The sequence below is a fragment of the Emys orbicularis genome, chromosome 5, assembly GCF_028017835.1.
Source record: "Emys orbicularis isolate rEmyOrb1 chromosome 5, rEmyOrb1.hap1, whole genome shotgun sequence".
NCBI classification, from domain to species: domain Eukaryota; kingdom Metazoa; phylum Chordata; order Testudines; family Emydidae; genus Emys; species Emys orbicularis.
In genome coordinates this window covers 110114808-110232759 of record NC_088687.1, presented here as the reverse complement: position 1 = coordinate 110232759, position 117952 = coordinate 110114808, and the positions used below count along the sequence as shown (strand labels likewise).

Genomic DNA, 117952 nt, shown 5'->3' with positions numbered 1-117952 from the left:
AAAAAACACGCTGTAATGTGCAGAACATTCTCTCCGGATTACAGGGATATTAAACTACACTCACCTGATGATACCACAAAGTTTCTGGAAGAGGCAAAAAATCAGAAGAACGAAAATGTTTTCATATATTCATTTCCTGTAATGTTAGAGAGCGTAGATGCTGTATTTTGTGACTTTTAACTAAAGGCTAACATGTAACTGTTTTAAATTGCTGGTGCACTTGCCGTTTGAAAGTATAAATCGGTTAAGGATTGGGTGCCTACTGAAGGGCTTTCTGGAAACTCTTTACTAAACCACAAAACAGCCTTTTAAAATAGCAGTAAAGGTTGGATTTAGAGCAATAAAAGCAAGGAAATTTGGAATTCAGCATTATGCCTACTGCAGGGCTTATGCTAAGATCACACATTCTTAAAGAAAGCTGTTAACACCTACTGTAGAGAAAATGTGTGTTAACTGTCACCATTTACAGCATGGCCTGTGTCAACGTAGTTGGAATCAGCATAGTGCCTGGCATGAATTTGTACTGTCAGTATTATGCATGTGCATATTAGGAATCCAAATCTCTAATAAAAATCCACAGGTAAAGTAATCATACATCACATGCTGGGAAGTCCCATGTCCTCGCTCTCTGTGGGTATTAATGTTTTAGTAAATGCCCGTGCAGACTAGTCCACATCATGGACTGACAAATTGCAACATTTCAGAATGAGCCATTTCTGAGTACTGCAAAGCCTTCAAAAATCAGTACACTTTTGTTGGCTTTACGTAATTAAAAAATGACCAAATCATGGGAGATATAGTGGGTGAGGGTTGGAATGTACGAAGGTTGACAGTTGTGAGGGGTGGAAAAACTACAGCCCTGGCTCTATGCTAATTTTTAGTTTGTATAGCTGAGTTATAAATGAGACTTACAATGGAAATGCTGACAAGACCCTTCACTGTAGCATAGATAGATTTACTTCTGAACAAGTTTGCTATTTTCTTAATGTTATGTAATTTAGTAGGCAGAACTCAGTTATAATGTAAATATGTACATTTTGAGGGTGAAAATAAGTTCTTCACATTTTTTAATTGACATGCTTATAAATTGTGTATAGTCTGCTTTTTCATACTATATTAAATTTTATTCAGACTGAGCTTTTGATTCTTTCTGCTACTGTGAGCCAATGACAAGATGCTAAGCATGGTTGTGATTTGTATCTATTAGATAGGATTTTCAAAAGGACTCACTGTAGGCCTAACTCTGCTCCCCTGGATCTCAATAGAGTTAGGACCAGCCATCCCTATTCCTTTTTCTGTTTTCTTGATGTTAATGTTTGTTGAACTTTGTTGTCTTTGAACAACTCTTCTCATATGAACAAGATCTCTAGTCTGCCTCGCACATTTCTAATGTGCTCTCACATGTCTTTATAGGCTTATGTGCATTTCCTACTCTCAGCTTTTTGACTCATTAGAATAATATCTAGACGTTCTTGTGAAATTCTGTAAGATTTTTCATTGACTAACTTTAAAATAGAAGACATTTCCTGCTTTTCCTTATTCAGTTAACAGAGTGGCTCTTTGTTTTATTGTTTTAAATAAAAGCTTAAACAAGCCCTCTATCAAAACACCAGGGATAGGTTAGGAAAAGCAGTTGCTACAAAGGAACTGGAGGAATTATATTTTGGCATATCAGTGCTCTAGGCTTCTTTGTTGTAACTATTCTCCTGTCCTACATTCAGTTCTTGTTTATCCTTCTTCACTCTTTATATACATTGTGTCACGTGCCTTTATTTTTAGGCAGAACTCATGGATTTCAGTGGAGACATTTACTTAAAAATTGATAGCACGTGTCCCAGCATATTCATTCCCAGACTCTAATAATTGCTATTTACACTTAATTTATAATTGTTCTAGTGTACAGCATTTTCATAAGTTATATCGTAAATGTCTTTATGTGATTGAGTTGTTTACATTACATATTTGAAAACTATGCAATGTTTATCTATAATGTAAAAAGGACATACTGTATATTTTGTAACATAGCTTTTAAAAATTGTATGTGTAACTATGTATACTTCATACTGTGGAGGCATGTTAGTGGCTCCATTGTTTAAGTTACATTGTGATTTGCTGCTAATGCAGGAGGTGAGTCCTTAAAATAAAGATTACAATGTAGCTAAATATATTCCTATTATGTCTATAATGCACAAGGATGTTGAATTCTATTTTTCTAACCGGTTGTGAATTTTCTGTGAAGAGTAACGGTTGAGGCACAAAGTTTCTAAAAAATATTTTTTTAAATTTGAAGAAATTATACAACCTTTCGGGATTCTGTACCATTGGCTTTGTAACCTGGCATGAATGTTCATCTTGCTCTAGTAGAGTGCAGTGCATTGAATAAAAAAATAAAGAGATGTTTAAAATATATACATTTACTTATATGCAGTGGTTGTCAATGGAAAAATAGTTCTGAGTCGAAGAGCTCTAGTTTGAAACAGCAAACTGTAAAGGATATGGGGCTGTGCATCAGCATAGGTACAACAAAGGAAATCTTAGGAGGAATGTGCACCAACACAGATTTTCATAGAAGTAAACATGCTGCGTAGGAGGCGTGCTGGAAGGGACCATGAGAGGTCATCTAGTTCAGACCTCAGTGCTGAGGCAGGACCAAGTTAAGTCTAGAACATCCCTGACAGGTGTTTGTGCAACCTTTTCTTAAAAACCTCCATTTCTGGGGATTCTACAACCTCCCTTGGAAGCCTATTCCAGAGCTTAACTACCCTCTATAGTTTCTACTTTCTATAGTTAGAAAGTTTTCCCTAATAGCTAACCTAAATCTCACTTGCTACAGATTGAGCCTAGCACTTCTTGTTCTACTTTCAGTGGACCTGGACAACAATTGATCACCATCCCCTTTATAACAGGCCTCAACGTATTAGCATACTGTTATCCAGTACCCCCCTTAGTCTTCTGTTCTCAAGACTAAATAGGCTCAGTTCTTTTTAACTTTCCCCCACAGGTCAGGTTTTCTAAACCGTTTATTGTTTTTGTTGCTCTCCTCTGGACTCTCTCCAATTTGTTCACTTCTTTCTTAAAGTGTGGTGCCCAGAATTGGACACGTACTCCAACTGAGGCCTCTCCGGTGCCAACTAGAGCAGGACAATTACCTCCTCTGTCTTACATAAGACACTCCTGTTAATACATCCCAGAACTATATTAGTCTTTTTTTTTTTGGCAACTGCAACACATTGTTGACTCATATTCAATTTATGATCCTACTATGGTAGGCCCCTGATCCTTTTTCAGTGGTACTATTACCTAGCCAGTTATTCTCTGTTTTGTAGTTGTGCGTTTGATTTTTTCCTTCCTAAGTAAAGTACTTTTCTGCCTTTTGTGGGCATGGACATTTTCTGGCAAGTTTCTATGGGATGGAGTGAGCGGGGGACAGGGGTGGGGTAGAGGTGGGGCCTCGGGGAAGAGGAGGGGTGGAGTGAGGCAAGGGTGTTCGGTTTTGTGCAATTTTAGAAAGTTGGCAACCCTAAGCCTTTCTGTTTGTTCAAGGTATCCCTGACCATTGGATGAGGTGTTAGCTGGAGTGACCTTTGGTGGTAACTCCTTGTCCTGTCCTCCTTGAGGCTATAGGCATAGCTCTGGGGTGGGAAAGGGGACCTGGGCCCTCCCTCTGCAGCAGGTCCATGCCCTGGGCCCTGAAAGTGAAACAGCAAGCACTGTCCTAAGTTTGGCCAGCCTGCTTGCTTGCTTTCCCCTGGGCCACTTCCTACCACCACTGCATCTCAGTCTGGGGCATGGGCGCAGTGGCATTAGTCTTTACTTCCAAAGCCACAAAGTCTAGGGCTGATGCTTATTGCCTACTCGAATCCTAGCCCATGGGGTCCCTCCTGGGGAGCATCTGGGGAGGTGGGGGGAAATTCACAGTCAGGTCCCTTTAGGAGAACTTCCCTCTCCTGTTGCTGCAGAGCAGTGCTCCTCCAGGAAATGGCCCCCCACCTGGGGCTCCTGATGCTCCCTTTATCCTGGTATTCTCCCAGGACCATGCTCAACTATGCCTGAGAGGGCAGGGCCTCCCTGGGCCAGTATTGCTCCAGCCCTTCCTTTGTCTCTGCCATAGTGTGGAGTTTGTAAACCCCATCCCTGTGCTGTCCACCTCATGTGGACAATTTTCAAATCCGTTCTGGAAGTTCACTGAAGCCTCACTTTGGCAAAGCATTTAAGCAAACACTTAACTTCAGGGAGATCTAAAGACTCTTAGAATGAAGCTTCATCAAGGGACTCCTCATTGCTGCTCGTACCTCTGCATATTGCTGTACTCCTCTTTCATCTGTCTCCTCATCTGGACCACATTGTTCATCATTCACCGCTGAGCTTTTGGCTCCTTTGCTGTCACTTTCAAGTGGACCCTTCTTCTCGCCAGGATTATTTGGGAGCTTTACCTTCTCTTTCTCCAGTTTCCACTGTGTCCTGATAATGTATTCATACAAAAGCGGCTCCAGGCACCAGCGCTCCAAGTGCGTGCCTGGGGCGGCAAGCTGCGGGGGGGGAGGGGGGCAGGGCGTGCTGGTCGCCGTGAGGGCGGCAGTCAGGCTGCCTTCGGTGGCATGCCTGCGGGAGGTCCACCGGTCCCGCGGCTTCGGCGGCAATTCGGCAGCGGGTACGCCGAAGGCACGGGACCGGCGGACCTCCCGCAGGCATGCCGCCGAAAGCTGCCTGACTGCTGTGCTTGGGGCGGCAAAATACATAGAGCCGCCCCTGTATTCATATCTAGAACAGGGCATTAAACTCAGTACATTTTAAATCCAGAGGAAGTTAAACACACTACTATCACTACTGCGGGTTAAACACTCCACTACTTATTTCTCTCCTTGATTTCCATATTGGAACCATGGAAGGAAATGGTAAATGACTGTTTCTAGTCTAGTCTAGATAGGTTCTTATACTGCACTCATCACAGTAGAGTATCAGAGCACTTTCCAGAAGTGCATTAAGCAATGTGACTATGTGTCACATTCTCATTCATTCTCTTTCTCATCCTTTCCCGGGGGGGAATAGTGCGTGCAGAGCACTGTTTTGTTCTGGAAGACTTTTTTATTTTGTTTTTAAATATACAGGCTTTCTATGTGTTTATTAGAGCTGGTCAAAAAATTTTTTGACTGAACAGTTTTCTGGAAAATGCAGTTGTGTTGAAATCAAAACATTCTTGGGCAGGATTAGAATTTGACAACATTTTTTATGGGAAAGTGTTGAAATGATACACTTCAGCTGTCTCAGTTTGATTAGTTTATATTTTTATTATTAAACATGAATTTAAATGTATAATTTACTATTTTATATTGTTTTGACATTATTGAAACTGTGTGTTTTGCTATTTCTGAATTGACATTTTTTCAGAATTTTTGAAATGTTGACTTGTGCCAATTCAGAACCAAAACAGGTTTTGATAAGTTGACATTTCCTGAGAAATGGAAATTTCTGTTTTTCAGTCAGCTCTAATGTTATGTTAGAGAAGGCAAGGCCAAAGAAGTGACCCAAGGTCAAGGGCACTGGTATCTGTAGGAGGTGCAGCTAGAATAGGATTTTAAAAACTCCAAAACACTCACATTACAAATATGTGTAAAGCACCATGCAAGAAATGAATATTTGTAAAAATAAATGTGCACAATACAGAGGAAATGTACCTAAAACAATCACAATTTTCAAAAGATTCTCTTGGGGAAAACATTGAATTTATTGATGGGGACAGACCTCACAGTACTTCAGGAAAAAGCTCTTGAGGAACTAAGGGTATGTCTACACTGCAGTGTAAGCCCAGGGTTCAAACACAGGCTCTAGCCTAACCCCCATTCCGTCTACACACAAATTGTGTTAACCAAGGGCTCAGGTGCAGGGTACGAGCCTGAGTCAAGCCAGGACCCAGGGTTCAAGCCCTATTGTTTTACAGTGATGACACAGCCCTACTGGATTTGTGCTCTGTGAGTCCTCCAAAAGTATCCTACAATCCCATGGGCTGACTTTCTTTCTCCTTGGGATAGTCAAATTTGGTGGACAATCAAGTTTTCCCACATTGCACCATAAACTAAAGGCTAAAGCAGCCACATTTGAGGGGTCACTAGGAAGTCTGGGATAAGGGTGGTTGGACTCAGGCCCACACAATGCAGTGTTGGACTCAGGCCCGCACTCTCTGCCTCCCCCCCTCTGCCCCACACACACAGTGGCAACTCTTGCAGCTCCTGTCCTGTGGGACTGGCTGGGCTCCAGGCATTGTAACCCGGCCCCTGATGCATGGGGTCACAGGGCCACTCTCTCAAATTTGGCCTGGCCACCCCCCCTCAGAGAGGCTGGGCCAAACCTGTGCACCAGGATCCAGATCTCAATCCCCAGAGTGAGAAACTGAACCCAGCCAGCCCTGTGGAATAGGAGCTGTTTCAACTGGGTGGGGTGGGGGGCGGTTGTGGGTCAAAGCAGCACAGTCCCATGAAACCTGGGGACAATAGGGAAGTCTGAGGCAGAGCTATTTCACATAATGAGCTGACTAATCAGTCCAGACATCATAGTTCAGACCTCAAACCCAAGCACCAACTGCTGTGGATAGCTCTCATATTTTCCTGAAAAATTCACCTGAATCTGAATGGAACAAACAAAGGCAGAAAACACCAAACTAGACCAGATCTCATCTTCATGCTTATACTACTGCACCTCTCATCAGCCTCCAACACAGTAGACCACAAAGATCCTGCTAATCCGCCTATTTGATTGGAACAGATGGCACAGTATCACAATTCCTTTTCAGCAAAACCCAGAGAATGTTAATGGGTAAATGCTCTTCTTCCTTGAGGGTCTTGAGGGATCCCACAGAGAGCCATACTATTTCCCCTTAATTGGACTTCATGAGAACTATTTAAAAATGGTGAGATGCCACAGACTTTGTGGCCATTAATGTGCACTGTTGACAGCCAACTATATCACATTCTCTACAGATGCCACCAGTGTCACTACTAAGACTTCACAATGCTTTCAATAGATCACTCCTCAATGAGGAGCAGTTGGTTCAAACTCAGGCCAGGCAAAGCAAAAGTGATGATGATTGGAAGAAGAAAATGTACTGTCCACTCCTTCTATTGACAGAGTACACCCTCCTGATTTTCATCACTGAGCCTAAATAATCCTGTAGAGTCATTGACCAAAAAACAGCAGCTTTCTTCCACCTCAAGCTTCTTAGGAAACTTCCCCCTGACTCCCACGGAAGCACTTGGCTACAGTGACCCATACATTACTACAAAAAAATGAATGGTTAATGAATAATACTGAGAACAAATCCACGTGATTCAGTAGGTGTGTAAGCAAATGGGTGCTAGATATGAATACACTTCTACCCTGATATAACGCTGTCCTCGGGAGCCAAAAAAATCTTACCGCGTTATAGGTGAAACCATGTTATATCGAACTTGCCCCCCCCCCCGGAGCGCTGCTTTACCGTGTTATATCTGAATTCGTGTTATATCGGGTCGTGTTATATTGGGGTAGAGGTGTATTGTGGATTAACAGCATAAGGAGATCAGAAGAAAATCTCAGTCCACATTTCCGTATAGGTGCTGTAAGTAAGCAGCAATGTTGTGCTCCATATCATCCTCAATGTGTCATTGACAGGGATTTGTTTCTATTCAGCGGGAATTTCTAGCCATACCAATGCCAGTTGCTATAAATATTTTTGTCCATGTGACTGGCTGGCATTTTACTGTACATATCAACTCATAGGGAATATTCTGTGAATTGTAGCCCTCCCTTCATCACTTGAGTCTGAAGGGGAACACATGCTCCATAACCAGGGAAGCTAAGGTGTGTACTTCTCACATAGATAGTAATTATGCTGATTTTCACTAGAGCAGTGACTAAGTAGATTTACAATGCAGATCAGACCCCAGTATTACAACATAGGAGAACATCAGAAGGGAGGACAATATTGAAACCATTCCATTTTACTCATGCTCTTGTGAAACTTTCATATTTACCCTTTACACTTCTTGCATGCACCAATCACTATACACTAGTTAATATATTAGTGCCCTGCACTGTAGTATAAACAAGCAACTTAATTACAGCAGTAGATAATATTTTGCAAGCAGATGACAGTAGCATGTAATTACTGCTAGTTTACACTATGCAAGAAGCATAAATTACAATTTGGACAATTTATGGGCCAGATTCTGCCCTTGGTTATGCAACGTGCAACTCTTATTGGCTTTAGCAGGAGCTGTGCACACGTAACTGAGGATAGAATTCAGTCCTCTCCTATTTGACTATGGCCCAGAGCATCAGTTCTCAAGCTGTTGTCCACAGAGAGCTAGTTGGTCATAAGGGGCTAGATCCACAAAGATGCTCAGTCTCTCCTGTTAAAGCTACTTTGCTTTGTATAAATAATCAAATGACCAGACACAGCACAATAGCCCAGTAGTTAAAACACTCAGCTAGTACATGAGAGAGACTGTGACAGGGTGCTATTAGCAGCTATAAACTGAGCCCTTTGGAGCACCCTGGTCACTTAGCATAGCCAGGGTACTGGGTGTAGTTAGAGTATGAGGGACTTAGGTAGCTTGGATCTGGAAAGGCAGAAGGGATCACTTGCACCTGTAGGGAGTCTGGGGAGCTAATGAAGTAATTAGCTCACTTGCTGGATAGCTCTGTGAAGAAAGCAAGCAGTGTAAAAGGCAGAGCCTGGGAGCAGGCTGTAGGGTGACCAGACAGCAAATGTGAAAAATCGGGACGAGGGTGGGGGTAATAGGAGCCTATTTAAGAAAAAGACCCCAAAATCGGGACTGTCCCTATAAAATCGGGACATCTGGTCACCCTAGCAGGCGAGGGAGGTTCTACATAACTGCTGCTATGTTGCGCTGTGCCTGGCGCATAAACAATAATCAAGATGCTGTTGGACTATATGTGCTGCTTAATTCACAAAGAGGGCTTACTAGCCAGTGTTTCCAGGAGCTGAAGGGGAAACCTGTTCACAGAGACCCAGGTTCAAGTCTCTGCCCCAATGAACATTTAGTTACTTATACAAAGTGGAACAGCTTTAGCAGAACAGATTAAGAGACCCGCCCCAGAATAGCCAATAGCCTGCTGGTTAGGGCACTCACCTCAGATGCATGTTCAAGTCCGTGTTTCAAATCAGGCTTGAAGCTGGGTCTCCCACATCCGAGGTGCGTGGCCTAACCACTGGACGGCTGGCTATAACGGAGTAGGTCTCTCTTGCTGATTTTCAGTTGCTAGGGCATGGGTTACTTAAGCAGCTGACCTGGCTTATGTGTTTAACACCAGGAGATGGTTCATGGCTGAGGATCTCATAGAATCATAGAAGATTAGGGTTGGAAGAGACCTCAGGAGGTCATCTAGTCCAACCCCCTGCTCAAAGCAGGACCAACCCCAACTATCTTGAGCAGAGGGAAGCACCTTCCTCTGCCTGTCAATTTAGTTACCTAGAGGCCCTGATCAATGGAAGTTAGACACCTAAATACCATTGAGTTTGGGCTCTAAGCCATTCCCCTTTCCTTTGCATTTCATTCCTGGCTAGCTTAGGCGGCTTCCCTCTTGGCCTGCTGGTTTCTAAGGATTCCTTCCTCAGGTGCCTAATTTTCTCCATGCATTGTGCAGGGAGCCTGGGCACTTAACTCAGAGCTGAGAATTCTACTCATTGGTGGGGTGTTGTAACATCTAACTGCCTTTGTGGATCTAGTCCCTGGTGCTGGCTCCTTCTTGTTGCCAGTTGCTACTTTGCATGAAAAGATGCTAAAAATGCATTATGTATTTTCCCAGTATTACTTTTCCATGGAAGAAATTGCTGTAGTTGCCACAGGAATCTTGTATGATCCCAGATGGAAGAGTAGGTGATTTATATAGTCATAAGTAATTCCTTCCCTCACCCTTTGCCCCAGCGGTGGTTGTTCCTCAGCACAATTTATAGAATGTGAACCGAAAGACAGTATAAAAGCATTACTAACCACCATGCTCACAGAGGGAGCAGTCCAAAAAAAAAAAAATCAGGTCTGGCTTGTTCAGTAAAGCTACTGAGGTTTGTAGAGAAGGCAAGGCCAGATTCAAGCAATTTGGGACCTTGGTCTTGCCCCCCCACACACTTGGAATTGTGGTGGCATGGGGATCCCCTTCCAGAGAGGCAGCATGGGGCATCTTCTTCCTCTTAGGAGCAGCAGCAAGGCCACCCTTGACTCAGGAGCAACGTTCCCGGCCAATGGGAGCTGCGGAGGGCCATGCCGGTGAACAGTCAAAGTAAACAAAATGTCTCGCGGCCCACCAGCGGATTACCCTGATGGGCCACGTGCCAAAGGTTGCCGACCCCTGACCTAGAACCTTCCCCAGCTCCCTTCTGCCTGGCTTCCTGCTACAGTTTAAAAAATATATGCATATCTTCACAGTCACCTTGCATACATACAACAGTCACTTTTAAGATGAAAAAAATATATATTAGTAACATTTTTTTCCTCAGTATGGTATGGATGAAACCCCCACCATATGATGATGACCATTTATTAGACCAAGCAGAACTGGAAGAGAAGTGACACCCTCTTCAGAAACATTTAACAGCTGCACAAAAGGCCATGTATTTTAAAAAGGTCATTTACAGACAGCTGTCATTGCTATGAAAAGAAATCACAAGGAAAAGTTAGTTAAATGTTTGAGTTTAAGCTTGGGCCAGGGACTGTCTTTTTGTTCCGTTTGCACAGCACCTAGCACACTGGGGGTCACAGTAGGGTAATAAATAATAATAAAGACAAAATTTGGGCTAATTTGGCTTCCTTGAGTTTAGAGGCTCTAGAAAGTTTGGGATGGAGAGGGACAAGTTGGGGGAGATTTACAAAGGCACAAATGGTCTCTGGAACTCAACTCTTATTTCAGATAAGTGGGACTTAAGTGCCTAACTGTCATTTGTGCCTTTGAAAATCCCCTCCCATTAACTTTAACTGTGTTTTGAGAATTTCTTAGCCCATGTGGAATTAGCAAATCCTAGCTCCCTTTACCTTTTTAGTAAATCATCTCCCTTTCGTTTGAGTCCCCTCCCTTTCTTCCCTCCCACCCATCACCCTTCACTTCAGTAAAACCTTTTAGGGGCACCTTGTGCCCTGTCACGTGCCATTATACTGCTTTCTGATGCTAACTGCACTTCTGAGTTTCTGGGTAATGCTCATCTGTGTGGTGCATCTAGCTATGGTACCTGAAAGAAAATGTCATTCTCTTTTCTGTGTAGTGCTCCTTTAAATGTAGAAAGGTCTTCCAGCCCTCTTCAGGGGCAACTGTGAGGGAGATGCCATTTTGTGTCACTTCAGATATAGAATGTTAGAGGGTGAGTCATTGTGCTCTCTATCTTGATGAAGTGCATGGCTGTTTTTATTTGTTTTCCAGGAAGGCAGAGATCTGTAAATCACGCATACTGCAGGTGCTAACTCTATTTTCAGCTTCACTGTTGGCAGTGCTGTACCAAACATCCTAGAGATGTGACAACATAGTCTGAGGCCTGCCCTCTGAAATGGTAATGAGGGGCAAAAATGAACTGAAGCATCCACCCAAACTATCACAATTAATTGCTATTTAAACAGTCATTTTTTCAATAGTTATCACTCAGCAAGATCTCCCTGTGCTGAGAATAGCACATAATCAAGTACCTCAGATTCCCTGATGTGGTGATTGACAGAGAATGCTGGGATTTTAACAGCGGCCACTTGTACCTTTGGGCATCGCCATCCTTTGTTATAAGTCATTTTATCCAAGCATCTGTTATTAACAGTTTTAGCCAAGATAGAGTTTCCACAATGGACCTACTGTGAAAGTCCACAGCCGCACAAAGTGTATTGCTTATAAAGGTTTCTTTGACATTGGCGCAGCATTAGGTTATTGTATGTAACAAAATCGTGGTGTGTTCCCTCACAGGATTTAGATGATCTTTACTGGAAAAAAAGGCATGCAACATAGGTGAAGTCCCAGCAGATCTTTCCTCAAAAAGCTATTGACACATGTGAAACTGTAAAAGCCCAAGTCTCCCCTCAGTTCTGCCACTGCTGCTCCCATTAAAATCAGTGGGAGGTGGAGTACGTGCATATCAGAAGACAGAATTATTCATGAGTGGATAAACTGCCCGCAATTCAAATTCCTCTACTAGGAAGAGTAAAAATCATTGCAATTAAATGGTTGTAAAAGATCCAGTGTGGCCTTTGTTCCATTGCCAATGAAAGGTGAATTGCATAATAATCACGTTTTTAGTGCCATCAACAAATAAAAGTGGTGAGTACTACTGTAAATGTGACCATGAACTGAAATAATCTTTCTGTTCAGTAGACAGAAGGAACCCTCATAAAATCAGAGCTTTTAATGCCACTTGCTGAGCTGCGATGTACTAACGGCAAAATTTCCCTCTGAGGGAATGTCAGCACAGCAGAATGTACCCTTGTCTCGGCTCCTGTGCAGGCAGATCAGTGCTTGCCAAGCATGTGTCTGAGCATCCATACTGCAGAGCCACAGATGACCATACCTATGTAGCTGCGTCCACACTAGCGCTGCAGTTACATGGGTTTGATCCATGGGGGTGTATCCCAGGGCTCTTAGCACTTCACTAGCTTGAGCAGCTCTCGCATTTGGTTAGCGGTGTATTGAGGAGGATTTGTCTGTCCCTCCTGGGCCTCTTTGTGGAAGTGTTCTTAGTCCACCAGCACATCTAGCTGGGGCACTTGTGGCTCTGTACACTCCTCGCTTCTCTCCATTCCAGCCAGTGCCAGACCATGAACCCAGAACTGCTTGTGGCTGAACTGTTATTGGAGCAGGGTACATTACAGCAGCAGTTTTGCCCCTCAGAAGGTGGCAGCAGGTCTCAGAGGGGAGTTCATTCATGGCAGACTAGAGACACCTGTTGCACATTACAATCACTGCAAACTCCCCATATGTAGACCAGCACTTCTGGTGCAGGGCCACTGACACAGTATGGTGGGATCAAATCATCATGTCGACCTGGGATGACCAGCAGTGGCTCCAGAACTTCCACAAGAGGAAGCAGACCTTCATGGAACTGTGTGAGAAGCTTGCCAAACCATCCAGCACCAGGACACACAATTGAGGGAGGTCATTATACTGGACCAGAAGCAGGTTGCTATTGCCATCTGGATTCTGGCTCCCAGACTGCTATAGTCCATAGTTAACCAGTTTGGAATTGGGTTGGTAAGTCAGCTCTTGGGGTTGTGGTGATGGAGATTTGTGAGGCAATTAATACTGTGGTGAACATTGCTAATGTGTCTGGAAAAATATCTGGCTTTGAGAGAATGGGCTTCCCACTCTGTGCTGGAGCCATCAATGGCACTCACATGTCCATAGTTCACCTGTGACAAGGAGCATATGAATATGTCAAATTCAAAGGATGCTACTCGGTCATTCTGCAGGCCTTGGTCATCCACAGAGGCAGGTTCATGACCACAAACATAGGACGTACTGGAAAGGGGCCTGAAAACAGGGTGCTGAGAAGATCTGGCCTTTACTTGTTTGGACAAGAAGGGACCTAATTCCCTCCAAAATATACCCTGACCCCAGGGAACATGACAAAAGAAAGGCTGGTTACACACCGAGCAATTGCAGGATGGTGCTGGTTGTCCATTTTGCAGGCTGAAGGCAGGATGGCACTGCCTACAGAACTATTTGGATGCCAATGCAGCTAGTGCCCTGTGTATTATTGTGCTCTGCTCAACATATGCATGAATAAGGGCAAACATTTTTGCCTGGCGTGGGCTCAGGACACTGTCATTTTGCAGGCCTGTACAGGCAACCAGAAAGTGCACCTGTCATCTCTGGGTCTGGGTCCAGGCCAGCAAGTAAACCTAGGGACACACGGTGCACCCGTACTTTTAATTTTGGAGTGACATTGGTGAGGAAATGTGATGCTGTGGTGGGGGAATGCAATGCTATGTATTTCTGTAATACGCATATCAATGTATTTGTTATTTTGCTGATTTGCTATTGTTTATTTGCTATTGGTTTTATGTGATTGTAAGAGAGTTTGATCCTTTATTAAAAGCTTTGGCTACAACTTTCTGCTTTTCCAAGCACTCAGACACCAATGTATTGTTCAGCCAAACCAATTTATAAACAAAAGTATTAAAATAACTCCAAGTATTCTGATGCCCATTGCAGGCATCCCAGCTGCCTGTCCACAAATAATGATGTAAAAGGATAAGAAAGTGAAACAGAGCGCGGAACTGTGCCACTAGCTAAAGTGCAAGCTGTGCAGTCTCCCTGGCAGTGGAGATGGATGTCAAAAGAGTGTCTGTTCTCCTTCCCCCTGGCTGAACGGTTTGGACGGGGTGGAGTGAATAGGGTACATCTGCCCATTCCAGTTCATGGAGTTGCTCAGAGCCCACCCAAAGCCACAGGGCTCTCCAGTGGCTGCACTGGATGTAGTAGCATGGAGGAGAGCCCATGGGCACTGCTTATGGTGTTGGAGCTGCGGGCTGCGAAGTGGTGGCTATCAGGGTGAGCAGCTGTTCAAACAGCTCCCTGTGCTGCACTGAGTCCTGATCCCTTACTCATGCTCAAGCAGAACACAAGCAGCCGTGCTCTCCTCCTGCTTCCTGTTTTGCTCCTCCTTTCCTCTGGCACTCCAGGGGTTTGTCTGACCTGCACCCAATGTCATCTCTGATCCTTTTCCTTTTTCCACTTGCTTGGGTGAACGCGCCTCAAGAGTCCTGGGCGGCTGCCTCAGTCCAGCTGAGCTGGAAGTTCCTGCAAAGGAAATTAAAGTGTGTGTTATGTTTTGTCCATTGGGCAGGGTGGGGAGCCTGGGTGGAAGAAAAGAATCTCCCCATCCTACAGTTTCTACGTTTATCAGTTTGGTATGCTTTTATTTAGTTCATTTTTACTGACCTGTTCAGAAGCCCCGTCTAGCCACGTACCCATCCTAAAGACGGACTATGGTCAGAATTTCTGATTTATTTCCATTAAAAAAATTGGGGGTGGGGGTGATTTAGGGCAATCAGACCGGGGGCCTGTCACCAGTAGTAGTTTTATCATTATTTCAGGTCAGGGAAGCCTTAGAAGATATTAATCGATTGGAAGTCCTGAAGTGGAGGAGGGAGCAGCTTTTCCAGGCCAGGAGTTGAATTCCATCCATCTGTGCAAAGGAGATTTTTCATTGTTTGCTGACTGAACAGCATAGCGAGGCATGGAGAGGGCTAGTAAGTTATAGGGGTGGCTATGAGAAGTTTGCCCTGCCCAGGGATCTCACTGACCATCTTGAGTTTCTTCTGTATTAATAATTCTCAAGAATTACCTGCCAGAAGGGGAGAATTTTTGGGCAAACATTAACAGTATGCCGAACTAGAAGGCAGAGGCTTGCTAACAGCCAGGGCCGGCTCCAGGGTTTTGACCGCCCCAAGCAGCCAAAAAAAAAAGAAAAAAGCCGCAATTGCGATCGCGATCTGCGGCGGCAATTCGGCGGGAGGTCCTTTGCTCCCAGCGGGAGTGAGGGACCGTCCGCCGAATTGCTGCCGAATACCTGGACGTGCTGCCCCTCTCCGCAGCGGCCGCCCCAAGCACCTGCTTGCCAGGCTGGTGCCTGGAGCCGGCCCTGCTAACAGCAGACCAGGTTCCTCCTCCTTCCTGGACATCAGGACCAGGAGAACAAGTATTGATTTCCCAAGGGATTTCACTTAGTATATCCACTTGTTCTTTTAATTTAGACTGTCTGGGACACTGCTGTAATGCTAGCATCCATATAACTCTATATGAGTCTATCGGGGTGACAGAGTTTCACAGAGAGCAGGATATGCACTCATGCTTGCTAAGAATGTAATCCTGATTATCCTGATTTTTTTTAATAAGTGTAATTTTTTTAATAGTAAGTGCTAATTGCACGTTTAAATCCCTCCTCTCTCCCACTTGGAATCCACCTTGGATGACATGTGGTATGGGAAGTGAGTAGGTAGAAGGACCAGAACAAACAGGCCTGGGAATTGTGGGGCAGCACTGGAGGATTAACTGAACATGAGCTCAGCAATACATGCTTTAGCTACATCTTCACTGCAAAATGGACAGTTTGGAACATTCCTTAATATGAAACACAGGCTTTACCCCAGACCCCCAGCTGTACAAGAATGCCCAGGTTTAAAACATATACAAGCATGAGTTTAAGGGTTTTATTGTGGATGATAGTGTGGTTGGGACTAACCCATGCATAATAACATGGGTTAAGCCTGCAATTTAGACACATGGTTATTGGGAGAGAAGATTTCAGCTCTGATATCACACTCATGTGCTGCTATTTAAGAACAAATTTATTGGCTAATCAGGGCCCTCTACTCTGATGAGCGTCCCCTGTCCACACTACAAAAAGAAAGGAGAAAAAAGGCATGCAACTGTGTTTTGGCTGATTGGTTTTCTTTTATCCTGCCCAAAAGCTCTTCAATTCTGGTTTTAAATAAAGCCATTTTGAAGAGGGGAAGCTGAATGTTTCTGTTGCAACCTGCTGCATTCATGTCCCTGCCCTGGCTTGTTGCATCATTCTAGGGAGGAGCAGAAAGGTGTGAAATGTGAAATGACACATACAGCAAGCAGCGTGGTCTAGTGGTTAGAGCACAGGTGTGGGAGTCAGGAACTCTGATCTGATACTGGTTTCTGTCACTAACTTGCTGCAAGCTTGGCCAACTCACTCAAGGTTGATTTTTCTGAGAGGTGGACCATGCTAGCTCTGGCTGAGTTCAGTAGTAACTCAACAAATCAGGTCCTTCACCTCTCTGAGTCCCAGTTTCCCATCTACAAAAGTGAGATAGCACTTACCTATAGAGTGCTTTGAGATTTGCTATAATACTGTGCACCATCCTCTGATGACAAGTGCTATAGATAGGCAAAATCTCACCCTTATATCACTCTCCACCTTCTCCATCTTCAGTATTTTTGGGTCAGTTTAGTATCAATCTACCCCTGTCACTCAGGCCCTGCCTCACCAATGAGCTCCATGTAGAACTCATTTGTAGCTTTCACTCTTGTGAATTAACACAGACAATCCAAATCTCTGCTGAGAAAGGGCCTGATCCAAAGTCCACTGAGTCAATGGCAGCCCAAAGCCTTTATTCACAGCACAAGATCACATATTCTGTCTCTGTGGATGTATTAGCCATTTGTAGCCTTCCAGTTAGCGAATGAATGCAGTTCTGATTAACTATAGCACATTCTTGGCCATCTGCCAGCTCATTCATTGAAATTTCTGCCATGGACTGAGGGTGTATATATGTATATATACATGTGTATAAGTTTTATATATATAAAACTTCCCAAGTTTTCATCGAGAGCTGCTAGAAATCAAACAGGTATGTCATAGCAAGAATGTATTTTCACAATTCTGAACAGTGGGCCTTATATAGGGGAGAACTTTGCCCTCATACTAGCATGGTAGAGCTGTTTCCTTACATGAAAATGAGGTTTCTGGCCATGTAGAGAGAATGCTATATCAACTGAGATTTGCTATGAAGATCAGAAAGGAGAATTTCAGCTATGAATCACCCTGTGTGTATTTCATCCCTGCATTTCAAGAAGAGAATGTGCCCCTTTGCTTTAGATGGACCAGTCTTAAATTGAATAGCACTGTGATGGGGGAATACAAATGCCACCCTGGACAGGGCTAATGAGCTGCTGAGGGCTTAATCAGCTCTGACCCACTACTCCTGCAATAGGTAGCGGGCTGGAGGGAGGAGTTAATAGGGGACAGCCCAGCTCAGTTGGGATCTGGCTGGGAGGGAAAGCAGAAGAGAAGAAGTTTGGCTGGCAGCAATTAGGGCTGGGCTGGGGAGTGAGTCCCCCCCCAAGGTTTTTGCTCTCACTCAAAGTTGCAGGCTGTGGAGTGTGGGGGAAGGGGCATGGCCCCAACACTTTTAAGCAGCGGGCCTGCATGACATCAGTACTAGGACTGCCAGTTTTGGTTGGGAGTATTCCTGAAGGTTTAGTCACATGACATAATGCTTAATTAAAGAGTATTCTTTAATTCCTGGAGACTCCAGGACAGTCCTGGAGGGTTGGCAACCCTAATCAGTACAGCTGCTGCCAGAGCAGTCTGAAGGGTTGCGTTAGCTTAGGGTGACCAGATGTCCTGATTTTATAGGGACTGTCCCAATTTTTGGGTCTTTTTCTTATATAGGCTCCTATTACCCCCCACCCCCCTGTCCTGATTTTTCACACTTGCTGTCTGGTCACCCTACTTTGGCTGTGTGGTCATAACACTACTGAAATTTGACCCAGCCACCCCTCCATACAGACTTTGCCCCCTTCCCCCAAAGAACTATCTGAATTGACACCACTGCTGTCTGTGGCCAGGAACTAACTAGAGACTGCTGCTGCCAGAATCTCCCTGAGGGAAGGTAGGCCTGATGCAGGACTCTCGGTGTGATTTGCTATCTGTGACTTTTCCATTGCTGCTGCGTAAGATTGCTGCAGGTGGTGCCCTGCCTGAAAGGGGAGACAGCCCAATAAACCCCTTTTATCTTTTGTGACCGAATGGGGCTACAGCAGTGGGTTGCTGCAAATCCAGGAGTGACACTGCCACAATCACTAAAATAAAAACAGCCTGTATCATGACCTGGCCCTAACACTATTGATACAAAATCATATATTAATGTATAGAACAGATTTTTTCCCCGTTGGCATTTAAAAAAGTTTTAATCTCACCAGGTCCTTCAATGATCCTGATAAAAAGTGGAATTACTGGTGGCCCTGACCTATTTGTTTCATATCCTGTTGATCCTGAGCTACTTATACAACATGATGGACCAAATTCCACTCACTTTCACCAAGGCCAGCCCAGACTATTGCCGGCGGCAGGATCGAGATTTCATGCTGGTTTTTCCTTGACCTTCTGTGGAGCTGAATCATCAGTTTATCCTAGAAATAATCTTATCCAACTAATGAACAGTTAATGAAGAGCAAATAACTTGTGAGAATCATGCAGCGGCATGTGCTGAAGGATACACTGAAATGACTGTATTTTGCTCTGCAGGGGGAGAGCGTTTCCTTTCCAGAACAATCACAACACAGAAAGGGAAAAACAAAGCAGGTAAGAGTCACGCATTTGTTCATTTCAAGTTGATTTATTTGGGTCCTGTAGAAATGTCTGATGGGTGGCTCTGTAGGCTGCCCGGCCTTTCACCCTAACCTTCAAAGGATTTTGATGGTCTGGATTGAAATCTTAGCAGTATCTGTCCCATTTATTATTATTACAGACAAAACCACAGCATATAAGGAAGGCCGGGCAGTGGGATTCCTTCAGTGTATATATTGCATTTTAGCCCAAGCCCATTGTCAATCAATGGAAAGAATCCCAGTGATTACAATGGGCTTTGGAGCTGGCTTTCACTGAAATGTCCTGACAGTTGTTCTAGGAGAATCCGCAAGAGATTGCTGAGTGTCACCTCTTTTGCAACCAGCTGCAGCCCTCCATGCTGCAGGAATTAGCAAAAGGGTGTTGATGGGCCTTTATGGGGCACATTTTCAGAAGTGTGCCTGTATCTGAGTTTTGTACAATGTGTTTTTGGGATGCAAACAAGAAATCTTAGGCAAAACTCGGCCAGCTTGCAAGATTAGTGGTGCTTTAACTGCAAAATACTCAGAATTGTGTACTTTCTCCTCTCAGCTCCAGCACCCCACCCCTTCTCTTTATTATCTTGAAATGAATTCCTCTTAGCGTATGCACAACATGCCTTGGGTGGTAAGTGACTAGGATTCATCAACAAATTTGGTTTGCTGGTTGGATCATTAACTTCCCCAGCTTGGGCCAGGTACTGACGGGGAGTGCAACATGAATGCTGATCCCTGCCCCCCTTGAAATCAATTTAAGAGACACGCTTAAAATTAAGACTCTCTTCTTGCCTTTCCCTCCCCTCTCCAGACTGCCCCCAGCATTGCCAACTTAGCTATGAGTTCACATATGATATTCTAAACAAAAGATTCATTTTTCTTACTCTTTCTAGAAGGTGCAGATTCTTACCCTGACCCCAGCTTCCTGTTGAAGGGCTTGCTCCAAAGTCCATTGAAGTGAATGGAAAGATTCACATTAACTTCTATGGGAGTTGGAACAGGCCCAAAATTCACAGGAATCTCACTTGTCCCAGTGCTTTGTCTAAGCTATCTGTATGTGTTGATTTTAAATTTCCTGAGATTGGATCACAGCAAAGAGAGAGAATGTTATCAGATAAACCTAGCACAAAAGAGCAAGGCCCTGTGGTTGGAAACGTAATGGTTAAATAGAGAGATAAGCCTTTTCTTTTTACATATGACTATAGGTTCTGGTAGCCAGTCTGAATGTGTTTGACTGGAGCTGCAAGGAGCATTGTTTTTGTCCGTTTCTAAGATAAGAATATTTTTCTTTTGAAGCAGATGTATTTGAGAAATTTGAGACCCCCCAACCTTATATATTGGAGGAGACCTTTGCTGCAGGAGACCTTTGCTCTGGCAAATGGTAAGATAAGAATCCTAGAAGAGAAGTGTATGTTCGGCTTTTCCCTTCTTGGTTTTATTGCAGATTTTTTCCCCAGGGTATGTTTCATAAAACACTATCTACAAATGAATATGACTAAATCCATCAAGTTTTATAGTCTGCCACTGAAAACCTTGTGAGCAAACCAAATGGTCACTAGACCAAGATGCGTCACCTGTCCTTGTAAACCACACATGCTAGGAACTTATACCTAGAGAGCACCTTCCATCTGAGGTTCTCCATGTATTTAACATTTTGTGCCCTTAATATGAAACTGTCATATTCTTTTTCCTGTACATCTCAACCTGCCAGGACACAAGTGTAGGATACAGTGTATAAAAAAGTCCCAACAGAAGGGCACAGAAAAAATTATGAATCCAGGAAATTTACAAAGACATGAGATTCAATTCTTTAGTGGAAATGACTTTGTCTCATCTCTGTTCCATGATTCTGTATTTCTGATGGAATAATTTATGATAATAAAAGAATGAGAGAACATCAGGGTTGTTTTTTTAGATTCAAGACAGGTCCATTTACTTGGTACGTCTGTGGCCACATGAGTGTAATAACTGAGCACCTAGGGCTAAGGGGGGAGGGGGGGGCGGCGTCCCTCGAAATGAAGGGCGTTGTTCATGGAGATGGGGTGGAGAGGCATTACTCACCAGTCCATTGTGTGTCGGAGGCAGAGAGGTCAAAGCTGAAGGTCAAAGGCTAAATTCCATTTGCCACAGCATGTGTGTTCTGGTTGAATCAATACTCACCTGCTTGCACCATGCACCCTTGTACAACAGGGAATTGTGAGAGGGAGGGAACTTAATGAGGAAACCCACAGAAAAACTGTCCAGAAATATTATGCTGACACTGGCACAGACTGATTCATGACCCCTGGTCTACATCATAAATTTACACTGGTATAAATACATCGCTCAGTGATGTAGAAAATCCACACCCATGGGCAACGCAGTTATACCAACATAACCCCCAGTATAGACAGGGCTATGTTAATGGGAGGGCTTCTCCCATTGACATAACTACTGCCTCTTGGGGAGGTGGATTCCCTATGCTGACAGGAGAAGCTCTTCCATCGGTATAGGTAGCGTCTTCACTAAGCGCTACCGTGGCACAGCTGCCAGTGCAGCACTGTAAGTGTAGACAAGCCCTTAGTTACTTAAGTGCTGCGTGTGCTCATAAAAGGCAGCAAGTCCGAATACTAATGTTCCAGTCTCCGCAGCAACAAGATTCCCCTTCTAGTAATCCACCCCCCGTATGGGCCGTGCTACCCTTGTCTCCTGCTATTCTATAGGTTATGATGAAAGAAGCCCTCAAATCAACTACTGAGGTGATCTTCCTTAGCAGCTTCTGCTGTCCCAGAGAGAGCTATCAAACGAGTCTGAGAGGCACGATCGACCTGCTGCGAGCCCGGTGGTTAGGAAGGCCAGACGTGCAGAATGAAGTCCTACCCAATGAGGAGGTTCAATGACAGCCATTGTCTTCCCCTACAGCAGATTCAGTGTCTGGTTGTGATCTGAATTAGAACAACCACTTACCAGGGTATGTTACACACAGAGCTACTTTTGGACCTGGTAAAATAAGATACTAAAGACAAGTAGATCTTGGATGTCAAATTTTACACTGCATACAAATATCACTATGAAACTGTTATATGCCCATTTTAATTGGACGTGTCACAGGGTGCAGTCCCAGCGTGTAACCTCCACAGCCTAAGTTTCCCCTCCTGGAGCTCTGACTAATTCTTCCAGTCGTCAGCTCAGTTCAGTTGCTGAGATGACACAGCCCCTCCAGCTAAGTCACAAGAGTCCACTCCTTCTGTGGTATCAAAATCCAATAAAACAGACGACCAACCAGTCTTTTGCCCTAGGCTTAAGCTGTGCACAGCCCGTCCTGCCCCAAAGGTTTGTCTTCCGCTCACCTTTACCCCCTCTTCAGCCTGTCCTCTGGGCTCAAAATTCTTCCCCTTTTGGGATAGGGGCTCCACAACTCTCCTTCTTGGGGCTTCAGAGTAGCAGCCGTGTTAGTCTGTATCCGCAAAAAGAACAGGAGTACTTGTGGCACCTTAGAGACTAACAAATTTATTAGAGCATAAGCTTTCGTGGGCTACAACCCACTTCTTTGGATGCATATAGAGTGAAACATATCTTGAGGAGATATATATACACACATACAGAGAGCATGAACAGGTGGGAGTTGTCTTACCAACTCTGAGAGGCCAATTAAGTAAGAGAAAAAAAAAACTTTTGAAGTGATAATCAAGATAGCTCAGTACAGACAGTTTGATATCTTGATTATCACTTCAAAAGTTTTTTTTTTTTCTCTTACTTAATTGGCCTCTCAGAGTTGGTAAGACAACTCCCACCTGATCATGCTCTCTGTATGTGTGTATATATATCTCCTCAAGATATGTTTCACTCTATATGCATCCGAAGAAGTGGGTTGTAGCCCACGAAAGCTTGTGGTCTAATAAATTTGTTAGTCTCTAAGGTGCCACAAGTACTCCTGTTCTTCTTGGGGCTGTACAGTGGGAACCTATCCTTGTGCTCTTTGATGGGCCCAGCCTGGGAACCTTAACCAATGGATCTGCCTTGCCCCAACAGCCAGGGCCCAGTTCTAGGGGTGGGTGGGCGGGCAGGCAGGGTGGTCAGCCTGGGCACCAGACTGCTGTGCTGCTCAAGATTTATTTTTTTTAATCCACTCCAATTGGTCAGATTGATTTTTTGATTTTTTTTTTTTTTATTATTGCTCAGCAGCTAGGGGTGGGTGGCTGGAAACTTTTTCCATCCTGGCCAGCAAAACAGTTAGGGCTGCTCTGCCTATGGCTACATGCTGCTCTGCTTCTTTCCCCCAGGGCTTCTTCCTACACTTGCTGCCCTCCTGCTCTTCTCTGGCATACTAACTCCTGGGCTCCTCTCTCTTCCCTCCTGGTGTCACTTTCAAGTCTCTTGCTAGCTCTCTATCCTAGGCTCAAACATCTCCCTTGGGGTAGGGCATCAGACAGCAACCTCCTGCTACTTGGCTCTCCCATCTCCCTGGGCCACATGCTGCCTTTTTATCTCCCAGCATGTCTGGCTCAAGTCACCCGACTCTTTGTCACATGGTTTACTCATTTCCTCCATCTGGGAAAGTGGACTAAATCTGGTGCAGGCACAGCTGAGCCCCAACCCCTTAATACAGTAAGGTGATGTTTTAGCCATCTAATGTAACCCTAAGGATCTGCATGTCTGGAAACAGCAATGGAAATGGAACCGACCTCCTCAGTGAAATCAAATAATAAATTAATTCCTTTAAAAAAGTATTGGGTGCCTTCAGTCTTCTGTAGGACAAAATGGCGGGGGAATGTAACTAGACAGTTGTGTCCTCTGGAAACTAAAATGAAAGTAACTTTATTTCTGCTACTGCCATCAACTCCCTGATTTGACCTCGTCTGTCAAAGTAAACACTGAGGTCCTGCTTCCCCAGTGTGCTGCATTGCAGTCCTCAGGCAGCACAAAGCCAGCTTGGCAGGCTGCTGGAAGATCCCTAGCTGGTGTTGAGCTGCTGTAGAGGCTCTTACATCCGCCACCCCTCCAGCTGCCAGTCCTGGGGCAATAGCCAGGGCATTCCTATACTCCAGCAACCCCCAGGGATATTAGGGACCATGTGGGCCAGTGACAGTCAGTGTAGATTGGACCTGTTTTTGGCGATTGAAGCGCAACACTTCTGGACCAGAACTGAGGGCTGGAGCCTGAATGTTCACGTCTTGTTTTTATGTTTGATCACTTACTCAAATGACCTGATCTAAAACTTTCTCAAACATTTTTTTTTTCCATTGGAAAGTTCAGAGCCCCCAATTGAAACACCATTGTTTTGGAGACATTACAAATAAAACAGAGATGCGTGCAGAGAAATGACTATAACAAAGGTTTTTACATGCTGGAGTATCATAGTATGCTATGCGCTTTATTACCCGACAATGTTTTGTCTTGTGCAGCATGTGGTATATTGGATTCAAGCAGTAAAATGGGGTCTATAACCACAAGGACAATAATAATAAAAAATACTGTATTATGTTATGTGTAAACCTAGTTAGCAGGAGATACTGAACTCAATTTAGTAACGAAACCCAATATCTTTTTGTTTTGCAAATAATCATAGTTACAGTCCCAGGGAGGAACATTTCAAAAGCACTTAAATGATTTAGGAACACAAGTCCCATTTTCAAAAGGATCTTTAAAGACTGTTAAAGCTATTTAGATGCTGAAAGCTGCAGTTTGTGAATCCCGCTGGGCTTACGCATGAGTTAGGCACTGAATTGCTTGGTGGTTTCAGCTCTCAGGCACTTTCGTGCATGCTCACTGATAAACATTTAGGCCTCTAGAGGACTTTACTAGTGAAAATTTGGGTGCCAAGGGAATTTAGGCACTTACAAGGTTAGTTGGCAGTTGAGCAGTGTTTTGTGAATGCTAGTGGTTTCTAAATGTTGGACATAGGTGCTTAAAGGGGCAGTTAGTTGCCTAATGGTATAACAACACTGCAATATAAGCCCAGAGATAGTGAGACTTGAGTCAGCTAACCCGTGTTAGGGAAGCCTTGACTTGAACATCTACAGTGTATTTTAACCCTAGGCTAAGACTTTTCTAACCTGTACTCGAATCTAGGGCTCTGATGTCCACACAGCTGTGCATCACCCCAAGTCAAAGTAACCATAGCCTCATCCCTAGGGCCCCTTGCCCCTGAAATGTGGCCGCTCTAGCCCTATGATTGTGGTGCACTGTGGGAAAACTTTACTGCCTGCCCTGCATGTTACCAGGAAGTAGCTTGCTTTGCAAAAGGGTTGATGGATTCGCTCTCCATTGCAAAGCCAGGAGGCTGTCTGACAGTGGGTTTGCAGATCAATGATCAGAAGAGAATGGGTTAATACTGACCTGAGCTGCTGCCATTTGCAAAGGGTGGGGGTGGCTTCCATTTTCGATAGAGTAGATTGCAGATTGTTGGCCTAGAGAGGACTAAGGAAGTTGTCACATGGAATTTTGTCATATTTCCAGTGGACTCCCAAGACCTAAGTCAACTGGAGCTGTGTCTACACTGCTAAGCAATAGGGCTTGGACCCTGGGTCCCAGCTTAACTTGAGCTTGGACCCTCCAGCCCTGCAGGGTCCTGGGACCCTGGGTTAGCCCAATTGCAGTGTAGACACAAGGGGAGTTAGGCTTGAGCCTAGGCTCAAGCACGGGCTTACACTACAGTGTAGATATACTCTACGTCCTCGTGAACTAGCTCCTAGGGCCATATTCAGCTATAAGTTGTTAAAACACAATTGAGTAGTACCCTGCTGTGAAAAGCATCTTAGAAATCTCCAGATAATCAAGTTGAAAATACAGACCGAAAATTTGCCCTTTGACTGCAATATACCGATATCTTCAAATGACAATAGACCTTTCTCCTGGCCTTGGTTGAATATGAAATAAAAATTTAAACACATCATTCCTTTGGTCAGCTTCAGCAGGGCAGATTAATGATTCAACAGGAAGGCTATTAATACAACTATGCAGACACTTCAACATTTGTTCCATTGGACAAAATTTGCCTGGGGTGCATTTCAGTGTATTCCCCCACTTCTAGCATGACATTAATCTATTCCTATTAGAGCTCATCACACTGAAGATCAGGTTTGGCATTTATAACTCCACAGTACCAGAATCAATCTATAAGGATGCATCGACATTAGGGGGAAAAGCGTGTTTTTACCAGGTTTTAGATTACATGTGGTAACTGCCATGGTAAAATTCTCCTGAAGACAAAGCAATTTGTGCTTTTCACATGTAGGCATATTGAGGTTAAAAACTGCAGTGGCTTGTCTCCACGAGACTAGTTATCTCAGTGTAAAACGCACCCTTTTTGCAGTGAAACTACAGCTCCCCACATTATAGACCAAGCCTCCCATTCAGACCTTAAAAGGTTGGAACTGGAAGATGGATAATGGGCCACTATCACTCTACAGCATCATCCTCCCTGGGGACGTGGCTTCACTAGGTATGTTTTTAATCAGTGTTAAACTAAACCATGTTACAATCCTAGTGGAGACAAAGCAGCTGTAATTTTAACTTGTGTTAGCTGGTGAAGGAAAACCCTATGCTCCCCACTAGGGTTTACCTTCACCAGCTAATGCAGGTTGAAATTATAACTGCCTTGTCCTCACTAGGATTGCAATGTGGGTGAGTTAAAGTGGGTTAAAAATACATCTTTTTTCCCTAGTGAAGACACAACCCAGGCTCTGTGGATTAGCAATCTGGATTGTGGAAAGGCCAGCCAGAGCTGTGTAGGAGGGCATGTGCAGGAGCCAAACCCACAGGTCACTAACCTCCTATGCACTGGGTCAACTGTGGACACAAATTGTGCCCCAAAATCTGTGTTTCTCCATCTCTACCTGTGCCACTGATTCCCATTGCGACAGATCTCAAACCCAGTCCTAATGTTGCTTCTTACCTTGAGCTGAGTTCAAACCCCACAGTTGCTTGAAACAACTTCACCCAGTTCCCTGAGCTCATGTGCTGTAAACTGAATTGCAAGCCTCTTCCAGTTTTCCTCTCTATGGGTACGTCTTCATGATAGCAATAGCTTGTGTGATTGGCGCCCACAGTAGCCTGGCCCGGGGTGTGAGGAGCCACACTGCAAAGCCATAACGGAGTTAGTATGTCCCCACTGGCAGTACAGAAGGACTTCTGGGGGCATATCCTATGGTTCGTTGTGCTGCCATAAGCTGAATCGCTCTATGATTCTTTCCCACTGAATTGTAGAACTTGTCTGTCCTTTGGGGCACATGTGGGGAGATGGGAAAATTGTGGGAAGGCATCAGATGACTAGCGGTACTCGAGTGGTTCAGCCTGCATCCCCACTGCAAAATGGACGAGTTACCAGGCAGAGTAAAAGTGACACCTGAGCTCTAGCATCTACTACAGCCAGGCCAGCCAGCCTAGGTTTGAAACGCTACCAGACTTGGGTGAGAGGGTTTTGTGTGTGGATGGGATGGGGGTTAACACAACGGTTCCATTAACTCTGCAGTGAAGCCATACCCTATCCATACGATGCAGTTACTAAATATAATTGGTTTGGATGTCCCAGGGCTGCAATTCTTAACTCTAGCACAACTTTTAGATGTATAAAATCCAGCATTGTCAGCCAAAGCATTGAAGGAATTCTGCTATGATTTGTCAGTAAATGCAGTCAAAGGGCAGTTTGTGCATATCTCTTCAGCTTTGTTATTTGGACCTGATTTTTCAATATAGTCTCACATTTTGCACATTCAAATAATTGTGGGATTAACTAATGTGGGTATCTATGGGGGCAGCTAGGTGCCTAAATACCTGTTTTTAACCTACAAGTCATTTATGCCCACACTTGGCGGCAAAAATTGCAGCTGCAATAGGGAGACTGGTTTTTAACAAAACCGACCCTTTAACATTAGTCTAATATAGGACAAGAGAGTTGAACGCATCGTAGTTGAATAATTATGATTAATTTGGAAGACTGAAAAGGTTTAGTCTCGCTAGTAAGTCAAGCTCGATATCGCCCCTGCTAACTAGGTTTAAGCATAGGATGGATAATAGAGTGTTTATTTTATTGGCCTCATAATTATGCACCCTTATTTTTATTACTGCATTCCGTTAAACAGTATGCTGTGCAAAGCATTTTCCATCTCTAGTATCTATGAGTGTACGTCAAACATTGTCATAACTTGATCTTCCGACACACACAGACATTTATTACAGTAATTTCTATGCACTTGCTTCTTGCTGCTTTGTTTGAGTTTAAATTTGCTCCAGCCACTAGGGCAATAAAGTTTTGAGTCTTTATAGTGCAAACAATATTTGATAAAGTAAGAAAGGTCACATAAAAGTTATGGGCACAATAAAAGGACGGATTATACAGCCTTCCTGTTTGCTGGGTCCCTTTCCTCTCAAGCTGCCATTCAGGGGTGGCAGTGGGCCCCCCGTTCACCTCAGAGGAAATGGCGAGGAGCACTGGCAGCTTGGATGTTCCTTAGTGATGAATGGGAAGGTGGATGAGCGATAAAGGACACAGCTAGACATGAAAAAATCAGAGAAGGGAATGGGAAGAGGAAAGTTGGGGACAAGAGCAGGGATAGAAAACAGCCTGGAGAGTTCAGGTATTTTGACTAAACAACGAAGATTAAATGATAAAAGAGCCAAATTTACAAAGGTGCAGACACCTAGTAGGCTTTACAAAGTGCTTTTACAGCGTAAGAACCTAAGTCCCACTGAAAGGCTGGGAGAGTTAGGCACCTAACGCACCAAGGTGCTTTTGAAAATCCTACTAGATTTACCAGGGGGACTTAGGGTGAGTGTAGAGCACCTGATTAGGCACCTTGCCATTAAGTGGAATTCACAGCCCCGAGATAGACGCCTTGGTTCCCCATCCAGGGTGAGTTAGGTGTCTAACAAAGGAATTCACAGACGCAAGTACACTAAATGGAGAGCCACTTAAACTAGCAAATAGGACATGCTGAGGAGAAGGGTGCAATCTAAGGCCCACCCAACTCTCAAAGGGAGTTAGGCCACCAACTCTGGGTTGCAGGTAGATTCCTTCCTCCATTGGGGATTCGCAGCCGTTATCCCTTTCCTGGAATTAGGTGCCTAAATCAGGCCACTCTTTTCTCAAGTGAAAGCAAAGAGGAGGTGATGCCCCCTTTTACCCAAGAACCCGGTGGTTAGCGTATTCACCCCAGGATGTGGGAGACCTGGGCAGGGGTGCCAGAACAGGGGGAGCCAAGAGGCGATGGCACATCCACTTTTCACTACAGGCCCAGCCCTCTGCCCCTCCTGTGTCCCCCCCCCCCACACACACATGAGGTCCTGCCCCCTGGCCAGTCCAGAAGCCGGAGCCTGGCCTGGGTAAAACCAGTCCAGGGAGCCCGGGCAGTTGTGGGAAGCTGCAGACCTTCCACCTGTGGACCCTCCACCTGCCCGGGGTGGGGGGTCCCAAAAGCAGCCCCCGAACCATGTCCCCACCCCATGTCCACTGCCCAGGGCAGATAGACGGTCCGCAGCTTCCCACAGCTGCCCGGGTGGCTCTTACCTATGGCCTGGCGGTGGGTCTTTGGCTCCCGAGACCCTGCTTCCAGGCCAGGCTGGAAGCTAGAGCCAGGTCGGGGGTAAGAGCTGCGCGGGCAGCTGTGGGGAGCCCCAGACCCTCCACCTGCCCTGAGTGGGCTGCCCAGGGCATGGGGACACAGGCCGGGGCTGCTCTTGGGACCCCCCATCCCAGGCAGGTGGAAAGGCCCGGGCTCCCTGGACCGGCTCTGGCTTGACCAGGGGGACAGGACCTTGGGGAGAAGAGGAGGGGTGGGGGCAGGGCCTCATCCTCTCCCCACTTTTAGGAAGAATCCGTCACCCCGGGCCTGGGTTCCAGTCCCTGCTCCATTCAATACTAGAGGCTAAAGCAGCTGCTGAACATGTCTACCAGATCGGGCCCTGCAGGCAAGCCAGAGCGGGGAATACTTAGTCTGTGAATAGGCTGGGGCTTAGGTGTGAATTAGGTACAGAGTTGCTCAGTGATCTCAGGATTGAGGGTGTGGACATGTGCACCAGCAGAAATGTTGGTACCCAGGGAACTTTACTGGTAGAAACATAGGCTGGGTAATTTAGGCACCTACAGCATTAGGCAGCAGCTGCGCGGGAGTACTGAGGATCTAAATTTTGGATTCAGACACCAAAAGTGGCATTTAGGTGCCTATGTTCCCCCTTGTGAATCTGGTCCAAGTTGCCACTAGCTGCATCTTTAGGCCTCTAAATATCTTTGTAACTCTGGTCCACAATGACTATGAATGTAAGATGGGATTTTCATAAGTGCTGAAAAATCCCCTTGTGAATCAATAGGATTTAGGTGCTACTGAAAACCATATGCCTAGCAATATCTACAATGAAATACTTGAACTGCAGTATTTATATCCTTGTCACCAATATTTATTTTGATATCCTACACATCATGCTACTTCCTGCATGAAAGCCAAGTGTGGTGTAAGTGTCTAACAGTAGCAGGCTTATGGGAGTGCAATCACTACTTGACATGAGTTCTGTGCAAGGCATATACTGTAAACTCACAGAGGCTGAAAGTACGGCAGATATGCTCTTTTATTCTGCATCAGATTCAGACACGTTGCTCCCGATGCACATTTTCACTAAAAACCCTTTACACTGCAGCATACAAAGGGCCTTAAAGTTTATTTGTGCCTAGAGTGGTATAAAGGGGCCTTAGAGTGACTAAGACTCAGGCTCCTGGTCTTCACTCCCAAGGTTTTGCATAGTCCCAATCCTGTTTACATATCTGTCTTACTATACTCTTGCTCATGTACTACGTTCAGTCTACTATTCCAGGACTCCATAGCCCTTAGTCACCTACTGTCACTCAGGATTTTGGGCTATTTTCCATGCTGTTCTCTGTCTGGGCCATCTCCTTCTGCCCAGTGCACAAAGCAATCTTGCTCTCATCCAGGATCCCCTTTAAAAACACTTACCGGTACTAATCTCACTCCAGGTCTCTTTCAACAGCTCAGTCATCTAATCTAGCTCACATTCTATCATATCTTTATGAAAACACCCAGCCAAACAAAAAACTCACCTTGGAAATCACAACGTATGTGCAACCTGTGACACTACGCCCCACATTCTTCATAGAAATATTGTTATAATATGATTATAGCATATCTAAGATGTATTTTATGCAAGATGGATCACGTGAGATATCATTGGAAAGGTTATGATGTACTGACTATGATTATCCTATTTGTATGCATGTATCATTTTTGTATCTGAAGTTGGGAATATTGTCTATGTACCTATTACATAGGTTTACACCTGGGGAACGCACACTAGACAGAATGCAATCAAGTCTAGATTGCTGGCTGAAAAAAGCCATTAGGAAGAACAACAGGTCTTTGAAGATGCTAACCTTCCACCTTCCTCAGAAGCTTCCTGAGGACTTATGGCTCCTTTGACACTGCAGGGTCATGTGATCATGTCACCTGGTACTGGACTCCATCTTGGAATGCCAGTATTTTTCCACTTGGGGGGAGGGGATTCACACTAAGAGACAAAGGATTCCTGCCATATGTAAAGGCAGGGAAGTGCCTATTTAAGGCAGGGAAGTGAGGTAATCATAGAACTGGAAGAGACCTCGAGAGGTCATCTAGTCCGTCCCCTGCACTCAAGGCAGGACTAAGTATTATCTAGACCATCCCTGACAGGTGTTTGTGCAACCTGCTCTTAAAAATCCCCAATGATGGGGATTCCACAACCTCCCTAGGCAATTTATTCCAGTGCTTAACCACTCTGACAGTTAGGAAGTTTTTCCTAATGTCCAACCTAAACCGCTCTTGCTACAATTTAAGCCCATTGCTTCTTGTCCTATCCTCTGAGATTAAGGAGAACAATTTTCCTCCCTCCTCCTTGTAACAACCTTTTATGTACTTGAAAACTGTTATCATGTCCCCTCTCAATCTTCTCTTCTCCAGACTAAGCAAACCCAGTTTTTTCAATCTTCCCTCATAGGTCATGTTTTCTAGATCTTTAATCATTTTTGTTGCTCTTCTCTCTATTCTCTCCAAGTTGTCCACATCTTTTCTGAAATGTGACACCCATATCTGACACAATACTCCAGTTGAGGCCTAATCAGCACAGAATAGAGCGGAAGAATTACTTCTCCTGTCATGCTTACAACATTCCTGCTAATACATTCCAGAATGACTGGCACCTGGATCCCCACCCGAGCCCCTCTCCCCCAGCAGCTGGATCCCCCAGTGAGGCCCAAACCCCCAGACCCCTCTGCTGAGCTCTATCCCCCCACACCCAGACACCACCCCCCCCCGACTGAGTCCCAACCACCTTCACCTGGACCCCCCTGCAAAGTCCCATTACCGTTGCACCCAGAATCTCCCAACAAGTCCCTGTGCATCCAGATCCACCCCCACCCAGATCCCCCACTGAGCCACCAGCACCCAGATTGCCCCACACAGAACCCTCTCAATCCACACCTGAATCCCCCCAGACTAAGTCCCTCCACACTTGGATCCTGCCTTGCTGAGCCTGCCTGCCCACACCTGGCACAGAGGGGCAGGGCCCTGGGGTGTTTCTGGGGCAGGCCCTGTCCTTGCACTATGTCAGAGTTGGGTGCAGCCTCACCACTGAGTCCATGTCCCAGGTGGGAGCTGCACAGTGATCTCCTATCTTGGTGCAGCCAGTGGCCTGTGCTCCCCAGTGCCATGCTGGAGCCTCCACATTTATTTAACAAATACAATTTGCAAAATTTTGCAGAATTTTAAATTATTGTGTGCAGAATTTTCAATGTTTTGGCGCGGAATGCCCTCAGGAGTAAAAAAACCACAATTGCATTGTGTGGGGTTAAGCGATTACTTTAATCGTATGGACCAATTAATATTTGGTTTGACACCAATGACTAGCTGGATACAAAACTTGCCACTCGTATGTACAAATACCTGATTTGCATGTAATCATAGTATTTGCACATGCACATTTGGCACAGAACACAGGCATTTTAAAAACAGGTACTATGTGTCAAATATTGTTCTGCAACAGCAACTCCATAATTAAAGTTTGCATCTTAGTTTCCATACTAAGCCCAATTTTGGTTTCCTTTCTAACATAAATTAAAATTTTCATACCAACTTAAATAAAGTGCAAATATCATAATGCAGTCTGCATTTAGGGTAATAATGACAACTTGTTTTCATTTATCTGGTTAGATATATAATATTAGAATTCTGCCAAAAGTCCAAAGGTGTGTGAGTGCGTGCGTACTGTTTGTGATCAAATGTAGCATTGCAAAATTTTACAATTGAACACAGGCTCAATAGCGATGAGCAATTATTTGCAATGGATAAAAACAATACAAGTCACAAACACTAGGTGCCTGATTATAATTTACATTTTACATTTAATTAATGCTGACCTTACAGCCCCTTTACGTTGCTAGAGCAGGGTAAAGGGTTCTTGTGATTCAGGCCGTAGGTAAATAGAACTAGATGGATCACATGGCTTTTCAACCACAAATGTACTATTTTATAAACAAACAAGCAATTCTACCATTCAAGTTTTTATTACTGAAAATAACTAGACTTTGGTAAAAATAGTTCGTGCTAATAATGGATATTGTGATTATGTTGCTGAACTGAACATTGGGGATGGCCCAAAAAAAGTGACACACATTGGGTTTTTGACTAAATGAAAATTTTCGCTGACAGTATCTGCTTTTCTAGAAAATTTTCAGATTTTTTTGGTCAAAGTCTGAAAATGTTTTGGCTTTTTGTTTTTTCAATGAAAAGTCAGGATTTTCCATAGGGGGAAAATCCCATTTGCTGCTGAACTTTTCTGAAAATGCTACAAATAGTGGAGCACTGCTTGATCACAGTTTGATGATGAGATTACCTGCACAGATTATATCCTCTAAAGCCAATTTGTGGCTACAAGATTTGTGTAGATCTATCCTAACTGTAACGCAAGATAAAAAGACAAATAAGCCAGTTACCATACAGTCAGCAATAGAAAAATAATTTTATTTACTCTTGTAAATAAAGCAGTGCAAAGAGATTAGATTTAACCGACAATAATGCATAGATGGATACAATTACCTATGACCTATATGATTTTATGTGTACACACACCTGCTGAACACATACAGTCATTCCTTCCCTACGTCCACTCACTTTGTGCAGCTTTAAAATAAGACAGATGAGATCTATGCTCTGTATGATTACTTCCCGCATATCCTGTTATCCTGACTGTCCTAACTAGCACTTTTATTATTTATCATCATTTGTATTATCGTAGCCTACAGAACCGCTAGATATGGAATCAAAGACCCCATTGCACTAGTGCTATATAAACATATTAATTAATGGAAATGACACCTGATCAGTAATTTAGTTCAAGGACAATTTAAGATATATTGTAAAACTGGAGAGAATTCCCTTCCTATGTTACCCATATAAGAATTTGAGAAGAAACTTCACTGATTTACTGTGACACTTCACTTTTTTTTGTATTTTTTGGTAAAGGGAGCTGCTCCCTATAATCAGTTGCTCTTGTGCAGCTACCCAATAAATTCAAAGCAAACAAAGACTGGCTGCCAAGCCTCCAGGAACAGGGCTACAGGAAATTTAGCCTTCCATCTAAATGTGGGCAAAGACTGTTTAGTCAAATAGTAGATACCGTGGGTGAAATCTTAGCCGTATTGAAGTCAATGGGAGTTTTGCCACTGACTTCTGTGGGGACAGGATTTCACCCATTTTTCTATTCCCATCAAAAACAAGACCATACAATGCATTCAGACGTATAATCTCATGAGATAATCAACATGTATTCTTGGTTTGGTTTTTTTAAAATTTCCTTCTGCTTTATATAATAGATAGATTAAATCACTGGGATTGCCCAGGTGTAACTAAGAGCAGGATTTAGCCCATGGAGTACATAGTTAATACCATTCTATACATTTGTGAACTCTTAGTATTGTAACTACTCAAGACCATGCCATTCTAATGTTTGCTTTGGAATTCCAATCTTTCAGAGAATTACACCTCAGCTGATCAGATGGGGATGCTGAGCTAAATTGTTTGTAAGAGTAGATTCCTCTTGTTCTGTTGATCTAGTGTCACTGGTGTTTTCAGTGGAAGAATGTACATCTGGAGATTGTTCTGGCCTTGGTGCCTGAGAATCATTGGCTGTAGAAAAAACACAAATACAGAATAAATATTGAAATGTAGTACTGTATATAAAGTATACATGTACATATCTGGCTCCCATACAAACATATAAATAAAACTACACGAAAGAAAAATCAAGCATTCAAAAATTAGGAAATGTCAAAATAAGTAGCCCAATGTAACTTTAACTGTGCCCCTTTGTGTGTATGCATTATGATGGCCCCTAAATTATATCAATTGCATCTGGTAATAAAGGACAGGGCTTTCAAAATCAAGTTTAGAATGTATCTGTGAACAATTTAGATATGTTGTAAGTCTTATTTCTTAATAATTCAGTATATTTTATATTAATAAAGGAATATTTGTGATTATAAGGGATTATTTTCCAAAACTTAATTTGTATCTAAAGTGTTGATGGAGATTTTTCAAATCCTACCTAGGATAGTATTGTACTTTCACTTAGGGCAGGGGTTCTCAAACTGGGGGTCGGGACCCCTCAGAGGGTCACAAGGTTATTACATGGGGGGTTGCGAGCTATCAGCCTCCACCCCAAAACCGACTTTGCCTCCAGCATTTATAATGGTGTTAAATATATTAAAAGTATTTTTAATTTATAAGAGGGTCGCACTCAGATGCTTGCTATATTAAAGGGATCACCAGTACAAAATTTGAGAAAACACTGACTTAGGGCTTGTCTACATTGTGCTGCAGTGTGGCTGACGACAGGGGGTGTGAACCACAGAACACACCCATGTATTGAGCACTAACTGCCTTGTGTGGACACTGCTGGTGCAAAGTAAAAGTTAGCTTTAGAGAGAGGACTACATTAATGTGAACTAGTATCTTTTAGTTTGCACTAGCAGTGTCCACGCAGGGTAGTTTTGTGTGCAACATTTTGGTGTACTCTGCAATTCACAACCCCGTCGTCCACACTGTGGCACAGTCTAGTAGACATAGCCTTAATAACTGATTTTACTTTATTTTGTTACAGTAATAAGTCTGTCACCATACACCCATTCTATGAAGATTAGACGATAACATTTTTAAGTTTGCAAGAAAATATAATATAATGGAAACCCTCTTTCCATAATTTGTCCATATTTCTTCCACAGTTTGCTGATCAAAAACTGTCTTGTCCTTAGATACGTGCCTACCTTTGCTCTCTTTTTTTATTTGTGGCTGATCATGCTTTTCAGCTTTGTTGACCGATACTATCTATTGCACATCATGAGCACTTTTTCCCCTAGACAATTTTTTTTGTCTGTAATATTCCTTTAAACCGAAACATTTTTTCTAGGAAACTGAGGGCTGATATGTGGCCCCAACATTGATTCTCTACTTCCTCTCTATCAGAAAAGAAAGCAATGGGCAGGATTTTCCAGTCTGTTAGATCCATTTTGACCCATTCTTGCTCTTCTATGACTGACTGTGTACTTGTGTAAAGTATGAGCTTCCACCCACTGGTGTAAGTCGGAGTTGCTCCCCAGTAACTATTACACTGGGACTGAGTGGCATGGGATGAGGGAAGCCCAACTGGCTCCACGGCCCATGCATTAGGTGGAGCTCAGTCAGGGTGCAGAATACAGCCCACTGAATCTAGTGGCAACAATCACCTGAAGTCATAAACTCATTAGTCTGACTATTCACAAGATCGGTATAAGGACCATAAAAAGAAATGATCTATTCCTTCGAGTTACTATCTCTTAAAGTTAATGCTATACCAGGAATCTTCATAACCACTGCCTTAACAACAGGTTTAAATTAGTCATCAGTGCCAGGTTTCATTCAGACTTCAGTAACTAATGTGATGGTCAAATCATCAGAAAGGCTTAACACAAATGGTAACCAATAACAACAACAAAAAGCGGTAATAAGCATAACCTCTCCTGTGATACTAATTACTTCTCTGAACCTTTATTTCAAGGAAAGGTTAAAAATCTTCTTACTGCTGCTTAACCCAACTCTAGTTATATAAAAATATTTTACTAGAATAGGACACATGAAACTGACATTACTGAACTGTCTGTTCATTATTTTTTGTTTGTTTTATTCCCATTATTCTAGTTAACTGTACTTCAAGAAGAGGAAGGAGTACAGAGATGAGGAAAAGAAATGTGCATGGGGCTGGAAGGAGTGATTTGTAATGTAGGATTCAGAGAGCTAAGTATGTATTACTTGGAGAAGTGATGACTATGAAGGGCCATGATAACAAATATCTGTTGGGTGTGAACATCAAGAAGGGAGAGGAATTATAAAATTAGGATGGTACACTGGGTATGATTAAGAGTATGAAAATTCAGAATGCATTAGGAGGATAAAATTCCTAAAACAAAAGTTTAGGCTGGATATCAGGGAAAACAGTTTAATAGTGAGGTATATTGTGGAATACTCTCCCAAGGGAAGTGATAGAAGACAAATCCCTTGGAGCATGTGAAACCTTGTTGGGAAAAAAGCACTCAAAAAAGTATAGTAGGGGGTAATCCTGCACTGGCAGAGAGATGGGCTCTCTAATTACTAGATCTTTTCCCTTTTCTGTGACTATCATTCCAAACAGAAGGAAGCTGCAGTTTTCAAGCTACAATAATTATGTTAAAAACAGCCAAGGCCTTAGTAACAAAAGCCCTTAATTCACGTATACATCTATTACTAGCTTTTTGGAGGATGAAAAGGTAAAAACAGTATCTTACTTAGGATGCTGAAATAAAGCAGAGTGCTACAATGCTATACAACATAATAAAAATGATTTTCAGCTCCTCTAATCAAATTGTGTTTGGTTAAAATTGGTGAAAGAATGGTGAAATTGTTCCTGGGGGGGAAATGGCAAATATCAATACACCGTTCCAAATTACTGATCTGGTGCAAAATTATTATTCTGCGCTTGAGGCCTGAGTCTGCACACCCTTACTCATGCTGATTCTTTGAAGGCAATAGGACTACTTGTGTGAGTCAGATCTACTCCTGCAATTAAGAGACTGAATTTGTAGGACATTACTTGTTTTAAATTATATATGAACTGCATGCTGGCACCAAATCTTGAAGTCTGTTCTATCTTTAAAGTTCCCTATTTTCTGTCTAGAATTATTTTTTTCTAGATTATTTCAGCCTGACCGAGGCAAATACTTACCAGACAGAGACTGAAAATATTGTACTGCAAATGCAACCAATATTGACACAAGAAAGGTTCCCATGAAGTAGATCTGCAATAAGTTTAGAAATGTGTGTTAGATCAATACAAAGGCAGGGCCCGGGTTCTAACTGTACTGATGAATGTGACAATGGAATAATACATACCAGAGTAGAATGCAAAATGTTATTCCAGAAAACTCTTAAGTAAAAATAAAGCAAAGCTAATGAGCATGGATTAATTAATTCTTGATTGCTATGACTCCAGCACCTATAAACAAAAATAAAAAGTGGTGTTGAATATTTTGTTTTGTACTTCTATAGCAATGGGACTACAAGAAGTAAGAATGGTAGCACTGGGCCCTAAGTGACTTACCCAAAGTCGCACAGCCACTCAGTAGCAAAGCTGGGAATAGAGCTCTCATTCCCTGACTCACAGGTCTATGCATTAACCACTAGGTCATCGTTCCTCATTTATCTGTAAAGTGATTCTACAATGTTACAGATTACTGAGTGAACTTTCAGTACATACTGTACTTCACTTAGAGGGTAGAATGGGAATTGCTTTATGTGATATCAAGAAAACGAGCTCTCTGTAAGTAAATGGAACAGATATAACGGTTATGTATCCGTAACTGGAGTGCTTAGAGATGGAATCTGCATGGTCCTACTCACGGGACGCACTGGCGGGTGCAGCTGAGGCGGTGGAACCTTTTTGTAGCAGTGCCCCTAAGAATGCTCATGAACCCCTCCCTACCTCTCTCTTCTGTGTTCCTGCAAGTTCTGAAGGTGAGGCTATAAAAGGGAGTGTGGCACTCCCTGCTGCCTCAGTTCCTTCCAACCTTGCCTTCTCGAGTCAAAATTCCATTAGGATTCCCAGGAATGTGTGTGGGGAGTGCAGAGTCCATCCCCTCAAAACCTCCTGTTACAAGTAAGTAACCTCCATTTCTTCTTCAAGTGTTTGCTGCACAGTCCCACTCACAGGATAGTCTGGCAAGCAGCACCCCATCATGGAAGGTGGGACTCAGAGTCCCAATTGAATAGGGATTATAGTACTGCTCCATCAAACAGTGCCCAATCCAGATGCTAGGTCTAGGGAGATGTTTTGTAAAAAGCATGTGTGGAGCTCCAAGTAGCAGCCCTATAGGGCACTGCAACTGGGCCATATCTAAGGCAAGTGATGGAGGTAGCAATTGCTCTGATAGTATGACCTAACCCCAAGAAGGGGTGGAATGAATGCTAGTTTATAGATTTCCTCTATGCCTTGTCTAACCCCACTAGATAAAGTCTGAAGAGAGTGTGTGTCTTTTATGTTGTCTGCATATGAAATAAAGAGACTGAAGGATTTCTGAAATTCCTCGATTCTATTAATTCAGTAACCCAGAGCTCTTTTAGCATCTAACATATGCAGCTTTGACTCCTCTATGAGAGTGTGAATCCTAGGGGAAAAAATTCTGATTAACATGAAAGTCAGGTACCACCTTGGGAAGGAATCTAGGATTAGGGCAGAGGCCACTGTATCCTTGTGGAAGATACCTGATGAGCCATGTGGTGGTAATTCACTCATTCACCTAGCTGAGGCTGTGACTACTATGAAAGCAATTTTTATAGATAGATGGTACAGACAGCAGTCTTCCATAGGCTCAAAGGGAAGTGTCATTAGCTGTTTAAGGAGTAAATTGAGATCCCATGATGGTACTGGATCCTTTATTTGTGGATATATATTGGTAAGTGTGACCCACGGACCTCTGGGTGCCCACTGGCAGAGGGCACAGCGGGGCATAGGGCTACATGGATCCCCTGGATCTGGTCTCTACATAATAGTTCATCAAAGGGTCTCATATAAGGTCTCTACTGAAAGCCTATGTCACACGGATCATCATATCCATTGCGAAATGTATGGATGCATAATATGTAATGAGTTATGTGAATATATACACTGAAGATAATGCTCTTAAGGTTTGTGAGTTGGGGTTGGTCACCAAGAGGGGATAAAACAAGTTTCTTTCAGGCGGGAGATGCTCTAGATGTCTGGCTGTACGTAAATTGAGTATTGGATACTTCACGATGGATGCCTATTTACAGACTGAGTAAAATGCTAATCAAGAGACTGCAAAGTCTCCAGAGGAGTTTCTCTGCAGGGAAAACAACCAGCGGCGAGATACTGTTTGCAGTAAAGAAAATGGATTGTTTGAACTATTTTGGGGTTGCACAGGTACACCTTAACCTAGGGGACAAGCTGCCAGTGTGTTTGTTTTATGAATGGAGCATCACAGCCAGTCTGGCTGTTTAACCCTGGGGGTGAGTCTTTGAGTGAGCTAACATTTATGAGGCAGGAGGTTGTCTTGTTAGTTAAGTTTAGGCTCTAGAAAGCATGTTACAACTTTATTTTATATGTAAATATTTATTTCCATTAAGTCTACTTGCTTCTTCTTGAAGCTCTATTATTTGTTAAATAAACTTTTACCTGATTTCACTATAACCATATCTAAGTGCTGTAAATTGAGGTGAGCAGTGATCCTGAGATGTAACTGATAAGCTGAGGTGTACTGTTCCTTTGGGAATAGTAGATCTGTGAATTCTGTGAGTGTCCATGGACAGGACAATCCAGGGGTATGACCCTTGCCAGGCACAGACAAGGCTTCCTCGCACTAAAGGCAGGTGGTGGTGAGGTACCTCACAACCCTGGGTACCCCCAGGAAGCATCACAGCAAGTTCCTTGATAAATTTTCTAACTGTATTATGTGCAAAGACAGGTTTGCAACCCTGCAAGGTGAGGATCTCATCTATAGATTTCTACAACAACTATTCATGAAGTTCCGTTACATCTCTGTTCAGCTGATCTACCAGGCTGTTGTCCTTGCCTGCTACATGTAGAGCTATGGGATAAATGTGCTGGATATGCCAATCCCATAATGCAACTGCTTCTTTGCACAATTGGGAAGCGTGAGACCCTCCCTTTTTGTTGATATAATCCACTGTCATTGTGTTGTCTGTGACAATTGCATTACCTGTTCTGGCTGTGAGGCAGACATAATTTGAGAGCCCAATGGATTGCTCTCATTTCCAGGTTATTTTCCTGAGACCTCCAATGACCTTCAACTGTCTATTTGCTGAAATGCACTTCCCACCCCTGTTGGAGGCATCCGAGGTGACTGTTTCAGATGGAGCTGGAGAGTTGAAAGCTACCCCTCTCAGAACATTGTAACGTTGAGTCGTCCATGTCAAGGATAGCAGTATCTTACTTGGAATGGTCAACTATATGCACGTGCCATCTGTGCTTGGTCCGTAACTTAACATCAGCCAAAGCTGCAGACTTTTCATCCTGAGCCGAGCATAAGTTGTGACATAAGTGTCTAAACCCATGAAGCCTAGAAAGAACATGTCTCTAAGTGGGATCTTGATGAAGCCCCTCTGTAGTGAATTGATGCTTCAGGTATCTTTCTTCTAATAGAAAGGCTTTGCCCTCCAGGGAACGGAGACCTGCTCCTATAAAAGGAATCCTTTGTGTAGGTTTCAGAAGAGATTTTTTTTCTTGTTTACCATGAGTCCTAAGCTTTTGAAGAGGGAGCATGTGTAAAGTTTGCAACCATGGAAAGGTACTTTGTAAACACCCATGCGACAGTAGATGGGTAAGATTTAGTACTGGAAGTGGTCTTATCTAACTAGGAAATGAAGATATTTTTGATGCCTGGATCAGATATAGATATGGAAGTACACATCTTTCAGATTGCCACATGCATCTAACGAAGTGGGTATTCACCCACGAAAGCTTATGCTCCAATACGTCTGTTAGTCTATAAGGTGCCACAGGACTCTTTGTCGCTTTTTACAGATCCAGACTAACACGGCTACCCCTCTGATATCTTTCAGATTGAGATCTGTAAACCAATCTAAGGTGGTCAGGAAGGCTATGATAGATGCTTGTGTCAACATGGGGAAATGGATTTTTTGATAAAGAAGATAGGTCTTCCATAGATCTAACATTGCACAAAGTCCTCAGTCTGTCTTTGGTATCAGAAAATATCTGGAGTTGGAACCTTCTCCTTTGAATTCCCTTGGCACCTCCTCTGTGGCTCTTGATTCCAACAAGGAATGGATCTCTGATTTTAACACACTCTTGTGAGAGGGTCCCTGAATAGGGATAGAAGTGGCAGGCCAGCAGGGTAGAGGAAAGGAATCAAATCAAATGGCATAACCACTCAATAATATCTCCAGAATTCATTTGGGATGTGATGGAATTGTGAGCACTGACATAATAGAAAAGTTGGGAAAGATGGCAGGGTTGGAAGGAGGTTACAGGTTGGTCTGAAGCTTCTGATCATCATGTCAAACTTGAGGTCTGATGTTTGAATTTGATGTTGCAACTCATGGTCGTTTTCCCTTCATTTGGGGCTTAAAAGGCTTTCTCTTCTGTGGCTGTGTAGAAGAAGGCTGCTGATGCTGAAAATGACATCTTTCTGATAATAATAAGATGAAGAAGAAGGGGGATAGAATTTTCCATGGTACCCGAAGACAGGTCTCAAACTCCTCCTCCTCCGGGCTAGGTAGACACCTAAAGGTCTTGCAGTAGACCTCATGTCCTTCATCTTCTCCAGTATCTCCTTGACCTTACTACTAAATAACCACAAGACCTCTGAAGAGAAGATCTTCTACCTTCGATTTGGTTTCAGGTTGGAGAAAGAAGATCTGAGCCAAGCATGTCTGCGTAGCGTGATAGCTGAAGCAACCACTCTCACTGTTGAATCTACAGCATGAAAAGAGGCTCTAAGCATATTTAGCCACTGCCTGCCCCTGTGTTTCCAAGGTGTTGGTCAGATTACTTAGCTCTTTGGGGAGTGCTTTGGCAAACATGAACATCTTTTCCCATAACTGATATTGATAATTCAATATCACTGCCTGGTAACTTGCTATTCTAATTCTGAGCTATGCAGATGAAAATACCTGTCTACCTGCTGCATCCATCTTCTTTTACTCCCTGTCAGAAGATGTGGAATGTGATTGTCTTCTTCTGGATCTTTGTTCCACCCCCCCACTACTAGAGACTTAGGGGTAGGGTGTGCATGAAAGAATGAAAACTTGTAGAGCAATAGATATAATTTGTCAGCTTTTTTCAATATAGCCTGACAAAGTGAAGGAGTAGACCAACTGTCTTCACAGGCTGCAATAGCTTATCTAATATTGGACAGATAATCTTATTTTAAAACAGGATTGAGGTTTCTTCCAGTGTGACTGATGGAATTGCAGTGCCATTGCCATTCTGTCCACAAGTTCGTGGAACTGTAAAGCATCATCAGAAGGAGAGGAAACTGAATCAACTCCAATATTTTCATCCAGGAAAGATTCATCTTCAAGTTCTGTCTCCAACTCTTGATAGTCCACCTGAGCTGTAGGCTCCTCCTCTTCTTCTGAAAGAGTATCAGAAATTATGGTAGGAGAATGAACCTTGAAAGCAGAAGAAGTCAACTGATCTGGGAATCTCGGAGATGAGGAGTAATACATTTTCTGACCCCTCGTCAGAGAGGGGTTCTGACAAGAATTCAGAATGTTCCTATACTGTCTATGTGAAGGCCAGTAGGGCCACCTAGCCCGCAGTGGTATCTGCCAATCATGCCACTAATTAATTAAGGCTCCATGCCATAGCTAGGAGGACATGTTGTTTTCTAGACACCAAACCTAGAAGTGTGTTCCTTCTCATGAGCATGGAAACTGGGAGGTATGTTGGTATACTTAACATGAGGCGATCCTTCCTCAGATTCTGGATACAACCTCAGATCCAGTCGGATCAGACACAGATTACTGGAGAAACTACAGGACCTGGCATGTGTAAAACTGAGAAGGGGAAACAAATGTATTTGTAGAGCCACAGGGTGTGTTAGAGGGAGAAAGGGAAGTGTCTTATTATCTGAGAATTCATCCAGTCTCCTCCTTTTCTCTCTCTGAGAGATCTAAGGAGGATAACTAGTGGGAGCTTTCCTATTATCCCCCTTAGGGGAAGAAATCATTTTTGTCCTTTGTAGATCTGCCAACAGATCTGATTTAGCATTTTATGGTGCTCTTGCGATATCACTGTAGAGACTGGTGCAGTTAGGATGGGTGATATAGAAACAACTGTTGGCTCTGGAATGATCTTCAGGTCCGATGTGAACTTCAGGAGTGGTGGATGACTCTTAAGCAGGGATTTATCCTGAGCTAGAATCTATCTTAGTCTTTGATTTAGGATCCAATGTTCTCTGATTTGGATCTGATGGATACAAGAAGTGTCCTGAACGTGGTTTGGCCCTACTAATGGGAGCCTTCTTGTCTCACACAGTTTTTCTCTGAACCAAAGTAGAAGGATCAGAAGGCTTTTCCCGTGGTTTGGCTCTAATTTCTGAGACTGGAACTGATGAAGTCTGAGTGTGTTGAGATCGGATTCAATCATCTGCGAACTTACTGCACTGAGGTCTTGGATCCTGATCCTGGGACAGATATTGGAAACTTTTGAATAGTGCTCTTCATCTTCTTAGTCCCTGATGGGTCAGGAGCTGACACTGGCCTTTTCAACTTCGATATGGACTCTTTAGATGAGTTGTATCTGGGAGGCTTTGCAGCCAGAGCTTCTTGCAGCAATAAGGCTTGCAGCCTGTTCTAGCGCTCCTTTTAAGTTCTTGGGTAAATGTTCTGCAGATGGAGCACCTTGAAGGAGAGTGCCTTCTCCGAGGCATGCCACGCATCTGGTATGGGCATCTGACATCAGGAAGACTGCTGGACAAGACATGCATCTTTTGAAGCTAGGTCTCTTAGCTTTCAGATCCACCATGGAACTTATAGTCAGAACCGAAGGCTTAACTAACTATCCTAAGATTAAAAATCTAACCACTAACACTGACACTACACTAAGCTAAGGCACTGAGTTCTTTTAGAATCCAGGTTTAATGGAACTGGAGAGTTTCACATCTGTCTGCTGCTGCAGCTGGAAAGAACTGAGGGAGCACCGCGCCCCCCTTTTTTATAGCCCTGCCCTCAGAATGTTCAGGAACACAGAGGGGAGGAGCAGGAGAGGTGTGTGTGCGCTCTAACAGGCACTGCTACGAGAAGGTTCCACTGCCTGAGCTGCACACACTAGCACATCGCGTGAGTGGGAATATGCAAAGGACACTTGAAGAAAAACCAGAATTTCCAAAGTGAAAGCAGACAAATGTCAGCACGTTGTAGCAAAGTGGGCAGAAATAAATGGAAGCCATTCCTAATTCAGTACTCTATATTATTTCTCATATTTGCATTTAAAAGCCTATCTTAGGCATTTTACAAATGGAACAGGAACAAATTGCTAGAACCTAGTTTGGCAGTAAAATTTAAGGCTCCATTGTGGGATCAGAGTACTCAACTAGTCCCAGTGATGTTTGCAACAAGTAATAATGTGAGTAAAGATAAGAATTCTAGCTCTTGGTACTGAAAGATGAATATATAAACTCACCTTTGATAAAGCTCCTGAAGGATGGAAATATTACTAGACTGCAGAGTCCTGTTGATCTCTAAGTGATCTAAAATGTAGGAAGGAATGGAATTACCCTCTTCCACGAGAAGGGCCAAATTAAAGAGTCCCTAAAATACATAAAATATACAATTTTATATAGAAGAAAATACATGAATCTAAGGCCTGATCCTGCACCACTGAGCTCAATGAAAGTTTTATCACTGACTTCAGTGGGAGATGGATTGGGCTACTGATCAGCATGTCAATAATTACAATTGCTTTACCTTTTTCACTTTAATACCATATGGTTCTGTGATCTTCACTGAATAAATGTGAGCATCTTATTTCCCCAAGATATGCTCATGTGAATGATACATTTACAAGAGCATCAGAAACAAGAAAACATTCCTCAGGCTAATTCTAGTTCATCTTAGTGTAATGTTGAGTGCCATTTTCTCAAACCAGCTCACTAAGCTTTTCATCCCTAGATCCTGTCTAAATACAGCAACAATTGAAGAGCGCATCACCCCGACATGTCTCATACAAAGACTGAAAGCAGAAATGGACCATGTTCTGTTCCCAATTAGTCCCCTCCCACGTAACCCTACTGACTTCAATGGACGTTGCAATTGTGCATCTGAGAGGAGAATTTAGCTCAAAATGGCTTGGGCTCTGATCCTGCAACTTCATCTGCTTGGGCAGACCTCTGACTTCAGTGGGGCACTCCAGAGGTACAAGGGTCTGTCTGTGTGGATACAGTTGCAGGATGGAGCTTTGAAGTGTCTTTCACATTTAAAACTGAAGACACTTGTTTCTCTTTGCTTTCCATTTTAGCTGCTGTTGCAGACACTGGCAGCTTTTTGTTTAAAGATCCTCAGGGTGGGTCCCAACTCTGGTAACTGCTCAAATCACATGTAATAATTTTTCTGGTGTCCGTGAGAGTTCCATATGCCTAGGGAGAGGAGACTACTAAAGAATATCTGCTATGAGGATCTGAGAACAAAATGCTGCCCAGTGTTAAATTACTCATGTCTTTGGTACAATGTCTTGGAATATCTTGGCATTATGAGAGCATATATGCTGAAGTTTTTTGTTGTTCATGGGAACATACTGGGCTAAGTTCATCCCAGGAGTAACGCTTGGCTTTAAGGGAAGTGCACTATTATTATTAACTTGTATTACAGTAGCACCGAAAAAGTAACAACAAACTAGGCTCTTCACCTTTAGCCCTGAAAACATCCCCCAGGCTAATTCTAGTTCATCTTAGTGTGAAAGAGCAAATTCGTGACTCAGATCATACTTTAAAATAAATGATACATTTATACCAGTAGGTGTGTTCACTGCATGTGTGTATCTTGGCTATTTATAGCTTGTTCTTAGAACTGATATTTCAAGAAGGTATTTTTATAACCGTGAAGATACCTGTGAATCTCCCTCGAATGCAGCTTGTGCATACATCTGCACTGACTGCTCAAAGTCTTTAGAGTGGTTCTGGTAACCATAGTAATAGAAGTCTCCCATCTTCAAGTAAGCTGTGGAAGGTAACAGTAGCAGGGCATTACAAAATATTTGTATAGAGATAAATGAACTATTAATATATTTGAAGAATTTACTGAATTTTCCACTGTATTATGGATAATCATAGTTTCTCTCTGCTTAAGATTGTGACCCTCTTTCTATGCCAAGCCCACCGGGCCTCCAACCTCTGAAAAAACACATTCTGAATGAAATTTCTCATGGTGGTTCTTCTGCCAGGGAATGCTCTTAGGAGGACATTTCAGGTTAATCAGGCAAGGCATTTTGAAGACATGATTTTAATTAAAAATGGGTTTTCCTACTCTTGAAAAAATTTCTAAGAAGACTGTGCAGCGTAATCTCTACCACAAAACTAACAATAACCTCCAAAAACCCCAGATCTAGAAACTTCAAATTGTTTTATTCATTTGGCTTCATTAAAAGTACTGGTGTCTAATAGTCTTTTGGGGGAAACACTGGGCTTAGTGGAGTTGTTAGCCCTGATCATGTGAACTGGCTTCAAACACTTCTGTTCTGTTTAGATGCTTATTCTGTACCCATCACTGTGGTAAATGAAATCCTCTCCAAAGTACAGAGCTGTGTTGTGCCTATGGAGAGAATTTCTCTAGGTTAGTTGTTCAAATCCTCCCCAAACACAGAGGAACTGAATGGCTACAATTTTCTTGGCACAGAGCCAAGTGATGCATGCGATGGCTTTTAAGGACTCCTATCTCTGATATAGAATGGTGATGAAATGTTCCAGCAGAGGAAATTTGGTCCAAGTGTGTGTGAACATCCTGTAATGTGATCATTACAGTAGGCCATGCTGCAGACTTTATAGACCCACCAGGAGCCCATGAGGCAGATTTTATAAGCTCTAGCATTCAGCTCCTGCAGAGTTTATAAATTTTCTGTGGGCTCAATCCCACTGCAGTCTATGGGAGTTTTGCCACTGACTTCAATCAGTGCAAGATTGAGCCCTATATTACTTACAAACAAAAACTTGTTTTTTTAACCTTCATTCCAAAAGAGACCAGATGTGAAATCCTGACTTCATTTAAGTCAAGGGATGTTTTGCAATTAATTTCACCCCAGAAGTCTGATGAACTTTAGATGCTTCTCTGGCATAAGACTGTGCTCACGAAGTCTGTAAGTTCTGTGAGCCAAATCACAGGATGTTACACACTCCATTAGAAAAACCTGTGGTGTTTGTAAGTTCCAATGGGTGAATCACTCTGGACTGAGTTGGGTACAGGCACCAACAGTGTGGTACTGGATTCAAATATTATGTTGTTTTTCTGTTTCATTGAATAGCTTGCATTATTTTTATACTACACTTATAATAACAACAACAAAACATTGTCTCAGAATGAAATATAGCAATTGTATCAGTGTTTTTAAATACAGGGTACAATTTTCTAAAGCATCTAATTGACTTAGGAGACTAAGCTTAATTGAAAGTCACAGATTGATTTTAAGGGCAGAAGCAACCAATAGCTCATCTATTCTGACCTCCTGCATAACACAGGCCATAGAATTTATCCTAGTTACCCTGTATTGAGCCCAATAATTTGTTTTTTACTACAGCATAACTTCCAGAAAGGCATCCAGTCTTGATTTAAAGACCTCAAGAGATGAAGAATCCACCACCCTCCTAAGTAGTTTGTTCCAATGGTCAGCCACCCTCACTATTACAAATGTGTTCCTTATTTCTAATTTGAATTTGTCTGACTTTTAACTTCCAGCAATTGGTTCTTGTTATGCCTTTTTGTGCTAGATTAAAAAGTCCTTTAGTACCCATATATTCTCCCTGTGAAAGTACTTACCCACCATAATTAAGTCACCTCTTGATCTTCTTTTTGATAAGCTAAACAGACTAAGCTCTTTAAGTGTCTCACTATAAAGAACTTTCATTAAGGGCATTTTTTCCAGCACGCGAATCAGTGACTTAGTCACTTCTGAAAATAAGACTTAGGCTCTTAAGTCACTCAGTTGCTTTTGAAAATGTTATTCACTATCTTAAAAAAAGTAGGAAATTCTCTGACAAACTGCATTAAGATACAGATAAGCCTGCAAAGAGAGAGATATTTCTACTACTGAAATTCCTGTTGGAACACTGCAGTTATAAAAGAAAAAGGTGTGAATGGCAGGAGTTTCTAATTTAAAGTTTCCTTTCTGAAAAGGCTGCTCTGCATATTTCTGGGGGACCAATCCTGGGTCCGGTGGTCCAAGAACCAAGGAAGGGCAAAGGTAGCTTACAGCCATTTTGCTGTCCCCACTCAAGTTGTGTCATGTGCAAAAAGCTAGACCCCCCACATAATCCATCCCCTTTCTTTCCTTAATTTGCTCATTAGCATAAAAGTTTCACACTGTATACACAGTTGTTACATTCTCATTGTAACTAATGATTAAAACTGAAATCCTATTAAGATCTGAATTAATAAAAAGTAGGCTATACATACCAAATGAGGGCGCATTGATTTGAGATATGGAGAAATTATAGTATCGCCAAACACAATTAGTAGCTAAGTATCGTCTTGCTAGTTCCTGGAAAGAAAAAGAGTGGATCCATTTATATCACAGGAAAGTTATTAGTATTACAGTATCACTAATGATTTAAAAGGACCATGTATTATGAATAAATTTACTTACTGGTCTCTCTTCACAGATATGTGCTAAGTTTGTCTGTGACACTTCAATCCCAGCCTCTGCTGCTAAAACATAATACAGCAGAGCTTCATGCCTAAAACAGAGGACAGAAATAAAAAAAAACTGAAATCATCAGGATTTAGCTATAGTTAGAACCACCAAATAAATTCTGAAACATTCATTTGTCAAGCAGAATTTGTAAGCAAGGTTTAGAACAGGGGTAGGCAACCTATGGCACGCATGCCGAAGGCGACACATGAGCTGATTTTCAGTGGCACTCACACTGCCCGGGTCCTGGCCACCAGTCCGGGGGGCTCTGCATTTTAATTTAATTTTAAATGAAGCTTATTAAACATTTTAAAAACCTTATTTACTTTACATACAACAATAGTTTAGTTATATATTATAGACTTATAGAAAGAGACCTTCTAACAATGTTAAAATGTATTACTGGCATGCAAAACCTTAAATTAGAGTGAATAAATGAAGACTCGGCACACCACTTCTGAAAGGTTGCCAACCCCTGGTTTAGAAAGAAATGATTGGATATTCCATGCAATAGCTACATCTACTGGCCACATTTGGTATAACAGAACAGAATTTGGTCTAGGGTGGTTTCAGCATCTTCTCTTCTGCTTTGAGGTAGAATCAGCTCCATGTAAGGTTCTACTCTTTTAAAATGCACCTGCAAGAATGTTTGGTGTGTAAGGCTGGATTATGACACTAAGTGAGATGGAGTGGCCTGTTTCAAGACATAATAACCCTTTTATAAATAACATTTAATGAGCTTCATCCCCACAACCTGAAACAAACAAACAAAAACACACCGCGCACACATACACCACTATCATCACAACATGGACCTAACATTACATTTGCCAAATTTCACTTCTGCTTGTGTGCTCCATCCCTTTTTCCTACACTAGCTTGTCTATCTAGCTTGTAAACTCTTTGGAACAGGGGTGTTTGTGTATGCATGTACACATGAACAGCATCTAGCGCAATGGCACCTCAGTCCTGGCTGTGGCTTCCAAGCACTATTGCAATACAACTAATAAAAGTCAATGTCACATTTTCAGTAACTGGCAGTCTACTGGTGACTGATCCTGAGGGCAGCTCCTGTTTCCTCTTCTCCTTCACTCACGAAGGCCAAGTCCTACCCAAAAAATCATGAGACTGGCTTTAAAAATGGGGGGTGAATTTCGTTTGCTTTCTGGTTTTAAAGCCTCTAGGAGTCACATTTTCAAGCTGTTCTCTGCAACCATGAAGGCTAGAAACAGGTTTGTGGTCTTTTAAATGAAAACTAAGTTTCTCATATAATTGCATGACTTCAGAGGCTTAAGCAAGGAGACCTAAAATAATAAAATAATTAATAACAATACCCTGATATTATCTAGTGTTCTTCATCAGCAAGTCTCAAAAGTGCTTTACAAAGTAGGTCAGTATCATTATCCCCATTTTACAGATGGGGAAACTGAGGCACAGAGGAAAAAGTGAGCGTTGGCAGCGCTGTATACCAGCTGCCCCATGCAAATAAACAGGCTTTGCTCCTGTTTTCCTGCTGCTTCTATAGGATTTTAAAGCATCCTTTTCAGTGAAGCGTGTAAAGCCTTGTAGAAACAGCTGGGACAAGGAGAGTCAGCACCAAATGACTAGTCAGCTCTCCGTGCTCGACCCGCAAGTATTTTGAGGATTACCAGTGGCCACCGATCAGTTAGAGACCTCTAGTATATGCAAAACATTTTGGTCAGCAAAACAGTATGTTAAGATTGGGACCCAATGTGTCTAGTAGCAAGCTGTAACAAACTCCCCGAGCTCTGCAGCAGTGTCAGCACTAAATTCTGCAACAAACTGAAGTTTCCACCTCTGTGTGAGATGAATGGAGACAAATTCAAAACCAGAGGTTTTTAATGTGAGCTAAAGATCAGAACGAGCAACATATCAAACAATGCAAGACTTCCATAACTAACACCAGTCTTTGCAAATGACTGTCCAAACATTCTGTGCTGTCTCAAATCTAAATGTATAGTGGTGGGAAATCAAGAGCCAGGTGGCTCTCCTGCAGAAACCAGCTTACAAATCCTAGCTGTTGAGGGACTGACATCATAGCATCCCATTCTCAGCTATCTGCCCAGAACTCCCATTGATTTCAGTGGGAATGGCCTAGGGGTAATTGAGGACAGAATTGGGTCAACAGGGCCTATTTCACACAGGCATCTTTTCTAGCACCCGGTAAAATAATGGGACTAAAATAGGGCATTGTTTAAAATAAACAATTAGGGCTGATTAAAGGTTTGCACATTAGAAAGTGCCACATAAAACTAAACTGGAGAGTGCTTCCAATTTGCAGAACACAGAGGTCAAGTTGTCTGATTTGCATGAACACGCATAAGAAATATAAACCCTCATATTTTAGGATATAAACCTTCTTCTAGGACAGGCCTGCACAACATGCGGCCCGGGGGCCGCATGCGGCCCTCGTGGGCTCACTGTGCGGCCCGCAGGGGTTGAGTAGGTGGGCTCACTGTGCGGCCCGCGGGGGGTGAGTAGGCAAGCGGCGGGTGAGGGAGAGGGGCTGAGTAGGTGAGTGGGCGGGCAGTGGCGGGGAGTGAGTAGGCGAGACGGGCGGGTGGGGGGCTGAGGAGGCGAGCGGGCGGGCAGTGGCGGGGGGGCAGGTGAGCCGGAGGGGTGGGAGGCTGAGGAGGCGAGCGAGCGGGCAGTGGCGGGGGGTGAGTAGGCGAGCCGGGAGGGGTGGGGGGCTGAGGAGGCGAGCGCGCGGGCAGTGGCGGGGGCTGAGGAGGCGAGCCGGGGGAGGGGGGCTGAGGAGGCGAGCAGCGAATCGGTGGCTGACCTGTTCTACTGATCTGGTCTAGCTCCCATCCCCTCTCCCAGGGCCGGCTCCAGGCACCAGCAAAACAAGCAGGTTCTTGGGGCGGCACATTTCTAGGGGTGGCATTCTGGCATCAGCCATCACAGGCGCCGACTCCGGGGCATGGGGAAAAAGTGCCCCGCCGCCCCAGCTTGCCTCCACCTGCTCCCCTGAGCACGCCGCTGCCGCTCCGCTTCTCCCCCCTCCCTCCCAGGTGTTTCGCGCAGCAAGGCTGGGAGGGAGGAGAAGCCGAGCGGCGGGGCGCTCGGGGGAGGTGGCGGAGGTGAGCTGGAGCGGGGAGCGGTTCCTCTACCCCCCCGTTACTTCCTGCGCCCCCCCACCCTAGCTCACCTCCGCTCCGCCTGCTCCCCTGAATGCGCCGCTGCTCTGCTTCTCCGCCCTCCCTCGCCTGAGAAGCGGAGTGGCAGCATGCCCGGGGGAGCAGGCGGAGCGGAGGTGAGCTATGGCGGGAGGCCCGCAGGAAGCAATGGGGGGGGGGAAATGCGGCACACCGGGGGAGGAGGCGGGGGTGGGGATTTGGGGAAGGGGTTTGGAAGGGCTGGAGTTGGGGCAGGGGCGGGGCGGCCAACATTTTTTTTGCTTGGGGCGGCAAAAATCCTAGAGCTGGCCCTGCCCTCTCCAAGGGTTGCAGCTGTCTGGAGGTGCCTGCCTTCCACGCCTTCCTCATTCGCACCTCATTCATTCAACAGGGCCATTGATTACAAAGTGGGGGGGAAGATCTTATTCTACTTCTAGCAAAAAGACATTTTTCTTTTACCTTAATTATACTACCTTAGGGGCCCGCTATAACAAATTACCGAGGTTCAATACTGCTGTTTCAGTGGGGCGGCGCTGGGGAAGGAGGATTTGTTTCCGCGGGGCAGGTGGCGCTGGGGTGTGTGTGTTTCGGCAGCGCTGGGGGGATTGTTTCCGTGGGGCGGGTGGCGCTGGGGGGGGGGTTGGCGGCGCTCGGGGGGTTTCGGCCCTCAGCTGTTTTCTTTGGAGTAATATGGCCCTCGCCGCTTTACGAGTTGTGCAGGCCTGTTCTAGGACTAACCACTGCTAGGGGCAGGATACTAGATGGACCACTGGCCTCATCAAGTATGACACTCTTTATGCTCTGGTGCCTGCATGCAGAAACTAGATGCTTATGCCTGCAAATGAGCATGCATGCAAAAGTGGAGCACAAACTCAGAGGCTGCATTGAGACTCCATTGGCTGGCTTGTTGGACATTGTAACCTATTTAATTTTGGGGGAAACATAACCAAAGCTCGTTATAATGAAGAACACAGCTAAGGTAATAGCATGTGTTTCTATGTTTTGGAAGAAGCTTTGCTGTCAGTGTCCCAATGCCTGGGACAGAATAAGGTGTAAAACAATGTGCCTAGGATTAGAGATACCAAGGTCTAGAGTGCTGGGCATGACAAGGAGCATCTCAGCTCAGCAGTATGTGTTTGTCTTCCCTGCAGTCCACTGTCAGTTCTGGGTGCCTCCAGGCTTAGGTCTCTAGAGGAAATTTTAGACAAACTAAAAAAAAATAACTAAAACAAATAGCGCTAACTGAAAAAACACACGATGAAGAGAGAATGAAATATGATATGACAGTTTTGGCTGTTTGGTTTTTCGTCAGATTACTTCTCACAAAGCCCTAGAAAGGCCCCAGGGCAAAAGCAACTATTTTGCTGCCATTGTGCAGATGCAGCATAAATGTTGTTTCTCAATTATGTACTTTTGTAAACTCCAGAATGACCTCCCAAAATACCAGCTTATCAGAGCTACATGAATATTTTGGAAAGAATGTGCCAGACAAATCCACATGAACTGATTAAAAAAGTGTCTAATATGAAATCACAAAATTATACAACGGAAAGAAAGCAAAATATTGTTTTGGGAGAAGAAGAGAATGTTATAGTTAAATGCCACAGGAAGTGCCATAAAATCCACCTGGAAACCATTAGGGAAACATGTGGGCTATTGACAAAAGTTAAATATCATGGGATAAAAACATGTAATATGGGAAGAAATTTACCGCAGAGAGAATTGAAGGAAACCTGCACAAGCAGGTGGCAACCAGCAGGTGCATTAAAATGATTGATATCAATGAACTATCTGCTACTATAAATGAACAAGATGTGGGGTAAAATTCTCAAAAGCACCTAAGTCACTTGGGACCCTAAGTCTCATAGATATTCCAGGAGACTTAGGTTCCTGAGTGGCTAAGTCACTTTTGATATTTTCAAAAGCAGCTAAGTATGTCTTGACTTTTTGATTCTAGGCTCTTTGTGACAGGCATTGTGTTTTCCTGTCTTTACACTGCCTTGCACAATGGGATCCCAATTCTGATTGCTTTACCCCCTTTAATATAATACTAAGTTTTAATAGTGTTTTGTGGGAACAGTTTTGACATCAATCTGTCTGTCTGCACGAGTATGTACACAGCATATATTAGACATCTAAATCTCCATTTATAGATCCATTTCACCTGATTCCAGTAGTGCTGTTGAATGCCTAGCCCAGTGTCTGACGGAGACTGGGTCATGGATGAGAACTAAGTGGCTGAAGCCCAATCCAGAAAAGATTGAGGTGATTCTGGTAGTTTGGGGGGAAGCAAACAGATGATATGGCAAGGCTAATATCTGCCCCTTTGAAAGAGGGCGATCACCCACCATTTGTGACTGTGTTTGCGCACTTTGGGGGTTGTGTTGGATTCCCATCTGCTGTTGGATGATCACATAGCAGCTAAAAAATGAAGGAGGCCAGGTTTGAAAAAAAGCTACCCATAATTGTGCTTTGTCTACAGTTCAGTGAAAGACAACCTTTCTGTATGGTCCTGGTTTTGGTGTGTTTCATTTCAGTTGTATTTATTCTCATGTCTGGGAGACTTCCTGGATGAAATCCCAGCTCCATTAAAGTAAACAGAAGTTTTGCTATTGACTTCAAGGGGTCACAATTTCACCCTGGGTGTATGTTGGGGAGATGTTACATCGTTTTACCACAAAAGTTTATAAAAATAAATCACATACATAACAATTAATTAGTTTTCAGAGACAGTGCAGATCAAACTTACCAGGACAATTCCAAATAGGCATCGAGAGCTTTTCTGATTACACGTCCCAAGTAGCCATTTTTTTCTGCAATATGTTTTGCCCAGCTGTAAAAGAAGAAACATGACAATAAATGAACACATTTCACACATCATAGTCCAGTGCTATTCATACTGGGGCCAATAGGACTTTTGTCATTGACGTAAGCAGGTGCATGATCAGCCTCTTTGTCATTAAAGGCATACATTTCTATCCTGTATTTCGCCCCTGATGCAGTAGTAATGTTGAAATGTCCTAAGGTAATATTTTATTTCTGTAACATTTTTAATGGAAATTTTGGTACAGCATCAAAACAAAACTCCAGGTCAAATTCAACATATCAAAAAGTGGCAATAGATACATTGGTTATGAATTGGTCTCTATGCGGGTTTAAGTGGCAAAGTAGCCTAACTTCTACTAATTCATAGATTTTTAAGGCCAAAAGGGGCCATTAGATTACAGTGGTTCTCAACCTTTCCAGACTACTGTACCCCTTTGACAAGTCTGATTTGTCTTGTGTACCCTCACTTAAAGACTACTTGCTTACAAAATCAGACAAAAATACAAATGTTGCAGCATACTATTACTGAAAAATAGCTTACTTTCTCATTTGTACCATATCATTATAAAATAAATTGATTGGAATGAAATATTGCATTTCAGTGTACAGTATACAGAGCAGTATAAACAAGTCATTGTCTGTATGAAATTTTAGTTTGTACTAACTTCGCTAATGCTTTTTATGTAGCCTTTTGTAAAACTAGGCAAATATCTAGATGAGTTGATGTACCTCCTGGAAGACCTCTGCATACCCCCAGAGATATACATACCCCTGGTTGAGAACCACTGCATTAGAACATCTAGTCTGACCTCCTGTATAGCCCAGGCCATAGAATTTCACCCAGTAATTCCTGCATCAAGACCACAGTTTCTGGTTGAACTAGTGCAGCGGTTCTCAAACTGTGAGTCACCGAGGCTGGCGTTAGATTTTCTGGGGCCCAGGGCCAAAGCCCAAGCCCGAGCCCCACTGCCTGGGGCCGAAGCCTAAGCCTGAGGACTTCAACCCTTGGTGGTGGGGCTCAGGGTTACAGGCCCCTAGCCTGGGGCTGAAGCCCTTGGGCTATGGCTTTGGTCCCCCCCACCCAGGGCAGGCTCAGGCTTCGATCTCCCCTCTTAGGGTCATGTCGTAATTTTTGTTGTCAGAAAGGGGTTGCGGTGCAATGAAGTTTGAGAACCCCTGAACTAGTGCATATCTTTGCATGGAATTCCCATTAGTATCCATGGAAGTTCCCTGCATAGACTTAGGACAGCATATGGTCCTATAGTTTTGCTGATAAAATTACTTTTTCTTTTTGGAGAAAAATGATGCAATTGCTCCAGGTGCTAAGAAACTACAAGGCCTCTGTGGTATTGGAAAATGCAGGTCCCACCTCTTCTTACAAAGCTGTGAATTAGATATCCTTTGACAAACCAGTAGATGTGAATTTCATGTGAATAGTTTCATCAACCAAAAGACTTTCTGGGATAATGGGCAGCAACAACTTGAGTTTCAGATATGCTAAGCACCTGCAATTCTAGGAGGTAGCTGCAGGTGCTCAGCACCTCTGAAAATGAAGGCTTAACTATTTCCTAAACATTAAGATATTCACAGATTCAAATGGAGCAAGTATTATTGCAATGGAATAGTTTCTCAAGAAGAAAGATGCAAATTTTTTAGATTGAGGAATCGAGAACCTGCCAAAATTGAAATGATTTTTTTCATGATCTGAATCATCATTGGTTTAAAAAACAAGATTTTCCTTATAAAAAAGAGTTTCATTCCTTACATTACAGCTTTTTCTGGATCTCTAGCAAAGTTTTCCATATTTCCTGTGATGTAATACAGAGAACATCGTATGGTCCCTTCTACGTGTCCACCTTGGGCAGCTTTATAGAAGTACTCAGCAGCTAGTGTCTGCAAAGAAACAAGATAAAAATGGCAACCTCCTTGGGAATTACTATTTCCCTATATTTGCTTCATTTAAAAAATAAATAGATAGATAAATAATGGCAGCCTGGCTAATGAAACCAGTCAATTTAATCACTTTCTGTGCAGATGGGTGAAATCAGTTTCTTTCTTCTACCACCTTACCAGGTTAGGTTGGAAGTTCTTTAAAGCTGAAATTGTGATAGCATGTTTATCAGGTAGATGAATATATAAAATGTACAACTGGCCTCTGGTGCCATACAGTGTGGCTTTGTTGACACTGACAAAAATGGACCAGTAAGTCACCGTCAGTGATAGCAGCAGTGGAAGTTGGAGTGTAGAGAGAGGGTACAGGCATTTTAACCTCCAGGCTATCTAACTCTACATTCACGGTTAGTGGTAAAAACACTGCAGTCCTGTCTACACTACAGCTTCCAGTGTTGTTACAACTGGTGGTGAATTAGGGGAGCTGTTTTTGCCAGTGTCACAGCCTGCTGGAACAAAGCTTGCTCTCTAGCATCTGAGAAATCATTTGTATGAATGGCAAGAACAGAGCGTCCAATCCTGGAGACCTTAGTGTGTGAGTAGTCCCAGTGACTTTCATGAACTACACCCATGAGTATGGGCTCTAGGATCAGGCCCATAATTTCCCAAGCATATGAAGCTAGTTTGTATAAGGCAATACAGGCTCAGCAGGACAGGACAGAACTGCAGAAGGAGGGGGAACTGAGAGAGTATCCAGTTCTCATAATCAATACGTTTTATACAGTAATTGTAATAAAGCAACAGCAACCACAACTAAACAATTTATTTAATCCAGGAACTTCTAACTAGCAACCTCTGCTGTAAAATGGAGATTCGGTATTTTTGTCAGGGGTCCCTGACTCTGAAACTAGCTCCCTCATTCGATCCAACAGAGCCTGGTTTTATTAACTTTCAGAACACACAGCAGCATGTCTCTTTTCTCAGGCTTTTGGTGAATGAAGTAATACAGGACCATAGAGTGCTTTTGTAGGGGCTGTTATTAACTTGGAATTGTATTATTATGGGCAGGCCATTATTATGTACTATGTATTTTTGTCCCCTGGGTAGGAGAAATATGCTTGCCACCATTTGCTGGGTAGCTCTGGCTGCTGTTTGCAGCATATATGCTCACTGACTGAAGCACTAGACATGCTCTCGAATGCCTAGACCACATTTGCCGGCCTCCATTAGCCTGAAGCATGAGGTTTGATAACTTTTATTTTAGCATTCTGAACTATAAGCAATGTGATTGGTCATAAAATTATCCGTCAAAATAATGCTATCCTCCGTCGGGAAAAGAACATTATTTTTTCTTGATATATATAAAATTAAGTCCTTAGGTCCTGGCTTAGAAAGACAAAAATAAACTATGTAGGTCTATGAGGGCCGCATTAAAATGGCAAATCAAACTTTGAAAGGGAAATTTAATTAAAATCTGTCTTGAAATGTTTTTTTTCACACCAATAGCAGCTTCGATAGGAGTGCTCAAAAGTGTAACTGCTCAAAAGTTCTAGCGCAGATTCTGCAGCCCTTCATCACACTGGATAGTGCTCTGCTCCATGTAAAGTACCGTGGAAGGCAATGGGGCTACTACTGAAGTAAAGAGCTATTCTACGGGAGTAATGAAGGCAGAATCCGGCACTCAAGTAGGTATAAAACAACTTTTTAAATGTACTCCAAACTTGATTTTGTATGACATTTTTAATGGGACTTGTGTTTTACTCTTAAAGGGACAGTGGTACTCTTGAGGTAGAACTACACAGGTCAGAGGAATGCAAACACATCTGCAGCAGGCATGAAGCAGACTGTGATCCCATTATGCTAAGTAGTGCCTCGCTCCAGAAGCAATGCCCCTGACTTCAATGGGACTTCATACAAGAAAAGACTCGACTCACTGTGATCAAGGGTAGTAGAATATGCTTCCCTTAAGTAAACACAGAATCTTAAAGAATAAAGCCAATATTTGTAAACCAGACCCTGTAATAAGAAATCACACACTGACTATTTACTTACTCGATTTCTGCCAGGCACTCCTGGGTAAATCCCATCTAAATGCAGAGCACCCAGGTTATAGGATGCATCTGGATTGCCCATTTCTTCAGCTTTCAACCAGTATTTTGCTGCTTTTATGTAGTCTCTTTTAAAATTATGGTAATACCATCCCAAACCATTCATTGCCTGATGTAATCCCTGCGGATAAAGGGAAAAAAAAGTCCTCAGACCACTCAGGTTCAGCTGTGCTTTGTGACATCTTCTGATGCCAACTTGTTCTCTAGTGTCAGGAGTTCTAGAAAGTTAATCTTTGTAGCTCTTTGGAGTATGTTATCTAGACAGAGTTCTACCAAGCTGTAACCAAGAGGTTTGTGACTGCTGGAACCCTTAGGGTCCCCTTATTTTTCTCTGATTTTCTTCTCTAAGGCCCTGTGTTGAATGAACCTCCAATGATGGGGATTCAACAACCTCCTGTGGAAATCTGTTTAACTTTGGAAGCTTAACTACTTTCCAGAAAGTTTTTCCTAACCTAAATCTCCTTTGCTGCAGATTAAGCCCATTACTTCTTGTCCTACCTTCAGTGGACATGGAGAAGAATTGATCACCATCCTCTTCATAACAGCCCTCAACACAGTTGAAGACTTATCAGGTCCCTATCATTCTTCTTTTCTCAAGACTAAACCATACCCAGTTTTTTTCACCTTTCCTCATAGGTCAGGTTTTCTAAACCTTTATTGTTTTTATTGATCTCCTATGGACCTTCTCCAGTGTGACCCCATCTTTCCTAAAGTGTGGTGCCCACAATTGGACACAGTACTCCAGCTGAGTACAATGACTTCCCGTGTCTTACATATGACACCAGAATGATATTAGCCTTTTTTGCAGCTGCACCACATTGTTGACTCATATTAAATTTGTGATCCACTATAATCCTGAGATCCTTTCCAGCAGTGCTACTATCTAGCTAGTTATTTCCCATTTTATAGTTGTCCATTTGATTTTTCCTTCCTAAGTGAAGGATTTTGCATTTCCTAACTTTGCATTTGTCTTTATTGAATTTCATCTTATTGATTTCAGACCAACTTTCTAATTTGTCCAGGTCATTTTGAATTCTAATCCTCCGAAGTGCGTGCAACCCCTCCCAGCTTGGTGTCATCTGCAAATTTTATAAGCATACTCTCCACTTCATTATCCAAAGCATTAATGAAAATATTGAATAGTACCAGACCCAGGACAGACCACTATGGAGCCCCGCTAAATATGTCCCTCCATTAGATAGCAAACCATTGACAACTGCTCTTTGAGTATGGTCTTTCAAACAGTTGTGCACCCATTTTACAATGATTTCATCTAGACACTTCCCTAGTTTGTGAATGCCATGTGGGACTGTGCCAAAAACCTTACTAAAATCAAGATATATCACATCTAATGCTTCCTCACTAAGTCAGTAACCCTGTCAAAGAAGGAAATTAGGTTGATTTGGCATGATTTGTTCTTGACAAATCCATTCTGGCTATTCCTTAAAATCCTATTATCCTTCAGGCCCTTACAAATTAGTTGTTTAATAATTTGTTCCACTATCTTTTCAGATATCAAGGTTAGGCTGACTGGTCTATAATACCCTGGGTCCTTTTTGTTCCCCTTTTTAAAGATAGGTAGTATGTTTTCCCTTTTCCAGTCTTCTGGGACCTCACCCAGCATGATAATCAAGATAATTGATAATGATTCTGGGATTGCTTCAGCTAGTTCCTTAAGTACGCTAGGATGAATTTAATCAGGCCCTGCTGACTTGAATACATCTATGTATTCTTTAAACTGTTCTTTTTATATTTTGGCTTGCATTCCTTACATTTGCTCTGAAAATAAATGGGAGACAATTAACATGAAAACTTCAACATGCTGTTTTTCCAGAGTAGAGAGAGTCAGTCAGTGCCACACAGGTCAATTTTAGGAAACACCATGTATGCCTCCCACAGCAGCTCAGGTTATGGCAGTGCTATACACTAACATTAAACCTCATCTTTGTCTCAGTAATTATGCATCAAGAGAAGCTCATTATCCTGTGACAATGTTCTATTTTGTCAACATTAACTCTGTCTCCTTGCATAGCCTGGTCAACTGCAAGCATACGAGCAGTTCAAATTACTGTGCTAATAAGCATGCTCTTCACCACTTCCTTTTGATGCATGTTTAATAAGGGCTATGCCAAAAACAGTAGAATATATAGGATGAGAACTATCTAAAGGACTCCAGGACAAGACAAGACATTTGCTTGTTATTCTAAACTTACATCTGAAACAATCTCTATGACAATCGGGGTCCAGATACCCCAAAGGGAAAACGGGGTTTGAACCCCACAGAATAAACAATTGAATCAACTGGCTATATACTATGTTGTTTTGTATTGATTAGGGCTGCCAATTAATCGCAGTTAACTCACGCGATTAACTCAAAAAAATTAATTGCGATTAATTGCACTGTTAAACTATAGAATACGCACTGAAATTTATTAAATATTGTTGATGTTTTTCTACATTTTCAAATACCGTATATACTTGATCATAAGCTGTTTTGTTTATAAGCCGACCCCCCCAAGATGGATAAGTAAAAATGGAACATTTTTATAACCCGTTCATAAGCCGACCCTATAATTCAGGGGTCAGCAAACTTTGGCTCCCGGGCCATCAGGATAAGCCGCTGGTGGGCCGAGATGGTTTGTTTATCTCGAGCATCCGCAGGCACGGAGGTAAACCTAAGTAAACAAAGTGTCCCAGTGCGCCAGCTGCTTACCCTGACGGGCCGGGACAGCAACTGGTGGAGAAATGTTTTTTGGGGGGAGAAGCTGGGAGTCAGGGGAGTAACCCCTGTGACCACCCCCCACATGACCCCGCCCCTAGCCTGGGACCCCCACATTCTCCCCATCCCATCCCTTCCTACCATTATTGGGGAGGGCCAGGGGAGGATGTCTCTTACCTGGCTGGAGCTGCTCTGGCAGGCTGGGCAGCGCGGCCACAGCCTGCTCCGGCAGGCCAGACCGGGTGGTGTGGCCGCAGCATGGTCCAGCGGGCTGGGCCGGGCGGCATGGCCGCAGCGTGCTCCGGCGGGCCAGGCGGTGCAGCCACAGCCTGCTCTGGGGGGTGGGAGGGCGAGTGGCATGGCTGCAGCCTGCCAGCCCTGGAGTTGCAGCTGCTTCGGAGGCTGGGGGGAGAGCAGCGTGGCCAGAAGCAGAGAGACTCTGGCCCCGCCTCTTCCCTTCTGGCTCTGCTGGCTGTGCTGCCTCTCCTTGCTCCCTCTGTTGGGGGGAGGGGCTGTGTCCCACCTCTCCCTCTCTATACCCGTTCATAAGCCGACCCCCTTCTCTGGTGCTTCCCTTTTTTACTAAAAAAATTTGGCTTATGAACGAGTATATACGGTATAGCGATTTCAGTTACAACACAGAATACAAAATGTACAGTGCTCACTTTATATTATTTTTGCTTACAAATATTTGCACTTAAAAATGATAAACAAAAGTAGTATTTTTCCATTCACCTCATACAAGTACTGTAATGCAATCTCTTTATCGTGCAAGTGCAACTTCAAATGTAGTTTTTTTTGTTACATAACTGCACTCAAAAACAAAACAAGTAAAACTTTAGAGCCTACAAGTCGACCCAGTCCTGCTTCTCGTCCAGCCAATCGCAAAGAGAAACAAGTTAGTTTACATTTACAGGAGATAATGCTGAGGTTGCGTCTTTATGGTTATTTTCTGTGTAACTTGTATGTGTTTGCTTTTTCTCACTATTTCATTTTTGACTCTGTGATTTTTCTATTGTTTATTTTTACCCTAATTTTTACTGTTGTGCAGTCTGGGTGGAGTGTGCAGCTCCCAGTGAAGTGATAACTGTGGGCAGGTTTCATTCTTTCAGGGATGATGAACCAGAAGGGAAATATCTGAGTATCTGGTAGCTAAGAACTCGGGGGATGGATTTAGGGAGATGTGGGACCAGAAAGGCTGTTGGAGTCACCCTGCACAGAGTATCTAGGAAGCCAGGGTGAGACCTTTATGCTTGTGGGCTGGCTCCTGGTGTTAGAGCTCTGAACCATAGCAGCATAACATTACAGGACCCACCGTCAGAAGGCAGGTGGTGACAGAACCCCTTCCTGGTCTGGGTGAGCCCCAAAATGTCACAATCACATTGTCAAATTTCTAGCTGCAAGAAGAGTTTTACATTGTTGGTGCTTTCAAAGGGACTCTGGAGAAGGATTCTTTTTCTTTTCAAATTTCAAGTCAGACCTGGAATCCTTACTCATTAAAATCCAAAAGCAGAGCAACTATTCATTAATTATCTAATTTCTTTAGTGACAATGTGCACTGGGATATATGTTTAAATAATAACATCCTTATTGTTGTTGAATTTGGTTATCTGCCATGTGCCAGTTGTCTGAAATTTGCTGCCAGAGCTGGCCCTCCAGAAAACCCAAGTTAGCAGGTATTGCACCATGCTGTGAAAGGCAATCTGTTTAGTCAGGCTTCTCTTGAATAGGCATTTGAACAGTGTTTTATAGGGCTGGTAGAAATGGTGTTTTGAGCTTCTTTTTTATCTGGCAGTGGCTGATAATTAATTTGGAGATTGTCCATTTGATGTCAATAGTTAGCAGTGGACTATGAGTGGTTTGAATAGTTATGGTTTTCAAGATCTAAATTTACCAGAAGCCTGGGCAATATAAATAAGGACATAAATATATATGAAGGTGTGGAAATCACTAGGGGCCAGATCATGGCTGCACAGGGCCATAAGAGGGAGGGAGATCCCTTTTCCCCCATTATGCCCCCATGTGAGTTCCCTGGTCCAGTCACAGAGGAGTATGTAACCTCTGCACACCCACTACTTCCCCCTGAGATGAGATGCATAAGGGCAGGGAGAGGGTGGAGTCTGTTCTCAGCTGCTCAGCACTCCAGCTAGTATAGTTGAGCTGGTGCAGGAGGTAATGATCTGCAGATGGTAAGAGACGGTAACAGCTGAGTACCCACCAGGTGTAATGGGTGTGAGGGAATGAATCCTGACTTTGAGTTACCATTCAGTCCCGGTGCAGCTACCCACCACCAATTACACAGAGCACATTGCAAAAGCACAGTCTGGCTCTCAACCCTTCTTTATTCTTCTCCTTTATACTGTATTATTACAAAGTTTGTTGAGCTGATTTTTCAAAGGTGATGATCACCTCTATCTCCCATCAGCCTCAGTGAGATTAGTGGGCACACAACATCTCCAAACATCAGGCCAGGTGGGGATTTCTGTATGACAATTTAACACAAAACTCGGTCTAGAAGAACAAGCACAGGAATTGGAGGTAAGAACACCTGAGTTCTAATCCTGCATCTGCTACTAACTCATTGTGTGACCTTGTATAAGTCACTTGGAGCAAAATTCAGCTTTTGTGTATGCAGACACAATTCCATTTACTTCCGTGGAGTTGCACCTGCTTACTTCAGAGCTCAATTAGATTTTGTGGGATTCAGTTTCTCCATTCAGGATAATAATGCTTTCCTAATTTATGATCAGGATGTTGGAAGGACTGATTAATATTCATACAGCATTAGGGTGATGTAAAGTGCTACATAATAATTATTAATTATAATAATGTCAGTAATAACACTTCTTACTTATATAGCACAACAATAAATATTTACTATTACGAATCTTTTACCTTGGATGCTGCTTTTTTCATCAGTTCTAAAGCAAGTCTTGTGTTCTTTTTCACACCATGACCCTAAATAACAAACATAATAAAATAAGTATATATAAGCAACCACTATTTTGAAATACATAATACATGCTAATGAACATTCACAGCTAATAATTTTTAAAGCAAATTTAAAATTTTTGGATATTATAATTTGTATTTTTTAATCTTAACATGTTAAAATGGGGGCCGGGGGTTGGGTGGGAAAGCTGTGGACTCTGAGATTCGCTGTCACGGGTCTTTTTTGCTGTGTAGACATGCCCTAAGAGTATTACGATGATCACATAGTATGTCACTGCAGAAAATGCACAAAGTTCTCTAAATTCTGAAGTACCTACTCCCAAAAGGAAACTACTCTACAAGTCTGAAATGAACTGACAATTGGAAGCATGTCTTACCTTGAATAAAACGATGGCGTAATCATATATTAATATTGGATCTTCAGTTTCCAGTGCACCCTTTGAGTACCACTCTATTGCTGCTTCCGGATTTTTTGCCACCCCTTGCTGGCCCCAGAAGAGCATCTGTGCCAATCGTTGCTAAAAACAAAACACCACAACTATCATCATATTAAATCTTAAATTTAAACTGTAATTGGAGTTACAGGGATGGATTATTGTTACAGATTTACACTGGTGATAAATGTGTCAAGAAGGCAGTTAAGTGTGTTAAGCATTCTGAAAACAAGTTGCCTTATGTAATTTTCAGATTGGGCTTCCAATCAGTAATGTTTACAGATAATGGACTGAGTTCAGATCTGGCATATGTAGATGCAACTACCATGAGAGTCTCTGGATTGAATTCAGTGGTGAATAAATAGTGATATAAGTGCACTGGAAAATGTGTGCAGATGGCACAGTAGAGCAACTTGCATGGAGCTGGCATTCTGTAGTTGTACAAAACAAGTGTCAAATTCAATTCCCTTGTTGTGTAAGACAGTTATAGCAAGTAAAGCAATGAACATGTAAGATGAAATCCCCTAATGTGTCCTTCTCTTAGCCTTATGGCATCTTTTTAGTTGTTTCCACACTCAGGTTGAAGCACTGGAAAAGTTTACAGATCAGAGAAGAAAAAAGTTTGAGGGAGCAACATGACAGCACTACCAGCAATTTTATAGTTTGATCCAACCTGTATGTACAAGCAAAATGATGAAACGATGTGCTATGATATATAGACTATACCTGTGCAGCTGCATTTCCTCTTGTTGCTTCATATTTTAACCACATAAAGACATCACCATTTTCTTTAGTTTGGGCTTTTAATAATTCATCATCCCTTAGCCTTATAGTTTCTACAAATGCCTGAAAAGAGGGTGAAAAGAGAAAACATTAAACAGCACTAATAAACCTGCCCACCTAAATGAAAACATTAGATGTTTCCTGATACCTTGAAAAATTCCTTCTCTATTCTGGGTTTTCAAAGTTCTGATATTTTCTTCACTGGTCAATTTATTAATCCTGAAACCATTAGCTCATTGTCATTTCCTTTCATTCACTCAGGCCCTCCTATTCTCTTACAAGCTTGTCTGACAGAATGGAACAAACAGAGACCCCATCTACTCTAGATTTATTTTTCTAAAGCTCCCCATCATTGGTACTATTCAGTGCAGCTCCACTAGTGGTAGCAAAAGTAGCACTAGTACGGATAAAATGCCAGCGGCAGCTGGCACCTTAACCACCATGTTGTCTACACCAACAGTTCTCAACCAGGATGGGACCCCCTGGGGGGGCTGCGAGCAGATTTCAGGGGGTCCGCCAAAATAAACCAGAGAGCAGGGCCAGCATTAGACTCACTGGGGCCCAGGGCAGAAAGTTGAAGCCCAAGCTCTGCTTCCTGGGACTGAAACCGAAGCCTGAGCAACTTAACTTTGCAGAGCTTCTGGTGGTGTGGGGCCCGGAGCAATTGCCCTGCTTGCTACCCCCTAATGCCGGCCCCGGCTTTTAATCTACTGCATATGCAGAAGAACAGTTATTGTGGCACAGGTGGGCCGTGGAATTTTTATAGTATGTTGGGGGGAGGGAGCGGGCTCAGAAAGAAAAAGGTTGAGAACCCCTGGTTTAGATCTGCAGTGAGCAGACTGAGATGACATGGTGGTGAAAGCACTGGCAGCTGGTCTCCGTTAAAACTCCCACCTTTGGTAGTACTGGGGATGGTAAAGATGGGATAGTTTGGAAGTAAAAGATAGTGTAGACAGCCGCAGACACACCAGGCATCAGCTATTATTCACTGCCACGCCAATATGGGACCGTGGGGTGTGGATAAGAGGAGGAGAATTATCAAAGCAGAAGAGAAAGGAAAAGGAATGCTGAGGGAGAAAGCAAGAACATGACTGGAGAAATTGCTTGGCACATTTTTTTAAGAGAAAGCATATCTATGAAAACAGGTCTTATTTAAGATCTGGAACTTGCAACTTCCACACTCCATCATGTAATGGAACAGCTGGGAGAAACCGACACCAAGCAGAGCTTTCTATAGCCTGGAAATGGTGAAAATCCAGAGATCCCGTGAAGTCCAACAAAGTGAGATATTGCTATTGCCAATATTAATGTAGGAGGCACTCAGATACGACCGCGATAGGTGACAGCACAAAACCGTAAAGCATGGTCTACACTAAAAGGTTTACTGGTGTAGCTATATGGACAAAACTCTCCTAGTATAGACCCAGTTTATACTGGCAAATAAGTGCTTTTACTGATATAGCTTATACCAGTTTCCTGAGCAAAATAAGCTATACCGCCAAAAGCATTCCTTTGCCAATATAACTGCACCTACCCTATATTTTTTGCCAGTATAGTTATGTTGCAATAAATAAATAAATAAATAAAATCACACCTTAACTGACATTGGTATGCTTGCATAAGTTTCTAATGTGGACTTGGCCTATGATAAGTAATTAAAAATCAATGTGCAGTCTGTATGTTTTGATTTTGCAATGTTCAAAATCTCTCTGTTATCCTTCCTTTTGTTATCAATCTCAATCCTAAACAGACAATGTTATCCAAGTGTTTTTTCAGGCTGGTGTTTCATGAGGTGTTGTGATTATTAGGTAAGGTAATGTTTGTAAAGTACTTTGAAGATACAAAGCTCTGTATATATAAGTATTAATGCATTATAAACTGCTATCATGGCAAATAAATTCAAATACACCTATAACTCTTTTACCTGATCTCCTTTTGTAGAATGTTGATCAAGAGATGTCTTTAGTGCAATATCGTTGTAATAAGCATATGATAACTCCAAGTCTAGTGGATAATTGTTAATGCCTTGGTAATGTTTATACCCAAGATTCATCACAGCAAGTCTCTCACTACTCTGAGCACCAACCAAACTGTATAGCAGCCCCTGGGAAAAATCAACAAACATAAACAATTAATTGAACAGCTAACAAGTTTACCTACTATTAACTATTTTGGTGCTGTCTCACAGACTTTACAGAATGAGCAACGTGCATCTGTAGTGTTAGCTGATACACCAACTATATCAGGTGAAACACCTGAACAACAAAGCAGTTGGAATTTCTTTTATAAAGAAAGGTATTACAGAAACCCTATGACACTTCTATTGAACACACCCCATGAGTATTACTGCCTATCATCTTGCTACCACTAGATAACCTTGCTGTTTAGTGCAGATGCTACTCCTGGGACAACCAAAAGGCATCAGCTCATAATTGGGGCACTAAGGGTGGGATTTTTGCAGGCTCTCAAAACTCCGCTCTCATTGAAGTCAATGGGAGTTTTACCACTGACTTCAGTAGAAGGAGATTTAGGCCATAATGGGGCACTTCTGAAGAATCTCACCGTAAGGGTCTGCCTGCACTAACGACCTGTGGCTGACAAAGGTTATCCGCAATAGGTTCCCCACGCTGCACTTCAGCTGGTACTGAAAACAGCCACTGCTAGTGCAAATCGGACACAACCATTCTCAGCACTCCACTAGTCTCAAGGGTGCTTTCTATAATGGTGCTGAAACCAGCTTTGTCCCATCTGCATTAGCTATTTAAACTAGTTTCAACAATATTTGAAGGGGATCCAGGAAGGAACTTATTGTTAGCACTGGGCATATTTGTAATTTAGACAAGACCTAAGTCTCAGTTTCTCTTCCCTGAACAGGATGTGGTAAACTTTGCCTCAGATTAATCGAGCACCTTTTAACTCCCCCTCCTAATATCCTGACTAGTTCTACAGTGACATTAGGCAGCCCCATCATTCTTTGAGAATTTTATATTATTGTACCATTTCATAGCTAAATGGCTATCAGCAAGTTCATTATAAAACAGCCTCAAGTTTCACACATATCTCTTTCTCCTTCTCAGATCCTCCTCCTCTTTTATTTGACACTGTGAAATTACAAGGATAGTTCTGACCTTATGATTAATTTGAAAATTTTTGGAGTTCAGATGCTTTTCTGAAACTTTTGTGGAGTTTCCCGTCTCAGCCCAGTCTCAGTATCATGTCTTGCATAACAGACCACAGGATTTCTTCCCTTCTAGTCCTATACAACCTCGTTCCTCCAGGAGACCCCCCACTATGCCCTACCTAGTGCCAAGATTTCTTGAAGGGGAATCCCTATGACTTGCTTTCCCCATCAGCTCAAGGATATTTTCTTCACCACAGGTTTCGGGGGCCGGCTAACAGATCCACTTCCTCCAGTCTATATTTCTGGAGGCAGCAAGCTGGCCTGCACTCCTATCTGGAGTTAAATGTGGATGATAAGTGGACCCCCATCCTATCTCTTCAATGGCCTGCCAGGACTGTCCCTCTATCCCAGTTCACTTTGCCACCCTCTTTTAGGAGTGACTAATCAATGCATTTCCCCATTTTGTAGCAGTGGGACAGAGAAACTCCTCCATTAGGCTCCACTGCTTTTAGCCCCATAGTGTATCAGGGAATTCAGAAATATCTGTGGCCAGCTGCCCAGTAAAGGGGTAAGGTAGAGGGAGCCTATTGGCCATGCCATGAAAAGGAGACCAAATTTGAGATGGGGAAAGCTACCAAAATTTCTTTCCTGTATTTTTTCTTCAAATGGCCAAGTTTCACTCTGGCAACCTACTGTATAAATTGCTTTTGAAGGTAACTAATTTCATCTGAGATGATCAGACACATTGAATACATTACCTGCAAAGGGTCTACGGGCACAGCTAGTCCCGTTTCAAAAATAACTGCAAGGAAAAAGGAAGCTTTGTGGTATCCACAGCAGCTGGAATCCATCAGAAAAGGGATCGAGGAGCTCAAGTAGTGTAGACCATCAGCCCTGGAAAGATTTTTTGCAACCTTCTCAAATATCCTCCGGCCAACTTCTAAAACTGTATTGTTTTGGTCTTCTGACACTAAAAATATACCACAGTGTAGATGCACAATTGTTATATGTGAAAACAGTTTAAATCAAAATGTTGATGGTGCAACTGTGTGATTTATTCTTATTGGGACAAATTTTGCTATCCTTACTCATGCTCAAAAATACTTTTCTCCTCAGGAGTACCACTGAAATCAAAGAAATTCCTAGAAGAGTAAGGTACTACCCAACATGAATAAGGATAAATCACAGCCTGGCCCAGTAGGAATAAGTCAGACAATTTCACAGTTTAAATAAATAGGACTTGTTGAAGAGTAAGGTATTAGTCAACATGAATAATGGAGGCTGAAGCTGGCCCATAGTAATTACCACTCCATAACCGAGCATTTAAACAAATTGCCCACATTTTGGCCTAGGACACTAAAACCCTGCATGTTTCTGTATTTCCATCTTTTACATTGTATCCATTCCTCATTTGCAATGTGATATAGGCAAATTACAAGTTAACCTTGACACTCCATCCTTAAGTTAAGTGATGTGAAAAAAACTTCTGCAACATGAGGTAAGGTCAAAGTGTGCCAGCTTCTAAGGGACACTGTATAGTAATTTCAGAAAGACAAAATAAAGGCATTATTACCATCAGATGGACTGAAATCCATCTCTCGCAGCAGACTGAACAAGCTGTGGTATTTCTCCCTTAGCTCTTTGCCCCAGATAAAGGTATCACACTTGGTCTTGGCCCCATATTTGTAGTTCAGCTCTGAATAATAGTTTTCACGGATACCTGAACAAAGTGAGAAATCAAGGAAATGATCTGACTTGGGAAATGAGCTGGTCTTTGGAGGAAGCTTATATTGAAAAGATGTCCCTACGGTGGATCAGAAAGTGGTATGTAGGATGGGAAGAGGAAAGAGACAGGAAACAGTGGAAAAACTGTTATAAGTGATAATGTCAGTACAGCTCACTTTTAAAATATATATATATGATTTATTATAACTTCTTCCATATCTTGCAGGACATACAATAATGTGCATACTAGAGGTCCAATATGTGTACTTGAGTGCTATAATAATTAATGTTATTAAAGATATAGCTAGACTTGTGTTACTCCACCATTATGAAACAGAATAGATGCTTTGATATGAATTTTGCCTCTCAGCTGCTTCACATTGATGTAATACTCAGGACAAATTTGTATAACCAGCCACAAGAAACTTACAATAGATATAGAACAGAAGAGAGGGATTTGAGAGGCATATCATATTAGCCTGGAATCATTTTATTGTTCTTTTTATTTGTCTTTCTTCTTATGGGAAAAAATCAATAACTATATTGGAAGGAAGCCTTTCCAGTACTGAGCAACACAGTTTTACCTTCCAGCAAGCATGCTGAAGAAGACAAATTAATTTTCTTCTTACTAAGCATATGGTGAAATTTATATTTCTTTTTTTATTAAAATCCTCTTCTAGTCACACTCTGTCTCTGATAAAAGCAAAGCAGGAGAAATCAAGAACAAGGCAGACTAATATTCAGATTCTGAAGTTCAGTACTTACAATCTTTTTGCACCGCTTGGCCTTGCTTTACAAGGTGTCCATACCCAGATACTATTTCTTGGATGTCTGCACATCTCTCATAGTAGAGTTCAATCTGTTCCATAATTTCTTTGTCATAAAGACGATTAGAAATCTAGACAAAGGCAAATGACCATTACACAGCAATGCTGGTAACTACCATAGCTGTGGCTATTTGCATTTTTCTAAAAAGAGATATCATAGAGTCTGAGTTTAAGGTCAGAAAGGACCACCAGATCCATCTGATCTGACATCCTGTATATCACAGGCCACCACCAGAACCAGCCCACTAACCCCAGAAACTAAAATTAGACCAAAGTAGTACAGCCCACAGTTTTTACAGACTTGATGACAAAATAAACCCTGGTTACTAACTTTTCCGTAACTGTTATTCTTCAAGATGTATTGCACATGTCCATTCCAATGTAGGTGTGTGCTTGCTCCAAGCACAGCCGCTGGAAAGTTTTCCCTCAGCGGTATCCATTGGGTCGGCTCTGGTGCCTCTTGGAGTCGCACCTCATAGCACTCGTATAAAGGGTCCCCTGCTGACCCGCAGCCCCCTCAGTTCCTTCTTGCTGGCCGACTGACAGAGAGGTAGGAGGGAGGGTCTTGGAATGGACATGTGCAACGCATCTCAAAGAACAACAGTTACAGAAAGGTTAGTAACCATTTTTTCTTTGAGTGCTTGCACATGTCCATTCCAATGTAGGTGACTCCCAAGTAGTTGTGCAGGCGGAGGGTTCGGAGTTTATTGACATGCTGATTGCAACACCACTTGGCTAAATCCAGCATCATCTCTGGCCTGTTGGTTGACGGAGTAGTGAGACGCAAAAGTGTGAACTGATGACGATGTTGCCACTCTACAAATGTACTTGTAGGATAGGAACTTGTGCTACGAATGCTGCCGAAGAGGCTTGGGCCCTTGTGGAATGTGCTGTCAGGGCAGGTGGGGCAGGGACCTTTGCCAGGTCATAGCATGTGTAGATGCAGGAAGTGATCCATGGTGAAATTATCTGGGCTGCGACAGGAAGACCTTTCCTCCTCTCTGCAACAGCTATGAACAGTTGAGTAGTTTTCTGAAATGGCTTAGTCCTTTCTATGTGGAAGGCCAGTGCGCGTCTGACATCTAGCGAGTGGAGCCTCTGCTCTTCCCTGTTGGAAGGCAGTTTTGGATAAAAGACTGGCAGAAAGATATCCCATGGATACTATGGAACTGTGAAACCTCTTTTGGAAGGAAAGCTGGATGAGGACGCAATTGGACCTTGTCCTTGAAGAATACAGTGTATGGTGGTTCTCAAGTGAGGGCCCGGATCTCTGAGACTGTTCTGGCAGAAGTAATGGCCACTAGGAAGGTCACCTTCCAGGACAGGTAGAGCAGAAAGCACGTTGCCAGTGGCTCAAATGGGGGTCCTGTCAATTTGAGGTCCCAGGGAGGGATTGGTTGACATACCTGGGGGTACAATCTAACAAGGCCCTTAGGAAACCGATTACAGATGCTGTTTGAAAACATGGAATGGCCATTGGTGAAATGCTGAGATTGTGGCCAGATGGACCCTAATAGATGAAACGGTTAGATCTTGTTGCTTCAGGTGTAGTAAGTAGTCCAGAATGAATGGTATTGCTGATTGCGTAGGCAAGACCCGATTGAGAACCTCTTCCACTTTGCCAGGTAAGTAGCTCTGGTGGACAGCTTCCCCTGCTCCCTAGTAGACCTCGTGGACCTGCCCTGAGCATGCTAGCTCTGTGGGGTTCAGCCATGGAGCTTCCAGACTGTCAGATGAAGGGACTTGAGGTTCGGGTGATGCAGGCGGCTGTGGTCCTGGGAGATCAGGTCTGGATACAGAGGTAGAAGGACTGGTGTCTCCATCAAGAGTTCTAGGACTGTGGTGAACCAATGCTGGCAGGGCCAGGCAGGGGCTATCAGGATGACTTGTGCTCTGTCCCTTCTGATCCTCAGCAAGACCTTGTGAATGGGAGGAAACGCGTAGAAGAGATGCCCCATCCAAGGAAGCAGGAAGGCATCTGCGAGAGATCTGAGGCTGTGACCCAGGAGGTAGCAGAATTAGAGACACTTCCTGTTGTGCCTTGTTGCAAACAGATCTATCTGGGGAGTTCCCCGTCTCTGGAAAATGGTGTTCACGACATCTAAATGAATGGACTATTCGTGATGGTTTGAAGAAGGATCTGCTGAGGTGATCTGTTAGCTCGTTCAGCAATCCCAGCAGATAGGAGGCCTTGTGGTGGATCAAGTGGGATATGCAAAACTCCCACAGGTGAAGTGCTTCCTGGCACAGGTGAGAGAAGCACTCTCCTCCCTGCCTGTTGATATAAAACATTGCCGTTGTGTGGTCTGTGAGAACTGACACCTTCTTGCCTGCCACATGGGGCTGGAATGCCTGGCAAACATGCAAACTGCCCTGAGCTCCCTGATATTGATGTGCAGCAAGAGCTCTTCCGGAGACCAGAGGTCCTGAGCTCTGAGGGAACTCAAGCGAACACCCCAGCCCATCGCTGAAGCATCTGTAATGAGAGACACTGATGGTTGGGGTCTTGAGAATGGGACTCCCACATGCACCGCCAATGGGTCTAGCCACCAATTGAGAGAGGCGATCACCGACGAGGGAACTGTGATAACTGTGGCCAATGGTGTTGGTTTGGCAAGTATACGGATGCCAGTCACACCTGGAGAGGTCTGAGTTGAAGTCTCGCATGCTGCACTACATAGGTGCATGAGGCCATGTGGCCCAGGAGCTTCAAGCAGTTCCTTGCTGTCGTGATGGGTGATCTCTGAGGCTCTCTATAAGCATCACTATTGCTGGGAACCACGCTGCTGGGAGGAAGGGTCCGGCTTGGACAGAGTCGAGGATTGCCCCAATAAACTCTGTCCTTTGAACTGGGGAGAGGGTAGACTTCTGCGTGTTTATCAGCAGACCTGAATCCTGGAATACTGACTGGATTAACTTTATATTGGACTCCACCTGGCTCTTGGTGTTAACTCTGACCAGCCAGTTGTCGAGGTAAGGGTAGGCCTGAAGCCCTTGCCTCCTTAGGAAGGCTGCGACTGCCATGCACTTTGTGAACATCTGAAGGGCCGCTGACAGGCCAAATGGGACAGCCGCAAATTGGTAGTGCATGTGGTTCTCGATGAACCTGAGGAACCTTCTGTGTTCCTGAAAAATCGAGATACAGAAGTAAGTGTCCTTCAAATTGAGGGTGGCATACCAGTTTCCTGGATCCAGGAAGGGAATGATGGAAGCCAAGGAGACCATGTGGAACTTTTGCTTCTTCGTGTATCCGTTGAGCTTTTGCAGGTCCAGAATTGGTCTGAAACCGTCGTTGGCTTTTGGGATTAGGACGTATCGGGAGTACAACCCTCGGCCCCTTAACTCTGGTGGAACCTCTTCCATGGTTCCCACACTTAGGAGCGACTGCACCTCTTGGGCTAGAAGATGCTCTTGAGACAGGTCCCTGAAGAGGCACGGGGTGGTGGAGGAGAAGAAGTGAATTGAACGGTATATCCTACTACTATCATGCTTAGCACCTAGTGGCTTGTTGTAATACGGGCCCACGCCTGATAGAAGTGGAATACACAGTCTACAAATACTGGGGAGGTTGGATCCAAGTTCTGTCCTGGTATGTTGTCTCCGAGTGTACCATCAAAAGGCCTGCTTGGACCCACTAGAGTGTCTGGGAGGGAACAGGCATGGATGCGGACGAGGACTGGGGAGGATGTCGTCTCCTAAAGCCCCTGCTCCTCTTCCTGTGAGAGTCCTGTAGGGCAGGTGGTGGGAAGAATTGAGAGGCTGGTTGAGGCTTATTTATGTTTCCTCATGGGTGCTAGTGTATAAAGACCTAGGGATTTCAGGGTGTCCTTGGAGTCTTTTAGGCTGTGCATCTTGGAGTCCATCTTCTTGGAAAAGAGTGATATGCCCTCAAAAGGAAGGTCTTGCAGAGTCTGTTGGACCTCATGTGGTAGGCCTGAGGATTGAAGGCATGAGCTGCTGCACATCGCCACCACTGAGGCCATAGATTGGGCTGCAGAGTCAGCTGTATCCAAGGTTGCTTGAAGGGATGCCTCTGCCACTGATTTGTCTTCATCCACTAGAGCTGCAAACTCTCGTCGGGATTCCTGGGGTAACAACTCTTTAAATTTCAGCACAGAGTCCCAGGAATTAAAATCATATCTGTTCAGGAGTGGTTGCTGGTTCGCGATCCTGTCCTGAAGGCCACCTGTCAAATAGACTGTCTGCCGAAAAACTCTAATTTTTTGGCATCTTTGGCCTTGGGTGATGGTCCTTTTAGCCCCTGTTGCTCCCACTCATTGGCTGCTGACACAACCAAATAGCTTGGATGTGGATGTGTATATGAATTCATAACCCTTAGCTGGGAAAAAGTACTTCTTTTCAGTGTTCTTTGCCATTGGCTGAATGGACGCTGGCGTCTGCCACACTGCTTTGATGGGGTTCATAATGGCCTCATTAAGAGGCAGTATCACTCTTGATGGGCCCGTTAACATTAGAATATCCGCCAAAGCATGGGAGGACTCCCTGACCTCCTCTACCTGGATCCCCGGGTTTTGGGCCTCTCTCTTAAGGAGCTCCTAATGAGCCCTACAGTCATCCTGAGAGGGTGCTATATCTGCTCCCACCACTGCCTCATCAGAAGAGGAGGAAGAAGCCTGAAAAGGTAGGGGGCACTATTCTTCACCTTCGGCACTGGATAGGTCTCCAAGTGCTGCTCTTGGTATTCGGCGTTGGCCTTGGTACTGGAGCCTGGATCCTGCTCTGAGTGGCGTGGTGGTAGTGCTCTGGACTCAGATGCCACACAGTATGACCTTCTGGACTGGGGCCCCTGCATTGGTGGGAAACCCCAGGGGTTCCAGAATGGCCATTGTGCTGGCATCTGCCACTGCTCCCGTGGCCACGCCATGGGTGGGATGCCCTGGCCTGGGTCCATAGGAGGATAGTGCCAACTGGAGTGATGGTGCCAGCTTCAGCGAGAGATTCTGCCTCCAAGTCCGACTCCAAAGACTCCTTTCCTGGAGACCAGGGAGGTACGGTACTGATCGGTGCCAGTGACCAGTGCTAAGAGGGAGGAAATTGGTGTTGGGCCATCATGGTTTCCCTTTGAAAGGCACCTGAGACCTAGGTGCCACAGAGGTCCTTCCATTCGGTGCCGCTGCTGTCAGCTTCTGCATAGCCGGAGACGCTGGTACCAGCAGTGAGGGTAAGTCTCTTGCTGCGGCTAATACCTCTGGTATTGACTGTACTGCTAAGGCTCTGGAACTCTGGTGGCTTTCCTGCATTGGTGAGTCCATAACGGTACCCGCTCTGGGGCTGGAGTCAATGGCGCCACAAAGCTGATGCGGGTCACACTCTACTCTCCCTGCCCTGCTGACTTCGGGGTTGGGGATCGACCTCTCTCAGTCTTCTTCTGATAGAGGAATGGCAAACGGTGCCGAGGTTCTCTTGCAGGAGCACTTTTCTTCTGCACTGGAGATGGTGGATGGTGATGAGGCTCTTGAGATGTGGAAGGAGCATCTCTTCTTGGTACCGGTGATGAAGAACAGCACCGGGGAGCTCCTTACTGAGGCTGAAGTGCTCGGTGCCAAGTCCAAGTGACCCAGCTCCAAGGGATGTTTTAGCGCTGCCTCCATTTCAGTCTGGTGTCTCTACCCTTTTTGGTGCGGGGCCTGAAGTCTTTACAGATCTTACAACGTTGCCGCATGTGAGCTTCCCCCAGGCACTTAAGGCAGGTGGAATGGGGATCACTCACAGGCATAGGCTTGTGGCATAGGGCTTAAAGCTCAGAGACCAAGTTCCGATAACCTAACTATCTAATAACAGAAACAGATTGCAAGGACAAGGTAGTTCCAGCAACCGTCATAGGTGGTAAGAAGGAACTGAGGGGGCTGCGGGTTGGCAGGACCCTTTATATGGGGTACTATGAACGCACGACCCTAGGGGGCACCAGAGCCAACCCGACGGATACCACTGAGGAAAAATTTTCTGCCAGCTGTTCTCGGAGTGAGTATACCCCTACATTGGAATGGACATGTGCAAAAATAAAGGATTATTTTCAACAAAACTGTATCATGTTTGGATGCATTTGTTTTGAGTCAGATGACATGATGCAGACCATGCCAAGCAGTCAGTGTAGACCAGGACACAACGGGATGAGTTCTTGACCCCATTGAAACCAATGGGACATTTTCCATTAAGTTTAAGGGAGCGAGAATTTCATCCATTGTGTTCAATATCATGTCAGGTATAACTAAATAGCACTCAGCATTTTTTAATATCGAGACACTTATTTAGGCCCTTATATATGGGATAAGGAGCCTACCTTTAGTACCCCTTCATGAAAATCTATTAGCAGGTGTACACATTTTGTAGGCATCTAAAGTAACTAGATCTTAACAGAACCCATGATCACATACTAATGTAACCCTCAAATTCAATAATGGTCGATGACAAGATTATCATTTGCTGTGGCTTTAGTAAATACACAGGATCTGATCTTGTGATCAGTCTGCACTCAGAACTCTCAGTGACATCAGTGGAAATTCCAAGGTGAAATGATGGCAGAACTGGGCCCCAGTAGTTAGACACATCCATACTGTGTGTCACTCTGTATGCATTTACCTGTTTTGATTCCAGAATATTAAGACGGTGGTATTTCACAGGTCCAAAGAACCCTTCAATGCCAGGTGCGTACCCACTGCCTCCAAGAACAAAGTATCCAGCCATGTCATCATAATAGAAATCTTCCCTAAAACTAGAAAACAAGACACATAAATGCTCTGAGTATTTGGCGGTATCATGAAGCAAACAAGAACCCTGTGTCTCATACTTTGGTAGAGACTACCTTAAATTCATCCCAAACATCTATTTCTGTTCCCTATCCTTTTACTCTTACTCTCTCTTTGGAAGTGAAGGCAGTTAAACTGAATTAAAGCCACTTTAGTTCTGAATGAGCTTGTCTATACAGGGGTTTAATTTGGTTTAACTAATCCACTTTTAAATCACACTTGTAGTTAATTCAGATTAATTTTCATGAGTGTCCCTGTGTAGAAAAACCCATAAAAAAGATTTAACAAACATTTTGTTTCACAAACATTTTAGAACCGCTGATTTTTTAGTCTGTTGACATGATTTGCACATTTGAGGCGTCTTTCTTCCTGGTTTTTTGTGTCTATAAAACCCAGACAAAGATCTTAATTTTTTTTTATATTTACTATGAGTCCATTGTCACAGTGAATATCTACAAATGCATTTTACACAGTTCACATTTTGTAAATAAGAATGGAGAGGAAAAAGAGTAAACACCAAAGCTTACAATATAATGTATTCCTTTATTAAAGGAATCCTAAAACTCTTTGCACAAGAGTCAGTTGTATGCTAGAGGTAAAACAAATAATGAGATTTTAAGAAGAAAAATGGTCCAATAGCTTGGAGTCAGGGATGGAGAAAGAGCACTAACTCAGTGGGACAGTACAAATACAGGAGCCACCCCCAACCGTGGACACTAGAGGCATGATCCTCATGCCACTGAAGTTGATGGAAATTTTGTCATCAACTTAAGAGGAGTAAATCTGGACCCTCCGGGTGAAATCCTGGCTTCTTGAAGTCAGTGTCAGTTTTGCCATTGATTTCAGTGGGGCCAAGATTTCACCTTAAGAGCCTGATTCAAAGCCCACTGAAGTAAATTTTACTCTACTAGTTTCAGTGGTATTTGATCAGACCCTATGAACTAGACTGCAATACCTTTACTTATGCTGAGTAGTAACTTACTTCTCAAATAGTCCCGATGACTTCAGAATGATTACTCATGATGTATGCAACATGTGTACAGGTAATGTAATCTAGCCCTATGACTGTTGTAGTGACACAAGTGGGTAAAGAATAGTGTCAGAGAGGCAGGATAGAAAGATTTGGAAAATCAGTTTTGGAATTTCAGTTACATCCCTCTTCCCTGCCCTCCCCTCCCCACCCATGCCCCACAACCAAACACTGACCACATTATTATGCAAAGGGAAATGTTTCACTTACTTAAAAGATTGATGCCGGTGCCTTTTCAGATTCTTCCCAACAATGGTTATTTCTATCTAAAAGAATGGAAAATATTAAATATTAAATGTCAGTTGTGATAGACTAAAAATTGCAAGCTAACTGCCATAATATTACTTGATACACATTAGCTCTTAGTTTTGAAAAATTGTCGTTTGCATCCTGCTGTATCTTTCGGTATGTTAAGAGGGGCACTGTCAAATAGCTTAATGGGATTTTTGAAAATACCTAGTTGCTTTGGAAATTCCCAACAGAGAAAAGCATGAGATTTTACTTCAAGTCTATGTGAACTAACTCTGCCCTAAGACTGCAGAATAATGTCTTGATTTAGCCATCCAAGTGACCAATAGGCAACCCCCTTCAACAGGAAATGACTTATTCGCCTTATGTTAATATTGACAATAACATTCACTTCTGCACCTGCACTGGGCTTCAAGCCAGATCCACACCTGCTTCCAGAAGTGGAGGCCTGAATTACACAGTGCAGTTTAAACAAGTTAAAAAAGCTACCTAAAATTATTCAGAAACAAATGTTTTTTTAATTTCCTATTTAAAAAAAGTAGGTTGGAGACAGAACACATGTTAAAATGAGGTAGTCATTTAAAAATAAATGTAAATTGCTATCTGATTTTTTTGCAAGAAAATCAGGCTACTTTGTGGAACCCTGACCTTTTCCTCCATTTATATATTTATATTATAGATGCCTGGAGTTAAGGTTGCACAAATGTTTTAATTTTAAAGTGTCATTTTCCGCTTTGTCCGTTTTTTACCTTTGCATCTAAACTGGGCATTGTGGCTCTTTTAATCCATGAATTAGTTGTTGTTTTTTAAACTTTGAGTGAAATCAATTCAGCCATTTTCAAGAATGAATAGAATGAGAGGAAAAAAAGATTTGCACACTTAAACAAAAGATGCAAACATTTTTAAAGAGCTCTAGTGCATTAGTGGTTCCTGGTAGAGACTAGAAATAGGGCAGGGAGAATGACCCAGATGTTCCTTTTAGTGGTCTGGTGAAAACTGGTTGTGATTTGTTAAAGTTATAGGGGTTTAAAATATGTGTTTGTCTATGGGCAGTGGATTTTGTAATGTGATCTCTTAACAGCATTCTACTGGTTCTCTGTATGAAAGCAAAGCTTAGGAAATTGCATAGGAGGTGGAATATTTTTTCTTTAGGAGTGAAAGAAGCTGGGAGACGTGTTTCTGGGAAGGGTAGTTTTTAGATTACTGAGAGATGCAGGAGCTAGAGGAGGAGGAGGAAGTATACTTAATAGATGGGAAAACTGAGCCACAGAAAATCAGTCCTTCATTGCACTGGAAAACATTCTCTTTTCTAGCAGCAGCAGAGCTATGCTAGAGCTAGCAATTACTAATGTGTGTGGAAAAAGAACAGGAGTCCTTGTGGCACCTTAGAGACTAACAAATTTATTAGAGCATAAGCTTTCGTGGGCTACAGCCCACTTCTTCGGATGCATATAGAGTGAAACATATATTGAGGATATATATATATACACACACACACATACAGAGAGCATGAACAGGTGGGAGTTGTCTTACCAACTCTGAGAGGCCAATTAAGTAAGAGAAAAAAACTTTTGAAGTGATAATCAAGATAGCTCAGTACAGACAGTTTGATAAGAAGTGTGAGAATACTTTCAAGGGGAGATAGATTCAATGTTTGTAATGGCTCAGCCATTCCCAGTCCTTATTCAATCCTGAGTTGATCGTATCTAGTTTGCATATCAATTCCAGCTCAGCAGTCTCTCCAACAAGATGCAGGAGCTAGAGGACTGCTGAGCTGGAATTGATATGCAAACTAGATACGATCAACTCAGGATTGAATAAGGACTGGGAATGGCTGAGCCATTACAAACATTGAATCTATCTCCCCTTGTAAGTATTCTCACACTTCTTATCAAACTGTCTGTACTGAGCTATCTTGATTATCACTTCAAAAGTTTTCTTCTCTTACTTAATTGGCCTCTCAGAGTTGGTAAGACAACTCCCACCTGTTCATGCTCTCTGTATGTGTGTATATATATCTCCTCAATATATGTTTCACTCTATATGCATCTGAAGAAGTGGGCTGTAGCCCACGAAAGCTTATGCTCTAATAAATTTGTTAGTCTCTAAGGTGCCACAAGTACTCCTGTTCTTTTTGCGGATACAGACTAACACGGCTGCTACTCTGAAACCTGTAATGTGTGTGGATTTGTGATAGACATTGGCCTCGAAATCAAAAGACCTAGTTTCAAATCTCAGGGCTCTCATTCTTTTACTGTGTGAACATGTGCAAATCATATAACCTCTCTTTGCCCAGTCTGTAAAAGGGGATAGTGGTGGCATAACCAAATATAAATAGCCCTCTGCAAACTCCAAACACTGTTACCCTTATCTTCAACTACAAGATGGCAGCTGCGACACCACACATACCTGTCCTCCATTAAAAGAGAGATCTAGTCGAAACCACTGTTTCAAAGGAAGGCTGAAGCTAGTTTTCACTGCGAGGTCTTCTCCTTTGACAAGGCGCATCTGTATATGAACATAACCTGACAAACACAGCAACAAATGAAAACAAAGAAAGAAGTAAAACCCACAAAAATATGAAAGCTAGGAACTGGCTTCCTAAATGTTGTTCACAATAACCCTGTCCTGTGAAGCAATACAATGATAATTTGACTGTACTACTTAGAATCACAGAAGTTAGATTCACAGAGTCAGAGATTTTAAGATCAGAATGGAGTATTATGATCATCTAGTCTGATGCCACCCGAGAAAGTCTGATGCCCTGTATAACACAGGCCATAGAATTTCACCAAGTAAGTCTTGCATCAAGCCTGCTCTAGTTGAGCTATAGCATATTTTTAAACAAAAAATCCAGTCTTGACTTCAAAAGAAGTCAAAAGAATCCACCAGATCCTTAAGTAAATCGTCCTAATGGTTAATTACCCTCACTGGTAAAAAATTTGCATTTTATTTCCAGTCTGAACTTGTCTAGCTTCAGCTTTGAGCCACTGGATCTTGTGATGCCTTTTTTTCCAGTAAAAGAGTCCTCAACTTTCAGAAATCTTCTTCCATTGTAGGTACTTGTAGACAATGATCAAGTCACCCCACAACCTTCTTTTGGATAAGATAAATAGACTGAGCTTCTTACATCTCTCACTGTAAGGCAGAACTTGAATCATTCTAGTACCTCTTTTCTGAGCCCTTTCCAATTTTTCAACATTCTTTTTGAAGTGTGGACACCAGAACGGGACACATATTTTAGTTCCAGTCTCATTAATTCCATATACAGAAGTAATACCATTTTCTTCCTCCTACTCCATATTCTCTTGTTTACCCATGCAAAGACTATGTTTGCTCTCTTAGTCACAGCATGATGCCAGAAGCTGTGGGAAAGACCTATAATATTTAGTTCATCCTCCTGAGAGTGTGGGATTGTTCTTGAAAACAAAATCAGAAAAGAAAACTGACACTTTCTGAGAGAGCCCAGGCTGGATGCAAAGATTCCTATGGAAATACCGTGGCCAAATTTAATTCTTCTTAATCTTACTCTAATAATATACTGGATATTTTTTGTTTCCAAACACACAGGGCCAAAATGGAGCATTCTGCGAGGCATGAGTTCAGTAAAATAGGTACGACAAAAATGTTTGTAAATGTTGTTTGTTACAGAGCAGGGATGATAACATTATTTCTCCTCTGAAGGCCTTATACTATTATTACCTTCTTCATTTAGAAATACAGCAGGGGTACTATACATTTCTCCTGGGTCAATAAAGTAGAATATTCCACACAGATTCTTTTCGCAGTGATGGAGTAAATAAAGCCAAACTGAAATAGTGAACCTGCATGAGTAAAAAGAAACAAACAACCCACTCTGAGGATACAGACCATATCAATTTTTAAAGTCTACATATTTTTAAAGGCACGTTTTCCACTTTAGTTTAGCAAAGCTCATTTACTCTTGTGATCTTCAAAACAGAACACAGAGTAGTTACAACTGCTTGAGACAAAACAAGCCATTTAGGAGTCTTGCTGCTGAGATCTCCTCTTGGATATGTAGGTTTGCATTGATGTAGCACTGAGAAGTCAGATACAGTGCTTGATTTTCCAAGTTATACAGTGATTAGAGAGGAGGAGCAACTCTTTAGGGCAAGATTGTGGCCAGCCCTTCTGCTGGTGCACAAGGGAAGGACACAATAGCCTGTCTTCTACTCTTGCACCCCTGTGTACAGACCAATTATGGTGTGGCTAAGGAGCATAGTCCCTTAGACCTCCCTTGGGTACCAGCTGTCTGAAAGGAGGGGTGGGCTGAGACAGATGTCAAGGGAAAGCAAATCTTCACAACCTGGGGCCCAAAGGAAAGATGTATTCACCTGCCAAGCTAAGATTTGATAGTAGGGTGGATCTCTACAAATGGGGAGGGGTGAGCACACATTCCTATCAAACAATGCTGTGCATTGTGCGGTAGCTGCAAGCAGTGGAAATGCTCTGGGGGAAGTCCAGCTCAGAATTATTACAGGAATCCAACCTCTGGGTGACATGGACATGTGCAGCTATTGCAAGGTTGTCACAGGATTAGTAACAGTGCAGCCTGTACAAACCACATAACAGTGAAACTGTCTGTACAGGGCCAAATATGGTTCTCAGTCATGTTGGTATAAATTGAAGTAACTCCACTGATTTCAGTGAAGTTACACAGTGGATATGCTAGGGTACTAAAAGCTGAATTTGGCTGATAGGCTGCAATTTTGAAAAGCAACTCTGCATTGGCCTAACTCTGCTCTCACTGGAGTCAATGGGAGTTTGATGATTTAATTCAATGCTGTGTGCTTTTGAAAACCCCACCTATATTAAAACTACATTTAATAGTATCTTCTGATAAATTATCTTCTTTTAATGATCTTTAAAAAGTGCTATCCCTCAGTTCCATATTTTTATGGGTTTAGAAAAATGCACATTTTAAATGTGTTTATTTTAAATACTTTAAGCTTGATCAACTCACTCCAATTTCCATTAGAAATTATATTTAATGTACAATATCTTATGTCTTACTCAGACCTAAAATTGTGTGTGTTAACCTAATGACTAGTAACTATATGTTCTCTTCCTGGAAAAATGCATGGGAGGGGAGTAGTTACATAGTAAGATCGGTGCACTCTGATAGTTGGGAATGTCACATCATTCTGAGGAGTATATGTGAGAGGCAGAGTAGCTTATAAATTATGTGTACACTAATCCACAGGGAGAGACTGTGCTCTTTGTACATATCCTTCATGCCTATACACCACTCTGTGCATCCTTCATCCCTAGCAACACAGCTAACTCAACTGCTGCATTCCTATTGATTCTCTGATTGCAAATGTGTGCATGTGGCCCTTCTGATGGCTGTCACAAGGCACACAGTGTAGGACAATGCTGACTGAGTCAGCACCCCCTGTCACTGTAAATCTCACTGTAAAATATAAACCTCTGGCAGGGAAAAATGCTGTGGCCAGTAGATGCTCCAGGATTCCTACTTCCCCTTGGTGCACAGTGCCTAGAGGCAGCTGCCCTATGCGATGGCTGAATTTCTCCAGCCCTCTCTCACTATCTTATGCTCATCTGCTTCTCTGAAGGGGAACATATGTCCTTACAGAGATTTCTGCACTCAAAGAAATCCCCGATTAAGACTGAAAGCTTCAGATTGTTGAATCTGGTCAGTTTGCTCCCTTCTGCTCTAAGGTGTGGAGAGGAGCAAAAATTCACATGTAAATGGGACTGTGGAGAAAAAGCTGTGAGATAGCATGCTTCCTCTTCCACTCACTGTGTAGCTATCAGCAGCTGGTTTGCCACCACAATTTACAAGTGGTGTTCCATGTAAAAGAGGGGACATGGCCTGGTGGCAGGGAAAGGGAAATTGTGAGGCGCAGGGGAGTTAATAGTGCATATTCTCATCCACAGATTCTCAGAGGGGGAAGTTGAATGCAGCTGCAGTGGATGAGCCACTTATAGCATGGCACATGAGCCAGCCGTGCTACCAGTTCTAAAGGGGCTAGAAAGTGCATCAAAATAGAGCTTCTACACACGGATGATTTAAGAGGCCTGTGTCTAGGGCCACTAATTCCCACAGATCCTCAGGATCAGCAAGTTTGGCAGCCATACCTCCTGTCCTTTGTACATAAGGGTGATATACAAATCTAGTGATCATTTTCCATTTCCATAACCATGTTGCACTGAGGGGAGGACAGGGAGCAACAGGAGCCCAGGGGAAGGGTAGGGATCCTCCTCTTTCCCCCTCAGATCCCTATGTGGTACCAAAGAGCAATGGAAGCCGGGAAAGCTGCAGGAGGGGAGTTCTTCATGAAGTACGACTTCTCTGCATATCCTGGGAAGGAGTTTAGAAGCTGGGAGCCTTACTTCAGTGCTGCTGGAATGTTTAGAGGGAGTGGAGGATGAAAGAGGAGTAAGCCCAAGTTTATTTGGTGTTGCAAAGCTCAGTCCTGTCCTCTCTCCTCTGCTGAAAAAAAACCTTATAAACACCAGCAGGGTAGCTGCCCTATCACTTGCTTGAATTAGTGGAGAGTGTGCCTTTAACTTGTGATTTTCTGTACAAGGGTGGCTCTGAGGACAGATTTTAGCCATTAGGAATTAAATATACTCATCTTCCATGATTTGCATTTGCTTACTTTGGGTAATCGATCTGATGCTGCCTGATTGTCTCAAGCTCTCTGTTGTGAAATCTCTTGAACTTCTTCACAATTCCTGTCTTCTCTCCGCTTGATGCATATGGAAAACTGAGGATCTCAACAGCATCTGCCAAATGTAATCATTCTTAGTCTGCCAAGAAATGCCAATTCACATTGACACCCCACGTTCATACACTGTTAAATGTTTAAATGAAATATCTTGTAATATAGATCAAATGTCATGATCTAGTCAGCCCACAAATACACAACAAATCCCTAATGTTAGATCAACTGTCCTTTACGCAATACACTGCAGCCCAGGGAGAGGTTACTTATAGGAGGGAAAGAAGCATGGGGTCCATTCCTCATGGCTATTTTGAGGCTAGGATCAGTGGTAATGAGGTCACAAAATGTGACAAAAATTCCAGTTGTTAGACACAGATCTGCCCAATAGGATCCTGAGGAACTTCTGATGCATCCGAAGAAGTGGGCTGTAGCCCACGAAAGCTTATGCTCAAATAAATTTGTTAGTCTCTAAGGTGCCACAAGTACTCCTGTTCTTTTTGCAGATACAGACTAACACAGCTGCTACTCTGAATTCTGACAGATTGTAGGTTTCCCTAGACATACTGAGACCGGTGGGTTAACTAGATTTCTACAGAGATATCCTGCATCCCGCAAGCTGTGCTTGTGGAACAATCATGGCTAAACCCAATCATGAGATGTCATCATGTTGCATCCCAGTATGATGGCATACTTATGCAATGCCACACTGGATCATAACATAAGACGGCTGTACCAAGGAACACACTAAAAAAGAAGCAACTCTCGGGTCCCACGCCCTTTGAATACATTATAGTAAATGCTCAGTTATAGTGGAGACAAAATTTTGGGTCACTATAATGGCCTCATAACAGTTATAGACTATAATGTAAGTAAGACCATTCTAAACTACATAGAGACAAATTCTACCCTTAGGTACATGAGTGCACTCCCATTGATTTCACTGGCAGAAGTACCCATGTAATGGAGGGCAGAACTGGGCCATAAAGGCCTAAGATGGCAAAACCTGTTCAGTTTCGGTGATGATAGACTTTTTCCTGAGACAGTGGGTCACATTCTGTATTTACTTCTGTACCCACACACTGTCTTCAATAGGGGTGGATGGGTGTAAATGAAAGCACAATCACCATATGTTTTAACTCATTTCTGTTCCTTTCTAGGAAATGTACAGGGATGCTTCAGATTTTGTTTATAAATAAAATGTAGCATAGCAAAGCTATAGTTGCAGATGAGATGGACATTGCATTCTAAACCCTATTTTCAGTTGTTTCTGTATCATTAAATGTTTCCTTCTGGGCTGAAATTTCACATTCGCACTCTTAGTCCAAAGGCTAGTCTTCTGTGTTGGGGGAGGAAGGGAGATCCATTTTAGGGCCTGATTCTATCATTCTTGTATCCAATGAAGTAGGGTGCATTGATTTAAATCAAAGCTATTTAAATCACTGATTTTAATCATTTTGCTACCAAAAGTAAATCCCTCTGGCAAAATATTTTTGCTAATAACTATAAATATACACTTTTATAGAAACTTATACAATGTGCCATTTTGGTCCCATCTTAGCTCTCTAAAAAAGGGAAACGTGTAATTGTACCTACCAGTCTCATGCGGGCACTGAGGTATCCTGTTTGCCTGGAGCCTCCACATATGCTCAGAGCTCCACTTAAAACATACTTTGTGATCTTTGTATGGCCGCTCACAAGGTGGAACTGTTTCCAACAAAGTATAATTCTTGGCAACTGCCTGTAGGTAGCTTTCATCCCGCTTGGCATCATAGCTCCCAACAGGTTTGTGATTGATCCATGCATATAGTATCACAGTAGGCACTATTATAGAGCGTCTGATGAAATAATCATCTCTGTAAACCATGATGTTTGGAAATTTCAAATGCACTGTTTGAGTTCTACTTATATGAAGCTGCTTCTCGTTCTTCCACCTCTTCTTATACACTAACACACCAGTTCTGAACTCCGATGAAGCTACTGCTTCCAAAGTGACAGTGCAAGGCTTAGAACATAAATACTGAACTGAGACCTCAGAATCATTAAGAACTCTTTTTTCTAAAATGTTTAAATGAATAAAATCTTCAGAAGCTATGCTTTGGTCAGACTGTGGGATAACAGGTGTCGTCAGGAGTGTCTCCCTTCCAAACGATGGCACAAAACTCTGGGGAAAAAAATCAAAATGTTATATCCACCTGCCCGAGTTAAACTTTATTATTAATATATTTACAGCGGTATGTTGCACGTGTTTCTTCTCATTTTAAAATGTAAAATGTAAGATACAATATTAGACACCCAAAATGTAAAGACCCTTTCATACAGGAACTAGCTATGGAATATTGAAGAGACATTGTTAGAATTTTTAGGCTAATAATTGACCAGTTTAAATACTTAGAATTACATACACAAACAAATATACATATAGATATATCCTGCAAACCTTCTCAGGTAAGATCCTATCCACCAAGGAAATGACTTACTCTAGGAGGCACTAAGCACATTTTAGGATCAGACCATCAAAACTTCTATTGTAATTTATAGGATTTGGACCCTTGTTTTGTTTTTGTTTAGCTGTATTTTTGTCAGCTTTTTATTCATATGATTTTAAAAATAAATTTTCCTACTACAGAAACCTTTAAATTAGTCATCTGTAAAGTGGGGATAATACCTAATCCACTTCCCAATCACATTTCTGTTAGGATTAATTAACATTTGTAAAGTATCCAAAAGTGCATTACAAGAATGAAATACAGAATGGCAGTGCACTTACTAGTTGGAAAACACAGTAGTCATTATTTGCAGCAGTGTAGACGGAGGTGCTAATGTGTCAGTCCCCCCGCCCCTCTGGCCAGACTGAACTGTTGCACAGAGTTTGCTCAGTCTGGAGGGGCAGTCAGTCAGCCTTTTCTGTCTGAGTCTCTAGAATAGTCCTATTCTGGACTATGAAGGTCTTTGTTTCTGTACCTCTTGGGTGTACAGGTTTCCCCTTATAGTTGGCCAGGGCTAGCTGGTCTGGAAACCCCTTTTGGTACTTAAGTCTCCATTGAGGGATCGGTAGGCGAACCCACGCCAACCTACTCCACTGGGTTCCAGCTCAGGGCCCTTAAACCAGGCAGGGACAATTAATCCTCAACAATTCCTCCTGCTGTACCCAGAACTCCTTTCTACCTTTACTTGGCTTTGTGGGCTTCTTCAGCCCATAGTTACAGTCATCCCTTGTCTGGGGTGTTGTGCATGGGCAGCTTGTCACCAATCTTCTGGCAGGACTTCCCTTCTCTAGCCTGCTAGCTCCTCTGGCAGTCTCCCTGCCCCTTTGCTTCATAACTCCTTTATTCTTCCAACTGCTGTGAGGCTGCCAGTCAGTACTGGCTGGGGGATCTGCCAATATCCCTTGGTCAGATCTAAGGTCATTATATAATATGTGCTTGTCCTAGATGTTCAATGAGGTTATCTACTCAAGACATTGGGTAGGCATCGAACAGCAATAGTAAAACAGAACAGTGTCCTGTTAGCTAATTTCATATGCTAACACTCCATAGGCTCAGGAAGACAACACTGCATTAGTTTACAGCTGATTTACATAGTTATTTTAACATCCATAAGGGCTACAGTCTTTTTATTAATTGGAGGGGAGTTAGATTCCACTGAATTTGATGGCATTGGTTCTATCGCCATGCCAGATTTCAGGGGAAACTTCCTATTCACCAGTGATGAGCGAGGAAGTGGATTTTCAATCTATGAAACATCATTGATACCAGGCAACAAAAAGGAAAAAGGCTGAATAGGCATTATTATAAATCATTCCATTAGTATCAGGGATGATGAGCGTGTCATTGGGGGCTCTTATTATTGCTGGACCAAATTCAGCTCTGGAGAAACTCCACTGACCTCCATAAAATTGCATCTGCTTACACAAGATCTGAACATGGCCCATAGTCCTCTACTGTACCATGCTGAATTTTAAGATATGTGCAAAAGCCCCAATATGAGAAATTCAACACAAAGGGCCCAATCCTGCTCCCATTCAGTATCAATAGCAAAACAATCCCCACTGACTTCAATTGGAGACCAAAAGAGCAAACGCAGAGTCCTGAAATTATGCCGCTTTAAGTTGATTTGTATAGTGGGTGCCATTAAAAACTCATCATTTCCCACCACCCGGGTATCTGCAGTAATGATAGTATGAGCTTACATGTAAAAGAAGAGATACCACAGTACCACAATCCCTCTGGAAAGGAAAAGGTTGAGTTTTTAATGGCATCTACTATACCAAGTTTTCTAATGCATTAATGGTATGACTCATCAAGTCTTAGCTCAATAATTTACACTGAGAAATAGTGAGTAACCCCTAATTTGGATAGGAGGAAATAAATATGTCTGGCCAAAATGAGGAGGATCCTCTTTAAAAGGTTACATTTTTAAGATCAGTATTGCCACAGAGTAAATAATCAATGTGACATTTCCCACTTCATAATTTGTAACTCTTTTGTTGTCAGAGGCAAAGATGGTAATCTAAAGCCTGAACCTATGACTATGCAGCAGAGATAAACACAGCCCTTTCTGTACGGGTGGTGCAGGCAGCAAATATGTAATGTTCTGAAGAAAAATTTTGACACTAAAATAAGAAACCAGGAGGAGAAGTTTTTTCCCTTTTTTATGTGTATAAAAAATAACTACATATAATAATTTTAAAATGATGCCAATAAGAGTTATGTATGTTGCTTACCTAAGGTCACAAGAATTTAGAAATCTGGGGCTAATTTTTTTTAAAAGCTATGGGCCAGATGTTCAGGTACTCAAACCCACAATTGGGGCCAGATTTGGAAAGCTCCCATTTAGGCACTTACATAAAGGCAGATTTTCAAAAGCACTCAGGATATAGCAACTTCCAGAGTGATGCTGATGGTTTTCCAACATTGAGCTCTTTTGAAAATGTGGCCTTGATTGTGGGTGCTGAAAATCTTGTGAAAATCTTGCCCATGTAGTCTTCATTAAGTATAAATTACCAGATTAATGGCCCCGTTATCAACTCTTCAATTCTTACTCTCACACACTATCCTTAATCAAAATAAGAGAACAGGTTAAAGAAGATTCAGATAAGTTAGATGTACTCAAAGTCGGCAGGGCCTGATGAAATCCATCCTAGGGTACTTAAAGAACTAACGGAAGCAATCTCAGAACTGTTAGTAATTATCTTCAAGAACTCCTAGAGAATTAGGTGAAGTCCCAGAGGACTGGAGAAGGGCAAACATAGTACCTATCTTTAAAAAGGGGAACAAAGAGGACCTGGGGCATTATAGACCAGTCAACCTGACTTTGATACTGGAACAAATTATTAAACAGTCACTTTATAAACACCTAGAGAAACTGTTCTCAGACTGTGGGTCAGGACCCCAAATGGAGTCGCCAGGGCTGGCTTAGACTTGCTGGGGCCCAGGGCTGAAGCCTGAGCCCCACTCCTCAGAGCTGAAGTCAAGCCCAAGGGCTTCAGCCCTGCGCAGCAGGGCTCAGGTTGCAGGCCACCTGACCAGGGGCTGAGGCCCTTGAGATTCAGCTTTGACCCCCCCTGCCTGGAGCAGTGGGGCTCGGGCTTCCCCCCCTCCCGCCCCCGGAGAAGTGGGGCTTGGCCGGGCTCAGGCTTCGGTCTCCCCCTCCTGGGGTCGTGAAGTAATTTTTGTTGTTAGAATTGTCGTGGTGCAATGAGGTTTGAGAACCCCTGACCTAGAGCATAAATAGGGTTATTAGCAAAGGCCAACAGGGATTTGTCAAGAACAAATCATGTCAAACCAACCTAATTTCTGTCTTTGACAGGATCACTGGTCTAATAGATAGGGTGAAAGCAGTAGACATGATATATCTTGATCTTAGTCAGGCTTTTGACACAGTTGCACATGACATTCCCATAAGAAAACGAGTTAAATGTGCTCTTGATCATATTACCATTAGGTGGGTGCACAACTGGTTGAAAGACTATACTCAAAGAGTAGTTATCAATGGTTTGCTGTCAAACAGGGGAGGCGTATCTAGTGGGGTTCTATAGAAGTTAAGTCCTGGGTCCAGTACTATTCAGTTTCATAAATGACTTGGCTAATAGAGTGGAGAGTATGCATATAAAATTTGTGGATGACACCGGGCTGGGAGAGGTACTTTGGAGGAAAAGATTAGAATTCAAAATGACCTTGACAAATTGTAGATTTGGTCTGTAATCAACAAGATGAAATTCAATAAAGACAAGTGCAAAGAAAGAAAAGTCAAATGCACAACTGAAAAATGGGGAATAACTGGCTTGATAGTGGCAGAACTGAAAAGGATCTGAGGGTTATAGTGAATCTCAAACTGAAAATGAGTTAACAATATGAGGCAGCTGCAAAGAAGACTAATATCATTCTGGGGTGTATTAACAGGAGTGGTGTATGTAAGACTACTCTACTAGGCATAGCTGAACTACTGTGTCCAATTCTGGGCAACATACTTTAAGAAAGATGTGGACAAACAGCGGAGAATCCAGAGAAGAGCAACAAAAAAATGATAAAAGGTTTAGAAAACCTGACCTATGAGGAAAGGTTAAAACAACTAGGCATATTTAGCCTTGCGAAAACACTCAGGGGAGGGACTGGTAACAGTCTTCAAATATGTTGAGAGATGTTATAAAGAAGATTGTAATCAATTGTTCTTCATGTCCACTGAAGGTAGGACAAGAAGTAATGGGTTTAATCTGCAGCAAGGGAGATTTAGATTAGATATTTGGAAAAATTTTCTAACTATAAGGATAGTTAAGCTCTGAAATGGTCTTCTAAGGGAGGTTGTAGAATCCCCATTTTTGGAGGCTTTTATGTACAGATTGCACAAACACCTGTCACGGATGGTCTAGGTTTACTTGGTCCTGCCTCTGTGCAGGGGACTGGACTTGATGACTTCTTGAGGTCCCTTCCAGCCGTATATTTCTATGATTCAAGTGAATATAGTCCTATGGAAAATAATGGGATTCTTCTTTTTAATAATGATTGTACATGAGTAGGGGCTGCATGATTAGACCCTGTCAGTGGAAAACTAGAGGAATCTTTTTTTTTAAATCAATGTTAGAAAAAATTGGAGGAGTTGGTAGGGGAAGTCATCATCCCTGGGAATGGAAATAGGAATATGTTTTGATGAGGCTTGGCAGAAGGGTGGTGTATTGATGGGGGAGGGTGCAGTTGAGTAGGCAAAGGATGAAAGGAGGAAGGGCTGTGTAAGGGGATAGATATGCATCTTGGGGAAGCAGAAAAAGAGGAAGAAAGGGAAGGATTATGAAGAAGCAAGAGGTATGTGGTGGGGCAGAATAATGGAGAGATGTCAGGGTAGGGCCAGGATTTGTGTGTACTGGGCGGGGGGAGGGGGAAATGGAATGGAGGGCATGTATTTGGGATATGGGTGTGGGAAATTTATTGGGAAAATGTTTTGGGTTGTACTGGAAGTGTGTTGGAGTGGATGGATGTACTGGGATGGAGGGCTGTACTGGAAGTGCGCTGGACGGAGGTGTGTATTGGGTGTGCAAGGGTGTATTAGCAACATACTGGGGTGAATGGAGGAGTATATAGGAATGGACAAGTGTAAAGGGAGTGTGTTATGGTGGATGGAGGGTGTATTGGGATGGAGGGATGTATTGGGAGTGTGCTGGGGTGGATGTAGAGGAGTCCTGGGTGCTGGGGTGAATGAAAAGGTGGGGTGTATGGATAGGGTGTATTGGGATGGAGGGATGTATTGGGAGTGTGCTGAGGTGGACGGAGAGATATGCCTCTCCATCCCAGCACATAGGCAGTGTGCTGGGGTGGATGGAGAGGCGAATAGGGAGTGTGCTGAGGTGGATGAACATAAGAACAGCCATATTGGGTCAGATCAAAGGTCCATCCAGCCCAGTATCCTGTCTCCTGACAATGGCCAATGCCAAGTGCCCCAGAGGGAGTGAACCTAACAGGTAATGATCAAGTGATCTCTCTCCTGCCATCCATCTCCACCCTCTGACAAACAGGCTAGAGACACCATTCCTTACCCATCCTGGCTAATAGCCATTAATGGACTTAACCTCCATGAATGTATCTAGTTCTCTTTTAAACCCTGTTACATTCCTAGCCTTCACAACCTCCTCAGGCAAGGAGTTCCACAGGTTGACTGTGCACTGTGTGAAGAACAACTTCCTTTTATTTGTTTTAAACCTCCTGCCCATTAATTTCATTTGGTGACCCCTAGTTCTTATATTATGGGAACAAGTAAATAACTTTTCCTTATTCACTTTCTCCACACTACTCATGATTTTATATACCACGATCATATCCCCCCATGGTCTCCTCTTTTCCAAGCTGAAAAGTCCTAGCCTCTTTAATCTCTCCTCATATGGGACCCATTCCAAACCCCTAATCATTTTGGTTGCCCTTCTCTGAACCTTTTCTAATGCCAGTATATCTTTTTTGAGATGAGACCACATCCGTACGCAGTATTCAAGATGTGGGCGTACCATGGATTTATATAAGGTCAATAAAATATTCTCCGTCTTATTCTCTATTCCTTTTTAAATGATTCCTAACATCCTGCTTGCTTTTTTGACTGCCACTGCACACTGCGTGGATGTCTTCAGAGAACTATCCACGATGACTCCAAGATCTCTTTCCTGATTAGTGGTAGCTAAATTAGCCCCCATCATATTGTATCTATAGTTGGGGTTATTTTTTCCAATGTGCATTACTTAACATTTATCCACATTAAATTTCATTTACCATTTTGTTGCCCAATCACTTAGTTTTGTGAGATCTTTTTGAAGTTCTTCATAGTCTGCTTTGGTCTTAACTATCTTGAGCAGTTTAGTATCATCTGCAAACTTTGCCACCTCACTGTTTACCCCTTTTCCAGACCATTTATGAATAAATTTAATAGGATTGGTTTTAGGACTGACCCACGGGAACACCACTAATTACCCCTCTCCATCCTGAAAATTTACCATTTATTCCTACCCTTTGTTCCCTGTCTTTTAACCAGTTCTCAATCCATGAAAGGAGACGGAGAGGCGTGTAGGGAGTGTGCTGGGGTGGACGGAGAGGCGTGTAGGGAGTGTGCGGGGGTGGACGGAGAGGCGTGTAGGGAGTGTGCTGGGGTGGACGGAAAGGCGTGTAGGGAGTGTGCTGGGGTGGACGGAGAGGCGTGTAGGGAGTGTGCTGGGCAGATGGAGAGGCGTATAGGGAGTGTGCTGGGGTGGACGGAGAGGCGTATAGGGAGTGTGCTGGGGTGGATGGAGAGGCGTGTAGGGAGTGTGCGGGGGTGGACGGAGAGGCGTGTAGGGAGTGTGCTGGGGTGGACGGAGAGGCGTGTAGGGAGTGTGCTGGGGTGGACGGAGAGGCGTATAGGGAGTGTGCTGGGGTGGACGGAGAGGCGTGTAGGCAATGTGCTGGGGTGGACGGAGAGGCGTGTAGGGAGAGTGCTGGGGTGGACGGAGAGGCGTGTAGGCAATGTGCTGGGGTGGACGGAGAGGCGTGTAGGGAGAGTGCTGGGGTGGACGGAGAGGCATGTAGGGAGTGTGCTGGGCAGATGGAGAGGCGTATAGGGAGTGTGCTGGGGTGGACGGAGAGGCGTATAGGGAGTGTGCTGGGCGGACGGAGAGGCGTGTAGGGAGTGTGCTGGGGTGGACGGAGAGGCGTGTAGGCAATGTGCTGGGGTGGACGGAGAGGCGTGTAGGGAGAGTGCTGGGGTGGACGGAGAGGCATGTAGGGAGTGTGCTGGGCAGATGGAGAGGCGTATAGGGAGTGTGCTGGGGTGGACGGAGAGGCGTATAGGGAGTGTGCTGGGCGGACGGAGAGGCGTGTAGGGAGTGTGCTGGGAGGAACGGGGCATACTGCAGAGCACAGCGGGGTTCCGCACAGCCTCCGGGGCTGGCAGCGGAGGATGTGCGTGCTGCGGGACAAAGGAGCTGACAGCCCAGCCCAGGGCGCTCCCGGCCGCAGGTCCCGGCCACGGGGTGGCGGCCGGTGTCCGGGGAGTGGGGGGAGGCGGGCTCACCAGCAGCCAGAGCAGGAGGAGGCCCCCGTGGGGCACGGGCCGGGGCTCCGCTGAGCACCACATGGTTCCGATGCGGCTCAGGCGCCAGCTGCTCCCATGGGCGTCGCAGATGCCGCTGGTGACGGCGCGCGCGGCGGGTCGGTGCCGAGAGCGGAACTTGCTGCGGCGGGTCGGTGCCCAGGGCAGGGCAGCCCGAGCGCGCGGCCGCCTGGGGAATCCGGCCACGGGGACTAGGTAGATCCTGCTTCCTGGAGCTCAGCCTCCGCGGCGGGAGGAGGAGCCGCTCGGGCGGGGCTGGAGCCTCCCCGAGCAGGTGCAACAGGGAAGGACGCGCTGGGCTGGGGGGCCAGGCCCACGTGCTACCCAGGGACAGACACAGACAGACACCACCACCACCCCCAGTCTCGCTTTGCCCTTCCCCTTGGTATAACTTTTGGGGGGGGGGCGGTGTTAGAGCAAGGGAGACAATCCGCTGGTTTTGCTCCTCTCTAACGTTATTTATCTGAGTCTGCGGGTAATGCTGGGTCTCCCCAGCACTGCCTTAGACGCTGGCTTGTGTACAGTGTTTACTGTGTGTATTGTTTATCCCCCAGACTGCCACTCTTTGCGAGGGTGGGGGAGTCGGGAGGAGGGGAAAGTAACTGGAAATACACTTTTTAGTTTGGAGGTGGGCTGACCGAAGGGATCATACATTTACATGGACATTGGACAACAAGAGTATCCAGCATTATAATACTTTGTGCTAACACATTATGGAAGAATGATAAACCCTCATGTTTCAGAGTTTAAACCAGTTGCTAACTATTAGGGACCAGGATGACATGAGAACTAATGTGAGAGGCAGATTATTTCAAATCTGTTGCTGTGGGAGTTCTTGCACCTCCTTCTGAAGCCTCTGGTGCTGGCCTCTGTCAGATACTGGATTAGCTGGACCTGGGATCTTGACCTAGTCTGGCAATTCCCATGTTACTATGTCAGCCTTCAGGTTTTCAGGATTTTATTCTTCTATAGACTTCCCATGTCAAGTCTGGCATATCATTTAACTTTGCTGTGCCCCAGGAACCCATCAGTCAAACTGGAATAAGTTGTAAGGCTTCATTAATTAATGCTAGTAAAGTGCTTTGAGAACATTTGTCACATATCTATAGAAGTGCACATGGTCATTTTATTAGTTATTAACCATAATCACAGAATCATAGAAATTACAATAAAAAAGACATTGCATGGGCTGAAGTTGTTGGTACATTTTATTACTATTAATTATTATATATCTGCATTATGCTAGAGCATATAGTATGTTAGGCATACACACATAGGAAGGCATAGTAGCTGCCATGAACAACTCATATAAAGCATATTATTGTTTTTACTTATGCTTTCAAACCTGAACTTGAACAAAACATATGGCAGGACAGTGTCAATTAAATTGCCATTGCCATTTTCTAATAATGGAGTTAAAATGATTGTTTAATATGTGTTTCTATCACATTGTAATTAAGAGCTGTATTAGATAATGGAGTTCAATGTCATCTGTCATTTATGTAGACCAATAGAAATGCATGGCACTTTACAGGCTTGTGGGCTTCCTGCCCTAACCAAACTACAGTTTAAGGCCTTGGTCCTAATCAGTAGGTATGTGGAGTCCTTAATGCAAGACTGAAGGGACCTTAAGTAGTATGTAAGGCAATGTGTGGTTCCTCTACATTTTGTTGAATTTTAGCCTTGCAGGATATGGCCCCTATCCTGCTCTCATCAAAGCAAATTCCCACTGGCTTCAATATTAGCAGGATTTAGCAAATACTGCTTCCCAACATCCGAAGTATTGCACTTGATCTTAACCAAAAGGCTACTACATACAAGTTCTGTCCTTGAAAACATTTGTATCTGGTTGGGAAGGACACAATGTATAGGATGACAACTATGCCTTCTTCGCATACCACAAATGCTTGTCCCTTTAAAAATTCAAAACTGAAAATTCAGCTTATACCATTATTTTGCTTTTTAATGATGCAAAACAAAAGCCTGAAAGGGTTTGTTTGTTTTCCCCCCCTCAAAAAGGGGCATTGGGAGAGGAGGGCTGCTTTTTACATAGAGCAGGGGTTCTCAAATTTCATTGCACCGCGACCCCCTTCTGACAACAAAAATTACTTCACGACCCCAGGAGGGAGGACTGAAGCCTGAGCCAAAGCCTGATCCCCATCATCCTGAGCGGGAAGGCCAAAGCCGAAGCCCAAGGGCTTCAGCCCCAGCAGGGAGCCTGTAACCTGAGCCCCGCTGCCCAGGGCTGAAGCCCTCAGACTTTGGCGCTGTGTGGTGGGGCTCAGGCTTCAGCTTTGGCCCCGGGTGGTGAGGCTCGGGCTTTGGCTCTGGCCCCGGGCCCCAGCAAGTCTAAGCCAGCCCTGGCAGCCCCATTAAAATGGGGTCGTGACCCACTTTGGGGTCCTGACCCACAGTTTGAGAACTGCACTGGAGATTCAGATTGTGTCCAATGTGCTTATCCTGAAAGACTCTCTGGACAACAGGAGAAACTGTAGATGGATGATAGAGTTATCATGCAAGTGAAAGCTGATTAACTGACAGGGGCAGTGACTCTTATTCAGGCTGTTTAAATCTTTATTTTTGATAATACTTCAACTCTAACACCTAACAAAATACTTGGGGCAGAAAAAACTGTCTGTTAAATATTCAACATCCTCTCCCCTTCTATTAAAGACTGAAAAATCTCTTGGTCCACAATCTGGTATGCCCAAGGAGCCCTCCAGCAAAACCAGAAAAGATTGACCATGACAGCCTTAATTGATATTTGTAATGTAAAAAACAAGCAGAACATGACCCTTTTTGAAATAAATCGTCCAGGCAGAAGAAGAAGATGATTGATGATGCTCTTACAAGCAATTTCTTTCTCTTTGCAGGTTACAGTCAAAGCACCCAAGGAACTGGATTCTGCTAGAATCAATATCAGGCTGGTTATCTACTGAAAAAGATAGTTTGGCATCTTTGCTTAATGTAATAAAAACCTCACATACTTGTTTGTTTATTCTGCTGTGTTTGAAGTCACAGGTATTCGTCTTTCTGCATGATGACTGGAGTTAGAATGTACTAGTAGCTTCCATTGGGTATATTATCATTCACTTCATGGGTTGCCAAGTGGTGTTAAACAGCTGTTCTATTCCACTCAGTAGGTGACCCGATTCATGTCCACATTTGTAATTCACTTTAGGATCAATCATGATGAAAAGCACAATGTAGATGTATTGTTATTAAACTATATACACCATTAAACTCCTGGGGGAATTCTGTGCCAAAAAATTTAAAATTCTGCACCAAAAAATTAAAATTCTGTGTACAATATTTTAAAATGCTGCATATTTTATTTGTCAAAATAATGCAATATAATCATGCTGGTTTCAATTATTTAGTTAATTTATTTAAACTACAATACAATGGATGGAGAATGGGAGTGGGGAGCGTTGGAGGAAATCCCCAACCCCCCTTGCCTAATAGTAATGTAGCTAGGTTTGATCCTTTATTTCTAGTTGTTAGTCAACAAATATATGCAGCCATATGCTCAGTGTTACATCATAGGTAAGGCTATGTTTTAGTCATGGGTATTTTTAGTAAAAGTCATGGCAGGTCACGGGCAGTAAACAAAAATTCACAGCCTATGACCTGTCCATGACTTGTATTATATACCTCTGACTAAATCTTGGGGGGAGGGGGATGGCCCAGGGGGTGCCGTGGGTGCTCAGGGGGGCAGCCCAGGGGACGCCATGGCTGCTGGCAAGGGGGCGGCCCAAGGGTGCGCAGCCCAGGACCACCGCTGGTGCTGGGGGGAAGCTGGCAGGCTCCCTACCTGGCTCCGTGCCTCCCCGGAAGTGGCGACATCCCCCTCCTTCAGCTCCTCGGTGGAGGTGTGGCCAGGCAGCTCTGCACGCTGCCTCCGTCCCGAACGCCGGCTCCGCAGCTCCCATTGGCTGGGAGGAGAATGTTGTCACTTCCGGGGAGCCCCCAAGGTAAGCACCGCCCAGAGCCCTCACCCCATCCCATGCCTAAACCCTCTGCCCTCTCCCACACCCAAACTCCTGCTGTTGCGGGGGGGAGGGAGGCACAGTGGCCCAAGACTGTCCCAGCAGCGGCTGGTGTGACTTACCCAGGGGCTGCCTGAGCTGCTCAGGTGACCCCAGGGCCAGGCTCACCAACTGCTGCAGAAGTCACGGAATCCATGACCTCTGTGACAAACTCCCAGCCTTATTCATAGGCAACTGAGGAACAAGAGAGGGCTGGGGAATCAAACTCATAATTTATATTGGCTACTGACCATCTCCAGAGTGGTCAGTGGCGAACAGTGGAGCACATTTTGATAGGAAGCTTTTATAAGGCCATACTGTCCTTTACACCACTCTGGCAATGTAAAGGAGCCTTAAAACTTTGACACCTGTTTTATACTCCTGGGGAAATTCACAAAGACAATAGGAACAATTTACTAAGAAGGCAGGCTGCTACATTCTGCTCTGCCTGAGGGGACAGAGCCTGCCCCATGCCTAACTCCTCAGAAACACCCCAAAGCTCTGCCCCTCCATGCCAAGTGTGCTGCAATAGCGAACAAGAGGGACAGAATGTCTCTCTCACACACCCACCGCTCTTCCCCATGATTTATGTCTTTACTGGCTACTCCAGGCGCCCGAACCGACCTGCTTACACTGCCAGGGAGAAGTGCATAACTGCTCTTGCAGCTTCCCTTTGCTTCCCCATCAGAAGTCATTTTTCTGCAGGGAAGCATAGAAATCTGCAGGGGACATGAATTCTGCACATGCGCAGCGACACAAAATCCCCCCAGGAGTATATTACAATGTGGGAGGATGGGATGTAACAAAGAGTTTTAAATCACGAGCTGCTCCGTTAGTTGGAATGAGGGGACACTAAAAATGTGGAAAATGAAGGGTACTGAGATTATGGCTGATATAAATGTACTATCCATTTTATTTTACAGATGTAAGAAGTTATACAAAGGTGACACCTCTCCCCGCCCCCGCCTACAACGCAAACCCCTCAGGACTCATTCGTGTACCCCTCTTTCCTATGTGCCTGTCTGTCTGTCTGTCCGCACAGCGAGGCTTTTGTACCAGGCCCACCATTCTACCACGTGCTTGCCCAAAGCCCGGCACACTCCACGCCCTGGGAGACTCGTGATCAGCCTGCTGCGCGATTTCCCGTGTCGCTGCCGTGACCCCGCGCCTCCCGGGGAGCACTGAAGTAGGTGGCAGGCCCCGCCCCCCGGAGCTCGCAGCCCGGCTCTAGGACGCAGAACGGGGAGCTCTGGGCGAGCCGCGCTATAACAGCGGGGAAGCGGGCGCCTCTGCGAGGGGGCCTGGCTTAGCTCGCGCCCAGGCCGGAGAACCCACGTGACTCAGGCGGCTTCCCGGGATCCCCTGCACTTGCCCCGGAAGCGGAAGTGTGCAAACTGGGAGGTGAGAGGGTAGGGAGCGCAGGTGCCGCTAGCGCGCAGGGTTTGCGCCTCGTCCTTTGCCGGCCATGGCGCGGATCTCCCGCACGCTGCTCATCTTCGGCGGGTTCGTGGCCGTGGTGGGGGCGGCGTTTTACCCCATCTACTTCCGGCCGCTGCTGCAGGTGGAGCAATACAGTGAGTACGGACCCCCCCGCCGCCCCGCCTCGCGTGACGTGATCCCCGCTCTCCGGGCCCCTCTGCTGACCCTCCCCTGTACGCCCCCGCTTTCTGTGCATCTCTCTGGCGGCCCCTTCCTCCAGTCTGTGCCCTGAGCGGCTGAGCCCGTGGACGTTTCTCCTGTAGGGTGCATTGTGCCCACCCCCGTGACCCCTGTCCTCTCGGGACCGTCACGGGCCCCAGTGAGCAACATCCCCTTCGGGCATGCCCTACCCAGCTCCCCTCCCTGGATAATCCCTAGGACTCATCCTCTCGCCCATCACAACACCCTCTCTATGCCGTACAACAGGTGCTTCATTTACCCTTTGAGTTATCCCTCCCTGACTCTCCTGATCATGAGTTATTTCCCCCACGAGCCCCTCCTGTGTTCCCCTCATCCTCTTGGCTGTCGCAGGGATTCAGATTTTCCTTGCTATTTTTAGCTAGCCTATAAATATATACATGTTGAAATCCTGACAGAGCACCATTACTCCCTCCCAGAATAAATGTCCCTAACCTGACAACTGACACCTCCCTGCTGTCATCTGTTCTATATTTTCAGTAACCACTTAGCAAGAAACATCCAGGAGAGGCATTCTCTTCTTTCAAATGAAGTGCTTGGAAGAAAAGGTTTCATCGTGATGGTTTCCATGGGTTATTATTGTGGCTGTATTCAGTTAGCTTGGCAGTTCATCTCTAATTTACCTACCGTCATGATGGATATAGGATGTCTTAGAACCACTAATCCTAGCATCACCGCCCCCAAAGAATTCTGTCCATGCTGCATACTGAATGGTCTCTTGGAAATACTGTTCTTTAAGACATGTGACTTTAGCAGTAGAATGGTGATTTTCCCTCCCCCCTCCCCTCCACCTTACTTTTACATTGTAAACTGTAGAGTGAGCATGGGTTTCGTATCCATAACACTTGCTAGTTTGCTTGCAAGAGCCTCCCATGGTGTCTGGAATACATTTTTTGCAACAAACTCACTTAACACAAGCTAATATTTTCACTATTCTTCCCTATTTCTCATCTCTATCTCAGATAAAGATAACTTGTGGCAGATCAGGGAATAAATGCTCCTAATGTATGCTACCTGTTGTTTCACACCATATAAAACAACCAGTCTTTGCTATAGAAATATGTTTGAATAACCCCTTCTTTTATTATTTGCTTGCAGTATCCCATTGTTATAGAAAAGGGAGTTGAGGCAAACCTTTTACAGTGGAAAATAGTTTCGAGTTGTTTAATATGGTTCTATCACTCAAAATAGGCTTATTAATGATCCATTATACAGTATATATGTGCATGTGTGTATACGTACAATATAGGAGGCAGTATGGACTGATGGCCTGAGCACAGCTGGAATCCAGAAACTCTAGATTTTGAATCCTGGCTGTATCGCTGTGTTCCATTTTCTATTGTGAACAAAAATAAGGCAGGGGAAGACACAGGAACACTTGTTGTACCTCCAGTGCCTAAAACGCCTTTATTTTAAAAAAATGCCTAAACTTCAAGTTGATGGTTTCCCATTACTTAAATCTCTCACATCCATGCAATTGTAATTACTTTTTCAAGCTCCCAAAATGTACTGTCCCCTCACAGAAATAACTACGGATATGGACCTATATCTAAAGAGTCTGAGTTTGATGTGACAGTGTATGGGGGAATCAAGAGAAGGGGAAAGGAAAGGTCAATGCCAATTACGTACAGTTATGTGGACCAGTGAGGCATGAACACATCTTGAAACCTGTATTATTTAAAAATAATCTTTTCTACCTTCCCCTCAGTTCTGATAAATATTGCAGAAGTGAATTTTAAGGAGTGATTTGAATGAGGCAGAAGAGAACATTCCAAGCTTGAGGGATGCGTAAAGCTTCCCATAAGTATACCACATATATAACCTGTATATAGTGTGAATTTAAGAGCTACCTTAGTCACTAGTCATGCTTTCTTGAGTGACTAGAACAGGGGTAGGCAACCTATGGCACGCGTGCCAATGGCGGCACGCGAGCTGATTTTCAGTGGCACTCACACTGACCGGGTCCTGGCCACCGGTCCGGGGGGGGGCTTTGCATTTTAATTTAATGTAAATGAAGCTTCTTAAACATTTTAAAAACCTTATTTACTTTATATACAACAATAGTTTAGTTATATATTATAGACTCATAGAAAGAGACCTTCTAAAAACGTTAAAATGTATTACTGGCACGCGAAACCTTAAATTAGAGTGAATAAATGAAGACTCAGCACACCACTTTTGAAAGGTTGCCGACCCCTGGACTAGAATGTCGTGAACATTGCCTTGAATGCTAGTCTAAACTACATTCTCTTTTTTTTTCACGGTTAACTGTCTAGAATATGCTACTTTTCTAATCTACTGTTTCTTTGCCTCTTAAATAATATTTAAACTTGCCATTGTATTCTGTAAACAAATTTTTAAAAATCAAATGTTTTTTATGCAAGACTTAGATGAGTCAGTGTTTAGTGCAGGGGTCGGCAACCTACGGCACGCGAGCCGATTTTGAGTGGCACGCAGCTCCCTGCCGCGGTCCCAGCCCCACTCAGCCCCCCCGCCTACCGTTCTCCCCTGCGGGGGCAGGAGGCAGAAGCTTGGTCCTGCCACAGCCAAGCTTCCCCCCTCCCCTGCTTCTTCCCCCATCGTGGTGCTTTCCTGCCCCATCTCCTCTCCATCCCTGGCCAATCAGCTGATGGCCCTAGCGAGGGGGAGGGGGAAGAGCGGCAGCATGCACACAGCTCCGTAGAGGAGGCAGAGAGAGGTAGGGACGGAGCCTGGGGGAAGGGGGTGGAACAGGACATATCCCTGCCATGAGCCGCTCAGGGCAGGGGGATGGGAGCACCCCCACAAGCCGAGCACCCCAGCCTTCTGCCCTGCACCCCCCCCACACCTCTGCCCTGAACCCCCCCACCCCAACACACACCCAGCCTTCTGCCCTGCACCCCCACAGCCCCATCCCTCTGCCCTGACCCTTGAACCCCCCACACACCCAGCCTTCTGCCCTGCACCCCCCACACCCCCCAGCCTTCTGCCCTGATCCCTGAACCCCTCCCTCACACACCCCAGCCTTCTGCCCTGAACCCCCTCCCCCAGGCCTCTACCCTGACCCCTGAAATGCCCTTCTCCACCCCCCCCCCCCCCAGGTCTGGGGTCCCGGCCATAAGCCCTGCTCAGCCCGCTGCCGGCCTAGGTGAACAGAACCGCAGGCTGGCAGCGAGCTGAGCAGGCTGGTGGCGTAAGATCAGCATTTTAATTTAATTTTAAATGACGCTTCTTGAACATTTTGAAAACCTTGTTTACTTTACATACAATAGTTTAGTTATATAATATAGACATATAGTAAGAGACCATCTAAAAACGTTAAAATGTATTACCGGCACGCAAAACTTTAAATTAGAGTGAATAAATGAAGACTCGGCACACCACTTCTGAAAGGTTGCCTACCCCTGGTTTAGTGTTTTGCTGATGCAGAGCCAGCAGGGGGAGCATAAATTAACTTTCAATTGATTGCAGAGTTTGTTGCTCCATTGTGCACAAAGAGCCATATAACAACTCAGATGGAAACAGAAAAGGAAAAAAGTTGGAAAAATTACAGGAGATCAAATTTAGGCACAGACATTTTATATCAAGCTTTTAAGAGGGGACAACTAATAATGGAGAACAAAGGAGCTAATCTCTAAAATTTGTATCTCCATTTTAACACAAACTTTATCGTGATTCATCTATTGAAAGAATTTGAAAATATTTCTGAATTGTAAAAGAGAAAGTGAAACATTTAATTTCATGGCCACCTCAGAGGGACTTTCATTTTATTTCAGTTTAAATGCCATGCTAATTGGTAAGCACCTACAGTCTGTTAGGGAAGCTCCACTTCCTCAAACTGAAGCTTTCCACCAAGATACAGTTTCTGTTCTATTTCCCATCAAAAACTGATCATTCTTCTCTATATCCTGTTCCTCCTTACAGTGCAGTTTAAATATAAATTACACACAAAACACTATGCTAAAAGAACATCATTAAGGTTACAAAGTCAAGCACTCAAAAGTTCGGAAATTCCAGAATTAAGGTTGCCTGTGCAATCTTAATTCACTCCCCCTTGTCAATAGACTGTATCAAAATGTATATCTCCCAGCTCCTCATCTGATCCTAGTGACATTTCCCTCCCCTCTCCCCCTACAGCTCCCAGTCCCAGCCTGCTCCTTCCACAGGTCTGTCTCATTAGTTCCAATTTCCAGTCTCTTTGGCCATCAAGCGCCAATCTCCTCCTCCAACTCTGTCAGTTTCTCTCCCTCCCTCCTCGCGGGGAGGGGGGGAAGCCTGAGGCAGACTCCTGGAAGGGAACTTTTCAACCCAAATGGTTAAAGTTAAAAGCTATTGCAAACAGATTCTTCTGTTGGGAAGTGTCAGGGAAACTTAATGATGTTTAGTGCTATCAGCCCTGTCTATAAGAAGATGCATTATTATAATATCATATTACAGTAGCACCCAAAATGTGCTAACAACACTCCCATTTTGTAAAAACGGCCATACTGGGTCAGACCAATGTTCCATCTAGCCCAGTATCTTGTTTTTCCAACAGTGACCAGTGCCAGATGCTTCAGAGGGAATGAACAGAACAGGAATTGTCCAGTCCCAGATCCTGGCATTTGGATGTTTAGAGACATTCGGAGTATGGGGTTGTGTGCAGATCATCTTGGCTAACAGCCATCAATGGACCTATCCTTCATGAGAATCAGATTCCTTTTTGAACCCAGTTATACTTTTGGCCTTCACAAGATCCCATGGCAATGAGTTCCACAGGTTGACTGTGTGCTGTGTGAAGAAGTACTTCCTTTTTGTTTTAAACTCCTCCGCCTATTAATTTCATTGGGTGACCCCTGGTTCTTGTGTTATGTGAAGGGATCAATAACACTTCCATATTCATTTTCTCCACACCATTCATGATTTTATAGATCTGTCATATTCTCCCTTTAGTATTCTCTTTTCTAAGATGAACAGTTCCAGCCTTTTTTTTAAATTTCACCTCATATGGAAGTTGTTCAATATACCTAATCATTTTTGTTGCCCTTTTCTGTACCATTTACAATTCTAACATCTTTTGTGAGATGGGGCGACCAGATCTGCAGGCAGTATTCAAGATGTGGGTGTACCATGTATTTATATAGTGGCATTATGATATTTTCTGTTTTATTATCTATCCCTTTTCTGGCGGTGTCTAACATTCTATTAGCTTTTTTGATTGCCGCTGCACATTGAACAGAAAACTATCCACAATTACTCCAAGATCACCCTCTTGAGTGATAACTAATTTAGATCCCATCATTTTGTATGTATAGTTTTTCCAATGTGCATTATTTTGCACTTATCAGTGTTGGATTTTGTCTGCCATTAAGGTGTTGTGTACCCTAAAATCACCTTTTGGCAATAGCTGACACTATATTATAGAAACACAGGTACTCCTTCCTTTCACATTATCTCTTTTTGGTTTGGTTATATATCCAAAAATTGTCTTGCTGTTTATTGGTGTAAGATGCAAGCTTTCATCCTGTGTGATTATTATATTTTTGCTGAGCAGACTGCTGTTCACCAGCATATCAGACTATCCCATGCAGATTTTTTTTTTTGCTGGCTTTCTGATTCATAGCATTTTGTTAGCTACGGTGTTTCTTTTCTGTGTGATTTTACTGTTTGTTGTGTTTACCAGGGAAGGACCAGGCAACAAATCGATCTGGTATTGTTCAAGAGGATGTTCAGCCTCCAGGTATATCCAGTTTGTATTTCTGTGTTTATGCATTTAATAAAACACTCACTGAGTACTATAATTTCAGCACTTAAATAGACTTTAAAAGCAAGTATGTTAAATGAAATACTCTGCCCATTTACTTACTCAGTGTTCTTTTTTTCTTTTTTTTTTTTAAATAAAGCTTGTAATATGTGACTTAGTGCTAAACAGTTTTCTCAGGCATCGTCTGTGACGGGATCCCAAAGGTGCAGCCTGGGACTGTGGGACCGCTGTGCCCCCTTAACTTTCCAGCCTGGGCTGTCTCTCACAATGCTTTGCTAGTTACAAGCAGCAAACCCCTCCTGGGTCTGTTATCACTCAGAACAACCATATGTGGAGCCCCACACCCAGCTAGTTTGCATGAATTCTCCCAGAGTCACTCATGAATCATACAGAGAAAGGCACCAGCCAAATCTCCCCAGCTCCCAGCCTTGTACCTCAGGAATATACCATCTTGCACTGCTCAAGACGAGCAGTGCAAGTTTATTAATTGGTTCACCACTTGATCAATGGAAGGTGGATATACACCAGCCTTTGTGAACCTGAGCAGATTTACCAAACACTTCAGGCAAACTCACTTATAAAGATAAACTGTAAAACAAGTTTATTGATTACAGAAAGTCAGAGTGGTTACTAAAAGAAAAGAAAATATAAGCACGCAGCCTAAACTCTCAACCCTATTAGACTGGACAATCTCTAGATTAAACAGTTTTTTCTCACCTCACTGGATATTGCAGATCATAGTTCGCAGGTTTCACCCTTGAAACCTGGGCCAGTCTCCTCTGTTGGAGTCTTCAGTCTTCTGAGTGTCCTTGTTGCTTGCAACATAGGTTGGGGGAGGAGCAAAGGCAAAGCATGGGGCCCTGTGTTCTGTTTTATACTCTTAGTCCATCCATGTGTTTGGAGAACATAAGTCAAGGCATGTCTGGTGGGCATTGCTGAGTCACCACTAGGCAAGGTTGAGCAATTCCCCTGGTGAGGCCTTGTGCAAGTAAGTCATTGAATTGTAACTCCCTTGCAGGGCAATACCTGTTGATGATTGTTTGACACCTGCCCAGGCTTTGGTTAGCTCCCTTGTCCTTGTCTGTGGGGATCTAATATCTGGGCAATTCCCCAACTCACAGCATATTTTAGTGACAACCATACAACACAATTTCATAACTTCATATGCATTAATGATATACATATTTGGATAGGTTATGATCTGCTGAAAGCCATTGTTCTTTCCCCTGATACCTCATATGGCATGCTTTATATGCAATATCACAATTATATACAAATAATGAATATGGGGGTTACAGGGCGCTCACCTGGGGTGTAGAGTGTCACATTGTCGTGGCACAGAAATTTCACCAATTTAACTAACTTGGTCTTGAAATTGATTTAGTTAAATTGGTGCAACCCCTTTGTGTGGAGTTATGTCACTTTTAAACCAGTTTCAGAGCATCTATGCAGAGGGGTTGTACAGATTAAACTATAGATTTCTAAACCAATTAAAATTGATGCAGCTTCTATGTGTAGTCTGGGCTTTACTGTAAAAATATACATTTGCACTCCCCATTGCTGAATAGAAGCTCTAACCAAGAAACTATGTAGAATCCTTATTGAGGTTGCAGAAACAAACCATCCCGATGTGTAGAAAGAATAGTGAATATGGCAGATGACGAGCTTGGCTTAACAGTGAAATCCTTGCTGATCTTAAACACAAAAAAGAAGCTTACAAGAAGTGGACGATTGGACAAATGACCAGGGAGGAGTATAAAAATATTGCTCAGGCATGCAGGAGTGAAATCAGGAAGGCCAAATCACACTTGGAGTTGCAGCTAGCAAGGATATTAAGAGTAACAAGAAGTGTTTCTTCAGGTGTGTTAGCAACAAGAAGAAGGTCAAGGAATGAGGGAGGCAACCTAGTGACAGAGGATGTGGAAAAAGCTAATGTACACAATGCTATTTTTTGCCTCTGTCTTCATGAACAAGGTCAGCTCCCAGACTACTGCACTGGGCAGCACAGTATGGGGAGGAGGTGACCAGCCCTCTGTGGAGAAAGAAGTGGTGTGATGGTTTGGATCACAGAAACCCCCTTGGGAGCTGCCAACTGACGTGCCAAGACTACTTCTATTCCTGTTTTCCCTGCCAGCTCAGGACTCCAGCACCCTGTCTTGCTGAGCCAGACACTCCCGTCTTCTCCAACACAGACCCAGGGTCTGAATTACTTGCCCCAAAGCTGCAGGTTTACCTGAAAACCGCTCACAGAAGTGTGCTTGTCTTTAGCACTCAGATGCCCAACTCTCAATGGGGTCTAAACCCAAATAAATCCGTTTTACCCTGTATAAAACTTATGCAGAGTAAACTCATAAATTGTTTGCCCTCTATAACACTGATAGAGAGATATGCACAGTAGTTTGCTCCCCCAGGTATTAATACATACTCTGAGTTAATTAATAAGGAAAAAGTGATTTTATTAAATACAGAAAGTGGTTCCAAGTAGTAACAGACAGAACAAAGTAAGTCACCAAGCAAAATAAAATAAAATGCACAAATCTATGTCTAATCAAACTAAATACAGATAAGATCCTCACCAGTTCCAGAATGCTCCCTTTTATAGGCTAATCTCCTTTTAGCTTGGGTCCAGCAATCACTCATACCCCCTGTAGTTACTGTCCTTTGTTCCAGTTTCCTTCAAGTATCCTGGGGGGGTGGAGAGGCTCCTTCTTTAGCCAGCTGAAGACAAAATGGAGGGGTCTCCCAGGGGTTTAAATAGACTTTCTCTTGTGGGTGGAGACCCTCTCCTCACCCTGTGTAGAATCCAGTCACAAAATGGAGATCTGGAATCACATGGGCAAGTCACATGCCCATGCATGACTCAGGACTTGCAGGTAGCAGCCATTACCCACATGCTACCTTGAACCTTCTTATGTGGACTGGAGTCTTCCAAGCTCTTTTGTCTGTTAAGTGCTTCCAAGAAGTGACCAAATGTTCTAACGAAGGCTACTTAGAAATCAAGCAATTATACAGCCAATGTTCATAACTTTGAACACACCAATGGTGCCTGCATACAACTAGGATGAACATAACCAGTAGATCATAACCTTTACATAGATATGTTACATGGCATATGTAGCAAAACCCTATTCCAGTTATATCATACATACATTTATGAGCACCCCCCCATAAAGTCTTATGGGGTACCCTGTCACAAGTGGTTCAGGACTATTTAGAAAAGCTGGATGAGCACAAGTCCATGGGCCAGATGCATTGCATTCTAGGGTGCTAAAGGAGTTGGCGGATGTGATTGCAGAGCCATTGCCCATTATCTTTGAAAACTCATGGTGATCGGGGGAGGTCCCGGATGACTGGAAAAAGGCTAATGTAGTGACCATCTTTAAAAAAGGGAAGGAGGAGGATCTGGGGAACTACAGGCCAGTCAGCCTCACCTCAGTCCCTGGAAAAATCATGGGGCAGGTCCTAAAGGAATCAATTCTGAAGCACTTAGAGGAGAGGAAAGTGATCAGGAATAGTCAGCATGGATTCACCCAGGGCAAGTCATGTCTGACTAACCTAATTGCCTCCTATGACGAGATAACTGGCTCTGTGGATGAGGGGAAAGCAGTGGATGTGTTGTTTGATTTTAGCAGAGCTTTTGATACGGTCTCTCACAGTATTCTTGGCAGCAAGTTAAAGTAGTATGGGCTGGATGAATGGACTATAAGGTGGATAGAAAGCTGGCTAGATCATCGGGCTCAACGGGTAGTGATCAATGGCTCCATGTCTAGTTGGCAGCCAGTATCAAGCAGAGTGCCCCAAGGGTTGTCCTGGGGCAGGTTTGTGTTCAATATCTTCATTAATGATCTAGAGGATGGCGTGGATTGCACCGACAGCAAGTTTGCAGATGACACTAAACTGGGAGGAGTGGTAGATGTGCTGGAGGGTAGGGATAGGATACAGAGGGACCTAGACAAATTAGAGGATTGGGCCAAAAGAAATCTGATGAGGTTCAACAAGGACAAGTGCAGAGTCCTGCACTTAGGACAGAAGAATCCCATGCACTGCTACAGACTAGGGACCGAGTGGCTAGGCAGCAGTTCTGCAGAAAAGGACCTAGGGGTTACAGTGGATGAGAAGCTGGATATGAGTCAACAGTGTGCCCTTGTTGCCAAGAAGGCTAACGGCATTTTGAGCTGTATAAGTAGGAGCATTGCCAGCAGATCGAGGGACGTGAACATTCCCCTCTATCCGGCATTGGTGAGGCCTCGTCTGGAGTACTGTGTCCAGTTTTGGGCCCCACACTACAAGAAGGATGTGGAAAAATTGGAAAGAGTCCAGTGGAGGGCAACAAAAATGATTAGGGGGCTGGAGCACATGACTTATGAGGAGAGGCTGAGGGAACTGGGATTGTTTAGTCTGCAGAAGAGAAGAATGAGGGGGGATTTGATAGCTGCTTTCAACTACCTGAAAGGGGGTTTCAAAGAGGATGGATCTAGACTGTTCTCAGTGGTAGCAGACAACAGAACAAGGAGTAGTGGTCTCAAGTTGCAGTGGGGGAGGTCTAGGTTGGATATTAGGAAAAACTTTTTCACTAGGAGGGTGGTGAAGCACTGGAATGGGTTACCTAGAGAGGTGGTGGAATCTCCTTCCTTAGAGGTTTTTAAGGTCAGGCTTGACAAAGCCCTGGCTGGGATGATTTAGTTGGGGATTGGTCCTGCTTTGAGCAGGGGGTTGGACTAGATGACCTCCTGAGGTCCCTTCCAACCCTGATATTCTATGATTCTATGAACTGAGCTGCCTGAGCATTTATCGTTTCCAGTGTCTGAAATATTTTGTTGATGACTCTTCTGTTATAATTTCCAGCTAGCTTCTATGGCTTGCTGTGCCAGTGAAAGAGATTCTTGCTGATAGCCCTTATATTTACTTTGCCTATGGGAGGATTAAAGTACTAGCTATTAGCCATTCAAGGTTGGCCATTTGTTGTTGCAGACAAGAGGCTATTTGTGTTTCTGAAATAGGCCATATCTATTAAGATGTATTACAGGATTATTTGTTTAATTTTTTTTTATAAAAGTCCAAAATCAACTGCAGGGGAATATCGAGTAGGGAGGTGGTATTACTCCTGTATATGGCATCAGTGAGACCATTACTTCAATATTGTATCCACTGTATCCACACTTCAAATAGGATGTTGAAAAATTGAATAGGGTTCAGAAAAGAACTACAAGAATGAGGTGAGGTCTGGAGGACATGCCTTATGGATTGAGGCAAAAGAAGCTCAGTCTATTTATCCAAAAGAAGGTTAAGCAGTGACTTGATCACTGTCTACAAGTGCTTACATGAGAGAGAGAGAGAGAGAGAGAGAGAGAGAGAGAGAGAGATGTCTGATAATAGACAGCTCTATAATCTAGTGGAAAAAGACATAACAGATGGAAGCTAGATAAATTCAGACTAAAAATAAGGTGCAGTTTTTTAACACAGAGAGTAATTAACCATTGGAACAACTAACCTAGATTCTCCATCACTTGAATTCTTTAAATCAAGGCTGGATGTCTTTCTAAATGATATGCTATAGGTCAAACAGAAGTTATGCGCTTGATTCAGAAATTACTGTGTGCGGTTCTTTGACCTATTATGCAGGAGGTTAGACGATAATTATAATTGTCCTTTTGGCCTATAAAATCTATAAACTCTTGATGGTGTTGTTTTTTATTTGATTTGTAGGGTTAAAAGTGTGGTCTGATCCATTTGGAAGGAAATAACAACATTGTCTGTGTACATCACAAGGTGTGCCTGAAGATGGATATGTTCAAAGCAACTGTTTTGACTCATACACTAATGAGTGTATTGTTCGGGTGTTGCTGGAGAAGGATTCTCAATATGGTGATTTAGGTAGTCACTTCAGTGAATGCTGCTGGTTCTGAAGATTAATACTAAATTTTTCTTTAGAGTTCCGTAGCTACTGGAACAAAATGGACTGACACTGAGATGGATGAATGGTTTTTTTGAGTTTAGAGCTGAAACACTTTTTCATACTTTGAGGGAAGAGAAGACAACTTGCTATTGGGGTTAATCTGTAGCCATTTATAGAATAAATCTGATCAGAATAAATTATGCAGATCATTGTAGTTTACTCCTGTTTGATTATATATGCAAGATGAGTGAACAATGCAGAAAGAATGTAATGTGATATAACTGTAAATCTGTAAACAATATTAAAATCATGTTTTTATTTAAACTGATGTACATTTTCTCCATTTCATTGTTTATTTTGACCTAATTTCCACTTTTTGTAGGACTCTTTTTTGATTTTTAGATCATTGAAGATCTCCTGGTTAAGCCAGGGTGGTCTCTTGCCATACATCCTATCTTTCCTACGCAGTGGAATAGTTTGCTCTTGTGCCCTTAATAATGTCTCTCTGAAAAACTGCCAACTGTCTTCAATTGTTTTTCCCCTTAGACTTGCTTCCCATGGGATCTTACCTACCAACTCCCTGAGTTTGCTAAAGTCTGCCTTCTTGAAATCCATTGTCTTTATTTTGCTGTTCTCCCTCCTACCATTCCTTAGAATCATGAACTCTATCATTTCGTGATCACTTTCACCCAAGTTTCCTTCCACTTTCAAACTCTCAACCAGCACACTTCTAAGTCTGGATTTGCTCTGAAGCCCCTGGCATAACCTAGTCCTTGGAGGCCTGTCAGTGGTTGCCTCTGGGCTGTATCACTGCCAAGGTTACATGCTAAAAGGTTACTTGCTCTGAGTCCGAGGCCTGAAGCATGCCCTATCCCTTATATCAGGACTTGTGAGGTGGTCCTCAGAAAGCAGCCTTATGGTTGTCTTCACCAGTTCCTGTCCTGGGGGAATCCTCCGGCCAAATCTGGGGCTTTTAGAGCTCCTGTATGCTGCTCTGGCGGTCTTATTCATGTACAGGAGCTGGGATCAGGCTTTCACCTCACATATGAATTGGTGTTGCTGACAGCAGCTTTGCTGTATTACGTGGCACTGTCACTATGCTGCTATTTGAGTCTTGGGTAGAAAACCAAGAATCTAGTTTAATAAACTTGAGGTTGGAAAATTTCACACCAATTCAGGTATGTTTCTCAACAAAGTAAGATGGGCGGGAGGGCGGGAGAGGGAGTTGGTTCTACCTAATACAAAAGTCATATTGATCTATTTAAAGAAAACATTCCAATCAAGTTGCTTCTGTTTAAAAACTGAACTAAAATACTTCTTGGCTATATCTGTTGTTCATAGCTTTAATCACTCACAGAGTAAATGTGTAGATTTAAACATGGATGCATGCACTGTAGAACAAAATATTTGGAAACCATTTCTGAAGGACAGCATTTCTTCAAGTGCTGACATCAAAAACAGGATAAAGAATGTGCAGTATTTCCGCCTGTTACGTGGTTATTAAATCACTAACCCTTACAGGATAAATGGTGTGTGGGGCAGAGAGTTATGTAAAACTGTGAAAGAGCTGATTGAAATACATGATCTGTAGTTGAGAGACATAGGTTCTAGTCCTGGCTCTGCCACCGATCTAGTTTGTGGTGGTGGGCAACTCCCTTATGTCCTGGTCAGACCTGGAAATCCATGAGTTCAGATGCCCACACTCATGTGGGGCTAAGGTGTCTGTGCTAGCATACGCTGATGCAAAATTTACCTCCATTTTCCTGTGAAAATTGGTTAAGGAGCATTTTGAAAGTGTACAAGGTTTAATAAATACTGTTTTAAATTTAAGATTACATATCCATTGTTTTTGACTTTGAAGATCTTAAACAGTTATTGATATCCTTTATATATAAAAAAAACACACAACAACTTCAGCTCACGTGTAAGTTAACAAGCAGAATATACAAATAGGAAACAAGGAGATTTTGTATTTAGTTTGTATGTTAAGTTTGCCCTGATGTATACAGTCTTCATTTTCCACTGGGATTAATTTCAACTCACAAATGTAGATTTGTATGATAAACATAGCCTCTCAGAGTTGGTAAGACAACTCCCACCTTTTCATGCTCTCTGTATGTGTATATATATCTCCTCAATATATGTTCCATTCTATGCATCCGAAGAAGTGGGCTGTAGCCCACGAAAGCTTATGCTCAAATAAATTTGTTAGTCTCTAAGGTGCCACTAGTACTCCTTTTTGTCATAGAAGATGTTGGTGATCTGATATACGTCATATGCATATGTTTGTTAAGAAAGACCGAACATATCTCCCGCCAGGGTTTGCCGATACTTTTGAGTGGCCTCCAAAGGAGGGTTACAGCAGGTAAGTCCGCCTGTTAGAATCAGTTGTAAGGAACATATTACACTACTTCTCCAAGAGCTGCTACTCTACCTTCCTATTGCTGTTATGTGCAATTTAGTGTTGACTTTTTATCAGTGTAGTGCTATATGTTGCTTGGTTTCTTCCTTAAAGAGTGCCTACTGCAGGGGTCGGCAATGTTCGGCACGCGGCTCGCCAGGGTAAGCACCCTAGCGGGCCGGGCCAGTTTATTTACCTGCTGACGTGGCAGGTTCGGCCGATCGCGGCCCCCACTGGCCGCGGTTCACCATCCCAGGCCAATGGGGGCGGTGGGAAGCGGCGTGGGCGAGGGATGTGCTGGCCGCGGCTTCCCGCCGCCCCCATTGGCCTGGGACAGCGAACCGCGGCCAGTGGGGGCCGCGATAGGCCGAACCTGCCGCGTCAGCAGGTAAATAAACTGGCCCGGCCCGCTAGGGTGCTTACCCTGGCGAGCCGCGTGCCGAACGTTGCCGACCCCTGGCCTACTGAATAGCTGAGATCAGCTGGGTGCTTGAGCTGGCAATGCCTATCTCATAGGAAGCTCCTCAAGCCTGGTTTTAGCTTTCCTTACTTGGTTTCACGGAACCTGGTTTCACTGCCCATGCACCATGCAAAGCCCATCTCTAGGGTACCATGCAAAGCCCATCTCTCCCCTGATTGTTTGCCTAAGGGTGGAGTTGGATGAATGGGAGAATGTGGGGCTCCAACGCTTTTTACTGCTCAGAAGCAAAATTGTATATTTTCATTGGGTATGGTACATGCACCTCAAGACATTAGAAGATGCAGGGCCGGCTCCAGGCACCAGCGTACCAAGCAAGTGCTTGGGGCGGCCACTCTGGAGAGGGGTGGCATGTCCAGCTGTTCGGCGGCAATTCGGCGGACGGTCCCTC

At 43.5% G+C, this 117952-nt stretch overlaps 2 protein-coding genes across 4 annotated transcripts; one reads left to right on the top strand and one right to left on the bottom strand.

Moving 5' to 3' along the window:
- Positions 1-35097: 35097 nt before the first annotated feature.
- SEL1L3 (SEL1L family member 3) lies at positions 35098-97383 on the bottom strand. The gene is made up of 24 exons (XM_065405401.1): positions 97321-97383; positions 88894-89461; positions 87235-87361; positions 84290-84411; positions 82997-83112; positions 80549-80604; positions 79142-79274; positions 72480-72612; positions 71563-71709; positions 70748-70959; positions 68793-68972; positions 66812-66931; positions 66029-66169; positions 65595-65657; positions 59925-60101; positions 57748-57875; positions 55906-55989; positions 49972-50062; positions 49782-49866; positions 47227-47336; positions 45805-45932; positions 38514-38616; positions 38347-38419; positions 35098-35240 (listed from the first exon to the last, which is right to left on the bottom strand). The coding sequence occupies exons 1-24, from the start codon at positions 97381-97383 to the stop codon at positions 35098-35100; spliced, it is 3303 nt and encodes a 1100-aa protein (XP_065261473.1).
- Positions 97384-102777: 5394 nt separating this feature from the next.
- On the top strand, positions 102778-115010 carry SMIM20 (small integral membrane protein 20). Of its 3 annotated transcripts, XR_010561445.1 has the most exons (4): positions 102778-102961; positions 107581-107801; positions 108706-108762; positions 114493-114518. XR_010561445.1 is itself a non-coding variant. In XM_065405112.1 (3 exons), the coding sequence occupies exons 1-3, from the start codon at positions 102853-102855 to the stop codon at positions 114528-114530; spliced, it is 204 nt and encodes a 67-aa protein (XP_065261184.1). In that variant the 5' UTR covers positions 102778-102852; the 3' UTR covers positions 114531-115010. The 3 variants fall into 3 exon arrangements, 1 of the variants encoding a protein (XP_065261184.1); XR_010561444.1 differs by lacking the exon at positions 114493-114518 and having other exon boundaries at positions 107581-107825; positions 108706-108763; XM_065405112.1 differs by lacking the exon at positions 107581-107801 and having other exon boundaries at positions 114493-115010.
- Positions 115011-117952: the final 2942 nt, after the last annotated feature.

What these genes read in the sequence shown, in the direction of transcription:
- SEL1L3 (XM_065405401.1), bottom strand. Translation starts at nt 97,383, where the DNA reads ATGTGGTGCTCAGCGGAGCCCCGGCCCGTGCCCCACGGGGGCCTCCTC. An exon ending in TGTATTTCTAAATGAAGAAG is followed by an intron (nt 83,113 to 84,289) that starts GTAATAATAGTA and finishes TGTGTTTGTCAG; the next exon opens with GTTATGTTCATATACAGATG. An exon ending in ATATTTTCAGTCTCTGTCTG is followed by an intron (nt 35,241 to 38,346) that starts GTAAGTATTTGC and finishes TTTTTTCTACAG; the next exon opens with CCAATGATTCTCAGGCACCA.
- SMIM20 (XM_065405112.1), top strand. Translation starts at nt 102,853, where the DNA reads ATGGCGCGGATCTCCCGCACGCTGCTCATCTTCGGCGGGTTCGTGGCC. An exon ending in GCTGCAGGTGGAGCAATACA is followed by an intron (nt 102,962 to 108,705) that starts GTGAGTACGGAC and finishes TGTGTTTACCAG; the next exon opens with GGAAGGACCAGGCAACAAAT. An exon ending in AGAGGATGTTCAGCCTCCAG is followed by an intron (nt 108,763 to 114,492) that starts GTATATCCAGTT and finishes TTTGATTTGTAG; the next exon opens with GGTTAAAAGTGTGGTCTGAT.